Source organism: Haliotis cracherodii, unplaced genomic scaffold, assembly GCF_022045235.1.
Source record: "Haliotis cracherodii isolate W230 unplaced genomic scaffold, xgHalCrac1.p SCAF_13, whole genome shotgun sequence".
Lineage (NCBI taxonomy): Eukaryota > Metazoa > Mollusca > Gastropoda > Lepetellida > Haliotidae > Haliotis > Haliotis cracherodii.
In genome coordinates this window covers 35,151,008-35,267,727 of record NW_027266268.1, presented here as the reverse complement: position 1 = coordinate 35,267,727, position 116,720 = coordinate 35,151,008, and the positions used below count along the sequence as shown (strand labels likewise).

The 116,720-nt window shown below is 40.6% G+C and overlaps 4 protein-coding genes across 4 annotated transcripts; 2 read left to right on the top strand and 2 right to left on the bottom strand.

The window, feature by feature from the left end:
- Nucleotides 1–12,781: 12,781 nt before the first annotated feature.
- Nucleotides 12,782–35,523, top strand: LOC139459253 (beta-1,3-glucan-binding protein-like). Its single transcript, XM_071240702.1, has 10 exons — nt 12,782–12,925; nt 14,733–14,874; nt 16,938–17,012; nt 17,173–17,233; nt 18,104–18,286; nt 21,838–21,915; nt 22,599–22,716; nt 32,719–32,790; nt 33,772–33,907; nt 35,170–35,523. The coding sequence occupies exons 1-10, from the start codon at nt 12,843–12,845 to the stop codon at nt 35,380–35,382; spliced, it is 1,161 nt and encodes a 386-aa protein (XP_071096803.1). The 5' UTR covers nt 12,782–12,842; the 3' UTR covers nt 35,383–35,523.
- A 5,719-nt stretch (nt 35,524–41,242) lies between these two features.
- LOC139458646 (beta-1,3-glucan-binding protein-like) lies at nt 41,243–63,707 on the top strand. The gene is made up of 10 exons (XM_071240064.1): nt 41,243–41,325; nt 43,489–43,648; nt 45,648–45,722; nt 45,883–45,943; nt 46,783–46,965; nt 50,560–50,637; nt 51,321–51,438; nt 60,979–61,050; nt 62,032–62,167; nt 63,355–63,707. The coding sequence occupies exons 1-10, from the start codon at nt 41,243–41,245 to the stop codon at nt 63,565–63,567; spliced, it is 1,179 nt and encodes a 392-aa protein (XP_071096165.1). The 3' UTR covers nt 63,568–63,707.
- Nucleotides 63,708–71,271: 7,564 nt separating this feature from the next.
- On the bottom strand, nt 71,272–88,386 carry LOC139459252 (beta-1,3-glucan-binding protein-like). The gene is made up of 11 exons (XM_071240701.1): nt 88,247–88,386; nt 82,361–82,444; nt 80,367–80,526; nt 79,931–80,005; nt 78,797–78,857; nt 77,748–77,930; nt 75,146–75,223; nt 74,634–74,751; nt 74,169–74,240; nt 73,072–73,207; nt 71,272–71,619 (listed from the first exon to the last, which is right to left on the bottom strand). The coding sequence occupies exons 1-11, from the start codon at nt 88,327–88,329 to the stop codon at nt 71,407–71,409; spliced, it is 1,263 nt and encodes a 420-aa protein (XP_071096802.1). The 5' UTR covers nt 88,330–88,386; the 3' UTR covers nt 71,272–71,406.
- Nucleotides 88,387–101,442: 13,056 nt separating this feature from the next.
- On the bottom strand, nt 101,443–116,206 carry LOC139458645 (CD209 antigen-like protein A). Its single transcript, XM_071240063.1, has 3 exons — nt 116,029–116,206; nt 102,348–102,533; nt 101,443–101,705 (listed from the first exon to the last, which is right to left on the bottom strand). The coding sequence occupies exons 1-3, from the start codon at nt 116,204–116,206 to the stop codon at nt 101,443–101,445; spliced, it is 627 nt and encodes a 208-aa protein (XP_071096164.1).
- Between the last annotated feature and the right edge of the window lie 514 nt (nt 116,207–116,720).

Here is a 116,720-nt window from a genome sequence, read left to right as displayed (position 1 = left end):
CAAACCATTTTGACCCGACACATTGCAAATGTGGAATGATAATGTTCAGTCAAACAGCGTTAGAAATTGGCACTAGTCCTGTAGTCCTTACCAAACTGGCCAATAGTAAAGGTATCCTAAGGACGAGTAGAAATTGGCCCATTTTAAGTGTCCTGAAATATTTGGCTTTAACGTAGACTATGGTACCCATTTCTGTCAAATAATCCATTGCCGCCTCAGGCTAGGATGCAGTGACTTAAATGCGCAAAAATATCACAGACATATTCATGATTCTACTACCTGCTCCTTTGGATATCAATATGAGGATCCTACACATTACTTCTTTTCATGTCGCAACTACTGCAATCTTCGGAACAATATGTACTACTATATAAAGGGTTATGACTTTGATTCAGAATTATATGGAAATGCTACAACATCTATTGATACTAACCTTGCTATTGTACAATCTGTCCATTTGTTCATTGCAAAGTCTAAAAGATTTAAAATCTAAATATGTCTTCTTTACGATTACATCAGTCAAATAGTTGTTTGTATGTGTGATATAGCTGGTATGCTGTTTGTTTATGTACCGATATATGTATGTGTGTATTTGTGTGTGACTTGTATATTCGTATCATAATATTTGCAACAGTAGGTACAATTAATCTAAATTATTATTATAGGTACAGTTTACTCTCATTAATTGTTAAATGTCCTTTGTTCACCAATCCCATTACTTTTTCTTGGAAATAAATATTGTTTAAATCATTCTCTACCCAGATCTTCACGGGTCTTCTACCAGTTAATTATGTTTTGGGTTTTTTTCATCAAAATCCGTCAAAAATGCATCACACATGTTCTGTATTCTGTATTCAAATTCTGCAATCGGTCTGCAAATTTCTTTTAATCCTGATACCAGGGGAGGCATCTGGAATTTGATACGATATCGTTGGTTTGTTGTTTAACGCCGCAATCAGCAATATTCCAGCTATATGACGGCGATCTGTAAATAATGGAGTCTGGACCAGACAGTCCAGTGATTAATATCATGAGCATCGATCGAAGCAATTGGGATCAATGACATGCATCAACCAAGTCAGCGAGCCTGACCAACCGATCCCGTTAGTCGCCTTTTACGACAAGCATAGTCACCTTTTACGGCAAGCATGGGTTGCTGAAGACCTATTCTACCCCGGAAGGTACGATATCGAGCAACCGTAGTATCATTCAGACCTTGACAGTTAAAAACTTTAACGGTTTGAAGTATTTGAAAGGCATTTAGAAGTGATACACATAAGGGAGAGAATTTATGGATGTCAACTTATTTATTATGAGTCTAGTGCTTGGGACTTATTGCTTTGATCTTTGTCGGTGCCAATTATCTATAGCTGACTTCCAATTGCCCATTACTATTTCTGTTCCTGTACCCCGGCCTCCCGTTTGCCCATTGTCCATTGCCAATTACCTGTCAGTGATAATTTAGTCCTGGCTTCCAGTTGTCCATAACGATCAGCGCTAATTACTGTAAAGTGTTGGCTTCCATTGCCTAATGCAAATCACCTATCAACGCCAATTATCTTTTGGCTTCCATTGCTAAGTTGCTATGTACACGTAAGAACACCAAAAGTAATATATAGTTATATATTATAATAGTTATTTATTTATCATATAATGGGTAGGTTTTTCGGCAGGATAAAAACGATATCCGTTGGGGTCATATGCGGATAGAGATGCAAATATCAAAGGTCAAGTAGGGACTACTTTCAGTGTTTATAAACAAACATGGCGTCGCCCTTGTCATTCGGCGATCGAGTCAGAATTAACCATCGGGAATCTGGAGAAACTACAGGGATAATTGCTATCATTATCAAAAGAACAGTCTAATATACTGAAAATCAGTGTCTAACTGTGTCGTAGCTAAAGCATTATAAATTTTGGCAACTTTGGAAATATAAATTTCGAAACAATTTTGCGAGGGCACTAGGCTTAGCCTTGCGGGATCAGTAGCCAAATCTGTGCTTGTAGACCTCTGCGGCTTGAAACCTTTTCCACAAATTAAAATAGTTGGATTTGGCCGAAATATGTTTGAATTGTTACCTTGTTTCGTTTTGTCGCTGTGTGTACATCTGACTACACTTCTTAACGTTATGACAGGACAGACCGACTGTCAACAACGTCTGACCGTGGCCGTAACGTCTCATAGACTAGGATTAGAGTAGCTTCCCTTTGACAAAGGGCAGTTACTCTAGCGGACAGACCGATGGATTGCCACGAAAGGCAAGTAAAAACAATTGATGTTTTGCGTATATGTTGCTTCGCCACTGTGATAGAAACAGATTTCAGTTGGAACTATATTGCCTACTGTCACTGTCCGACTGACACATCACTTACCCTATGACGTAATAAATATTAATGCGCGCATTCAAGGAAAACTCGCAATGTTTCAGCAATGTGTGTAGAGAGGGAAAACGATTTTCAAGTACAGAATTAAAGAATGACATCATATGACACAGAGGTTATCACGCGAGTGTGTTTGGGGATGGTGAATATCCTGGTTTTTTTTGAATAAACATTGTATTTAGCGAGGATTCGCAGAATTCAAAGTTACTCAGTTACAAAGTTTAGATAACACCTAGCAATTTCTGAGAGTTACTGTTACGTATAAGAATTGTCTACAGAACGAGTTATAAAACCTCTTTGGAAGTAAGATAAATGTTAGAGTAAACAAAAGTTGGGAGACCAGTACTTACGAATGTTCTAACACTACCAACTCTAAATGGTTGTTTGATGGTGATGCAGTTGGTACAGGTATCAAGGAAGTGTTTTGGACCTTAAGTTTGCAGTGTTTTGCCGACTGTGCTCATTCAGCCGTGTACCATCTTGATCACGGAGGGGGCACCAGAAATGGGCTTCAAACATTGTATCTATGTTGGGAATCGAACCCGGGTATGATAAAAAGGAGCTAAAAAGTTCCAAATGTGTTACCTTATAAATGTCGTAAGAGGCGACTTACGGGATCGGGTGGTCAGGCTCACTGACTTGGTTGACGCATGTCATCGCATCCTAATTTCGTGGATCGATGCTCATGGTGTCAATCACTGGATTGTCTGGTCCAGACTCGATTATTTACAGACCGCCGTCATTATAGCTGGAATATTGCTGAGTGGGGCGTTAAACAACAAGCAAACAAAAACCTTATAAATGTATATACACCCAATACTATATAACATGTACCATAGACCTATGGCCTCTCAGTACTATGAATAAACACACATATATATATATACGATAATAAAAAACAGAGACTTTCTTCATTTTCAAAAAATTCCTTTAAACTGCGATAATCTGTAGCCTACGGGACGGGGGTTTGGGGGTCGCAACTCGTTTTAGACAAGTGTACTTCCGCGTCCCCAGTTGCTGCATGGTTACAGTAGTGTATTTAGGTTTGTAAACTTCAGAAATCCAAATAACATCAATTCAGGTACCCAATTGATAGACAGTAGAATGGACATTGTGTCATGAAGCGTCAACTAAGTCATAAATGTTTGTGTGTACCTTTCCCCATACTGGTAGTTTTGTTTCTTTTAAACACTCAAATTAAAACAATTATGGCTTTGGTTTCATCAATTATCCGTTGAACAACAGATTTAATTTATGAATATCCCATTTTTAAAAAAAATCACTACTATAAGGATATGGCTAAGTTGTATATACTGCAATGCACATATATTACGAACAATATGGTATTCAAGTTCATAATCTCAGAAAACTGCTTTGAACTCTTATTTTGTATTTACAACTTAAGATACCGAATCTTCTTGATTTGGTGATTGGCAATATCGTCTCATTAGACAAATGATGCATGCGTTTGATGCATGTAGTGGTTGTTTTCCGGTATTGTGCATAGTCCACAGACAACAGGATTGAACATCGAGTGTTTGTCAAGCGCAGTACAGACAACAGGATAGAACATCGAGTGTTTGTCAAGCGCAGTACAGACAACAGGATAGAACATCGAGTGTTTGTCAAGCGCAGTACAGACAACAAGACAGAACATCGAGTGTTTGTCAAGCGCAGTACAGACAACAGGATAGAACATCGAGTGTTTGTCAAGCGCAGTACAGACAACAGGACAGAACATCGAGTGTTTGTCAAGCGCAGTACAGACAACAGGATAGAACATCGAGTGTTTGTCAAGCGCAGTACAGACAACAGGATAGGACATCGAGTGTTTGTCAAGCGCAGTACAGAAAACAGGACAGAACATCGAGTATTTGTCAAGCGCAGTACAGACAACAGGATAGAACATTGAGTGTTTGTCAAGAGCAGTGTCACGCCGAAGACCCGGGTTCGAGTCCCGACATGGGTACAATGTGTGAAGCCCATTTCTGGTGTCCCCCGCCGTGATATTGCTGGAATATTGCTAAAAGCGGCGTAAAACCATACTCACTCACTCACTCACTCAAGATCAGTAGAGACAACAGGACAGAACATCGAGTGTTTGTCAAGCGCAGTACAGACAACAGGATAGAACATCGAGTGTTTGTCAAGCGCAGTACAGACAACAGGATAGAACATCGAGTGTTTGTCAAGCGCAGTACAGACAACAAGACAGAACATCGAGTGTATTTTACTGAGTACAGACAACAGGATAGAACATCGAGTGTTTGTCAAGCGCAGTACAGACAACAGGAGAGAACATCGAGTGTTTGTGAAGTGCAGTACAGACAACAGGACAGAACATCGAGTGTTTGTCAAGTGCAGTACAGACAACAGGATAGAACATCGAGTGTTTGTCAAGCGCAGTACAGACAACAGGAGAGAACATCGAGTGTATTTTACTGAGTACAGGCAACAGGATAGAACATCAAGTGTTTGTCAAGTGCAGTACAGACAACAGGATAGAACATCGAGTGTATTTTACTGAGTAGAGACAACAGGAGAGAACATCGAGTGTATTTTACTGAGTACAGACAACAGGAGAGAACATCGAGTGTATTTTACTGAGTAGAGACAACAGGATAGAACATCGAGTGTATTTTACTGAGTACAGACAACAGGATAGAACATCGAGTGTATTTTACTGAGTAGAGACAACAGGAGAGAACATCGAGTGTATTTTACTGAGTACAGACAACAGGATAGAACATCGAGTGTATTTTACTGAGTAGAGACAACAGGAGAGAACATCGAGTGTATTTTACTGAGTAGAGACAACAGGATAGAACATCGAGTGTATTTTACTGAGTACAGACAACAGGAGAGAACATCGAGTGTATTTTACTGAGTACAGACAACAGGAGAGAACATCGAGTGTATTTTACTGAATACAGACAACAGGATAGAACATCGAGTGTATTTTACTGAATACAGACAACAGGATAGAACATCGAGTGTATTTTACTGAGTAGAGACAACAGGATAGAACATCGAGTGTATTTTACTGAGTAGAGACAACAGGAGAGAACATCGAGTGTATTTTACTGAATACAGACAACAGGATAGAACATCGAGTGTATTTTACTGAATACAGACAACAGGAGAGAACATCGAGTGTATTTTACTGAGTACAGACAACAGGAGAGAACATCGAGTGTATTTTACTGAATACAGACAACAGGATAGAACATCGAGTGTATTTTACTGAGTAGAGACAACAGGAGAGAACATCGAGTGTATTTTACTGAGTACAGACAACAGGAGAGAACATCGAGTGTATTTTACTGAATACAGACAACAGGATAGAACATCGAGTGTATTTTACTGAGTAGAGACAACAGGAGAGAACATCGAGTGTATTTTACTGAGTACAGACAACAGGAGAGAACATCGAGTGTATTTTACTGAGTAGAGACAACAGGACAGGACATCGAGTGTTTGTCAAGCGCAGTACAGACAACAGGATAGAACATCGAGTGTTTGTCAAGAGCAGTACAGACAACAAGACAGAACATCGAGTGTTTGTCAAGTGCAGTACAGACAACAAGACAGAACATCGAGTGTTTGTCAAGAGCAGTACAGACAACAGGACAGAACATCGAGTGTTTGTCAAGTGCAGTACAGACAACAGGATAGAACATCGAGTGTTTGTCAAGCGCAGTACAGACAACAGGATAGAACATCGAGTGTTTGTCAAGCGCAGTACAGACAACAAGACAGAACATCGAGTGTTTGTCAAGCGCAGTACAGACAACAGGATAGAACATCGAGTGTTTGTCAAGCGCAGTACAGACAACAAGACAGAACATCGAGTGTTTGTCAAGCGCAGTACAGACAACAGGATAGAACATCGAGTGTTTGTCAAGCGCAGTACAGACAACAGGATAGAACATCGAGTGTTTGTCAAGCGCAGTACAGACAACAAGACAGAACATCGAGTGTTTTTCAAGCGCAGTACAGACAACAGGATAGAACATCGAGTGTTTGTCAAGCGCAGTACAGACATTAGGATAGAACATCGAGTGTTTGTCAAGCGCAGTACAGACAACAGGATAGAACATCGAGTGTTTGTCAAGCGCAGTACAGACAACAAGACAGAACATCGAGTGTTTGTCAAGCGCAGTACAGACAACAGGATAGAACATCGAGTGTTTGTCAAGCGCAGTACAGACAACAGGATAGAACATCGAGTGTTTGTCAAGCGCAGTACAGACAACAAGACAGAACATCGAGTGTTTGTCAAGTGCAGTACAGACAACAAGACAGAACATCGAGTGTTTTTCAAGCGCAGTACAGACAACAGGATAGAACATCGAGTGTTTGTCAAGTGCAGTACAGACAACAGGATAGAACATCGAGTGTTTGTCAAGCGCAGGGCAGACAACAGGACAGAACATCGAGTGTTTGTCAGGTGCAGTACAGACAACAGGACAGAACATCGAGTGTTTGTCAAGCGCAGTACAGACAACAGGATAGAACATCGAGTGTTTGTCAAGTACAGTACAGACAACAGGACAGAACATCGAGTGTTTGTCAAGCGCAGTACAGACAACAGGAGAGAACATCGAGTGTTTGTCAAGTACAGTACAGACAACAGGACAGAACATCGAGTGTTTGTCAAGCGCAGTACAGACAACAGAACAGAACATCGAGTGTTTGTCAAGCGCAGTACAGACAACAGAACAGAACATCGAGTGTTTGTCAGATGCAGTACAGACAACAGGACAGAACATCGAGTGTTTGTCAAGCGCAGTAGAGACAACAGGACAGAACATCGAGTGTTTGTCAAGCGCAGTACAGACAACAGGATAGAACATCGTGTGTTTGTCAAGCGCAGTACAGACAACAGAACAGAACATCGAGTGTTTGTCAAGCGCAGTACAGACAACAGGATAGAACATCGAGTGTTTGTCAAGCGCAGTACAGACAACAGGACAGAACATCGAGTGTTTGTCAAGCGCAGTAGAGACAACAGGACAGAACATCGAGTGTTTGTCAAGCGCAGTAGAGACAACAGGACAGAACATCGAGTGTTTTTCAAGCGCAGTAGAGACAACAGGACAGAACATCGAGTGTTTTTCAAGTGCAGTACAGACACCTGGAAGAGCATCGATTGTATTTTACTGAGTACAGACAACTGGACAGAACATCGAATAAACTGTTCAAGCACAGACAGAAAGAGGGTATGATCACGTTAGCTCTGGTCAACTCTAGATTGGCCCTTGGTTTATTGTGTGTACTCGTTAACACAATCCCCAACTACATTCGACCTGTGTTGACATTTCCACTCGGGTGTTTAAACATTGAGCAATAACAAGAACTGACTTGTTCATCATACAAGAGGTATGTTGACAAAGAAATCCACATTTACTGATTTGGAAATTTGGTAAGAAGGGAAAATAATTCATGACCTCGGGACACAAATGTAGAACAAATTCGGTGTTTGTATTTAAACAGGCAGTATTAGGTATAGGGGCTGCCCTTTCTGTTCATCGTACCCCGTCCGCGTTGGTCGTTGCTCACAATAACAATAATCTCTGTATTGTCTGGTCCAGATTCGATTATTTACAGGCCTCCATCTTATGGCTGGAATATTGCTCAGTGCGGCGTTAAGCAAAAAGAAAATATATTAAATACCATATTTTCTAGGTTCCACGCGTATGTGTTCAAATCACATTGATACCGATTATGATCCTTTGCGCTGCACACCCCTGTGCTCGCGCCTAGCACTATTCGATATATGACTATGAACACTCATGGGATATTGGTATGTTTAATTTCCCAAAGTGCATTCTCTCATCCCTCAAGTTCCACTTGATACTCAGGACCTAACCGGACCCTGAATCTCCACAGGCTTTTCACAATGTGTGAGTGAGTAAGTCTTGTTTTACCAGAAATGGGCTTCACACATTGTACCTATGTGGGGAACCGAACCCGGATCTTCGACTTGACGAGCGAACACCTTAACCACTAGGTTACCCCGCCGGCCCTTTAAGATATGTAGACACTAAATACATATGTGTACCACTTCTATATATCAGTGTCCATGCTCTGTGCCATATAATCGGGGTGGTCGGGTAGCCTAGTGGTTAAAGCGTTCGCTCGTCACGCCGAAAACCCGGGTTCGATTCCCGACATGGGTACAATGTTTGAAGCCCATTTCTGGTGTCCCCCGCCGTGATATTGCTGGAATATTGCTAAAACCATACTCACTCACTCACTCACTCACTCACTGTGCCATATGACACCCGTTTGCACACAGCTGGTTGCAGTTTGCATTCAGAGCATTCAGAGTGATTAATTATAAATGTTCTTATGCGAAATTATTTAACCCCTGAACGTCTAAATAGCTAGGGGTGTTAAACAACATCCATTCACCGAATCACTCACTCACGTATTTACTTAAAGCCGCTCTTAACAGTATTCCAGTTATATCACGGCGTATCAGCTTAATGTGGGAGGAAAGCCCAAGTGATGCAGGTCTTCGACGTTTACCACTCCGGTGAAACCCACGAGCACGGATATTGCGCTGACAAACCTAGAAACATAATCGAGGCGAACCAGGATTGGAACCCACAATCATAGGTTTCTGGCGTGCCAAAGGGACGCAACTCTGCACAGCGAATCGCGGCGCCTTAGACGACTGGGCCACCCGTGCCCCCTACTTGAAATTAGACTACAGAAAAGTGGGATATAGCTCATAAATCTCATTCAGCCTTGATGAAAGTATATTTCAGAAGAACATTAATTGTTTACCATCACGATCTACAGCTTGTGTGATGTTAGTTTGGTGAGTGTAGAAATATAGGATTGTTTGCTGCTAAGACATGTATTTAAATACTTTCCAAAATGGTCATGCCTGCAGTTTGATTTCTTACCGCAACGTATGAGTCTTTAGATAACATTTGAAAATCTAATATTTTAGTGGTGGTAGTATGTCACTCAGACCCTGAAACAAATACAGCCCATGCAAGTCTATGAGGGTTGGCAAGTCTATACCACGTCACGCTACGTCACGATCGGGCCCCTGGCGTGATGCAAGTACTCTCTACATGTCAACTATAATTTTGGTACCGGGTTCACAATTATTTTCCATTAAATACACAATCACGCAACGAAAGTTTGTTGTTATCGAATAATGATTGATATAACTAAAAATACCGATTTTGTAAAAAAATAATATCTTTTTCTTCATTGTTATCCTGTACTTCTGCGAAGGTCAACATGGCTTTGAGTTGAGGGTAAGAACATACGATCTCACGTCTCACAACAATGCTGCATGGATGTTTGTTAGCGACACAAGATCAAAATAAGTGATGAAATGACCCTGAAGGTGCAATGACGATAAATGTAAAATTAATTTCGGGCGTGTAGATCAACACCTATTGTGTCCACCATGTTGTGCTTGGTACACATGCACGACACCCTGATGGCATGACGTTGATTAACGTGCGTATGGTGGCCTTTGGTATTGGCCGTCATTCCGCCTGAAGAGCTTCCCCAAGCTGGGCCACGATGGAGGGTGCTGGGTCTCTGGCACACACTCTCCGTCCCACAGATGCCCTATAGGGTTCATGTCAGTCCAAGTCCGTCGGATTGGATCGGTGACGACCTGGACACGATGTGGTCTGGCAGTTCACAATGTCTGCCGATAATTCTAGCGAATGGAACAACGACAGGACTCAAAATGCTGTCACAATATCGCTGGGCAGTCAAATGTCCATTCACAGCAACCAAATCTGTTCGCCTGTCATGTGTGATACCAATGACACTACCTTCCCCATACCGATCGTGGTCAAGAATTGTTGCCCTGGCATACTGCTCGCCGCTACGTAGCCAACAACGTTATCTGCCATCAGTGAATCGGAGGCTAATCACCCCAATCTTTGCCGCCTATGCTGCTTCACAGGACTCTTTGCTTAGAGCTTGCTTAGAGCCTGTTTAACAGTAAATGTTGACATTTGTCTGCTTGTTATTGTATGGAATTCCCTATTGATAAATAGTTATTGATAATAGTTATTAATGTATGTTATTAATCTTGTCAAGGTTTTGTCACGTGCTGTTCACACCAATATCAAGCCGTGACGACCCGGGGTAGAATAGATCTTCAGGAATCCATGCTTACCATAAAAACTGACTATGCTTGTCGTAAAAGGCGAGTAACGGGATCGGGTGGTCAGGCTCGCTGACTTGGTTGATGCATGTCATCATATCCCAACTGCATGGATCGATGCTCATGATGTCTGGTCCAGACTCGATTATTTGAAGACCGCCGTCATATAGCTGGAATATTGCTGAGTATTGCGTTAAACAACAAACAAACGAGTATACCTATATCATAGGGGTGATCATATTTGTAAATCGGACTCGTGAACAGAGCACACCACAAGGATGTGCTGACAACACCAAGGATCATAACCGGGTGTAATATGGGATTTGAACCCATGACGTGCAGATCCTGTCAATTATGGAATAGGGTGTGAGTGAGTGAGTATGGTTATGCGCCGCTTTCAGTAATATCACAACAATATAACTGCGGGAATCACAGGAAATGGGTTTAATACATTGTGTCTTTTTGGGGAATCGAACCCAGGTATTCGGCGTGACGAGTGAACACTTTACCTACTGGGCTACCTCACCACCCAAATTATGGAATGCACAAGGGCATGGCTCTGACACAAATATTACATAAAACCAATAGTGGTCCAGCTTTCATACAGGTCACACGTCAAACGAAGATGAACAAAATCCTTGCCATAATCATAAGAACTTCTGCAGAGTTCATTGTACGATTTAGACTATATCATAAGCATGTGTTTATGAATCGCTATCAAATAGTGATGATAAAAAGTGTTCAAGAAAAGGTGAGCGTATCCTGCCCCACCGGTGGCACCTGTCACAAACACGTGCAAAGGCAATTCAATGGTTCATCTGCCAAAACACTACACGGGATCATATGGTCCCCGTGTTATGTGTTAACAGACGCTTAAGTAACATTCTCACTTTCTCGCTAATCACAAAAAACTGATGTAAACCATCTCACTCATTTAGAAAAGACGACTTTATCTTAACAACAGGTCATCATCTGGGTATTTACAAAGTCTATGTGACGCCACATCCCTTGTTATAGCGCAAGTGATCTCAATAAACATGGCAGTCCGAAAACCTATGACCCGAGCGTATTCTGCCCCACCGATGGTACCCGTCACAAACACATGCAAAGGCAAGATAATGGTTCACCAGTAAATAAACTCGAGAGCATATGGTACACGTGAAAATAGGGAATTATGAAACATAAGCTGAGAGTAGGTGGATGGGTGACTGTGTTCGGCAGCTTTATTCCAGAGATTGTCTGGAACTTCTGTCTCACACCGAAATGCATGTTACATGTGATATCTCCTTAGGCAAGACACTTTGTTAGAAATATGCCTCTGTCCGTTCATTAGTAGGAAGAGATTGTAATGCGACTGCAAACATTCTCCACCTCATACCCTACTCAGACACAGTATACTGACTCCGAGCCCACCAGTCCTTGTCTTAGCCCATTAATGCCGAGCGCCAGACAGGGTAACAACAAGTAACCATCTTTTAACGTCTTTTGGTGTGACGCCGCCGCGGCATCAAACAACTGGTCTTTCATCTCCGGGCAGACACTCTATCCACTAGACCAAAATGTATACAGCTGACAGATTCAAACTACAATGAATTTGTCATCTTCTATCTGGTACCAAAATTAATTCTGCATCAGATTATTTGTTTACATTTACAAATGTAAACGCATTGTCACCACCAAACGGTGCACGCGTGGCTCGGTTGTCTTAGTCTGTCAGAACCATACCGTGCTCGTGTGCCCTTAGTCTGTCAGAACCATCCCCGTGCTTGTGTGCCCTTAGTCTGTCAGAACCATACCGTGCTTGTGTGCCCTTAGTCTGTCAGAACCATACCGTGCTCGCGTGCCCTTAGTCTGTCAGAACCATACCGTGCTCGCGTGCCCTTAGTCTGTCAGAACCATACCGTGCTCGTGTGCCCTTAGTCTGTCAGAACCATACCGTGCTCGTGTGCTCCTAGTCTGTCAGAACCATGCCGTGCTCGTGTGCACTTGGCGGCAAAACAATATCCGTGTGTCCTTGGTCCGTCAGAACCATACCGTGCTTGTTTGTGTCACCAAAGGGATAATAAAATAGATCCGCCTCCCTTTGCAGTTTTCGATAACCCCACTCACATTTTCACTCAAACACAAACCGGATGCTGACGGTGAATAAATATTATCCCCCACCCAGTAGACACGCCCCCTACCCTGTGACTACCCTGCACCCAACGCCACGCTCTGGTTCAAGCCCCTGACGTTATGCAAGTTTCCTCTACAAGTCCCTGGATCATCTGGCGCGGGCACGGCAGTCTCAGCGAGCAGGCCAACAGACATGGTGGGATTTGTCAGGACAGCGATCGTCTTCATCTGCATGGCGTCATCTGTCTTGGCACAGTCTGACGACACGAACCCAAAGTAAGTTATAATGATAATCTACAGTGAAACCTCGTTATTGCAGTCTTCGTTAATCCGGAAATCCTCTTCCTGGACAGTCTTGTTGGAGACCGGCCATTTGATCTTCGGTATCGAAAAATATATTGTCCCAGAAGGAATTTGTTTGAAACATAACTATGTTTCAGACTGTTAAAAAGAAAATATTGTTGCAAGATGATACTTTAACAAATATTTTGGCTCATAGCGTTTCTTAAAATCGTACAATCGAATCTGCCTTCAGCAGATACTTCTGCCAGTCCAGATTTCTGATGCTTATGGGAAGTGTTTCGTTGTTTTTATTGCAGCCCCTTGAGTAGCCCTGATACAATGCTTGTCAATGTCCATATATCAATACATGTTTATACACTTATTTTATGTACTTGTGATCCCATGTCGATTCCCCATTGTGAAGCCCACTTCTGGCGTTCCCCGCCGTGATTGCTAACAGCGGCGTAAAACCATACTCACTTCCTCTGACCCAAAGAAGATTGCCAGGTCTGAATAGGTCCACATAACCCCCTGTTTGAGGTTAGAGTTGACTAAAACTAGGATCTGATGTGTGTCCTTCCTGACTGTGTGACGTCATGACTCGACAACTTTGCTTTTTGTTCTTGTTATCAATCACTGGTTTCACTGAAACATATTTGATTGTGTACAGGTCACAGCTGTATTATTTGAAAAGAAAAGAAGAAAACCCTGTAGCAGACACTGTATTACATTACATACCCTGTATAAGATATCGTATGACATTTACATGGCCTGTAGCAGATATTGTATGATATTAAACTATATAGCAGATATTGTATAACATTTACATACCCTGTAGCAGACACTGAATGATATTTACATTACCTGTAGCAGATATTGTATGACATTTACATAGCCTGTAGCAGATATTGTATGACATTTACATAGCCTGTAGCAGATATTGTATGACATTTACATAGCCTGTAGCAGACATCGTATGACATTTACATTACCTGTAGCAGACACTGTATAGCATTTACATACCCTGTGACAGACACTGTATGACATTTACATAGCATGTAGCAGATGTTGTGTAATATTTACACACCTTGTAGCAGACACTGTATGACATTTACATACCCTGTAGCAGACACTGTATGACATAACATACCCTGTATAAGATATCGTATGATATTTACATGACCTGTAGCAGATATTGTATGGTATGAAGCAGAAATTGTTTGACATTTACAAACCCTGTAGCAGACACTGTATGACATTTACATAATCCTGTGGCAGACACTGTATGACATTTACATAGCCTGTAGCAGATGTTGTGTAATATTAACATAGCCTGTAGCAAATATTGTATGACATTTAAATAGCCTGTGGCAGACACTGAATGACATTTTCATACCCTGTAGCAGACACTGTTTGACATTTACCTACCCTGTAACAGACTCTGTATAACGTTTACATAGCCTGTGGCAGACACTGAATGACATTTTCATACCCTGTAGCAGACACTGTTTGACATTTACCTACCCTGTAACAGACATTGTATAACGTTTACATAGCCTGTAGCAGACACTGAATGGCATTTACATTACCTGTAGCAGATACTGTATGGCAGATACAGTAACATCCATGTAACATATATTGAGTTACTTACCTTGTAGGTATTGCATGACATGTACACATTATGGATTATATGCACAACTACCAATCGCTACGCAGTATTGCTCGATGTGACGTATACCCTTAGTCCCCCAACTGTCTCGCAACATGCATCACACGTGACTGTTGGTGGTACTACTTCCAGCTACAAGCCGTGCGCCACAACAGCAACACCATCAACAACGACAACAGAGTGCACTGAGTACCCCTGCCTCATGTTCCACGACAACTTCGACACACTGGACTTCAAAGTGTGGGAACACGAGCTGACGGCTGGTGGGGGAGGCGTAAGTCGAACACTGATGTCTCGAATATCCTAACCTACCTCTACGTTACTCGGACGACCCATGCTGTAGTCTAAGGCCTTGCATTATGTTTCCTAGCCACCATGCCAGGATCCACTGAAAGACAATTACATTCTGCTCCATAGTTTGACAGCACCGTACACATACTCGTTGATTTCAAATATGGCTCCGATTCGGAAAATGTCCGATTTTCTTTATGGCAAAATTGACAAAACTTGTTTGTGTTAATAACTTAATTTTATATTTTTTTGTCATTAATACACAACCTTTTTCCCTCCTGTTACCGTACAGGCAAAACTATTTTTTTAGAAAAGTAGACGTCACAAAATAAGTTTCTAAAATGGAAAGGAGTCTCTGTACTATGATTCATAACAATGGCATTGTGACAAGTCTACTGCTGTAGTTCTCGCGAGATACGTATATAATTATCGTAACATGAGCTAAGTGGTACATCTTTCCACGTTTCTGATCATGCTTCTGTCTATAGCATCTCGGCTTCTCATCAGCTGAGACAACCAAGACAATCTGGAAACAAGAACCTTATTTCCCCAAGAGTCCATGCAATGTGTACCAATCCAGACATTACAGTTTAAATAACTGTTCAAATTGTGCCTGGTGTTATTTTAGTGAAGTAAAATATGCTCATGTGACATGAACAGATATTTGAAATGTTTGACTTAAACCTACACACACATCACGAAAAACTTAATTTGTATTAATTAAACTGTATGTGAAACTTTAACATTTAGCAAGGAATTCCTTTCTAAAGTACACAATGTCCCTCCAGTTACAGTAAACTACGGTTATAACGAACACGCTTAAAACGAACTGACCGATATAACGAACTTATTTTTAGTCCCGGCATTTGTTGTACATATGCTATATATATGCTTATAACGAACTAAAATTAGTGGTACCTTTGAGTTCGTTATAACCGTAGTTTACTGTACTTAACTTGTCCCTGATGTTACTATGGAGCAGTAACAAGAGGGAAGTATCTTATGTCATTTTACATCTTAGCCAAGTAACTCTCTCTGTGGAATGGAAGAGCCTGGCATTTTCACAGTTAACTATGACTTATCTTAACAAGTAACCAAGCATGCCAACAAGTTGGTAAATATGTCAAAATAGTTGGAAACATAAGGGACAAGGGTACTCATGATATGTGAACTTGAAATGAACACTTAACTTCCGATCATCATTGGTACGGCAGGAAGTACAATGGCCTTTTTATGATTCTTTCGGCACATTGTGTTATAAATCATCAAATATTAATCACATATTGCATATTTTGTTGTTACAAAGTTGAAAACAAATGTTTATAATTACCTAAACTTTTGTCGTATCAATTAATATTATTTATTACCCGCTGGTTGAAGAAAAACTGGAATTCAGACATTTTCTGGGAATTTCCGATTAGCGTCATAAACGTATAACGTCTGCGCTGCTTTGGGTTTTTACACCATGACCTCGACCTTACTCGACGTAATATAACTGAGAAACTGTTCAAAGTGGCTTCAATCCAGGCTCACTTGCTACTTAACAAAACAGTTACTGTTCATATTTCTTAACACGCTCAATGGTACGGCAGGAAGCAGAAATTCCTGTTCAAAGATGGAATTATGGGATGCAATGGGAGTGGTCATTGCCTTAATTTGTTCTGGTAACAGGAGGGACAAGTTCCCAATATCAGCAAAAGACTTATGTTCCTGCTCCAAATGGGGAACACGGTCTTATTCTCATTTATTAAATATGTTGTTATAAATCATCAAATGCAAAATCACATTTTTAAGGTTTTATTATTACAAACTGTTTTATCAAATGATTTTATTTATTACCCGCTGGTTGCAGAGGAACTGGAATTCAGATTTTTTCTGAGAATTTCCCGTAAGCGTCATAAACGTATAATGTCTTTAAGATTTTTCCACCATGACCTTGACCTTACACGACGTAATGTAACTGAAATACTCCAAGATGACGTCAATCCAAGCTCACTTGCTTCATAAGAAAACTGTTGATATATTTTTAACACGTTCGTGTTTCAGAACTGGGAGTTCCAGTTCTACACCAACAACCGCACCAATAGCTACGTCCGCGATGGCGTCCTCTACATCAAACCCGTGAGTCGACGTACACCTAGATTGCCTTCTCTACTGTTGTTATATTCAATACTTGTGGTTCTCACATGCAACGCACACATATATGCCATTCCGTCTGCATAAGCAGGGCGAAACAAGATCAACGTGAGTTGCAACAGTTACTGTGTTCTGTCTGTTGTAGACGTTGACGGCGGACCAGTTTGGCGAGGCCTTCCTCACTTCCGGAAAACTTGAACTGTGGGGTAATGGCAGCGATATTTTTTGTTCATTTCTTGTTCAAATCCGCACTCATGATCAGCAACAATCCAGCTACGAAGGCAATTAAATAATCGAGTCTGGACCAGACAAACCATGATTGGATACAATGGATACATCCGATCCACGTAGTCGCCTCTTACGTCCAGAATAGATTACCAGAGAACAACTCGGATATGTTCAGGGGGCATATGGGTGAAAGGGATCATTCGGAACAACAATTTGTCGAGTAGGTCTCAAACACACTTGACTTGTTGCAGAGACGATTAAAATGATGACCCAATTGTTTGTTTGTTTGTTGTTTAACGCCGCAATCAGCAATATTCCAGCTATATGTCGGCGGTCTGTAAATAATCGAGGCTGGACCAGGCCTTCCAGTGATTCACATAATGAGCATCGATCTACGCAATTGGGATACGATGACATGCATTAACCAAGTCAGCGAGTCTGACCACCTGATCACGTTAGTCGCCTCTTACGACAAGCATTGTCTTTCGACAAGCATGGGTTACTGAAGACCTATTCTACACCGAATCGTCGCGGATCTGACCCGGTGGTCGTAAGGTATGGCTCGGTTCATGTATGTCAATGTACCTCCGCAGACACCAGAAATGTAGCTGCACCCATCGTATCCATATAGGAAATCGAACCCGGGATTTCAGCGTGATTAGCGAACGCTTTAACAACTAGGCCATCCCACAGGCCTATGTGATGGTGGCAAAGGGACGTGATTAATGGCAATACAACGGTGACGATGTTTATGTCAATGAACGATAACTTATTTTCTATATAAGCCGGTATGTGGTTTGAATCATGCACAAATCGGCGCAAAACCTCACTCACTCTGTATATTCCAGGTGGCGGTCCTCACGACACCTGTACCGGCAACGCCTTCTACGGCTGTGAGCGCACCGGCAGCAACGCCAATATCATCAACCCTATTCAGTCCGCCCGACTCCGGAGCTCCAGGGGTCTGAACTTTAAATACGGCAAGGTGGAAATATCGGCTCAACTCCCCAAGGGAGATTGGCTGTGGCCCGGTACGTAACTCCCACATCATATATCACTCCTAAATGTTGTTCGAATAAAACGTTCCCTAGATCGCAACCGGACGCGAAAAATTTGCCTGTCACACATATTATTCATGTGTTCACTATTGCTCAAAACATCATACACACGAGGCAATTCGCGCTCTGGCCACTTTCGGGGGATCTAGTTTTGATGAGTATTCTGATTTCCAAACTGAAACGCCAATATTAACCCAAAAATCAGTTGGTGCAGAACTATATTGTGAAATCATTACTGACCACACAAGATCAATGTGAAATCATTAATGACCACACATTACATGTATATTGAAATACCCTGTTTCGTGTATCACAAAAGGCAATACATAATTAATATATGCCAGTGCACTAACGAATGTACAGCAGTGTCACTGTCAAACGTTTTGAAAGAGACCTGTCTCCGCTCTTGTATCCGGAATAGTGTTGAAAGTTGGCAGGATGTCGGTGCTTTCAAAAAGGTATCCAATCGGCACCTAGCAAGTATGGAAGACGCACAACACGGCAGGTCGTAAAAGGCATCGAATCGTCTTCGTGTCGCTCTTTTATAGGACAGTATTCTGGTACAGCCAGCCTTCTAGACCCGTCTCATTCTGAAACTTCTCGGACGATCAAGTCTGTCATGTGGCTGCTGATTTCAGTGGGAAACTCTGGCCAGGGCAACACTTTACGTTTCAGCAAGGCTTCAATCAGTTATTTCCAATGAAATTTACTACAAATAAAGTCACAACAATCTCTACTTCCATATTAGTACAGGACTATATTGACACATTGATTAGTGTTTATCATGTTTCATTATCATTGAAACATTCTGAACAAACGTAGTCACCTGTAACAATTCATGGGGGGCACGGGTGGCTCAGTCGTCTAAGGCGCCGCGATTCGCTGTGCAGAGTTGCGTCCCTTGGGCACGCCAGAAACATATGAATGTGTGTTCGAATCCCGGTTCGCCCCGATTATGATTCTAGGTTTGTCAGCACCATACCCGTGCTCGTGGGTTTCACCGAAGTGGTAAACGTCTGAGACCTGCATTACTTCGGGCTTTCCTCCCACATTAAGCTGACACGCCGCGATATAACTGGAATACTGTCAAAAAGCGGCGTTAAACCCAACTCACTCACTCACTCTAACAATTCATGTCAAGTGATGTGACAATAATAGTAGTCTCTGGTGTACTTCACCCACTCTCGTTACATATAGCAAATATTCTACCCTGAATTTGGAATTCACTCGATTCTGATTGGTCAATCAGAGGTTGTTAAATCACAATAAACTTTCTCTGATTGCAACAGCCCATTTGACGGGTGCATCACCACGAAGCTAATATTCATAGAAAGGTACTTTTTTCAGTCATTGTCGGTAGGCATAAAGAAATATATCTACAATTATAAGTTACAAAATGCAAAGTTACTGTTACTATAATATTCAAAGGATGTGTGGTAATACATCTTAAAAGAGATTGTATTTTAAGTTCAGAGGACAACAGAGAACTTGGAATTTGGCGCTTTTCTATATACATATCTTGTGCGTCACAATTAGGAGATAAACATACTGTGTTTTCAATGTAGAGCAAGGTTACCTGTAGATTTAACCGCGCTAAATTGAGTTTGGAACCGAACGCGCAGCCAGTTTTGGGAGCCAGTTGTGGATGATAAATTATTTTCCGCGGGGATGCGGCCGTCAAATCAGCTGTTTCAATCAGAGGGGGTTTATTGTGATATGATAGCCTCTGATTAACCAATCAGAATCGAGTAAATTCCAAATTCATGGTTGAATGAGCGATATGGCGTCATAATGGTGACGAGCGATGTAGAACTTGCTTAGTTGTCTTTAAGGGTGACCACCTCATGTTAGCTTACGAACTTGCCGTGCTACATGCTTTTTAGTGCCTCGCATAAGTTCGTGAGAAGTATCACGTGTAAACAAACTGCTTGAGCATACAGAGCGCCATATTTTGTTTAAAGGCTATTGTCGGTGATTCCGTAAGTTCTGATCAACAAAACACTGGACTCAACCCATGCCGCTTTACTCAATATATTTTGTAACACCAAAGAGGTTGCGTTTTATTAAGTCATGGTAGAATAAATCTTCAGGTAAGCTAGCTCTACATTGAAAACTCAGTATGTTTATCTTCTAAACCAACCCCCTAAAAGTGAGCAATAATACGCATGTAGGTATGCTGATATTAAGATGTCGACACAGAACGTGTCAAACAAGGTCCGTTTCAAGCAAATATATTAACTGCTCACAAAGTATGTTTGTACACCCAAAACCATTGTCCTCACCAAGACCACCAGCCCGGCGTAAAAGTTATATGTGTACATTTATGATCAAATTTCACATCGCCTTTTGGGGAGGCACGCGTCGATGACATACACACTTATCGCTTATATTCCCTGCAGAAAACTATGTTTAGGGTGCGACCCTGTTTTGGTGGTTGCTGATGGCCGGGACATTAAAACAATTCGATATATCCCTCAGTTCGTTATAAGCGTGTTCGTTATAAACGAAGTTTACTGTGTGTGTTTTAAACATTACCGTTATGTTGTTAGTTGTTCAGTTTTATTTTTAACGAAACCCCCAAGTTAATAGAATGTGTTGAAAATATATCACAAAAATGAAAGAGAGACCCTCAATAGTCTACCGGTCTTTTTCCACAGGGTTCCAACGGTGTAAATGTTGATGCATCGTATCAAATCTTTTCTTGTTACTTACTGATAAAAACTTTTTTTAAATCATGAACACTCATTGCCTTTTAGAAAGTTGTCAGATGTAACAAATGTTCTATTTGCGACCACACTTTCTTTGTGAAGGACACATTCTATTACTTTTTAGGGTTGATTTTAATTACGGGAATTGAACACACACTCTCGGAGTGAATCACCAGCACACAAAGTCAGCGATTTGATCCAGTCAGCGATCTAACCCACAGAGCCACCAAGGCTTCAAATAAAATGAAAGTCCCACAACTGGTAGTGTAGATCAGGTACGTTGTGTACCCCTCTGAAATGTGTAACATGGCCCAGTTCCCATTGTCGAAAGCTATGGATACACAAGGCCTTTTAGAAATTTGTCAGATGTGACAAATGTTATATTTGGGATTACACTTTTTAGTGAAGTTTAAATTCTAGTACTTTTAATTATTTGTAAAACAAGTTTAAGAGTGTTAAAACGACTTGCGGTTAGCAAATATGCCTGTACACTCTAAGAGGTCGACACACATGAGTAAAGTTTTGATAACCTGTTGGTAACATGTTGGTAACGCTTTTATAATTCGTAGCTTATGCTTTACCTACGTGTGGGTAACGCGCGTTAATCGCGTCTTGATAACGCCACTATCCACATGGATAACGTACAAGTAGCGCGTTGATAACGAATAGGTTTGGCTTCGATACCGCCTTGATAACGCGTTCATAACGTCCTCGAAACGATGACGGTAACGTGGTTCTAGCTTGTTCATCACGCCCCAATCAGCAGACCCGTCACATTGGTCTAACATAAGTGTATAAAATGGTCATCTGTTTCAGCCATATGGATGCTGCCGACGTACACGGAGTATGGCCGTTGGCCGGCGTCCGGCGAGATTGACATCATGGAGAGCAGAGGTAAATATGACCATACTGAATGAAAACCTTTCTTCCAAATCCCAAACATAAACAAGTAAATGTATTGGATTAAGTCTTGGACATAAACTGGTCAATGAAATTAAAACATCAGCTTCGAATTCATAACACAAATGTATTGGTATATCTATAAACGCTGAATATCTCTGTATCTAGTGTTTTAATTCAGTTAAAATCGGGGAGGTAGTTAAGGTTGTAGGTTCCTATGTTCTGTCACATATGTTCTGTCCGTGGTCTAGTGGAAGAGTGTCCTCCCGGAGAGCGGAAGGTCCGGGGTTTGATCCCCGGCTGCGTCATATCAAAAGACGTTTAAAGATGGTACTTGATGTTACCCTGTCTGGCACTCGGCAGTAAGGGGCTAAAACAAGGAGAGGAGTCAGTATACTGTGTTTGAGTGGGGTATTCATGTTAAACTGTGGCCTGGTATCGCAGTGTGCTAGCACTATAAATCGGCATCAGTCCGGACTACAAGCAGCCACACACACACGTGCTTGCACGTCGCTATTAAGTGCAATAATCTTGAACGCGACGTGAACCCAATTTACCTAGGCCAGGGGACAGCATAGCATATTATATTTTCAAACAAATATTGACAGATTAGATTATGACTGGGAATCTTCGCCCCTCAAATGACAAGGCGGTTTAATTTGTGTTCATCCACACAGGTAACCGACACTACTACGACGCGAATGGCCGCTCTGTCGGGGTGGACGCTTACGGCAGCACTCTTCACTTCGGCCCCGACTACTTCAACAACGGCTGGTCACGTGCCCACCAGTCCTGGTAGGTCCGACTTGTTCGCGATCTGTCAATCAAAATAGGTAATTTATAACCAGGAGGTTAAAAAGGACAATAATATATACAACAGGTGTATTGGTGGTGATAGCATGTGTGAGCCCATTCCTATAGTGCCGCCTATCGTCATCTTCCCGAGGCAAGAGGATTAACTGACTATAATTTTTTAATTTGACGTTTACACGATATGCGACTTTTCCATTGGACGAGAGGTCGGTCACATGACCGCGAAATTGACGTTCATAAGTGTATGAACGACACAATTTGACGTTCATACGTTTTTCACGAGATAGTGTTCTTGAAATGACGTAAACACTAACGGACTACTTCCACATTCCTAGGGAAACCACTGGGAATTCCCTAGCACGAAAACATACATAAACATTATTTCTGATCATTTAGAACCTTTAATCTTGGTCTCAGCATTTCAGTATACATTGAGAAACGTAAGAGAGCTTGACTGCATGATTGTTCACAAATTTTTCCTCGCTACGGCCCATCCTAATGAACAAACGAAAAAATGCACATCCAAACTATCGTCAGTATCGACTCGATCTGTGTCTAGACTGACAGTGATTGTCTCCAGCAATCTACGAATTTACATTGGTGTCTGTTTGACGCACCTTTAATCACCTTTCAATATTTGGTCAGTTGATCAATGATGACTAACACATGTAACCGCCACAGGTTCATTAACAACTTCGGAAATCCTCCCATCACGTTTATCGTGTCGGCCATTTTGACGTCTTGTACTTAATTTAAATATATTACGACGCCCTGTGATTGTGACTGACTTACTGAGGTAGTTCATAACAGACCTTTCTCATCTAATGAGGATATTATATGAACACATGTGTTGCGTAAGATGTTTCTGAAGAGCAAGTTCTGCATCCATACGCTCATGTCACCTCTCTTTTTGGGGAACTATTTTATTCCGCGATATAGCTGGTTGTTGTTGGGCTATCAGTGTAAACATGAAGTCACACGTACTAAATAATAAAACTCTGTTTAGATCTTGGCCTACATCCTTTGAGGTAAGAAATTGTGATAAAAAATTATAAGAATTGACTTTCACTTTGTGTGAGTTCATTGGAGTATGAACCTTCATAGAGTGAGGGCCAAACATTGTATGAACGCCGTCGCAAGATCCGACGTTCATACAGTTTGGCCCTCACTCTATGAAGGTTCATACTCCAATGAACTCACACAAAGTGAGGTCAATTCTTAAATAAAAGTCAAGTTTACACCCTTGCCGAACTAGGCTGGAATTCCTGGGCTCGATCGTAGCGCCACCAGTGGCTATAAAGAGAATACTACACTCATTCTCGTTATAGATACCATTTTTACGGAACGAGTGGACTTACTGTGGTATCTGACCGAAAGTTCACGAGTTTCGTAAAAATGGCATCTAACGAGAATGAGTTGTGCATTTTATTAATTACCCACATTAAATATGTATTTAAGTGTAAATACATAACAACTTTCTTTCGTTGACAGACCAAACTGAAACCGGTTGTAAACTCTGGTTGCGCATGAATATTGATTTATACCCAAATATGGGCATTGTTGAGATTTCTATGCCTACGCATTAACAACATGCGCCTGCAGTTGTGTTTGCAAACATAACAGCACCGACGCTCAAGATCCTTTTGGAAGAATTTCTTCAACTTATGGTAAATCAAGCGCCATTTTGTTGGTACACAGGAAACCTATAGGAAAAATTGAGGAGTCACATTAGCGTCGCGTTTTGAATATCGGACCAACAGTCGGTCACTCGCACTGCCGGTGTCCCGGCTGTGCAATCAAACTGGTTCGGTTTCCTTGATCTACCAGCTGAATTTATATCATGTCCGTACCATTTTGGAAGAGGGAAATCAGAGTGTTCGCCAAAGACATTCACGTTAACTGTACCACCCTATACCTAAGACGTGAAAATCAACAAACTCAAGTCAACAAAATCAGCCTGACCACCCGATCCCGTTAGTCGCCTCTTACTGAAGTTAGTTGGAACACAGGACAACATTTTAGCAAGAATTAATACGCAAATTCCCACCACTGGAGGACATAGCTGTAACTCAAAGCACCATGCGTATATCTGATCTGTTATTATGAGTGTTTAACAAATGCGGTTTTGGGCGTTAACTGGATAATTGAATATGCTTTCTTGTACACATTGTATAACATCACTACACATAATTTTGACAGTTGCAGTAACGCACACTCCCGCGAAAGAGTTAAACACAACTTTGAACAGTATTTCATTTACATCACGTCGTATCAGATTGATGGATAAAAATCCGATGTGGTTCAGGCCTTAATAACGGTTGTTCAGGAAAAGGTGAGCGTATCCTGCCACACCGCTGGCATCCGTCACAAACACCTGCAAGGACAAGTCAATTGTTCACCTGTACAAAACACGGAAACAAAGATTCCAGTCCTCGCTATTACCGAGCATGTAAAGCACTTTGTCCGTCAAAAACATGGACGTGTATCAATAATATGTTCTTACAGGTAATACTTTCCATTCGTTTGGCAAAATGTATTGACTCAGAACATTATTTTTAATCAGAACGTTTAGGCTCTGGCATCGGCATGCAGTTGAACTCACCACCCATCTCATTATTGATAATGCTTCTTGAAGAGCTATGAAAACAGTAGCTGCAAAAGCACATTTTTACACTTTATCTTTTAATAGGCATGTGAGGCTTCTTTCATGACTCAGGGGCGGTCGGGTAGCTTAGTGGTTAAGGCGTTCGCTCGTCACGCCGAAGACCCGGGTGCGATTCCCGACATGGGTACAATGTGACAAGCCCATTTCTAGAGTCCCCCGCCGTGATATTGCTGGAATATTGCTAAAAACGGCGTAAAACCATATACTCACACACTCATAACTCAGTTTTAGTTGCACGGATTACTGTGGAATCCTAGATGGGACATTGTCGCGTTGTCGCATTGGCATTGTCACCCTTCCAAAAACAAGCATGATATGTCAAACTTAGCCAAAAGTAACACAGTGCGACATTTTGGCCCTTTGTCGAATTATTGTCGCTCTTTGAATAATCTTTTATTTTTTTTACCAAAGGGCGACAATGCGACAAAGCGACATTTTTCAAGGTCAAAATATGGCTCTTTGTCGCATTGTCGCCCCATAAAAAATGTGACGTGTAGGGAGAATCCCACAGGGGCACCTTGGATAAGTGTTATCGGATATGGTGTAGAGTCTCCGGTTTGGGCTGTTTGTTGAATAGATTTGGTTTGGTTTGGTTAGTTGTTTTACGCCACAATCAGCAATATTCCAGCTATATGACGACGGTCTGTAAATAATCGAGTCTGGACCAGACAAACCAGTGATTGACATCATGAACATCGATCCACGGAATTGGGATCGATGACATGTATCAACCAAGTCAGCGAGTCTGACCACCCGATCCCGTTAGTCGCCTTTTACGACAAGTATAGTCGCCTTTTACGGAAAGCATGGGTTGCTGAAGACCTATTCTAGCCCGGATCTTCACGGGTCTTGTTGAATAGAACAAGGGCACACGAACAAGGGCACAACGTAGAGATTAAAGCATCACCACCTCAGACAAATCTGTTAAAATATAAGATATATGTTATTGGATTTGAAACCTCTACTTGAACAATTGCGATTTATTGTATACTCTGTATTATTTCGTCATGGCAGAATATTTCTTTTTTATGTTGCTCGTTGAATTATCCACAAATAATGAGAGATAAAATGTAAACATCTACCTGGTGGTATACACTAATGCTACCGAAGCGCATATCTGATAAATGGGACTAATCGACTAATATTCCCTTCTTAAACACTGCCAGTTATAGGCGTTCTAATCTTTATTCTTTACTATTTATAACATCAGATAGTGATATAAACGGATATAATCCATACTGTGATAAGTGATTTATTACAATCCTTTAACTCCAACATCTGGGTAAGATAAGGATGTATTTTGTCTACCAGATTATTCAATATATTCCTCAATGATCTTCCACTTTATATTACAAAATAGCACTTATTGGTTTAAACATTTGTCATTTGTTGTTTCCCGATGACTCAAAACAAAATACAAGTGTTACTTGATGGTGTAAGTGTATTTTGAGCAACAAATAACCTAAAGATAAATGGTGGCAAAACAAATGTTGTTGATACAAAAATACTTACGGATATATATAATTACTTAGGAATTACATTTGAAACAAATGGTAAACTTAAAAATATTGCTAAACCTCTCCAGAAAAAGGCCCTAAGGCCTACCACAAGCTTCAGTCTCCATTCTTCACCAAGATATACCCACAGCTGTTACTTGCAAATTATTCACACAAAAATCGAGTGTGTAATCCTATATAATAGTGAAATCTGGGGGAAAGAATCAATGCTCCTGCACAACTCTGATTTTTTCATTGATTCTCGAGAAACTGCACCTCAGATATTGTAAAAACAAGACTGAAGTATTTGCAAAGCATGTTGACAGCCAACTGTGCGTCGACAGATATTTTGCAAATCTTTTCATGTTCTTATTGAAAGTGCTCAAGTCATTTGATGCACTTTGCAAGGTGAGGCCCGCACACCTGGACACGCACAATGACGGCAGTCGTGGTGAATAGGTAACACTGCACATTAACTGACATGCATGGTTGGCTACCTGTTGCGTCGGTATGTTGCTGACAGTTTCCAAGGTTCCGGTTCAATGTTTCGTTGTGCGTCCCGCTTCTCCAATACAATAAACTTGTCTTGCCTTTAGATTGCCGATTGTATACACGATAACACCATCGGGGCGTGGGAAGAAATCTCGAATGTGATGCACATGACTTCAGCAAGTTATATAATTATCTAAATTAAAATATAGATATAAGCAGCAATGGCAGGTTCCAGGTGGTGTGCGTAGAAACGTACGCAAAATATTCGGCCATATTCAACTAAATATATAAAAAATAAGAAGTTTAATTTCTCATCGTTGGAATGTGTTCAATAATAGTTTTTGTTTGATTTGTTGTTGTTAAACGCCGCATGCAGCATTATTCCAGCTATATGACGGTGGTTTGTAAATCATGATCATGACAAGACAATCCAGTTATTGACATCAAGGGCATCGACCTACGCAATTGGGATACGATCGCATGCCTCATCCATGTCAGTGAGCCTGACCACCCGTTCCTGTTACTCGCCTCTTACATGGGTTGCTGAAGGCCTATTTTAACCCGGATCTTCACGGGTACATTTTGAATAATGAACATTGAAATTCCGTATATGTTCAGAATACCTGTGTATAAGTATAGATAATATATCAGTACACGCCAATTAAATGGGTTCGATTGCATATGGTTCAATGATGACCTCTTTTTCAAGTCCATAGTTCAATACATCTACTTAAAAGATAAAACATTTATCTAAATAGTAAATTAGCAGGTTTAAGATACACACTTCCGACATTTTTCGGATAGTTTTGTCGTTGAGAGTGATTGAGTGAGTGAGTGAGTTGGGTTTAACGCCGCTTTTAACAGTATTCCAGTCATATCACGGCGTGTCAGCTTAATGTAGGAGGAAAGCCCGAAGTGATGCAGGTCTCAGACGTTTACCACTTCGGTGAATCCCACAGGCACGGGTATGGTGCTGACAAACCTAGAAACATAATCGGGGCGAACCGGGATTCGAACCCACAATCATAGGTTTCTGGCGTGCCTAAGGGACTCAACTCTGCCCAGCGAATCGCGGCGCCTTAGACGACTGGGCCACCCGTGCCCCCTTGTCGTTGAGAGAGAGAGAGAGAAGTAGTGACAGTAGTGACTGGTATCTGGTGGGTGCAAACAGGTGTCGAGTCGCTGTCTCAGATGGCTCAAATTACATGACTCTAAAGATCACGACGGCGATACAGACCCAGTCCCTGAACCATATGTATCAATTTCCCTTCCGCGCAGTCCTTAATGTAATTCTTTAATCCCAAATGAAACAAGCCTAGATGTTCAACAGGTTCAGGTAGAGATTTCCACCCCACCGGGGCTCCTTTTAACAAAATAATATATACCCAGAGACTAAGTTTTAGTCTCATCGTGAAGTACAACTACCCAAAATATCCCATGCTAGCCTACATTTCTTTAGATTTCTTCAGACAGACTCTCCATGTTTCTATCGATATATATCAAAATACAATTACACTTTTTAGCATAAATTCAGAGTGTCTATGAGTTTATATGTGTCATTCTTTTTGCGCAGAACACATATATACTGATTAATTAACGTTGTAATACAACGTAAATATATGTCTATATGTATACATCAGTTTAATCTTATGATCTTTATTCGTACTTTTGGCTCATTTTCTATAGGAGATTATGGGGTATAGACTAGTGGTTACATAACACCAGAAAGCCAGGTCCAAATTCAAGTCATGATTTCATGGTACGTCTTGTATGTGGGAAACCAATATCGCAATATGGCTGAATATGGCTAAACGTGGTATTAACCAGATTACTCACACATTTATTCAATTTTCTTTATGCACTTTCAACAATCTATGATGGGTATATCTATATACCCATAAGAATCTCTAATCATCCAAATGTCCATACATATATGTCCATATATATATGTATTAAGCAACTCCGGCACTCTTCCTTAAAGATAAATGCTAAGCATTTCCTCTGTTAATATTGATGTATGTAAATATCATTTTAATGTGAACGCTGTTGCAGTGAACGTACCACAGACCTGATGCTAGACAAACATCTTATCTCTGAATTGAACATATTTTACAGAAAAAACAGTTGTTAAATAAAAGTTATAAAATATAATAAAGAGAAGCCAAAAGACTTTCTTTATTTTACCAAATATTGGGCTGTTTCGGATATATTTGTTTCAGGGTCTGTATGACAGGTTTTCCTGATTCCTTTAAGTATAATGACTGAGTCAAGCTAGTTGATGAACAATCTTCTTTATGCCGTTTTTTATTGACTGTCAACTTTTACACAATGTTCTGATCCAAATTATGAATAATTGTACATCAAAATGTGCTGATATTTATATGTCCTTCCCTACATGCATATGGGTTGAGTCAGCTCTGTTAATAGTTCTATGAAATTAGCAGGGTCATTTATTAAGAAATGCTTAAATCATCAAATTAAAGATATTAAGTAAGTATAACTTTTGTATACATTCATATATGTTTGTGATTAACCCAATCTTGTTTAAATGTATATTGAAAGATGAGTGGTACCAATCTTTTTAATAATTTCAAATTATAATGACAGCACAGCAGGAAAGCATGGCACTTTAATACACGCATCTTGTAAACCCAATAGTTTAAATACGAGCAACATGTACATAAAGAGTATAGGTTTGGTGCGTGTCTTATCACACATAACTTTTAGAATGTGTGCATAATATGTTTAACGGGAATCTTGTAACTGGCAATAAATGTCATTCATGACGATTCATACGGGTAGATAGAGGTTATCACGCGAGTGTGTTTGGGGATGGTAAATATCCTGCAGTAGGAATAAACATTGTATTTAGCGAGCCTTGGCGAGCTAAATACATAGTGTTTATTCCTAATGCAGGATATTTACCATCCCCAAACACACAAGCGTGATAACCTCTTTATCATATAATGTCATTCTTTAATTCTGTGTTTCAAAATCGCTTTCCCTCTCTCACAAACATTACCGAAACATTGCGAGTTTTCCTGGAATGCGCGCATTAATATTTATTACGTCACAGGGTAAGTGATATGTCAGTCGGACAGTGACAGTAGCCAATATAGTTCCAACTGAAATCTGTTTCTTATACAGTGGCGAAGCAACATATACGCAAAACAACAATTGTTTTTAATTGCCTTTCGCGGCAATCCATCGGTCTGTCCGCTAGAGTAACTGCCCTTTGTCAAAGGGAAGCTACTCTAACACTAGTCTATGAGACGTCACGGCCACGGTCAGACGTTGAAAGTCGGTCTGTCCTGTCATAACGATAAGAAGTGTAGTCAGATGTACACACAGCGACAAAACGAAACAAGGTAACAATTCAAACATATTTCCGCCAAATCCAACTATTTTAATTTGTGGAGGAGGTTTCAAGCCGCAGAGGTCTACAAGCACAGATATGGCTACTGATCCCGCTTGGCTAGGCCACGTGCCCTCGCCAAATTGTTTCGAAATTTATATTTCCAAAGTTGCCAAAACTTATAAAATGCCTTAGCTACGTCACAGTTAGACACAGATTTTCAGTATATTAGACTGTTCTTTTGATAATGATAGCAATTATCCCTGTAGTTTATCCAGATTCCCGATGGTTAATTCTGACTCGATCGCCGAATGACATGTTTGTTTATAAACAGTGAAAGTAGTCCCTACATGACCTTTGATATTTGCATCTCTATCCGCATATGACCCCAACGGATATCGTTTTTATCCGTTGGCTTTATCCTGCCGAGAAACCTACCCATTATATGATAAATATATATATGTCCTTCCATACATGCATATGGGTTGAGTCAGCTCTGTTAATAGTTCTATGAAATTAGCAGGGTCATTTATTAAGAAATGCTTAAATCATCAAATTAAAGATATTAAGTAAGTATAACTTTTGTATACATTCATATATGTTTGTGATTAACCCAATCTTGTTTAAATGTATATTGAAAGATGAGTGGTACCAATCTTTTTAATAATTTCAAATTATAATGACAGCACAGCAGGAAAGCATGGCACTTTAATACACGCATCTTGTAAACCCGATAGTTCTTAAATACGAGCAACATGTACATAAAGAGTATAGGTTTGGTGCGTGTCTTATCACACATTACTTTCAGAATGTGTGCATAATATGTTTAACGGGAATCCTGTAACTGGCAATTAATGTCATTCATGACCAGATACGATTTATCATATAAAACTGGCATTCACAAGAGATATTGCGTGTGTGAGATCAAGCAATATCTACCATGACGTCACAATCAAATTACATCACTAATGGCTCTACTACTGAAGCTGTAAGCAGTACTCCTTACACTTAAGACACTGCTTATTACTGTCTACAAACTGAAAAAGTTGGAAGAATGATGGTGGATGATAAATAAAATCTCACCCTCGGAGGTTTTCACTTTTATCAATTTATGGTGATTATTTTAAACATTGGCCTTGTTAACATACTTCTTACTCTTACGTATATTATATAGTTTGTTTGTTTGTTGTTTAATGCCACACTCAGCAACCTCAGGGTGTTACAACATACAAAAAAATAATGATATCATAATCATTTTAAACTATGTTGCTAATCCTTAACTGAAGTAGTCCTCCAAACTTTACATTCAGTGAAGAAGCCGATGAACATATTAACTATTTAGTCCCTGTGTGACAGAGGTCACGCTTATCCAATCAAAACGAATAATACAAGGTCAACCTTGTACGACACACGTGTGACGTACGGATTTAGTATCTTACCACCTGCATCTTCACCACGTGAGTAATAATACGAGTTATGTCCCTTCTAAGCCTCTCCTATTGACTAATCACATTCCACCTCTCGTATCACTTGCATTTGCTTCAAACAAAATGGCGGCGCCCAGTCAAGACGATCTTATCGATAATCAAGATCTATATTGTGATAAATCGGGTCTTACATAGCGAAGTGCATCAAATCACTTGAGCACCTTGATTACAAATATGAAAATATTTGGAAAATATCTGTTGACAACGAGTTGGCGGTGCACATGTTTTGCAAATCCCGCAATCGACCGAAATCAGCATTACAGTTTACGAATCGGATTTCGATTTCGTTGCGCGATTTCGATTGGTCTATGCATAGACTCGCCAGTACAGCCACAATGTTACTCCATAATACCAGCCTTGTTCGGCAAGGGTGGAAACTGGACTTTTATAGTCAGTTAACTCTCTCGCCTCATTAAGATGCCTATCGTGGAATATCATAAGACGAGTTCAGAATCATGTTTTCTGTTAACAATCGGTTTCTGTTGGCAGGGTGAAAGAGAATGGAACATACGGAGATGAGTTCCATACGTACGGAGTCGAGTGGGACGAAGACGCTATCACGTACGTCACGTTCAGACCGTGCGCCATTTTCACGCATGTAGATTAGGCTTGCCATGAGTGTACAGCAGCGGTCAAGTAGTGCAGTCGATCAACATTGTCTGGAATGTACCGGGTTATGTTGTGTTATATACTGCATTATTTCGGGTTATATAATGTATCATGTTGGGTTATAAACTGCGTCATGTTGGGTTATATACCACATCGTGTTTAGTTATATCCGATATCGTGTTGAGTTATATAGAATACCGTTGAAGAACGTGTTAGACCATTACTGACTTAATCAATATAAAGTATAACCCTGTTGTCTCGAACTCGGATGTGTCGACTCCCCTGTTGTGGAGAACTCACATTCGGGTCGCGGCCGATTATTATTGCTATTACTATTTTTACCCAAATGTCTCCAACTGAATTATCGAACACCTGATTGTCTCGAACTCAATTTATAGCCCAAAGAGTTACAAACAATATAACATTTAACCGGATACGCCGAACTAAAAATCTGAGAAACAACTCAACTTCCCGCACATTTGAATTTGCATCAAGTATAATGACCTGAAGAAGATAAAGCGTGAAACATAAAAGGCAGGACAACGTTGATTGGTCAGACGGAAAAAAGATCGAGTCGGTCGGATGTGCAAACCCCGGATACCTCAAACTATTTCTCTGGTTCCCAGGTGTTCGAAACAATGCACCTCGACTGTATATAACACTACATTGTAATTGAACGAGTGAATGTCATTGCCAGTGCAATGCTATTTCAGCTGCATTCATATCCCTCAAAGTACAGTAAACTACGTCTATAACGATCACGCTTATAACGAACTGACCGATATATTGAACTTATGTTTTAGTCCCGGCCATTTGGTGTATATATACTGTAAATATACTTATAACGAACTACGGTTATTACGAACCCCTTTGAGTTCGTTATGACCGTAGTTTACTGTACTCTCAAAGTTGATCATGCAAATCATATTTCAGATTCTCGTTTGACGGGAGACAGACTCTGCGTGTGACCCCCGGGGAGACGGGCTTCTGGGGGTTCGGGGAGTTCAACAAGACAGGCTATGAAAACCCATGGAAAGATGCCCCCAAGATTGCTCCTTTCGACAAGGAGGTAATGCACGAATACACACATTCTGTCATTTACCTTCACATGAAATGTTTCTTAACCCTCATCAAATCACATGCATTTAGTTGTAGTCCTGTTCAACCTGTATTTATTTTAGCTTAAAGTGTAAATCAGTTCCGAGTATTTCGACTTAACGCTTATGTCGAATATCTGTATGTCTTCATGAAACCCTTTTATCTCGAAGAGGTAAATGTGGATCATTTACCTACATCTCTAACTCCCGATGTGAAGCGTTGCGTCCCATACCTACCATATCAACGTTGTTAATGTCATATACCGGTTATTTGACAACAAAGTCACATCCCCTCTACATATTATATACTAAAACTGGTGTCAAACCAACGTCAATGATATACCTCCACCTCCTGGCAGTGACTACCGTTCATTCTATGAAGAGAAATCGCCAGTCACTAGAAATCGGACTTCATTATTTTTCTTTCAAATTCCCACGATCAACATTGTGCCTACTGCCCTAACGGCTGCCGTACCTTGCCAATGTGACCCCTGAAGATCCGGGGTGGAATAGGTCTTCAGCAACCCATGCTTGCAGTAAAACGCGACTATGCTTGTCGTAAGAGGCGACTAACGGGATCGGGGTGTCAGACTACTAACTTGGTTGATACATGTCATCGATACCAATTGCGTGGATCGATCCTCATGATCTTAATCACTGGATTGTCTGGTCCAGACACGATTATTTACAGACCGCCGACATATAGCTGGAATATTGCTGAGTGCGGCGGTAAACAACAAACAAACAACATTGTCAATATTGCTGAAAACATCTGTAATGTCATTACGCCAAGGACAACAACACCTTATTCATTCTACATTCCGTTAAATTCTGAGTAACGCGGTGCCACACATAAAACATTCATCTGTTTCAGTTCTACATCATCTGGTTGTGACTTTCGTTCGTTCTAAGAGCTGAATGGTCGGTTGATATATTTCATTTGTATGCCAAACCCCGTGGTGATTTTGGGTAAGAATCAGGTCCGAAACAACCTATGCTGGTCTTAAGAGGCGACTAACGGTAAGGGATCGGGTGGACAGGCTCACCGACGGTGTAAATCTTCTGTTGAAGATTCTGATCGTCAGGTCAAGACTTAATTATGTACAGGGATGGAATATTTGAGACACACACTGTCCAAAGTTGTGACTACTGTATTTACATTACGCCAAGGGAGACAACTCATTCGTTATTCCGCATGACAACCCTGTGTATACATTGAACATATTTGTTTCAGTTCTACATCATCTTTAACGTCGCCGTCGGCGGTTTCAACTACTTCGACGACAGTTATAACAACACCGCCTACCCGAAGCCATGGACAGGTGCCACAGCCTCCCAGTTCTGGGCGGCTAAGGACCAGTGGTACCCCACGTGGAACCCAGACGTGCGGGGCGGGGAGGACGCCGCCCTTAAGATAGACTCCGTCAAAGTCTGGAAACTGAAGTGAAATCTCACTGACCCTGCCATTGTTTCGAAACAACAGTTTCTATCGTTTATCCTTGAAGACCACATCGAACATGTAAAACGCCCATGACAAACCCATTATCGTAACATTGCAAACATGTCACCATCTCAAATAAATATTCATTGCAAGCAATTGGTCTTGCGGTTGGTTTTGTATTGTCTTGTAAGTTGAGTTAAAGTGTATGAGTGTGCAGCCCCGAGATCTCACCACCGAACATTTGTTTTGTTTGTTATGCCATTGAGAAAGTGGTAAAATGTGACAAATGTTATATTTGGATTAACACTTTCTTAGTAAAGTACAGCTTCTCGTACTTATTTTGGTTGTGTCCCGCCCGGGATTCGAACCCACACTGCCAGAGTGAGGCACCTAATCGTCAGCACACAAAGTCAGCGATCTGACCCACACAGCTTCGAGAGTATAATATATGCATTGTTTGTTATTTAACGCCGTACTCAGAAATATGCCAACCATATGACGGTGGTCTGTAAATAATCGAGTCTGGACCAGACAATCCAGTGATTGACATCATGAGCATCGATTCACGCGATTGTAATACGATGGCATGTATCAACCAAGTCAGCGAGCCTGACCACCCGATTCGAGTGAGTCGCCTCCTCCGACTATCATAGCCGCCTTTTACAAGAATGGGTTCCTGAAGACCAATTGCAACCCGGATCTTCACGTGTCACTATCAAATGTACAACAAGAGGAGGTATCTGTTCATAAGTAGCAGCATATATATCATTGGGGTATTTGCAGTAATAAGTCCAGAGGCCCAAGTACATATAAAAGGTAGATTTATTTCTCTACGCCTAAACGCAGTGATATAATATTCAGTACCGAAAAGTAGTTTTAAACTTGGAATAATATCGAAATTTCCCAGAATGAAACATAGAAGCCTGAAGAGTCTACCAGTTACAATCTACTAATCGTTGCTTAAACACTGAAACAAAATGTTTTACATCCGACACCCGCAGTTCATTTCCTACATCAAATCCATACATATAAAAAAGATGTTTTACATGAGTAGCCCACGTTATGTTACCACGTTCATCCAGTCTTTTCATTAATTGGTAACATTGATAAGGGAATCTTTGGTTATCCGGTATCTTTGGTTATCCGGTATCTTTGGTTACACCAAAATATAATACATGTTAGTTGATAATCAACAGACAAATTGTTTCCACCACACTCAAGCAAAAAAATTGCAGTACTTGATACATGTTTAGCAACACCTAATACAAATTTATAAAAAACTGGTATAAAATGATTCAATGGATTGATACACAATGTCATGGAAACCCCCATATTCCCGCGCCATATAATATTATAGGTTTTATTCCAACATCAAATAACTTAAAAAGAATATTAGAAGGTATATTTAGAAATTTCCAGTAAATATTTTTGAGAGCAAGCAACGCCTTACTTCCCTTATCAACCAACGTTTCCACACCTTTAGTCCAAGAAAAACTTTCTGAAAATATGACTCCAAGGTAATTGTAATAACTTGTTGTTTTGATAACCTTCCCATTAAAGTACCACTCCTCTTTCATTCGTAAATAACCTCCTCTTCTTAAAAACTATTATTTCTGTTTTATCCATATTTACTTCCAAACCCCAGGATTTGCAATAACCCTCAAGCACAGCAATTTTATGTTGCAGCCCTATTACAGTATCATCAAATAGGCACAGATCAGCATATAGTAAAAGTAGAATTTCCAAATGTTCTTGACCGACATTTATACCCCGAAGATTAGATTGTTCGAGATCATTCTATAGTTCTAAAATAAACATAATAAAACGAACGGGCTAACCATACACCCTTGTCTTACCCCACTCAATGAACTAAAATATTCTGTAACTGTGCTTTTAGAAAGGTTTACGACACACTTTATTTTTGTATACATATCTTGTAGCACTGTCAAATGTTTTGCATGGATATCCTTCTTCATAACAGAATATCATAATAATTTTCTATTTATACTGTCAAAAGCTTTCCGAAAGTCTACAAAAAGGCAGTAGAAACGTTCTCTGCGCTGAGAGATATTTTTCAATTAAACATTGTCAGGTAAATACATTGTCCACTGAACTGTTGCTCCTAAATCCTGCCTGTGCTTCAGGTATTACGTTGCTGATATCGGCAAATAACTGAAATCGTTGATTTATGATTGACATAAACATTTTACCAAACACATCCATTAAACTTATTCCTCTATAATTATTTACTTCATTGATAGTGCATTTCTGGTGTCATGGTTGAATAATGCCCTTTGTCCACTCGTCTGGATAACACCAAGTGTTCATAACGTGGTTAAATATGGAATAATATGAGTCCTACAGGATATTAACATTTTCGGCAAAATTCCACCAGGACCAACAGCTTTACCTGTTTTTAAGCAATTAATGGCAATTTCTAATTCTTCACTGCTAATGTCAGCATTTAGAATTTCTATATATCTATCGTTCAGACATTTATCACGAGCATCTTCAGAATGGTTTGAAAAAAGCATCAGCTGCTTCCATTAATCTGCATCCTTTTCATCCTTTTACACTGTAGATCATACCACTCCTTGGTGTTGAATGAAATGTCAGTCTGCTTACTCTTCACATTCAAGCACAATCTTCAAATATTCCAGTTACCGCGGCAACAGCCATATTAGAATCGTAATAAATCCTGCATAAATTCTCCAATAGTATATGTATCAAGGGAATCGGCAACATGGTTCACAAACTTATCTGCTACTACTTCTTTCCATATAAATCTTTTTATGTTGTGTATTCCATCAACGTCAGCTATATTTTCACCAATAGATATCTTGGGTAAAAATTCATTCTTCAGCGAGAATACCATGGGAAAATGGCCCGATTCACAACGGGTAACATACTAAAATCAATATTTAGGGCGAAACTTTCTGATGAACATAGACAATAATCAACATTACTGGCGCCACCTGTCTTATAACATGTAAACGAACCATCGCTGTCTCCTGGACATATAACATATGTATATCATAGGCACATCAATCAGAGCTCTTCTGCAGCTTTTACACTCACTATCTTTACACTTACTTTTCCTAGGCATATCAAACTCAAGAAAGTAAATCCATATCTTGGATACATGGGATAAACCTGTAATCATCGTTAAGTAAGTAATCGTGCATCTGCCCACATCTACCAATGAAATCCCCCTGGGTAACTATCCTACATCCATACACTGTAAACTTTCAAACATAATCAATACCTTGTAATGTTCTTGTATCTGTCGCTATGGAAGAATATTTAGGGTGAACATACACAAAACTTTAAATAATATCCAATTCTCAATTAAACGTTTATTTTTCGATAACTAAATAGATAATGTCAGTAAAATCCACAAATTCTTAACAAAATGTTTAATACAAGATTTTATGCACACCACTACGTGAATTATGATCTCGATGGTTGACATACACATCACAATCACTAAACAAAGTTCTTAACCTATCTTCATTAAGTTGCTCCAAATTACGACGAGGCCGAAATCTGGAACTCTGAACACAACTTGATGAAGTCCTCATTGGAAAACTTGTGTCTAAGTCCATTTACATTTTAGCACATAAAGCAAAAATAGTTGGTCTCAATTCCGGAAGTGCCGATGTTTACATTTTTACAGCTGATATTTGTTTATGTCGTCACTTTCATGCTGGGCCTGACCGTATCCCTAGCTCTCGCAAGCGCCATTGTTGTCATCACGTGATCTCTCATCGTGCATTGTCTGCACGTGCTGCACGCCTTGGTCGTAGTCTGCTGAGTTTAATCACACATTCCTTGTCGATATCATAAGTGTACACTTTGTTGTGAATTTTTTTTTATCAAAACGAAAGATTGATTCTTTCTTGCTTCGATCAGCACATCCTTCATACGGCAAGCATGGGTTGCTGAAGACCTATTCTACTCCGGATCTTCACGGGTCTCACTGTAAGTAAACATATCACTCATAAACATACAGCTGTATTACACATTGTGTAACAATATTACGTGGTGACGGGACTATTTTCGATCATCGGCTGATCGTTCTAATGGAGGCGTCGTTTGCAAATTGCAAATGTACACGATGTTTGCTCTTCGACGTTATCCAGACGGATCACCTACTCCAGAGAGAAACTGCTAATTTACTCGAAATTCCATAAACATAATATACATGCATGTCTTCTCACCGAAATATTGACATGTTTTACTTTAATTTGTCCGTGAGTTTTTGCAATAGACTTCTTTTGCATAACTAGCGAACACAAAGTCAAGGTATATGTAATTCAGCAACAGGAGCATCCATTTATTGAAAGGCACATTATAAATTCCTTCCGACTAAAGTTCAAATATGAATATGTGGATTTCTTTGTCAACATACCCGAACAAAGGTTTTGTATGCTGAGTTACCCAGTGCTATTTGCAAGATGAAATGTCAACACAGCGAGTCGGCGTGGTGTTGTATTACTGATTCAACAAATGGGGATCTGGGAAATAAATCCTTGACCCAGGAGACAGCGGAGTTATTTCTGTCTGTGCCGCACTTTTAACATGAATAGATCATGAGATGAAATTGGGTTTAACGTAGCGTCCAAGATTATTGCACTTATATAGCGACGTGCATGCACGTGTGTGTGTGTGGCTAGCTCACTGAGATACCATGCCGCAGTTTAACATGATAACCCCACTCAGACACAGTATACTGACTCCGAGCCGACCAGTCCTTGTTTTAGCCCCTTAATGCCGAGCGCCGGACACGGTAACAACAAGTAACCATCTTTTAACGTCTTTTGGTATGACGCGGCCCGGGATCGAACTCCGGACCTTCCGCTCTCCGGGCGGACGCTCTACCACAAGACCACGGAGGCGGTTTTTAATACGAATACCTCACTCAGACACAGTATACTGACTCCGAGCCGACCAGTTCTTGTTTTAGCCCCTTAATGCCGAGCGTCAGACAGGGTGACAACAAGTACCATCTTTTAACGTCTTTTGGTATGACGCCGCCGCGGGATCAAACAACTGGTCTTTCATCTCCGGGCAGACACTCTATCCACTAAACCAAAATGTATATAGCTGACAGATTCAAACTACAATGAATATGTGATCTTCTATCAAACTGGTACCAAAATTAATATTTCATAAGATTTATTTCTTCACATTTACAAATGTAAACGCATTGTAGCCACCAATCGGGGCACGCGTGGCTCGGTTGTCTTAAGCGCGCAAGCATCTTTGCAGAGTTGCGTTCCTTAACCGTTCTAGCGTGCTATGCTCGTGGGTCCTCATCCAGATTTTCCTTTGGTCTGTCAGAACCATGCCCATGCTCGTGTGCCCTTTGTCTGTCAAAACCCTGCCCGTGCTGGTGTGCCCTTAGTCTGTCAGAACCATACCGTGCTCGTGTGCCCCTAGTCTGTCAGAACCATACCGTGCTCGTGTGCTCCTAGTCTGTCAGAACCATACCGTGCTCGTGTGCCCCTAGTCTGTCAGAACCATACCGTGCTCGTGTGCACTTGGCGCCAGAACAATATCCGTGTGTCCTTGGTCCGTCAGAACCATACCGTGCTTGTTTGTGTCACCAAAGGGATAATAAAATAGATCCGCCTCCCTTTGCAGTTTTCGATAACCCCACTCACATTTTCACTCAAACACAAACCGGATGCTGAGGGTGAATAAATATTATCCCCCACCCAGTAGACACGCCCCCCTACCCTGTGACTACCCTGCACCCAACGCCACGCTCTGGTTCACGCCCCTGACGTTATGCAAGTTCTCTCTACAAGTCCCTGGATCATCTTGCGCGGGCACGGCAGTCTCAGCGAGCAGGCCAACAGACATGGTGGGATTTGTCAGGACAGCTATCGTCTTCATCTGCATGGCGTCATCTGTCTTGGCACAGTCTGACGACACGAACCCAAAGTAAGTTATAATGATAATCTACAGTGAAACCTCGTTATTGCAGTCTTCGTTAATCCGGAAATCCTCTTCCTGGACAGTCTTGTTGGAGACCGGCCATTTGATCTTCGGTATCGAAAAATATATTGTCCCAGAAGGAATTTGTTTGAAACATAACTATGTTTCAGACTGTTAAAAAGAAAATATTGTTGCAAGATGATATTTTAACAAATATTTTGGCTCATAGCGTTTCTTAAAATCGTACAATCGACTCTGCCTTCAGCAGATACTTCTGCCAGTCCAGATTTCTGATGCTTATGGGAAGTGTTTCGTTGTTTTTATTGCAGCCCCTTGAGTAGCCCTGATACAATGCTTGTCAATGTCCATATATCAATACATTTTTATACACTTATTTTATGTACTTGTGATCCCATGTCGATTCCCCATTGTGAAGCCCACTTCTGGCGTTCCCCATGTGGCAGACACTGTATGACATTTACATAGCCTGTAGCATATATAGTATGACATTTACATAGCCTGTGGCAGACACTGAATGACATTTTCATACCCTGTAGCAGACACTGTTTGACATTTACCTACCCTGTAACAGACACTGAATAACGTTTACATAGCCTGTAGCAGACACTGAATGGCATTTACATTACCTGTAGCAGATACTGTATGACAGATACAGTAACATCCATGTAACCGATAATGAGTTACTTACCTTGTAGGTATTGCATGACATGTACACACTATGGATTATATGCACAACTACCAATCGCTACGCAGTATTGCTCGATGTGACGTATACCCTTAGTCCCCCAACTGTCTCGCAACATGCATCACACGTGACTGTGGGTGGTACTACTTCCAGGATGAAGACGTCTATCTGCTACAAGCCGTGCGCCACAGCAGCAACACCATCAGCAGATATTGTGTAACATTTACACGCCCTATAGCAGATATTGTATGACATTTACATACCCTATAGCAGATATTGTATGACATTTACATAGCCTGTAGCAGACATTGTATGACATTACATAGCCTGTAGCAGACATTGTATGACATTTACATACCCTGTAGCAGACACTGAATGATATTTACATTACCTGTTGCAGACACTTTATGGCATTTACACAGCAAGAAGAAGATATAGTGTAATATTTGCATACCCTGTATAAGATATCGTATGACATGTACATGGCCTGTAGCAGATATTGTATGATATTACACAATAAAGCAGATATTGTATAACATTTAATAACCCGGAAGCAGACATTGTATGACATTTACATACCCTGTAGCAGACACTGAATGATATTTACATTACCTGTGGCAGATATTGTATGACATTTACATAGCCTGTAGCAGATATTGTATGACATTTACATAGCCTGTAGCAGATATTGTATGACATTTACATAGCCTGTAGCAGACATTGTATGATATTTACATACCCTGTAGCAGACATTGTATGTCATTTACATTACTTGTAGCAGACACTGTATAGCATTTACATACCCTGTGACAGACACTGTATGACATTTACAAAGCCTGTAGCAGATGTTGTGTAATATTTACATACCTTGTAGCAGACACTGTATGACATTTACATACCCTGTAGCAGACACAGTATGACATAACATACCCTGTATAAGATATCGTATGCTATTTACATGGCCTGTAGCATATATTGTATGATATTAAGATATCCTGAAGCAGAAATTGTTTGACATTTACAAACCCTGTAACAGACACTGTATGACATTTACATACCCTGTGGCAGACACTGTATGACATTTACATAGCCTGTAGCATATATAGTATGACATTTACATAGCCTGTGGCAGACACTGAATGACATTTTCATACCCTGTAGCAGACACTGTTTGACATTTACCTACCCTGTAACAGACACTGAATAACGTTTACATAGCCTGTAGCAGACACTGAATGGCATTTACATTACCTGTAGCAGATACTGTATGACAGATACAGTAACATCCATGTAACCGATAATGAGTTACTTACCTTGTAGGTATTGCATGACATGTACACACTATGGATTATATGCACAACTACCAATCGCTACGCAGTATTGCTCGATGTGACGTATACCCTTAGTCCCCCAACTGTCTCGCAACATGCATCACACGTGACTGTGGGTGGTACTACTTCCAGGATGAAGACGTCTATCTGCTACAAGCCGTGCGCCACAGCAGCAACACCATCAACAACGACATCAGAGTGCACTGAGTACCCCTGCCTCATGTTCCACGACAACTTCGACACACTGGACTTCAAAGTGTGGGAACACGAGCTGACGGCTGGTGGGGGAGGCGTAAGTCGAACACTGATGTGTTGAATATCCTAACCTACCTCTATGTTACTCGGACGACCCATGCTGTAGTCTTAGGCCTTGCGTTATGTTTCCTAGCCACCATGCCAGGATCCACTGAAAGACAATTACATTCTGCTCCGTAGTTTGACAGCACTGTACACATACTCGTTGATTTCAAATATGGCTCCGATTCGGAAAATGTCCGATTTTCTTTATGGCAAAATTGACAAAACTTGTTTGTCTTAATAACTTAATTTTATATTTTTTTGTCATTAATACACAACCTTTTTCCTTCCTGTTACCGTACAGGCAAAACTATTTTTTGAGAAAAGTAGACGTCACAAAATAAGTTTCTAAAATGGAAAGGATTATCTGTACTATTATTCATAACAATGGTATTGTGACAAGTCTACTGCAGTAGTTCTCGCGAGATACGTATATAATTATCGTAACATGAGCTAAGTGGTACATCTTTCCACGTTTCTGATCATGCTTCTGTCTATAGCATCTCGGCTTCTCAGCAGCTGAGACAACCAAGACAATCTGGAAACAAGAACCTTATTTCCCCAAGAGTCCATGCAATGTGTACCAATCCAGACATCACAGTTTAAATAACTGTTCAAATTGTGCCTGGTGTTATTTTAGTGAAGTAAAATATGCTCATGTGACATGAACAGATATTTGAAATGTTTGACTTAAACCTACACACACATCACGAAAAACTTAATTTGTATTAATTAAACTGTATGTGAAACTTTAACATTTAGCAAGGAATTCCTTTCTAAATTACACAATGTCCCTCCAGTTACAGTAAACTACGGTTATAACGAACACGCTTAAAACGAACTGACCGATATAACGAACTTATTTTTAGTCCCGGCATTTGTTGTACATATGCTGTATATATGCTTATAACGAACTAAAATTAGTGGTACCTTTGAGTTCGTTATAACCGTAGTTTACTGTACTTAACTTGTCCCTGATGTTACTATGGAGCAGTAACAAGAGGGAAGTATCTTATGTCATTTTACATCTTAGCCAAGATACTCTCTCTGTGGAATGGAAGAGCCTGGCATTTTCACAGTTAACTATGACTTATCTTAACAAGTAACCAAGCATGCCAACAAGTTGGTAAATATGTCAAAATGGTTGGAAACATAAAGGACAAAGGGTACTCATGATATGTGAACTTGAAATGAACACTTAACTTCCGATCATCATTGGTACGGCAGGAAGTACAAATGGGAATTCCCGTTGAAAACAAATGTTTATAATTACCTAAACTTTTGTCGTATCAATTAATATTATTTATTACCCGCTGGTTGAAGAAAAACTGGAATTCAGACATTTTCTGGGAATTTCCGATTAGCGTCATAAACGTATAACGTCTGCGCTGCTTTGGGTTTTTACACCATGACCTCGACCTTACACGACGTAATATAACTGAGATACTGTTCAAAGTGGCGTCAATCCAGGCTCACTTGCTACTTAACAAAACAGTTACTGTTCATATTTCTTAACACGCTCATTGGTACGGCAGGAAGCAGAAATTCCTGTTCAAAGATGGAATTATGGGATGCAATGGGAGTGGTCATTGCCTTAATTTTGATCTGGTAACAGGAGGGACGAGTTCCCAATATCAGCAAAAGACTTATGTTCCTGCTCCAAATGGGGAACACGGTCTTATTCTCATTTTTTAAATATGTTGTTTTATAAATCATCAAATGCAAAATCACATTTTTAAAGTTTTATTATTACAAACTGTTTTATCAAATGATTTTATTTATTACCCGCTGGTTGCAGAAGAACTGGAATTCAGATTTTTTCTGAGAATTTCCCATAGGCGTCATAAACGTATAATGTTTTTAAGATTTTTCCACCATGACCTTGACCTTACACGACGTAATGTAACTGAAATACTGTTCAAAGTGACGTCAATCCAAGCTCACTTGCTTCATAAGAAAACTGTTGATATATTTTTAACACGTTCGTGTTTCAGAACTGGGAGTTCCAGTTCTACACCAACAACCGCACCAACAGCTACGTCCGCGATGGCGTCCTCTACATCAAACCCGTGAGTCAACGTACACCTAGATTGACTTCTCTACTGTTGTTATATTCAATACTTGTGGTTCTCACATGCAACGCACACATATATGCCATTCCGTCTGCTTAAGCAGGGCGAAACGAGATCAACGTGAGTTGCAACAGTTACTGTGTTCTGTCTGTTGTAGACGTTGACGGCGGACCAGTTTGGCGAGGCCTTCCTCACTTCCGGAAAACTTGAACTGTGGGGTAATGGCAGCGATATTTTTTGTTCGTTTCTTGTTGAAATTCGCACTCATGATCAGCAACAATCCAGCTACGAAGGCAATTAAATAATCGAGTCTGGACCAGACAAACCATGATTGGATACAATGGATACATCCGATCCACGTAGTCGCCTCTTACGTCCAGAATAGATTACCAGAGAACAACTCGGATATGTTCAGGGGGCATATTGGTGAGAGGGATCATTCGGAACAACACACTTGACTTGTTGCAGAGACGATTAAAATGATGACCCAATTGTTTGTTTGTTTGTTGTTTAACGCCGCAATCAGCAATATTCCAGCTATATGACGGCGGTCTGTAAATAATCGAGTCTGGACCAGGCCTTCCAGTGATTGACATCATGAGCATCGATCTACGCAATTGGGATGCGATGACATGCATCAACCAAGTCAGCGAGTCTGACCACCTGATCCCGTTAGTCGCCTCTTACGACAAGCATTGTCTTACGAAGTTACTGAAGACCTATTCTACCCCGAATCGTTGCGGGTCTGACCCGGTGGTCGTAATGTATGGCTCGGTTCATGTATGTCAATGTACCTCCGCAGACACCAGAAATGTAGCTGCACCCATTCTATCCATATAGGGAATCGAACCCGGGATTTCAGCGTGATTAGCGAACGCTTTAACAACTAGGCCATCCCACAGGCCTATGTGATGGTGGCAAAGGGACGTGATTAATGGCAATACAACGGTGACGATGTTTATGTCAATGAACGATAACTTATTTTCTATATAAGCCGGTATGTGGTTTGAATCATGCACAAATCGGCGCATAACCTCACTCACTCTGTATATTCCAGGTGGCGGTCCTCACGACACCTGTACCGGCAACGCCTTCTACGGCTGTGAGCGCACCGGCAGCAACGCCAACATCATCAACCCTATTCAGTCCGCCCGACTCCGGAGCTCCAGGGGTCTGAACTTTAAATACGGCAAGGTGGAAATATCGGCTCAACTCCCCAAGGGAGATTGGCTGTGGCCCGGTACGTAACTCCCACATCATATATCACTCCTAAATGTTGTTCGAATAAAACGTTCCCTAGATCGCAACCGGACGCGAAAAATTTGCGTGTCACACATATCATTCATGTGTTCACTATTGCTCAAAACATCATACACACGAGGCAATTCGCGCTCTGGCCACTTTCGGGGGATCTAGTTTTGATGAGTATTCTGATTTCCAAACTGAAACGCCAATATTAACCCAAAAATCAGTTGGTGCAGAACTATATTGTGAAATCATTACTGACCACACAAGATCAATGTGAAATCATTAATGACCACACAAGATCAATGTGAAATAATTAATGACCACACATTACATGTATATTGAAATACCCTGTTTCGTGTATCACAAAAGGCAATACATAATTAATAGATGCCAGTGCACTAACGAATGTACAGCAGTGTCACTGTCAAACGTTTTGAAAGAGACCTGTCTCCGCTCTTGTATCCGGAATAGTGTTGAAAGTTGGCAGGATGTCGGTGCTTTCAAAAAGGTATCCAATCGGCACCTAGCAATTATGGAAGACGCACAACAGGCAGGTCGTAAAAGGCATCGAATCGTCCTCGTGTCGCTCTTTTATAGGACAGTATTCTGGTACAGCCAGCCTTCTAGACCCGTCTCATTCTGAAACTTCTCGGACGATCAAGTCTGTCATGTGGCTGCTGATTTCAGTAGGAAACTCTGGCCAGGGCAACACTTGACGTTTCAGCAAGGCTTCAATCAGTTATTTCCAATGAAATTTACTACAAATAAAGTCACAACAATCTCTACTTCCATATTAGTACAGGACTATATTGACACATTGATTAGTGTTTATCTTGTTTCATTATCATTGAAACATTCTGAACAAACGTAGTCACCTGTAACAATTCATGGGGGGCACGGGTGGCTCAGTCGTCTAAGGCGCCGCGATTCGCTGTGCAGAGTTGCGTCCCTTGGGCACGCCAGAAACATATGAATGTGTGTTCGAATCCCGGTTCGCCCCGATTATGATTCTAGGTTTGTCAGCACCATACCCGTGCTCGTGGGTTTCACCGAAGTGGTAAACGTCTGAGACCTGCATTACTTCGGGCTTTCCTCCCACATTAAGCTGACACGCCGCGATATAACTGGAATACTGTCAAAAAGCGGCGTTAAACCCAACTCACTCACTCACTCTAACAATTCATGTCACGTGATGTGACAATAATAGTAGTCTCTGGTGTACTTCACCCACTCTCGTTACATATAGCAAATATTCTACCCTGAATTTGGAATTCACTCGATTCTGATTGGTCAATCAGAGGTTGTTAAATCACAATAAACTTTCTCTGATTGAAACAGCCCATTTGACGGGTGCATCACCACGAAGCTAATATTCATAGAAAGGTACTTTTTCCAGTCATTGTCGGTAGGCATAAAGAAATATATCTACAATTATAAGTTACAAAATGCAAAGTTACTGTTACTATAATATTCAAAGGATGTGTGGTAATACATCTTAAAAGAGATTGTATTTTAAGTTCAGAGGACAACAGAGAACTTGGAATTTGGCGCTTTTCTATATACAACTGTGACGTCATATCTTGTGCGTCACAATTAGGAGATAAACATACTGTGTTTTCAATGTAGAGCAAGGTTACCTGTAGATTTAACCGCGCTAAATTGAGTTTGGAACCGAACGCGCAGCCAGTTTTGGGAGCCAGTTGTGGATGATAAATTAGTTTCCGCGGTGATGCGGCCGTCAAATCAGCTGTTTCAATCAGAGGGGGTTTATTGTGATATGATAGCCTCTGATTAACCAATCAGAATCGAGTAAATTCCAAATTCATGGTTGAATGAGCGATATGGCATCATAATGGTGACGAGCGATGTAGAACTTGCTTAGTTGTCTTTAAGGGTGACCACCTCATGTTAGCTTACGAACTTGCCGTGCTACATGCTTTTTAGTGCCTCGCATAAGTTCGTGAGAAGTATCACGTGTAAACAAACTGCTTGAGCATACAGAGCGCCATATTTTGTTTAAAGGCTATTGTCGGTGATTCCGTAAGTTCTGATCAACAAAACACTGGACTCAACCCATGCCGCTTTACTTAATATATTTTGTAACACCAAAGAGGTCGCGTTTTATTAAGTCATGGTAGAATAAATCTTCAGGTAAGCTAGCTCTACATTGAAAACTCAGTATGTTTATCTTCTAAACCAACCCCCTAAAAGTGAGCAATAATACGCATGTAGGTATGCTGATATTAAGATGTTGACACAGAACGTGTCAAACAAGGTCCGTTTCAAGCAAATATATTAACTGCTCACAAAGTATGTTTGTACACCCAAAACCATTGTCCTCACCAAGACCACCAGCCCGGCGTAAAAGTAATATGTGTACATTTATGATCAAATTTCACATCGCCTTTTGGGGAGGCACGCGTCGATGACATACACACTTATCGCTGACATTCCCTGCAGAAAACTATGTTTAGGGTGCGACCCTGTTTTGGTGGTTGCTGATGGCCGGGACATTAAAACAATTCGTTATATCCCTCAGTTCGTTATAAGCGTGTTCGTTATAAACGAATGTTACTGTATGTGTATTGCACATTACCATTATGTTGTTAGTTGTTCAGTTTTATTTTTAACGAAACCCCTAAATTAATAGAATGTGTTGGAAATATGTCACAATAATGAAAGAGAGACCCTCAATGGTCTACCGGTCTTTTTCCATATGGTTCCAACGGTGTAAATGTTGATGCATCGTATCAAATCTTTTCTTGTTACTTACTGATAAAAACTTTTTTTTAAATCATGAACACTCATTGCCTTTTAGAAAGTGGTCAAATGTAACAAATGTTCTATTTGCGATCACACTTTCTTTGTGAAGGACACATTCTAGTACTTTTTAGGGTTGAGTTTAATTACGGGAATTGAACACACACTCTCGGAGTGAATCACCAGCACACAAAGTCAGCGATTTGATCCAGTCAGCGATCTAACCCACAGAGCCACCAAGGCTTCAAATAAAATGAAAGTCCCATAACTGGTAGTGTAGATCAGGTACGTTGTGTACCCCTCTGAAATGTGTAACATGGCCCAGTTCCCATTGTCGAAAGCTATGGATACACAAGGCCTTTTAGAAATTTGTCAGATGTGACAAATGTTATATTTGGGATTACACTTTTTAGTGAAGTTTAAATTCTAGTACTTTTAATTATTTGTAAAACAAGTTTAAGAGTGTTAAAACGACTTGCGGTTAGCAAATATGCCTGTACACTCTAAGAGGTCGACACACATGAGTAAAGTTTTGATAACCTGTTGGTAACATGTTGGTAACGCTTTTATAATTCGTAGCTTATGCTTTACCTACGTGTGGGTAACGCGCATTAATCGCGTCTTGATAACGCCACTATCCACATGGATAACGTACAAGTAGCGCGTTGATAACGAATAGGTTTGGCTTCGATACCGCCTTGATAACGCGTTCATAACGTCCTCGAAACGATGACGATAACGTGGTTCTAGCTTGTTCATCACGCCCCAATCAGCAGACCCGTCACATTGGTCTAACATAAGTGTATAAAATGGTCATCTGTTTCAGCCATATGGATGCTGCCGACGTACACGGAGTATGGCCGTTGGCCGGCGTCCGGCGAGATTGACATCATGGAGAGCAGAGGTAAATATGACCATACTGAATGAAAACCTTTCTTCCAAATCCCAAACATAAACAAGTAAATGTATTGGATTAAGTCTTGGACATAAACTGGTCAATGAAATTAAAACATCAGCTTCGAATTCATAACACAGATGTATTGGTATATCTATAAACGCTGAATATCTCTGTATCTAGTGTTTTAATTCAGTTAAAAACGGGGAGGTAGTTAAGGTTGTAGGTTCCTATGTTCTGTCACATATGTTCTGTGCGTGGTCTAGTGGAAGAGTGTCCTCCCGGAGAGCGGAAGGTCCGGGGTTTGATCCCCGGCCGCGTCATATCAAAAGACGTTTAAAGATGGTACTTGATGTTACCCTGTCTGGCACTCGGCAGTAAGGGGCTAAAACAAGGAGAGGAGTCAGTATACTGTGTTTGAGTGGGGTATTCATGTTAAACTGTGGCCTGGTATCGCAGTGTGCTAGCACTATAAATCGGCATCAGTCCGGACTACAAGCAGCCACACACACACGTGCATGCACGTCGCTATTAAGTGCAATAATCTTGAACGCGACGTGAACCCAATTTACCTAGGCCAGGGGACAGCATAGCATATTATATTTTCAAACAAATATTGACAGATTAGATTATGACTGGGAATCTTCGCCCCTCAAATGACAAGGCGGTTTAATTTGTGTTCATCCACACAGGTAACCGACACTACTACGACGCGAATGGCCGCTCTGTCGGGGTGGACGCTTACGGCAGCACTCTTCACTTCGGCCCCGACTACTTCAACAACGGCTGGTCACGTGCCCACCAGTCCTGGTAGGTCCGACTTGTTCGCAATCTGTCAATCAAAATAGGTAATTTATAACCAGGAGGTTAAGAAGGACAATAATATATACAACAGGTGTATTGGTGGTGATAGCATGTGTGAGCCTATTCCTATAGTGCCGCCTATCGTCATCTTCCCGAGGCAAGAGGATTAACTGACTATAATTATTTAATTTGACGTTTACACGATATGCGACTTTTCCATTGGACGAGAGGTCGGTCACATGACCGCGAAATTGACGTTCATAAGTGTATGAACGACACAATTTGACGTTCATACGTTTTTCACGAGACCGTGTTCTTGAAATGACGTAAACACTAACGGACTACTTCCACATTCCTAGGGAAACCACTGGGAATTCCCTAGCACGAAAACATACATAAACATTATTTCTGATCATTTAGAACCTTTAATCTTGGTCTCAGCATTTCAGTATACATTGAGAAACGTAAGAGAGCTTGACTGCATGATTGTTCACAAATTTTTCCTCGCTACGGCCCATCCTAATGAACAAACGAAAAAATGCACATCCAAACTATCGTCAGTATCGACTCGATCTGTGTCTAGACTGACAGTGATTGTCTCCAGCAATCTACAAATTTACATTGGTGTCTGTTTGACGCACCTTTAATCACCTTTCAATATTTGTTTAGTTGATCAATGATGACTAACACATGTAACCGCCACAGGTTCATTAACAACTTCGGAAATCCTCCCATCACGTTTATCGTGTCGGCCATTTTGACGTCTTGTACTTAATTTAAATATATTACGACGCCCTGTGATTGTGACTGACTTACTGAGGTAGTTCATAACAGACCTTTCTCATCTAATGAGGATATTATATGAACACATGTGTTGCGTAAGATGTTTCTGAAGAGCAAGCTCTGCATCCATACGCTCATGTCACCTCTCTTTTTGGGGAACTATTTTATTCCGCGATATAGCTGGTTGTTGTTTGGCTGTCAGTGTAAACATGAAGTCACACGTACTAAATAATAAAACTCTGTTTAGATCTTGGCCTACATCCTTTGAGGTAAGAAATTGTGATAAAAAATTATAAGAATTGACTTTCACTTTGTGTGAGTTCATTGGAGTATGAACCTTCATAGAGTGAGGGCCAAACATTGTATGAACGCCGTCGCAAGATCCGACGTTCATACAGTTTGGCCCTCACTCTATGAAGGTTCATACTCCAATGAACTCACACAAAGTGAGGTCAATTCTTAAATAAAAGTCAAGTTTACACCCTTGCCGAACTAGGCTGGAATTCCTGGGCTCGATCGTAGCGCCACCAGTGGCTATAAAGAGAATACTACACTCATTCTCGTTATAGATACCATTTTTACGGAACGAGTGGACTTACTGTGGTATCTGACCGAAAGTTCACGAGTTTCGTAAAAATGGCATCTAACGAGAATGAGTTGTGCATTTTATTAATTACCCACATTAAATATGTATTTAAGTGTAAATACATAACAACTTTCTTTCGTTGACAGACCAAACTGCAACCGGTTGTAAACTCTGGTTGCGCATGAATATTGATTTATACCCAAATATGGGCAATGTTGAGATTTCTATGCCTACGCATTAACAACATGCGCCTGCAGTTGTGTTTGCAAACATAACAGCACCGACGCTCAAGATCCTTTTGGAAGAATTTCTTCAACTTATGGTAATTCAAGCGCCATTTTGTTGGTACACAGGAAACCTATAAGAAAATTTGAGGAGTCACATTAGCGTCGCGTTTTGAATATCGGACCAACAGTCGGTCACTCGCACGGCCGGTGTCCCGGCTGTGCAATCAAACTGGTTCGGTTTCCTTGATCTACCAGCTGAATTTATATCATGTCCGTACCATTTTGGAAGAGGGAAATCAGAGTGTTCGCCAAAGACATTCACGTTAACTGTACCACCCTATACCTAAGACGTGAAAATCAACAAACTCTAGTCAACAAAATCAGCCTGACCACCCGATCCCGTTAGTCGCCTCTTACTGAAGTTAGTTGGAACACAGGACAACATTTTAGCAAGAATTAATACGCAAATTCCCACCACTGGAGGACATAGCTGTAACTCAAAGCACCATGCGTATATCTGATCTGTTATTATGAGTGTTTAACAAATGCGGTTTTGGGCGTTAACTGGATAATTGAATATGCTTTCTTGTACACATTGTATAACATCACTACGCATAATTTTGACAGTTGCAGTAACGCACACTCCCGCGAAAGAGTTAAACACAACTTTGAACAGTATTTCAGTTACATCACGTCGTATCAGATTGATGGATAAAAACCCGATTTGGATCAGGCCTTAATAACGGGTGTTCGCGAAAAGGTGAGCGTATCCTCCCACATCGCTGGCATCCGTCACAAACACCTGCAAGGACAAGTCAACTGTTCACCTGAACAAAACACGGAAACAAAGATTCCAGTCCTCGCTATTACCGAGCATGTAAAGCACTTTGTCCGTCAAAAACATGGACGTGTATCAATAATATGTTCTTACAGGTAATACTTGCCATTCGTTTGGCAAAATGTATTGACTCAGAACATTATTTTTAATCAGAACGTTTAGGCTCTGGCATCGGCATGCAGTTGAACTCACCACCCATCTCATTATTGATAATGCTTCTTGAAGAGTTATGAAAACAGTAGCTGCCAAAGCACATTTTTACACTTTATCTTTTAAGAGGCATGTGAGGCTTCTTTCATGACTCAGGGGGCGGTCGGGTAGCCTAGTGGTTAAGGCGTTCGCTCGTCACGCCGAAGACCCGGGTGCGATTCCCGACATGGGTACAATGTGACAAGCCCATTTCTAGTGTCCCCCGCCGTGATATTGCTGGAATATTGCTAAAAACGGCGTAAAACCATATACTCACACACTCATAACTCAGTTTTAGTTGCACGGATTACTGTGGAATCCTAGATGGGACATTGTCGCGTTGTCGCACTAGCATTGTCACCCTTCCAAAAACATGATATGTCAAAATTAGCCAAAAGTAACACACTGCGACATTTGGCCATTTGTCGAATTATTGTCGCTCTTTGAATAATCTTTTATTTTTTTTACCAAAGGGCGACAATGCGACAAAGCGACATTTTTCAAGGTCAGAATATGGCTCTTTGTCGCATTGTCGCCCCATAAAAAATGTGACGTGTAGGGAGAATCCCACAGGGGCACCCTGGGTAAGTGTTATCGGATATGGTGTGGAATCTCCGGTTTGGGCTGTTTGTTGAATAGATTTGGTTTGTTTTGGTTAGTTGTTTTACGCCGCAATCAGCAATATTTCAGCTATATGACGACGGTCTGTAAATAATCGAGTCTGGACCAGACAATCCAGTGATTTACATCATGAACATCGATCCACGGAATTGGGATCGATGACATGTATCAACCAAGTCAGCGAGTCTGACCACCCGATCCCGTTAGTCTCCTTTTACGACAAGTATAGTCGCCTTTTACGGAAAGTATGGGTTGCTGAAGACCTATTCTAGCCCGGATCTTCACGGGTCTTGTTGAATAGAACAAGGGCACACGAACAAGGGCACAACTTAGAGACTAAAGCATCACCACCTCAGACAAATCTGTTAAAATCAGATATATGTTATTGGATTTGAAACCTCTATTTGAACAATTGCGATTTATTGTATACTCTGTATTATTTTGTCATGGCAGAATATTTCTTTTTATGTTGCTCGTTGAATTATCCACAAAAAATGGGAGATACAATGTAAACATCTACCTGGAGGTATACACTAATGCTACCGAAGCGCATATCTGATAAATGGGACTAATCGACTAATATTCCCTTCTTAAACAATGCCAGTTACAGGCGTTCTAATCTTTATTCTTTACTATTTATAACATCAGATAGTGATATAAACGGATATAATCCACACTGTGATAAGTGATTTATTACAATCCTTTAACTCCAACATCTGGGTAAGATAAGGATGTATTTTGTCTACCAGATTATTCAATATATTCCTCAATGATCTTCCACTTTATATTACAAAATAGCACTTATTGGTTTAAACATTTGTCATTTGTTGTTTCCCGATGACTCAAAACAAAATACAAGTGTTACTTGATGGTGTAAGTGTATTTTGAGCAACAAATAACCTAAAGATAAATGGTGGCAAAACAAATGTTGGTGATACAAAAATACTAGTTACGGATATATATAATTACTTAGGAATTACATTTGAAACAAATGGTAAACTTAAAAATATTGCTAAACCTCTCCAGAAAAAGGCCCTAAGGCCTACCACAAGCTTCAGTCTCCATTCTTAACCAAGATATACCCACAGCTCTTACTTGCACATTATTCACACAAAAATCGAGCGTGTAATCCTATATAATAGTGAAATCTGGGGGAAAGAATCAATGCTCCTGCACAACTCTGATTTTTTCATTGATTCTCGAGAAACTGCACCTCAGATATTGTAAAAACAAGACTGACAGATATTTTGCAAATCTTTTCATGTTCTTATTGAAAGTGCTTAAGTCATTTGATGCACTTTGCGAGGTGAGGCCCGCACACCTGGACCCGCACAATGACGGCAGTCGTGGTGAATAGGTAACACTGCACATTAACTGACATGCATGGTTGGCTACCTGTTGCGTCGGTATGTTGCTGACAGTTTCCAAGGTTCCGGTTCAATGTTTCGTTGTGCGTCCCGCTTCTCCAATACAATAAACCTGTCTTGCCTTTAGATTGCCGATTGTATACAAGATAACACCATTGGGGCGTGGGAAGAAATCTCGAATGTGATGCACATGACTTCAGCAAGTTATATAATTATCTAAATTAAAATATAGATATAAGCAGCAATGGCAGGTTCCAGGTGGTGTGCGTAGAAACGTACGCAAAATATTCGGCCATATTCAACTAAATATATAAAAATTAAGAAGTTTAATTTCTCATCGTTGGAATGTGTTCAATAATAGTTTTTGTTTGATTTGTTGTTGTTAAACGCCGCATGCAGCATTATTCCAGCTATATGACGGTGGTTTGTAAATCATGATCATGACAAGACAATCCAGTTATTGACATCAAGGGCATCGACCTACGCAATTGGGATACGATCGCATGCCTCATCCATGTCAGTGAGCCTGACCACCCGTTCCTGTTACTCGCCTCTTACATGGGTTGCTGAAGGCCTATTTTAACCCGGGTCTTCACGGGTACATTTTGAATAATGAACATTGAAATTCTGTATATGTTCAGAATACCTGTGTATAAGTATAGATAATATATCAGTACACGCCAATAAAATGGGTTCGATTGCATATGGTTCAATGATGACCTCTTTTTCAAGTCCATAGTTCAATACATCTACTTAAAAGATAAAACATTTATCTAAATAGTAAATTAGCAGGTTTAAGATACACACTTCCGACATTTTTCGGATAGTTTTGTCGTTGACAGTGATTGAGTGAGTGAGTGAGTTGGGTTTAACGCCGCTTAATGTAGGAGGAAAGCCCGAAGTGATGCAGGTCTCAGACGTTTACCACTTCGGTGAAACCCACAGGTACGGATATGGTGCTGACAAACCTAGAAGCATAATCGGGGCGAACCGGGATTCGAACCCACAATAATAGGTTTCTGGCGTGCCTAAGGGACGCAACTCTGCAAAGCGAATCGCGTCGCCTTAGACAACTGGGCCACCCGTGTCCCCTTGTCGCTGAGAGAGAGAGAGAAGTAGTGACAGTAGTGACTGGTATCTGGTGGGTGCAAACAGGTGTCGCTGTCAGATGGCTTTAATTACATGACTCTAAAGATCACGACGGCGATACAGACTCAGTCCCTGAACCATATATATCAATTTCCCTTCCGCGCAGTCCTTACTGTAATTCTTTAATCTCAAATGAAATAAGATAAGATGTTCAACAGGTTCAGGTTGAAATTTCCACCCCACTGGGGCTCCTTTTAACAAAATAATATATACCCAGAGACTAATCTTTAGTCTCACTGTGAAGTACAACTACCCAAAATATCCCATGCTAGCCTACATTTCTTTAGATTTCTTCAGACAGACTCTTCATGTTTCTATCGATATATATCAAAATACAATTATATTTTTTAGAATAAATTCAGAGTGTCTATGAGTTTATATGTGTTATTTTTTTGCGCAGAACACATATTTACTGATTAATTAACGTTGTAATACAACGTAAATATATGTCTATATGTATACATCAGTTTAATCTTATGATCTTTATTCGTACTTTTGGCTCATTTTCTATAGGAGATTATGGGGTATAGACTAGTGGTTACATAACACCAGAAAGCCGGGTCCAAATTCAAGTCATGATTTCGTGGTACGTCTTGTATGTGGGAAACCAATATCGCAATATGGCTGAATATGGCTAAACGTGGTATTAACCAGATTACTCACGCGTTTATTCAATTTTCTTTATGCAATTTCTACAATCTATGATCATAAGAAGGTATATATATATATATATATACCCATAAGAATCTCTATCCATCCAAATGTCCATACATATATGTCCATATATATATGTATTAAGCAACTCCGGCACTCTTCCTTAAAGATAAATGCTAAGCATTTCCTCTGTTAATATTGATATATGTAAATATCATTTTAATGTGAACGCTGTTGCAGTGAACGTACCACAGACCTGATGCTAGACAAACATCTTATCTCTGAATTGAACATATTTTACAGAAAAAAAACAGTTGTTAAATAATAGTTATAAAATATAATAAAGAGGAGCCAAAAGACTTTCTTTATTTTACCAAATATTGGGCTGTTTTGGATATATTTGTTTCAGGGTCTGTATGACAGGTTTACCTGATTCCTTTAAGTATAATGACTGAGTCAAGCTAGTTGAGGAACAATCTTCTTTATACCGTTTTCTATTGATTGTCAACTTTTACACAATGTTCTGATCCAAATTATGAATCATTGTACATCAAAATGTGCTGATATATCGAGGTTATCACGCGAGTGTGTTTGGGGATGGTAAAAATCCTGCATTAGGAATAAACATGTATTTAGCGAGCCTTGGCGAGCTAAGTACATAGTGTTTATTCCTAATACAGGATATTTACCATCCCCAAACACACAAGCGTGATAACCTCTTTATCATATAATGTCATTCTGTAATTCTGTGCTTCAAAATCGCTTTCCCTCACTCACAAACATTACCGAAACATTGCGAGTTTTCCTGGAATGCGCGCATTAATATTTATTACGTCACAGGGTAAGTGATATGTCAGTCGGACAGTGACAGTAGCCAATATAGTTCCAACTGAAATCTGTTTCTTATACAGTGGCGAAGCAACATATACGCAAAACAACAATTGTTTTTAATTGCCTTTCGCGGCAATCCATCGGTCTGTCCGCTAGAGTAACTGCCCTTTGTCAAAGGGAAGCTACTCTAACACTAGTCTATGAGACGTCACGGCCACGGTCAGACGTTGAAAGTCGGTCTGTCCTGTCATAACGATAAGAAGTGTAGTCAGATGTACACACAGCGACAAAACGAAACAAGGTAACAATTCAAACATATTTCCACCAAATCCAACTATTTTAATTTGTGGAGGAGGTTTCAAGCCGCAGAGGCCTACAAGCACAGATATGGCTACTGATCCCGCTTGGCTAGGCCACGTGCCCTCGCCAAATTGTTTCGAAATTTATATTTCCAAAGTTGCCAAAACTTATAAAATGCCTTAGCTACGTTCACAGTTAGACACAGATTTTCAGTATATTAGACTGTTCTTTTGATAATGATAGCAATTATCCCTGTAGTTTATCCAGATTCCCGATGGTTAATTCTGACTCGATCGCCGAATGACATGTTTGTTTATAAACAGTGAAAGTAGTCCCTACATGACCTTTGATATTTGCATCTCTATCCGCATATGACCCCAACGGATATCGTTTTTATCCGTTGGCTTTATCCTGCCGAGAAACCTACCCATTATATGATAAATATATATATGTCCTTCCATACATGCATATGGGTTGAGTCAGCTCTGTTAATAGTTCTATGAAATTAGCAGGGTCATTTATTAAGAAATGCTTAAATCATCAAATTAAAGATATTAAGTAAGTAAAGCTTTTGTATACATTCAAATGTGTTTGTGATTAACCCAATCTTGTTTAAATGTAGATTGAAAGATGAGTGGTACCAATTTGTTTAATAATTTCAAATTAGAATGACAGCACAGCAGGAAAGCATGGCACTTTAATACACGCATCTTGTAAACCCGATAGTTCTTAAATACGAGCAACATGTACATAAAGAGTATAGGTTTGGTGCGTTTCTTATCACACATTACTTTCAGAATGTGTGCATAATATGTTTAACGGGAATCCTGTAACTGGCAATTAATGTCATTCATGACGATTCATACGGCCAGATACGATTTATCATATAAAACTGGCATTCACAGGAGATATTGCGTGTGTGAGATCAAGCAATATCTACATGCAGACCATTGTGACGTCATTGTTACCATGACGTCACAATCAAATTACATCACTAATGGCTCTACTACTGAAGCTGTAAGCAGTACTCCTTACACTTAAGACACTGCTTATTACTGTCTACAAACTGAAAAAGTTGGAAGAATGATGGTGGATGATAAATAAAATCTCACCCTCGGAGGTTTTCACTTTTATCAATTTATGGTGATTATTTTAAACATTGGCCTTGTTAACATACTTCTTACTCTTACGTATATTATATAGTTTGTTTGTTTGTTGTTTAATGCCACACTCAGCAACCTCAGGGTGTTACAACATACAAAAAAATAATGATATCATAATTATTTTAAACTATGTTACTAATCCTTAACTGAAGTAGTCCTCCAAACTTTACATTCAGTGAAGAAGCCGATGAACATATTAACTATTTAGTCCCTGTGTGACAGAGGTCACGCTTATCCAATCAAAACGAATAATACAAGGTCAACCTTGTACGACACACGTGTGACGTACGGATTTAGTATCTTACCACCTGTATCTTCACCACGTAATAATACGAGTAATGTCCCTTCTAAGCCTCTCCTATTGACTAATCACATTCCACCTCTCGTATCACTTGCATTTGCTTCAAACAAAATGGCGGCGCCCAGTCAAGACGATCTTATCGATAATCAAGATCTATATTGTGATAAATCGGGTCTTACATAGCGAAGTGCATCAAATCACTTGAGCACCTTGATTACAAATATGAAAATATTTGGAAAATATCTGTTGACAACGAGTTGGCGGTGCACATGTTTTGCAAATCCCGCAATCGACCGAAATCAGCATTACAGTTTACGAGTCGGATTTCGATTTCGTTGCGCGATTTCGATTGGACTATGCATAGACTCGCCAGTACAGCCACAATGTTACTCCATAATACCAGCCTTGTTCGGCAAGGGTGGAAACTGGACTTTTATAGTCAGTTAACTCTCTCGCCTCATTAGGATGCCTATCGTGGAATATCATAAGACGAGTTCAGAATCATGTTTTCTGTTAACAATCGGTTTCTGTTGGCAGGGTGAAAGAGAATGGAACGTACGGAGATGAGTTCCATACGTACGGAGTCGAGTGGGACGAAGACGCTATCACGTACGTCACGTTCAGACCGTGCGCCATTTTCACGCATGTAGATTAGGCTTGCCATGAGTGTACAGAAGCGGTCAAGTAGTGCAGTCGATCAACATTGTCTGGAATGTACCGGGTTATGTTGTGTTATATACTGCATTATTTCGGGTTATATAATGATTCATGTTGGGTTATAAACTGCGTCATGTTGGGTTATATACCACATCGTGTTTAGTTATATCCGATATCGTGTTGAGTTATATAGAATACCGTTGAAGAACGTGTTAGACCATTACTGACTTAATCAATATAAAGTATAACCCTGTTGTCTCGAACTCGGATGTGTCGACTCCCCTGTTGTGGAGAACTCACATTCGGGTCGCGGCCGATTATTATTGCTATTACTATTTTTACGCAAATGTCTCCAACTGAATTATCGAACACCTGATTGTCTCGAACTCAATTTATAGCCCAAAGAGTTACAAACAATATAACATTTAACCGGATACGCCGAACTAAAAATCTGAGAAACAACTCAACTTCCCGCACATTTGAATTTGCATCAAGTATAATGACCTGAAGAAGATAAAGCGTGAAACATAAAAGGCAGGACAACGTTGATTGGTCAGACGGAAATAAGATCGAGTCGGTCGGATGTGCAAACCCCGGATACCTCAAACTATTTCTCTGGTTCCCAGGTGTTCGAAACAATGCACCTCGACTGTATATAACACTACATTGTAATTGAACGAGTGAATGTCATTGCCAGTGCAATGCTATTTCAGCTGCATTCATATCCCTCAAAGTACAGTAAACTACGTCTATAACGATCACACTTATAACGAACTGACCGATATATTGAACTTATGTTTTAGTCCCGGCCATTTGGTGTATATATACTGTAAATATACTTATAACGAACTACGGTTATTACGAACCCCTTTGAGTTCGTAATGACCGTAGTTTACTGTACTCTCAAAGTTGATCATGCAAATCATATTTCAGATTCTCGTTTGACGGGAGACAGACTCTGCGTGTGACCCCAGGGGTGACGGGCTTCTGGGGGTTCGGGGAGTTCAACAAGACAGGCTATGAAAACCCATGGAAAGATGCCCCCAAGATTGCTCCTTTCGACAAGGAGGTAATGCACGAATACACACATTCTGTCATTTACCCTCACATGAAATGTTTGTTAACCCTCATCAAATCACATGCATTTAGTTGTAGTCCTGTTCAACCTGTATTTATTTTAGCTTAAAGTGTAAATCAGTTCCGAGTATTTCGACTTAACGCTTATGTCGAATATCTGTATGTCTTCATAAAACCCTTTTATCTCGAAGAGGTAAATATGGATCATTTACCTACATCTCTAACTCCCGATGTGAAGCGTTGCGTCCCATACCTACCATATCAACGTTGTTAATGTCATATACCGGTTATTTGACAACAAAGTCACATCCCCTCTACATATTATATACTAAAACTGGTGTCAAACCAACGTCAATGATATACCTCTACCTCCTGGCAGTGACTACCGTTCATTCTATGAAGAGAAGTCGCCAGTCATCAGAAATCGGACTTCATTATTTTTCTTTCAAATTCCCACGATCAACATTGTGCCTACTGCCCTAACGGCTGCCGTACATTGCCAATATGACCCGTGAAGATCCGGGGTAGAATAGGTCTTCAGCAACCCATGCTTGATACATGTCATCGATACCAATTGCGTGGAGCGATCCTCATGATCTTAATCACTGGATTGTCTGGTCCAGACACGATTATTTACAGACCGCCGACATTTAGCTTGAATATTGTTGAGTGCGGCGGTAAACAACAAACAAACAACATTGTTAATGTTGCTGAAAACATCTGTACTGTCATTATGCCAAGGACAACACCTTATTCATTCGACATTCCGCACAATTCTGAGTAACGCGGTGCCACACATAACACATTCATCTGTTTCAGTTCTACATCATCTGGTTGTGACTTTCGTTCGTTCTAAGAGCTGAATGGTCGGTTGATATATTTCATTTGTATGCCAAACCCCGTGGTGATTTTGGGTAAGAATCAGGTCCGAAACAACCTATGCTGGTCTTAAGAGGCGACTAACGGTAAGGGATCGGGTGGACAGGATCACCGACAGTGTAAATCTTCTGTTCAAGATTCTGATTGTCAGGTCAAGACTTAATTATGTACAGGGATGGAATATTGGAGACACGCACTGTGCAACGTTGTGACTACTGTATTTACATTACTCCAAGGGAGACAACTCATTCGTTATTCCGCATGACAACCCTGTGTATACATTGAACATATTTGTTTCAGTTCTACATCATCTTTAACGTCGCCGTCGGCGGTTTCAACTACTTCGACGACAGCTATAACAACACCGCGTACCCGAAGCCATGGATAGGTGCCACAGCCTCCCAGTTCTGGGCGGCTAAGGACCAGTGGTACCCCACGTGGAACCCAGACGTGCGGGGCGGGGAGGACGCCGCCCTTAAGATAGACTCTGTGAAAGTCTGGAAACTGAAGTGAAATCTCACTGACCCTGCCATTGTTTCGAAACAACAGTTTCTATCGTTTATCCTTGAAGACCACATCGAACACGTAAAACGCCCATGACAAACCCATTATCTTAACATTGCAAACATGTCACCATCTCAAATAAACATTCATTGCAAGCAATTGGTCTTGGGGTTGGTTTTGTATTGTTTTGTAAGTTGAGGTAACATTTATGAGTGTGCAGCCCCGAGATCTCACCACCAAACATTTGTTTTGTTTGTTATGCCATTGAGAAAGTGGTCAAATGTGACAAATTTTATATTTGGGTTAACACTTCTCGTACTTCTTTTGGTTGAATACCGCCCGGGATTCGAACCCACACTGCCAGAGTGAGGCACCTAATCGTCAGCACACAAAGTCAGCTATCTGACCCACACAGCTTCGAGAGTATAATATATGATTGTTTGTTATTTAACGCCGTACTCAGAAATATGCCAACCATATGACGGTGGTCTGTAAATAATCGAGTTTGGACCAGACAATCCAGTGATTGACATCATGAGCATCGATCCACGCGATTGTATCAACCAAGTCAGCGAGCCTGACCACCCGATTCGAGTGAGTCGCCTCCTCCGACTATCATAGCCGCCTTTTACAAGAATGGGTTCCTGAAGACCAATTGCAACCCGGATCTTCACGTGTCACTATCAAATGTACAACAAGAGGAGGTATCTGTTAAAAAGTAGCAGCATATATATCATTGGTGTATTCGCAGTAATAAGTCCAGAGGCCCAAGTACATATAAAAGGTAGATTTATTTCTCTACGCCTAAACGCAGTGATATAATATTCAGTACCGAAAAGTAGTTTTAAACTTGGAATAATATCGAAATTTCCCAGAATCAAACATAGAAGCCAGAAGAGTCTACCAGTTACAATCTACTAATCGTTGCTTAAATACTGAAACAAAATGTTTTACATCCGACACCCGCAGTTCATTTCCTACATCAAATCCATACATATAAAAAAGATGTTTTACATGAGTAGCCCACGTTATGTTACCACGTTCATCCAGTCTTTTCATTAATTGGTAACATTGATAAGGGAATCTTTGGCTATCCGGTATCTTTGGTTATCCGGTATCTTTGGTATCTTTGGTTATCCGGTATCTTTGGTTATCCGGTATCTTTGGTTATCCGGTATCTTTGGTATCTTTGGTTATCCGGTATCTTTGGTTATCCGGTATCTTTGGTTATCCGGTATCTTTGATTATCCGGTATCTTTGGTTATCCGGTATCTTTGATTATCCGGTATCTCTGGTTATCCGGTATCTTTGGTTATCCGGTATCTTTGGTTATCCGGTATCTTTGGTTATCCGGTATCTTTGTGTTATCCATATGAAGAATCTTACACCAAAATTTAATACATTTTATATGATAATGAACAGACAAATTGTTTCCACCACACTCAAGCAAAATTGCAGTACTTAATACATGTTTACCAACACCTAATACAAATTTATAAAAAAAATGGTATCAAATGATTCAATGGATTGATACACAATGTCATGGAAACCCCCATATTCCCGCGCCATATAATATTATAGGTTTTATTTCAACATCAAATAACTTAAAAAGAATATTAGAAGGTATATTTAGAAATTTCCAGTATAACTTTTTGAGAGCAAGCAACGCCTTACTTCCCTTATCAACCAACGTTTCCACACCTTTAGTCCAAGAAAAACTTTCTGAAAATATGACTCCAAGGTAATTGTAATAACTTGTTGTTTTGATAACCTTCCCATTAAAGTACCACTCCTCTTTCATTCGTAAATAACCTCCTCTTCTTAAAAACTATTATTTCTGTTTTATCCATATTTACTTCCAAACCCCAGGATTTGCAATAACCCTCAAGCACAGCAATTTTATGTTGCAGCCCTATTACAGTATCATCAAATAGGCACAGATCATCAGCATATAGTAAAAGTAGAATTTCCAAATGTTCTTGACCGACATTTATACCCCTAAGATTAGATTGTTCGAGATCATTCTATAGTTCTAAAATAAACTTAATAAAACGAACGGGCTAACCATACACCCTTGTCTTACCCCACTCAATGAACTAAAATATTCTGTGACTGTGCTCTTAGAAAGTTTTACGACACACTTTATTTTTGTATACATATCTTGTAGCACTGTCAAATGTTTTCCATGGATATCCTTCTTCATAACCGAATATCATAATAATTTTCTATTTATACTGTCAAAAGCTTTCCGAAAGTCTACAAAAAGGCAGTAGAAACGTTCTCTGCGCTGAGAGATATTTTTCAATTAAACATTGTCAGGTAAATACATTGTCCACTGAACTGTTGCTCCTAAATCCTGCCTGTGCTTCAGGTATTACGTTGCTGATATCGGCAAATAACTGAAATCGTTGATTTATAATTGACATAAACATTTTACCAAACACATCCATTAAACTTATTCCTCTATAATTATTTACTTCATTGATAGAGCATTTCTGGTGTCATGGTTGAATAATGCCCTTTGTCCACTCGTCTGGATAACACCCAGTGTTCATAACGTGGTTAAATATGGAATAATATGAGTCCTACAGGATAGTAACATTTCTGGCAAAAATTCCATCAGGGCCAACAGCTTTACCTGTTTTTAAGCAATTAATGGCAATTTCTACTTCTTCACTGCTAATGTCAGCATTTAGAATTTCTATATATCTATCGTTCAGACATTTATCACGAGCATCTTCAGAATGGTTTGAAAAAAGCATCAACTGCATCTATTAATCTGCATCCTTTTCATCCTTTCACACTCTAGATCATACCACTCCTTGGTGTTGAATGAAATGTCAGTCTGCTTACTCTTCACATTCAAATTACTGACAGAAGCACAATCTTCAAATATTCCAGTTACCGCGGCAACAGCCATATTAGAATCGTAATAAATCCTGCATAAATTCTCCAATAGTATATGTATCAAGGGAATCGGCAACATGGTTCACAAACTTATCTGCTACTACTTCTTTCCATATAAATCTTTTTATGTTGTTTATTCCATCAACGTCAGCTATATTTTCACCAATAGATATCTTGGGTAAAAATTCATTCTTCAGCGAGAATACCATGGGAAAATGGCCCGATTCACAACGGGTAACATACTAAAATCAATATTTAGGGCGAAACTTTCTGATGAACATAGACAATAATCAACATTACTGGCGCCACCTGTCTTATAACATGTAAATGAACCATCGCTGTCTCCTGGACATATAACATGTGTATATCATAGGCGCATCAATCAGAGCTCTTCCGCAGCTAATACACTCACTATCTTTACACTTACTTTTCCAAGGCATATCAAAGTAAATCCATATCTTGGATACATGGGATAAACCTGTAATCATCGTTAAGTAAGTAATCGTGCATCTGCCCACATCTACGTTGAAATCTCACGGGTAACTATCCTACATCCATACACTGTAAACTTTCAAACTTCAACATAATCAATACCTTGTAATGTTCTTGTATCTGTCGCTACGGAAGAATATTTAGGGTGAACATACACAAAACTTTAAATAATATCCAATTAAACATTTATTTTTCGATAACTAAATAAATAATGTCAGTAAAATCCATAAATTCTTAACAAAATGTTTAATACAAGATTTTATGCATACCACCATGTGAATTGTAATCTCGATGGTTGACATACACATCACAATCACTAAACAAAGTTCTTAACCTATCTTCATTAAGTTGCTCCAAATTATGACGAGGCCGAAATCTGGAACTCTGAACACAACTTGATGAAGTCCTCATTGGAAAACTTGTGTCTAAGTCCATTTACATTTCAGCACATACAGCGAAAACAGTTGGTCTCAATTCCGGAAGTGCCGATGTTTACATTTTTACAGCTGATATTTGTTTAAGTTGTCACTCTCATTCTGGGCCTGGCCGTATCCCTAGCTCTCGCACGCGCCATTGTTGTCATCACGTGATCTCTCATCGCGCATTGTCTGCACGTGCTGCACGCCTTGGTCGTAGTCTGCTGAGTTTAATCACACATTCCTTGTCGATATCATAAGTGTACACTTTGTTGTCATTTTTTTTTAATCAAAACGAAAGATTGATTCTTTCTTGCTTCGATCAGCACATCCTTCATATGTTTGCGTTTATCCGCGAGAGATCTTCGAATATCCACATCCCAGTCCCCTTCAGTTTACTCGCTGCTCTAAATAAGCGTTTCCTACCATGGCACTCCGGAACACTAGCCACGATGGCTTTTCCTCCCATAATTTTGTAAGCCCCATTGATATCAACGTCCAAAAGATTTATTTCCAGTTTTTGTTCTATTATTTCACGTTCGTCCCCCTCACAGACATCGTTACTATCATCGTCATTGCCAACATGGACAGAGCTCCCCGATATACCGCGAAATATGACATTAGATCGACCGCTTTGATTCTCTAAATAGTCCAGTTTATCTTCTAATTTGGAAACATAATTTCGAAGTTTCACATTCAAGTGCTTCATATTGGCTTATGATGTAATAATGTAAACTAGCAGTTCTTCTGTATCGAGGCGCTAAGTTCAATCGGGATAACGGGTTTGCCTCAACAGCGGTCCCTGCCTTGATGCAGAGCACATACAATAAGTGTGACATGTGTGCTATGTTTGATTTTGTTTACCCGTTTATCCTGCACCATTTGAAAAATAGACATCTGTACACGCTTCTTAAAGCAAAATAACGGAATCACAGAACTCACATAAATCAAAACAATGTACCTACCTCATCTCCTTAAGATGAATTGTGAAGTTGGAGGATGTGAAAAAGTGCGCGTTCAAGATTATTGCAGTGACGCAGCGACGTGCGTGTGTGTGTTTGTGTGTGTGTGTGTGTGTGTGTGTGTGTGTGAGAGAGAGAGAGAGAGAGAGAGAGAGAGAGAAAGAGAGAGGAGAAACTAAGACTGTCTGTCTGTCTGCTTGTACCAGTCCGGACTAATACAGATTCTGTAGTGCTAGCTCACTGAGATACCATGCCACAGACATGGAATAATATACCACAAAGTAGACCCAAATACTGTACATATATGTATATATATATATATATATATATATATATATATATATATATATATATACTTGAGAGACGATTGTACCTTAAATATATCTTTATCTTTTGATAGTTTATAAATATTCTGACACGATTTAGTTCAGGTTAGGTGAAATGATGCGAAATGTCGCCTGCAAGATCATTTCAATCACATCGCGACGTGTGTGTGACTGCTTGACCTAGTCCGGACATATGCTGGTTTCATAGTGCATTGAGTTGATGATAGTTACATCTATTTTGATAGGAAATACGTGTCACACATGGGGACAATAATTATTATTTTACTTGAACCTTGACTTTCTGAACAGAGCCTTCAATAATATCAGTTGATAGCGTCACACCAAAATTAAAAAAAACCAAGCAATTAATTATTCAGATACATATTTAAACATGTATCATAAAGACCAATTTCTTTCAAGTAAATGAGAACTTTACAGATTTACTGTTTGATAATGTCAATCCCGTGCGACTGCAAAGTCAACACAGTCAAGCAATATATCATCACAAGGGATATTCTTAGGAGGTTTCTTCGTGGGAAAACCGACAGATATTTCGTGGGGAAAACGATATCGTCGTAAAACGACCTCATCATGTCTTGACTGACAACCCAAGTAGGTATCCCCGATTGTTAGTTAAAATGCATTAGGTTTATGGATTCCTACCTGGGACAAATTCAAGTAAAACATGTCAATATTTCGATGAGTATACATGCATGTATATTATGTTTATGGAATTTCGATTAAATTAGCAATGTCTCTCTGGAGTAGGTGATCCGTCTGGATAAGTCGAAGAACAAAACATCGTGTACATTTGCAATGCGCAAACGACGCCTCCATTAGAATGATCAGCAGATAGTCCCGTCCACACGAATGTTATTCCAAAATGTGTAATACAGCTGTATGTTTATGAGTGATATGTTTACTTACAGTGAGACCCGTGAAAATCCGGGGTAGGTCTTCAGGAACCCATGCTTGCCGTAGAAGCGACTGTGCTTGTCGTAAGAGGCGATCAACAGGATCGGGTGGTCAGGCTTGCTGACCTGTTTGATGCACGTCATCGTATCCCAATTGCGTGGATCGATGCTAATGATGTCAGTCACTTGATTGTCTGGCCCAGACTCGATTATTTACAGATTGCCGTCATATAGCTGGAATATTGCGGCGTTAACCAACAAACAACAAACAACAAAACAAATCCCAAATAAAAAATAACCTAGAACGATTCGGAAGACATGGAACGCATAAATACATTCTTCTATGGCTTTAGAATATCTTTGATAACCTAATTTGTATTAGAAGGTACAGTAAAAATGTAAGGAGATGGTAGTTTCGCGTTTTAAGGAACCAAGATATTAAGCTTGAGACATGGACTTCAAATATTGTAAAAGTCGCTTCCCGGAAAGCTCTTACATGAGCCGGTTTTACACAGTTTAGCCTATCCATACATGTAGCGTTGCTATAAGTTCACAACTTGCAAGTGTTGACATAACAACAGTCTAATTCTCATTAATATGAACACATATTTTACAAAACTATTTGTAAGTGCTTTCCTCATTTCTCATACCATGCACAGGGTAACACCTCTTGGACACTTGAACGACAAGTTGTGGTAGTGGCAAAGAATAGATACTTTATCCTCACAGTATAAACATGAAGAACCGGGCGATCAACAACATAGTCTGACAGAGGAAGGCGGCGAAGTCACGAAGACGCTTGGGCAGCTGATGGGCTGGACTGGCTGGTCAGCGTTCGTCCCTCCTTGTCCCTAGTTTGCCTTTCTGCTTGTATGACAGCGCTCCTCCAGTGTTTCCCGTTTCTCCGTCTTGCGTGCCCATCCTGCCTGCTTTAAAAGGCAGATGAACGACTATCATTCTGCATAGGTGGTCACTTTTGATTAACTTAATATTTGTTATGTCAGCAATTCTTGACATATACATATAAGTAGATGCATACAGATGCATCATGGCACGATATTTATGTCATTGTATTGATATTTTAAATATTGATAAATAGACGACAAAAATGTCATTCCTATTAACTTCACATTTCGTAAGTGTCAGCAATTCAACTGGACATATACACTCGTTGAATACACAGATCCTTATAGGTCAATCGCCTTGTGATTGGTCCTTACGGTTTCTAACTGATCATGTTGTTCGAACCTTCACTATGTTCAACGACTAAACAGTGTAGTTGAAGACTCACAAATGACCGTTGGCAACAAAAGGATCCTCACCATACCTTGTTCAATGTTTCTCAAGTGCGTGAGTGAGTGAATATGGTTTTACGCCGCTTTAGGCAATATCCCAGCAATACCACGGCGTGGGACACCAGAAATGGGCTTCACACATTGTACCCATGTCAGGAATCGAACCCGGGTCTTCGGCGTGACGAGCGAACGCTTTAACCACTAGGCTACCCTACCGCCCTCGGTTTGTACAAAATAATGTTCTCTGGGTGCCCTGAGAAGTATGTGTCGTGGGTCCCCAACACAGTTTGATTCCACCTCGACAGAACCCACATTGAGTCTAAGTCTAAAAATGCCAGCCCACCACAGAATATTAAATGGTCGGTCCTAAACGAAATAAAAGACAACATAAATCAAATACCTGAACAGAACGTAAATTATTTATTTGAGATGGTGATACACAATGTTGCGATAATGGCTTGAAGATGTTCGATATGTCGCTTTCAAGCAATAATCATAGAAACATTTTTCAGGAAAATATCAGCGTCAACTGGATTTTATTGAAATTTCCAGACTTTCACAGAGTCTATCTTAAGGGCGGCGTCCTCCCCGCCACGCACGTCTGGGTTCCACGTGGGGTACCACTGGTCCTTAGCCGCCCAGAACTGGGAGGCTGTGGCATCTGTCCATGGCTTCGGGTACACGGTGTTGTTATAGCTGTCGTCGAAGTAGTTGAAACCACCGACGGCGACGTTAAGGATGATGTAGAACTGAAACAAAAATGTTCAATGTATACACAGGGTTGTCATGCGGAATAACGAATGAGTACAGAGTTGTCTCCCTTGACGTAATGTAAAGACAGACGTTTACAAGATAGACACTGTACAGTTTGGGCGGGATTCACAATGTTGGACAGTGCGTGTCTCCAATATTCCATCTACCTGATGGCGGTCATAATTAAGTCTTGACCAGACAATCAGAATCTTGAGCAGAAGATTTACACCGTCGGTGAGTCTGACCACTCGATCCCTTGACGTTGGTCGCCTCTTAGACCAGCATAGGTTGTTTGCGACCCGATTCTAACCCGGCATCACCACGGGGTTATGCATGCAAATGAAATATACTGAACGACCATTCAGCTCGTGGAACGAACGACAGTCACAACCAGTTGGGGCAGACGATTGTCATTGGAATTGACGCCATATTTAATGTATAGAGGAAAGTTGACTATTCTGTGTCAGTTAATATATTTATGTCATCGAGAAGCCAAACACATTTCATTCGGCGCAATATGTGATTATGTCAAATTTTAAAGGTGCTAAATATTTGTTTTTATATGAAACATTCTTTAAAGGTGAGGACCCTCCCGTGTTTACATGCCTTGTGAAGAGAGATATTTCCATCATATGGGATAAATATTAGACCAGACAATCCAGCGATTGACATCATGAACATCGATCCACGCAATTGGGATACGATGACATGCATCAACCAAGTCAGCGTGCCTGACCACCCGATCCCGTTAGTCACCTCTTACGGCAAGCATGGGTTGCTGAAGACCTTTTCTACCCCGGATCTTCACGGGTCACCGTTAGATCTACCATTGTTTCAATCTTAGTATATGTGTTTATTTTCGGCTTTACTTGCAAACAATCGACAGCAGCTAGAGGGATGGTGTACCGGATTTCATTTTGTACTGTTAAATAATAGTCATATCTTTAATACTCTAATACCAGTAATATATACAAGCTGTTATAGTCTTGTTATTTCACTGTCCATCGTCGACAGGTTTGTATATGTTGTTGCCGTGTAACCTGTTGTAGTCACGATATGGCTAAAATACCGCCGTTGTGACTAAACCCACTCACTAACTCACTGAAGAAGTTACGGGACAAATCCTTATTTCGCTCGAGTGATGCATGATTGCAATGATTACAGTAGCGGTGGCAAACAAAGAATCACAATCGGGGTCAATGGGGGATTCGAACCTACAACCAGCGCATCCTGGCAGTAACTAGTCACACACTGATTGCCTCGTCCATACGCAATGGTATATGGAGTCCCACATGCCGCTGTCATCTGGACTGTTTTCCGTCATGGGTATACTTGGGAAATACAGTACAGTAGGCCATTACCGAATTGCCATTTCCATTTGATCTGATGAGGATTGAAAAACATTATTTTCTAAGACCTAGAATAAAATGCGTATATTCGTGCATTACCTCTTTGTCGAAAGGGGCCATCTTGGAGGCACCTTTCCATGGGTTGTCGAAGCCTGTCTCGTTGAACTCCCCGAACCCCCAGAAGCCTGTGTCCCCGGGGGACACGCGCAGCGTCTGTCTCCCGTCAAAAGAGAATCTGAAATATGATTGATACGATTATTTTGTTTGGATAAATTGACAGAAACAGCATGACGCAGTATGATAATATGGCCTAAATGTCGCCGTGTATAACCCAACACCATGCAGTATATAACCCTACATGATGCAGTATATAACCCAACATAATGTAGTATATAACCCAACACGATGCAGTATATAACCCAACATAATGTAGTATATAACCCAACACGATGTAGTATATAACCCAACATGATGCAGTATATAACCCTACACAATGTAGTATATAACCCAAAAGTTGTAGTATATAACCCAACACGATGCAGTATATAACCCTACATGATGCAGTATATAACCCTACACAATGTAGTATATAACCCAACACGATGCAGTATATAACCCAACATGATGCAGTATATAACCCAACATAATGTAGTATATAACCCAACATAATGTAGTATATAACCCAACACGATGTAGTATATAACCCAACATGATGCAGTATATAACCCTACACAATGTAGTATATAACCCAACAAAATGTAGTATATAACCCAACACGATGCAGTATATAACCCTACATGATGCAGTATATAACCCTACACAATGTAGTATATAACCCAACACGATGCAGTATATAACCCAACATGATGCAGTATATAACCCAACATAATGTAGTATATAACCCAACACGATGCAGTATATAACCCAACATAATGTAGTATATAACCCAACATGATGCAGTATATAACCCAACATGATGCAGTATATGACCCAACACTATGTAGTTTATAACCCAACACGATGCAGTATATAACCCAACATGATGTAGTATATAACCCAACATGATGCAGTATATAACCCAATATGACCCGGCATATTCCAGATTTCGTTGATCGACTGTACTATGTGGTGGCTTCTGTAGATGGCAAGCCTGATTTACATTCGTGGAAAATGCCGACGATCTAAACGTGACGTACGTGATGGCGTCTTCGTCCCACTCGACTCCGTACGTATGAAACTCATCTCCGTAAGTTCCGTTCTCTTTGACCCTGCCAACAGAAACGGATTGTCAACAAAAACAGTTCATGATTCTGAACTTGTCTTATGATACTCCACGTCAGGAGGTATTACAGCCATGCGCTGGACATGTTTCTACAAAGTGGAGAACATACTTCGGAGCGACTGACTGACTCGGAGCTGAATCCCAGAGAAACCCGTTAAACCGGACACGATTCCTTGTGATGACTGTTCTAAGTGAAATCGTCCGGATTATCGCGTTTCCCTATTAGCGAATCGTGGGTGCAGTGCAAGTAAATTTGGCATTTTTTGCAAATTTGGCTTTAGTTAGTCTTGACTCAGTTTCAGCTTATTCTTGATCACAATGTGTTTGCTCTAAACCTTTAAGTTACGTATTTTGTAGACCATGAACTGTTCAGACGTACCAGGACTGGTGGGCACGTGACCAGCCGTTGTGGAAGTAGTCGGTGCCGAAGTGAATGGTACTGCCGTAAGAGTCGACTCCTACAGAGCGGCCATTCGCGTCGTAGTAGTGTCGGTTACCTGTGTGGATGAAAAGAAATTAAGCACATTATTGTCTTTCCAGATGCGAAAAATTCCGATCCCGTGGCCTAGGTGAAATAACAGCAAGTGAATACGAGTATTGCTGGATTTTGCAAATCAATAACGAATGTATGTATGTAGTTGGAAATTCAAACAAGAATATATTTATGTGACAGACACTTATAAAGAAATAATATTACCTCCCTGTTGACGAACAGAAGTCCACCAATACCAAGGGAGATGGTTCAACATTTACTGTATCAGTACTGTATATATATCAGTCCAAGATATAGCGTTATGAAACAGAATTATGGCCAAGACTCAGTTGAATATGTTGTTCTTGTCAGAATTGTGATTTTGAAAAAAGTTTTAAATTTAATATGGTAATACTTGCCTCTGCTCTCCATGATGTCAATTTCGCCGGACGCCGGCCAACCGCCATACTCCGTGTACGTCGGTAGCATCCATATAGCTGAAACAGATGACCATTTTAGACACATATGTGTGTCTGCGGGTGTGCGTACGCGCGTGTGCACGTGTCTGACACAGATGACCATTATATATAATTATGTAACTACATGTTGTCATAACGAATCCATGAGGGAGAGTCAAGTCGATGTTTGACCAATGTGACGGGTCTTCTGATTGGGGCGTGATGAACAAGCTAGAACCACGTTACCGTCATCGTTTCGAAGACGTTATGAACGCGTTATCAAGGCGGTATTGAAGCTTATTCGTTATCAATGCGCTACTTGTACGTTATCCAAGTGTATAGTGGCGTTATCAAGACGTGATTAACGCGCGTTACCCACAACGCATTACCTACGAATTTTATAGGCGTTACCAACGTGCTACAACAGGTTATCAAAGCGTTACCAAGGCGGCCTCAATGTGTATTGCGACATTATCACTATATTATTCAGGCGTGATGCGCGGGTTATAAGGACATCAATGGGTTTTAAAGACCTATCTGGCTGCATTCATGTGTCTCGAGGAGGTATAAGTTTTCATATTATATAATGAAACCAAAAGTGCCTGTGGCAGCTGTCACAAATGCATGCAAAGGCAAGTCAAAACAGCATCACTAGCATAAGATAGCAATCAAGTCCTCCTCATATCTGCCATAAAGAGCGTTTGAAATCTGTCTAAGAATGCTGTAACATTGGTCCAACAAATTTTGACATTTGAAATCTTCAGAGTGAGAGGACGGCCCCCGTTGTCCACTGGAAAGACCTTCTGCCCGTAGAGCGGAAGGTCGTGGGTTCGATCCCAGGCCGCGTTGAAAGATGGTGCTTCTTGTTACCCTGCTTTGCGCTCGGCATTAAGGGGCTAAAACAAGGATGGGTCAGCTTGGATTCAGTATACTGTGTCTGAATGGGGTATTCTTTTTATACTGCTGTATGGTATCTGGCACTATAACTCGGTAATAGTCCTGACAATCAGGCACACCCACACGTGCATGCACGTCGCTACAAAAGTGCAATAATCTTGAACGCGACGTTAAACCCCATTTCACCTCATCTCATAGTGACAGCATTGTACCTCAAAAGTTGTGACATGTAGACACCAATTCAAAGGGTGAATCTGTTGAAATATTGCTCGACACAAGGAAATTGAATATTGGAAGTTAGAGCCAAGACTTAAGGACAGTAACTTATCATTCTGCATAGATCTAGATACAAAGCAGAGATGGGTGATCTAGTTCAGGGGCCTGTTCCACAAAGCGATCTTAGTGCTATGATTGTCGTAAGCCTATGTTAAAGTATGGGAGCTACGATCATCTTAGCGCTAAGATCGTTTTGTGGAACGGGGCCCAGGGCAGTAAGTCAGTGGAAGAGATTTTGCTATTTGACGGTTTTTGAACGATATCAGATAAGTTCAACTTTGGCTAAATTCCTGTGTTTTGATTTTGACTGATATGCAGGAGGCAAAGGATGAACAGAAGGGGGCATAAAGTGGTGGGGACGTCCCGCCAACCGAATGCGTGGTTTAAATACCATAGTGTACACATGACTAGTGTATAACTCGTGTGACACATACCGGTCGCGATCGAAGGAACGTTTTAGTCGAACATCCGCAGCGAGTTCATTAGAGTTGCCGCCCCTGGTTGTTGCTGGCAAACATGATTTACTTGATCGTCCGAGAAGTTTCAGAATGGGACAGGTCTAGAAGGCTGGCTGAACCTATATAAGAGCGACATGAGGACGATTCGAGGCCTTTTACGACCTGCCGAGCTGTGCGTCTTATCTACTTGATAGGTGCCGATGGGATACCTTTTTGAAAACACCGAAATCCTGCCATCTTTCAGCACTATTCCGGATACAAGAGCGGAGACAGGTCTCTTTCAAGACGTTTGACAGTGACATTGCTGTACTTTCGTTAGTGCACTGATATATATTAATTATGTATTGCCCTTTGTGAAACCGGAAACTGGGTATTTCAATATAGTTACTCATTGATCTTGTGTGGTCATTTACAGATTTCACATTGATCGTGTGTGGTCATTTACAGATTTCACATTGATCTTGTGTGGTCATTTACAGATTTCACATTGATCGTGTGTGGTCATTTACAGATTTCACATTGATCGTGTGTGGTCATTTACAGATTTCACATTGATCGTGTGTGGTCATTTACAGATTTCACATTGATCTTGTGTGGCAATTTACTGATTTCAGCATGTTTGGTCATTTCTGGATTTCACAATTTACTTCTTTACGAACTCATTTCTGTGTTAACATTGACGTTTCAATTTGGAAATCAGCCGGTAAAGTAATACAAAAGGTAAATGAAAAGCTAACAGACACTACTCATCAAACAGTTTCCCCGATAATGGCCAGAGCGCGAATTGCCTCGGGTGTTTGCTGTTTTAAGCAATAGTGTGCACATGAATTATTATGCGTGTGACAGGCAAATGCTTCGCGCCCGGTTGCGATCTATGGAAGGTTTTATTCGAACAACATTTAGGAGTGATATATGATGTGTGAGTTACGTACCGGGCCACAGCCAATCTCCCTTGGGGAGTTGAGCCGATATTTCCACCTTGCCGTATTTAAAGTTCAGACCCCTGGAGCTCCGGAGTCGGGCGGACTGAATGGGGTTGATGATGTACTGGTGGTTGCCGACGCGCTCACAGCCGTAGAAGGCGTTGCCGGTACAGGTGTCGTGCGGTCCTGCGCCTGAAATATAGAGTGAGTGAGGTAGTGAGTGAGTGAGTGAGTGAGAGTGCGAGAGAGCGCACTGCAAACCTTACCGTACCTATCACGCTGTTTTATGATTACTCCACGTGAAAGTCTTACATTTTTATACCATATTTATTACAACTCTACTGTAGTGTCGTATTTCTCTTCAGCAAAAAACCGTCTCAAAGCTACCTTTTAACGGTATAATATTTTGGCCAATGCATCACGGGATGTGGTAGTTCCTCGCCGCCATTACGTGTACATTCTCAGAGGGGAGACGGCAGTATGCCAATCTGTAATATCAGCCTAATAGAACAAACATCTGTACGCATTATGGTGATAGAAACTTTGATGAGGGCGTTTGGATGGTGTAAATTGTATTCTGTGTCAGTTTTCTACTCTACATATCTATTATTGACCTACAGCAACTGTGTATTATCATCCCCCACCCTGATGAGAAAATGACATTGTATGATTGTCAACGATGCCAATATCAAGACGGAAAATTCTAAAACATTGTGTAATTTACTATGCAATTAACAATCACCAGGGTCGTCGTCTATGACAAATGGGGTATGCTATGGGCTAGTTCAATCATCTTACCCTTTAGTACAATCCTCTCATCCGCTAAACCCCACCCCGTGTAAAATCCGCGTTTGAATTTGCCCTCAGGAACCCATGTTAGAACGAGGGTAGCCAAGTGGACCGGGTGATCACACGAGTACAGAGAAACTATGACGGCTTGGACGTTGCCCATAATATGTCATTGGTTTGTCTGGTCCGGACTCGATTATTTCACAGGTCGTCGTAGCTGTATTGTTGCTGAGTGCAAGAAAGGGAACAAAAAATATATCAGCCATTACCCCACAGTTCAAGTTTTCCGGATGTGAGGAAGGCCTCGCCAAACTGGTCCACCGTCAACGTCTGCAACAGACACAACACAGTTGCAACTCACGTTAATCTTGTCTCCGTAGGCTAATGCAGACAGACACATCTAGGTATAACGAAGACTGTCATAACAATACTTCGAATATAACGATAAGTTTGACAACAAACGTGTGTGCATATGGATATTGAATAGCGGATGTTGCGAAAACTCTTTGTAACAAAATACCTGTCATATAGTTTGATTCTTATGTAGTGGCAACAAACGTTTATTCATTGATCGAATATGACGAACGGATAAGTCGGGGCACCTAATTCGATTTTCCCCAAATTGACACAAATTTGAATTCGTTTCATTTTGCATTCATTTATTTGTATCAGTAAATTCAGAAAGTTATACAGTTATTTAAAATTGAAGTACACAATGTTAATTTATGTTGTCCCTATCCTGACAAGGTATTTGACCTTTGCATCGTATGTCATTTGTTTTTTGTGTTTGTTTAACGCCGCACTCAGCAGTATGCCAGTTATACGTCGGCGGTCTTGTAATAATCGTGTCTGGACCAGACAATCCAGTGATTGATACTGTGGGCAGCGATACACGCCGTAAGTGTATCATGACACGGAATCAGCCAAAGCAATGAGCTGGGCCAACCGATCCACTTAGTCGCCTTTATCTGAGAGAGTGAGCATGGTTTTACGCCGCATTTAGCAATATTCAAGCAATATCACGTCGGTGTGAACCAGAAATGGGCTTTGCACATTGTACCCATATCGGGAATCGAATCCCGGGTATTCGACGTGAGGGACGAACGCTTTAACTACTAGGCTACCCGACCGCCCCGGGATCAGGTGGTCAGGTTCGCTGACTTGGTTGATAGATGTCATCTGATCCCAAGTGCGTAGATCGATGCTCATTATGTCAATCACTGGATTGTCTGGTCCAGACTCGATTATTATTTACAGACCTCCGCCATATAGCTGGAATATTGCTGAGTGCGGCGTTAAACAACATACAAAGAAACAAACCCACAGGGTCATTTGTGTGTTAAAACCGCTGTATTAAATATGACGAGTTTTACGGACAGGAATCAATGGGGACGTCGACTCACGGGTTTGATGTAGAGGACGCCATCGCGGACGTAGGTGTTGGTGCGGTTGTTGGTGTAGAACTGAAACTCCCAGTTCTGAAACACGATCGTGTTAAAAATAATTGGTTTGTGGTCAGTGAGTTGGTTTTATCGTCGCATTCAACAGTATTAGGTGCAGTTACAGTGCCAGTTATAAATTGGGGGGAAGCCCCAATCGGAAGTAGTGAAGGTGTTAGTTAGACGAATACCCCTTATGTGACAAGCACTGGTATGGTGCTCACAAACTAGGTATCCTAATCAAAAGAGTATCGATTTCAAACTCCCTTGCAGCAGATCCTGGCATGGATAGGGCACATAATTCTGCACAGCGAGTTGCAAGGTCATGGCCTACAGCGTGGGTCAATCGTGTAAGGCTTGACGCAGGTTTGGATATTCGACACATCAGTGTTCGACTTACGCCTCCCCCACCAGCCGTCAGCTCGTGTTCCCACACTTTAAAGTCCAGTGTGTCGAAGTTGTCGTGGAACATGAGGCAGGGGTACTCAGTACACTCTGTTGTCGTTGTTGACGGTGTTGCTGTTGTGGCGCAGGGCTTGTAGCAGATGGACGTCTTCATCCTGGAAGTAGTACCACCCACAGTCACGTGTGATGCATGTTGCGAGACAGTTGGGGGGACTAAGGGTATACGTCACATCGAGCAATACTGTGTAGCGATTGGTAGTTGTGCATATAATCCATAGTGTGTACATGTCATGCAATACCTACAAGGTTAGTAACTCAGTATATGTTACATGGATGTTACTGTATCTGTCATACAGTATCTGTCATACAGTATCTGCTCCATGATATGTAAAAGTCATACAATATCTGCTACATGATATGTAAATGTCATACAATATCTGCTACATGATATGTAAATGTCATACAATATCTGCTACATGATATGTAAATGTCATACAATATCTGCTACAGGTTATGTAAATGTCATACAATATCTGCTTCATGATATGTAAATGCCATACAATATCTGCTTCAGGGTATATAAATGTCATACAAAATCTGCTACAGGCCATGTAAATGTCATTCAATATCTGCTACATGATATTTAAATGCCATACAATATCTGTTACATGATATGTAAATGTCATACAATATCTGCTACAGGGTATGTTAATGTCATACATTTATCTGCTACAGGGTATGTAAATGTCATACAATGTCTGCTACAGGGTATATACATGTCATACATTTATCTTCTACATGGTATGTAAATGTCATACAATGTCTGCTACAGGGTATGCAAATGCCATACAACGTCTGCTACAGGGTATGTAAATGTCATACAATATCTGCTACAGGTTATGTAAATGCCATACAATATCTGCTACAGGGTATGTAAATGTCATACATTTATCTGCTACAGGGTATGTAAATGCCATACAATACCTGTTACATGATATGTAAATGTCATACAATATCTGCTTCATGATATGTAAATGCCATACAATATCTGCTTCAGGGTATATAAATGTCACACAAATCTGCTACAGGCTATGTAATTGTCATTCAATATCTGCTACATGATATTTAAATGCCATACAATATCTGTTACATGATATGTAAATGTCATACAATATCTGCTACAGGGTATGTTAATGTCATACATTTATCTGCTACAGGGTATGTAAATGTCATACAATGTCTGCTACAGGGTATATACATGTCATACATTTATCTTCTACATGGTATGTAAATGTCATACAATGTCTGCTACAGGGTATGCAAATGCCATACAACGTCTGCTACAGGGTATGTAAATGTCATACCATGTCTTCTACAGGGTATGTAAATGTTATACAATCTCTGCCACAAGATATGTGAAAGTTATACAATAACGGCTGCAAGATGTCCAAATGGTTTACGATATATACTACAGTGAATGTTAATGTTTAAGAAGATCTGCGATATGTTTCAGTATTTCACAATATTTTCCGTTAAGCGAATAACAGTGCCACAAAGTCCGCATTGACAATACCAATAACTAACTTCTACAAAGTACATTTAAGAAGGAGAACATTCACATATACTTGAACGTAAAACAGAAGCGAGTCCATCTGTGAGATAGAATGCACTATGGAATATCATACAGTGACCCGCTGTATTCCTGGCAGGGTGAGTCCCACTGAAAGAATCTAATGCTATTTTACAGGGATTGGGTTACATGCCTTTGTTAAATAGTGTGACACAATAGAAATCCAAAACAATGGGCGTATTAACGGGGTTTCACTGTACAAACTATAAGATCTCTAGACCACTTGCTATAAAAGTTAAAACGTGCAAATGGATTGTAAGGGACATTGGAATGTTTTCGACCTTTAGGACACACTAAATAGTCGACAATGGTAAAAGTGCGAAAACGTGAGAATGTCCCTTTCAGCATTCCATACTCACCTGTATTTGGTGCATCTGGACCAGTTGAGCCAACCACATCCCTCGGTATATCTCTCCGATATCTGGCAGGCGTAGGGGCAGTTACTGAAGAACAGAGTGAGTGAGTGAGTGGTGGGAGGCGCGAGTGAGTGAGTGAGTTAGCTCAATGACAGACATCAAGCTTCTAACATTAGTAACATAAGTTTTTTGTGCCCAATCAGCAATATGAAAACGTTAGCATGGCGGTACATCAACAATAAAGCCTTGAGCAAGCAAACTAGGTGACGATAGCCCGAACACGTACCGCCCATGTACGCTGGAAACAATAATCTGGGTCACTGATCAAGACCATCCGTATATTAGTCGTTTTCTATGACAAACATGGCGTTATTGTGGTCAGTTCAGCCCTCTTACCGTGAAACCCCAGCCAATGTAAGATGCTGTCTCTGTTGTTGTTGTTGTTGTTGTTTAACGCCGCACTCAGCAATATTACAGCTATATGACGGCGGTCTGTAAATAATCGAGTCTGGACCAGGCAATCCAGTGATTGACATCATCGATCCATGCAATTGAGATTGATGACATGCATCAACCAAGTCAGCGAGTCTGACCACCCGATCCCGTTAGTCGCCTCTTACGACAAGCTTAGTCGCCTTTTTATGGCAAGCATGGGTTGCTGAAGACCTATTCTACCCCGGATCTTCACGGGTCCTGTCTCAGTTGTAACGTATCTACACCAAGGTTAACGATCGCCCGATTCTTTCATATTACTATAGTTAATCTATCATGTAATGTGTTCGATATATCCCTGCAATGGTGAAACCAAATTCACGTCAAACCTGACACAATACAGAAGTAATAGAAACAATTGTGTCAAGGTATATAACAGAATTTACAGGTAAAAGTTTGGGGAAGAGCGTTACAATGTATAAATTCATTTTTCGTTGAAACCCCTGAACTGAAAAATAGTTAAGATCGTCTCTATTTTACATATTTTCATTTTGTTTTTTTCTTTTCTTTTGAATAATACCGCTGTGGCCTGTACATGATTGAATATGGTTCAGGGAAACCAGTGATTGATAACAAGAACAACAAGCCAAGTTGTCGGGCACATGACGTCACCCAATCAGGAAGGTCATACATTGTGACATCAGATCCTAGTTTTAGTCAACTCTAACCTCAAACAGATGGTTATGTTGACCTATTCTTCCTGGGAATCAGCTTGGGGTTGCAGGAGAGAGTGAGTTGGGTTTAACACCGCTTTAACAGTATTACAGTTATATCGCGGCGTGTCAGCTTAATGTGGGAGGAAAGCTGGGGTCGCAGGAAGTGAGTATGGTTTTACGCCGCTGTTAGCAATATTTCAGCAATCCCAGCAGGGGACACCAGATATGGGCTTCATACACTGTACCCATGTGGAGAATCGAAGTATATACAATAAGTGTATATAAATGTATTGATGTAGTGACATTGTATCAGGGCATTGATATGGACATTGCATCAGGGCATTGATATGGACATTGTATCAGGGCAACTCCGGCAGTTGCAATACAAGCAACAAAACACATCCCATAAACATAATTAATCTGGTTGGTTGGTTGGTTGGTTGGTTGTTTAACGCCGCACTCAGCAATATTCCAGCTATATGACGGCGGTCTGTAAATAATCGAGTCTGGACCAGACATCCCAGTGATTAATATCACGAACATCGATCCACTCAATAGGGATCAATGACGTGCATCAACCAAGTCTGCGAGCCTGACCACACGATCCCGTTAGTCGCCCCTTACGACAAGCATAGTCGCCTTTTACGGCAAGCATGGGTTGCTGAAGACCTATTCTAACCCGGATCTACTTGACTAGAAGCAGAGTCCATTGTACAATTCCGAATGTATCATAAGCACGTGTGTATGAATACTGAACATGTTCTGATGACTGACAACCAGTCTTATATATTTATTGTTTAACATTTGGACATATGGCATGACAAAATAACGAACGTGTGGATAAATGATGCGATGTGCACATTATTTAACTCCAAGAGAAAATAAAACTATGAGTCTTTTAATATGTCTTTTCGTTCAAACATTGCTCATTTTCAAATATAAGAACTGTTTTCTGACAAAATCAGAAACATTCAAGTATGAAAAGCACAAACTCTAGTTCGCATTCATATGAACACATCTTATTTAATAAGAATTTAAACATAAACTCGCAAAAACAATTTTTTTTATAAATTATGCACTTCAAGCGGTGAGGTAAGGTGAAATGGGGTTTAACGTCGCTTAAAATATTATTGCACTTATATAGCGACGTGCATGCACGTGTGTGTGTGTTTGTGTGTGCTTGTACTCGTCAGGAGTGATGCTAAGTTTAGAGTGCTAGCTCACTGAGATACCGTGCCGCAGTTTAACATGAATACCGTACCAGACACAGTATACACTCTTCAAACAAAAAGAAACGCACAGGTAGTATGTAGTTCATTGAACCTGACTACGCAAAAAATTCGGTATATAAATTGGATATAGGTTATTGGAAAATGTTGATGGCCTGATATTCGACAAATGTTGCGTCAAAACGCAGCCATAGTCGATTTGCAATGTCTTAAACGGCATTGTTTTCACACTTGTTAAAAAATGTCATGGAGGAAAACAGTAAAGTAACATGCACGTGCAAGTTATGGCATTCGTAACTCGTGGTAGTGGCTATAAAAGGCAAACATAAGCCAATAATTTGTCAATCAATTGTCAACATTTTTCAAGCGCTCCGATCGGAAAATCGCCATAGGAATGCAATGCCACAGCTACGGAGACTGCGCGACGCATCCCTGGTTTAAGGAGGATATCGGACCAGACTGTCAAGAACCATCTTCCCGAGGCTGGAATCCGACCCAGAAGACCAGTTGTCGTCCCTGTTTGCAACAGATCCATCGACAGCGACGCTTGCGTTGGTGCCATACATTACAACCTCGGAATTTGAGAAACTGAAGACGAATGTAGTTTAGCAATGAATAACGATTTCTTCTTCACCGGTGAGATGGAAGACAACGTGTTTATCGTCGTCTAAATGAGCGTTTTGCCCCACATTGTGTACATGTACGTGAATTCGATATTTTCGGTGGCGGTAGTTTCATGATGTGTGTGTGTGTGTGTGTGTGTGGGGGGGGGGGGGGGGGGGGGGGGGGGGCATATCCTACACCACGAGATCTGACATCGCTACATGAATCAAATTCTTCAACCTCACCTTCTTCCAATCATTGACCGCCACAGGGAGCTCTTTCAACAGGACAACGCTCCACCACACACAGCTCGTGTCACGGTAGACTACCTTCATAATTCCAACAACACCGTCGTGCCCTGGCCGTCGAGGCTATGTGACTATCGGGCTCCATATTTGTCATATTTGTATCTATGATATTAAATTAAATATATCGACTTTATAAGGAACAATAAATTTACTAAAATTCTACCTGTGCGTTCCTTTCTTGAAGAGTGAATACTGACTACGAGCCGAACAGTCCTTGTTTTAGCTGCTTAATGCCGAGCGCAAGGAGGTGAGGTGAAATTGGGTTTCACGTCGCGTCCACGATTATTGCACTTATATAGCGACGTGCATGCACGTGTATGTGTGTTTGTGTGGCTGCTTGTACTTGTCCGGACTGATGCCGATTTATAGTGCTAGCTCACTGAGATACCATGCCGCAGTTTAACATGAATACCCCACTCAGACACAGTATACTGACTCCGAGCCGACCAGTCCTTGTTTTAGCCCCTTAATGTCGAGCGCCAGACAGGGTAACAACAAGTACCATCTTTTAACGTCTTTTGGTATGACGCGGCCGGGGATCGAACCCCGAACCTTCCGCTCTCCCGAGCGCAAGGAAGTGTAAGAAGTACCATCTTTTAAAGTCTTCTGGTATGCGCATGCAGTGGGCCTTATCCGTGTGTTACAAAATGTTTAACTTTTAATAAATCATACTGTAGTGTCATTATTCACATGTTTGAATTATCACCATTCACAGGTGATATGCAGACATAACAGTGTTCTTGTACCAACACAGCAGCTGTCATGCCGTGCCGTGACACGGCCGAGTGCCGCAGCTTTTGTCTCACACTTGATGTCCAGTGTAAAATGGTAACTGTACATTTGACGGCACCTCGTTAATCAATCAATCATTATTTCGAAAAACTGAAAGGCCACAGGCCTATAATAGATGTATACTAGTCGTTGAGGGTACATTTATACAATATAATATACATTAATAGCCATAATAACTGTTAAATTACATCAAGTCGTTGAATAAGTGCATGATTTCTAAGATTCATAGCATAGAAAATAACCATTGACAAATGATTAATTGTTACAGTATTTTTACAGTCTTCATTAATAAGTAATAATGTGATGATCCTTGAAAAAATAATCATTAATGAATTAGTTTGTAATGTCAACACAGAATGCACAAACAAGTAAAAAGTGATATTCATCTTCTATATCATTAAAACTACACAGTTGACAGCTTCTGTCTTCTTTTTGAATTCTGCAGTGTCCGTTGTTTCAATGAGAAGATCATGAGAATTGCATCTGAATCGGGCCAACGCCCCTCGGAATTTCTTTATATCTATTTCACACAAATAATGCTCTCATACAGTTTGTTTTCATATCCTAAAAGTAATCTCATTTATAGGACAAAGGTAGCGAAGATAACTATTTTTGGAAATACGTGACTTTTAAAATCTTTGTGAAGTCAATAATATATCGCTCTGATAGAGCTACAGTTTGTCCAGTGATCATAAAACCACACCGGGTTGAATTAATTGACTGTTTGATATACGATGTCCAGTTAGATTTACCCTGACGATCGTAGAGTAACGCCATATAGTAGCATTTCTTTGGATATCTTGAATTTGGCATTTGTAGTTATTTTAATCAGTATTTAATAACTTTTATATGAGCGTTTATGAACAATGGGCATCTTCCACATTCACGATATACTATAACATTTGGAGTGCAAGGTTTAACACCGAGAAAGTTCTTACAAGCATATAAATGAATCTTTTCAATAGCATCTATATTTTCTGAATCCCCATATTTCGGCTCCATCCATCAAAAGAAGGGTAATTTTGGTGTCAAAGATTTTGAAAAATGCATTAAAGTTACATTTACAAGATGCTTAAGGTTTTTAAAAATGCAAATGAAAACTTTCTTAGGTTGTAAAGCAGCCTTATTAATAAAAGTCGCCACCCGACATTATGTGAACATCCTTACACTAAGAGTGGATTTCAAGCAAATCTTTCTGCAGTAGTATTATACTATTAGTGCACTTTCTTATTGAATTTTTATACCAGGTTGAAAACGAATATACACACATACATATAATACATCTCGTAAAACCTCGTTAATCAGATGGGGCGGTCGGGTAGCCTAGTGGTTAAAGCGTTCGCTCGTCACGCCGAAGACCCGGGTTCGATTCCCAACATGGGTACAATGTGTGAAGCCAATTTCTGGTGTCCCCCGCCGTGATATTGCTGCAATATTGCTAAAAGCGGCGTTAAACCATACTCACTCACTCACTCACTCGTTAATCAGATACAGTATGAAGTGACATCATCCGGATTAATACATGTCCGGATTACTGAATGGACGGTATGGAGTAGTTTATTCAAACTATGAACCAAATATTTTTCAAAACACATCTTGCAACAATTATTCTTTGTGGCAGACAACTACTTCTTTTTCAACAATCTGAAGCATAATATTTTTTTTCAGGATACAATTTCTGGTACAAAATATTTTTCGTTACCGAATATCAAAAGACCGTTCCCCAACAGGACTGTCCAGAAGTAGGATTTCCGGATTAACAGGGACTGCAACCATAAGGTTTCACTGTAGATTATTATTATAACTTACTTTGGGCTCGTGTCGTCAGACTGTGCAAAGACAGATGACGCCACACAGATGAAGACGATCGCTGTCCTGACAAATCCCACCATGTCTGTTGTCCTGCTCGCTGAGACTGTCCTGCCCGCACAAGGGGATTCGGGTACTTGTAGAGAGTTCTTGCATAACGTCAGGGGCGTGAACCAGATTGTGACGTAGGGTGCAGGGTAGTCACTGGGTTAGCCAAAGGGAGTACGGGGCGTGTCTAAGGGATAGGGGTAATATCTATTCACGGTAACGTCCGGTTGGTGATTTAGTGAGTATGTGAGTTGGGTTAAGCGAGCCTTGAAAAAGTAGAACAATTATGTCACCGCGTGTCAGCTTGAAGTTTAAGTCCAAAGTGCAAGGGGACGCAGATCTTAGATGAGTATTATCCCTTTGGTGACACCCACGGGTATGGTTCTGACAAACCAAGGGCACACGAGCACCGTTTGGTTCTGACAGACCAAGGGCACACGAGCACGGTATGGTTCTGACAAACCAAGGGCACACAAGCACGGTATGGTTCTGATAGACCAAGGGCACACAAGCACGGTATGGTTCTGACAGACCAAGGGCACACAAGCACGGTATGGTTCTGACAGACCAAGGGCACACAAGCACGGTATGGTTCTGACAAACCAAGGGCACACAAGCACAGTATGGTTCTGACAGACCAAGGGCACACGAGCACGGTATGGTTCTGACAAACCAAGGGCACACGAGCACGGTATGGTTCTGACAGACCAAGGGCACACCAGCACGGTTTGGTTCTGACAGACCAAGGGCACACGAGCACGGTATGGTTCTGACAAACCAAGGGCACACGAGCACGGTATGGTTCTGACAGACCAAGGGCACACAAGCACGGTATGGTTCTGACAGACCAAGGGCACACAAGCACGGTATGGTTCTGACAGACCAAGGGCACACAAGCACGGTATGGTTCTGACAGACCAAGGGCACACGATCACGGTATGGTTCTGACAAACCAAGGTCACACGAGCACGGTATGGTTCTGACAGACCAAGGGCACACGATCACGGTATGGTTCTGACAAACCAAGGGCACACGAGCACGGTATGGTTCTGACAAACCAAGGGCACACGAGCACGGTATGGTTCTGGTCTGCAGTGGAATTGAACTGTGTGTATCGGTCACAAAGGCGGCAAATGGTGCTGTGGTGGACGTTGAAGTCGTGCAACAGAAGACCGCGATGCCCCTCTTTGGATACGTCCTATGGCAATGTTCCGATCGGCAGAGCTGAGTCTCGGCATTTTCGAACTTGAAAAATGTTGACAATTGAATGACAAATTATTGGCTTATGCTTGCCTTTTTATAGCCACTACCACGAGTTACGAATGCCATAACTTGCACGTGCATTTTGCTTTACAGTTTTCCCACAAGTGTGAAAACAATGCCGTTTTAGACATTGCAAATCGACAATGGCTGCGTTTGGACACACCGTTTGTCGAATATCAGGCCACCAACATTTTCCAATAACATATATCCAATTTACATGCCGGACTTCTTGTTTGGCAGGTTCAATGAACTACATACAACCTGTGCGTTTCTTATTTTGAAGAGTGTAACTTCTATCTGCCAGTGGTGTACATTGTGGCCTAGTGGATAGAGCGTTTGCCCGGAGAGCAGTTCAGTGTTTCGATTCCTCGGCAATAATTGATGGTACTTGCTGCTACCCTGCCTGGCGCTAGGTATTCAGGGGATAAAACAAGGACTGATCGGCTCGGAGTCAGTACACTGTGTCTGAGGGGGGTGTCTGATGCTACACTGCGGCTGGCATATCAGTGGGCTAGCAATGTTATAGTCGTTGCCACTTGAAATAGAATTGCAAAATTATAATAATCGCGATTATTATTTAACGAAGATTGCTGCATGTTCTCTAATACTTATTGAGTAAAATCAAGTAATTTCGGCCACAACTAATAAAATTTACAATAATGATAAAAAAAATTGGCAAAGTTTCCATTTTCTTGGCGATAATCACCATCTTTAGTTTTCATCACGTGAGAATCGGCAGTCAGGTGACAACGAGAGGCTATATTTAGCAGTGGGTGCAACCTATTTTCACAACCAGCACGAGCGGAAAGAAAAATGCGTGCATATGCCATTGTTGAAGTCCTATTGACCTAGTTCGAGAGGTCTTCTTGATTTGGTGATTGGTGTCAGACTGATTTGCGTATTCGCATTGTGTTTACTGCTCGTACAAATGATACATGGATATGTTAATATGTGTTTGGATAGGTGATGTACACGTTACTCCACCCTGTATATTATTTTAGCACAGACAGAAGGTCATGGTAGAGCATGGCGCTAATTCCCGCCGTCTCCAGTTCTGGGTCAAGGCCGTATTTCGCGGATCCCGTCATGTGGAATCAGTAACAAGACACCGACCAGCTCTGTTGACATTTCAGCTTCCAATGAGAACTGGGTTACACAACATGCAAGATCTTTGTTGAAGTATGTTGACAAAGAAGTTCACATTTCGATATTCGTGAGAAGATAAATTACTACACAATCTCGGGAGAGACGTCAGGATAGGCGTTCTGGTTTCTTCCACCTTGATATTGCTGAACTATTGCTAAAAGCGGCGTCTCTCGGGTCAAAATATAGAACAGATTCCATTTATTTACGACGATAGACAATGATGTGGAAGAAGTCAGCAACGTCTGAGGGGGTTCATGATAACAACAATAAGAATACGAGTCAATAGCAAGTCTAGTCATAATATGCCAGGTTCTAATGTCATTTGTCTGTCAGTGACGTGTCGTGGCCAACAGTTGGCAACACCTCTGACATGCCGTATGACTCTGAGACGTAGGCGGTTTCCCACTGACTGTCTGGGCAGATATCCTTTGCAGACCTGGAATTCCAGCAGCGAGTATGGGGTAGATGTTGGTCGGGCACACACAACACAAAGGTACTTGTAGGTTCAGATGACAGCCATGTTTATTCAGAGTGCATTATCACAATCATAATAATAAGCCCTGAAAATATAATAAAAAACAAACATCCCCAAAACGTAATACAGCTTGCGTAGAGATCACTCACAATTACACGACTTCACATACTTCACATATTGTTGAGGGGGGATACGGACGGCGAAGGCTTAACGCCGCAAATAATGTCGCCATGAGAAGCTGTCCTGATTTGTCGTTGTGAGTCATGTGACGTACAGCTGATGGTACCGCTACCAAAGTTTGGAGATGGTGCTCTTTGACACACTGAATCGCTACAGCAACTTCTGTACTTTTTCTTCCATGCGTCCGACGACGTTGTTCGTTGTGCTTCTGTTCGTCGTGTTATGCAATTATACAGTTTAGAGATAGCGTTTCGGCAAAACTTAAGTTCGACATTTCCCCAGCAACCTATGCATATCTTTAGATCTAGACTCAAATGATCACGTTGTCAGGATTGGTAATTTGGTTGAATCCGCGTATTCGTCCCCTTACGACGTTGGACGTTGCTCATGATGTTAATCAGTGGTTGATACTCCATACTCGAACTCATTACCTTTGGGATTGTTTTCAGGACTATAAACGGGGCGGTCGGTAGCCTAGTGGTTAAAGCGTTTGCTCGTCACGCCGAAGACCCGGGTTCGAATCCCGACATGGGTACAATGTGTGAAGCCCATTTCTGGTGCTCCCCGCCGTGATATCGCTGGAATATTGCAAAAAGTGGCGTAAAACCATACTCACTCACTAACTCATGAGTATAAACACGTATCGCCTGATCTATGGCAAGAAACTTACACTGTGCTCTAGCTTGGAAAAAAATCAAATCGTTGGTTGTGGAAAAATGTGATGTAAATGTTGTATTCACAACTGAAGTAAACGTTATAATCCATACATCCATTATTTATACATGCTTAATATTTCATTGCTCCGTGCAAACAAGTTCGCATTTCAACAAGCAGGTTAATCCTTGAAGCCGACTCGACTTTGCCCAGCATTGTCAGTCTTCACTCAGCAATCCAGTTTCAATGTGGTAGCTTGTGTAAGCAGTATGCTGTTTTTAAAGGTCACAAACTGGTACTCGAGACGTACAAAGAGGACAAGAGTACCTGATCGGGGGAGAAAACCTACAGCTTCATTTCTCAAACCTTTTTCGGGGGGCTGAAGGAAAATTGGTCTTATGTATGGACGCATTTTAATTGTACGGAAGCGTATATACATAGTAGGGTAAAGGTGAATTTCTTTTGTCTAAGTATCTCCTACGTAGGAGATACTAAGTACTACGAAGGAGATACTAAGTCCTACGTAGGAGATATAAAGTCCTACGTAGGCGATAGTAAGTCCTACGTAGGAGATACTAAGTACTACATAGGAGATACTGAGTCCTACGTAGGAGATAGTAAGTCCTTCTGTACCCTGAACAGATTGACAGCCATCTCTTTAATGAATATGATGCATGTCCATTCACAATAAGTAACGACCCGTGAAGATCCGGGGTAGAAAAGGTCTTCAGCAACCAATGCTTGTCTAAAAGGCGACAATGCTTGTCGTAAGAGGCGATTAACTGGATCGGTTTTGCTGACTTAGTTGATGACAATCACTGGATTGTCTGGTCCAGACTTGATTATTTACAGACCGCCGTCATATAGCTGGAATGTTGCTGAGTACGGCGTCATGGTGAAGATAAAGCCATACCCGTTGGTTGTTAAAATGACGTGATGCCCTACAAGCATTTGTTTTAAATTGGGTCATGTCCACCCGGTTATGTGTTCTTTCCGAGATGTATAAACTGGGGCATCATGCTGAATCTGATGGCTACGCCATTATCCCTCCTCTTCCCTGACCATTCCAGCGATCCGCCTATTTAGTGTCTTTTCTTTTGTGTTCGATTTGCCGCACATTTCTGGTCCCTCTCCACGTCTGCCGATCGAGGCAACATGGCCGACCAAACCAATTCTGTTTTAGGCAGTTTAAGTCGGACATAAGTAATGTCCAAACGCGTAGTATTGAAAAGTTCCTTTGTCCCCTTCGTGCATAGATCATTCGATCATGCATCACCAGGAACTCGGCTCTGGATGGTGAGCAGTAAGTACATCCACTGCCTTCCGAAAGTCACCCTTCCACTCGTAGCATGCCATTGGGTACCAGAAAGTCGGGAGTCCGAGATCGTGTCCAGATGGTCTCAGAATCGGACCACATAACTCGAGACGATGCACATCGGAAACTTAAAACACACTTAGCAGCATCGTAGTTATAATAGCTCACTGATTCGAAAAAATCCAAAAAATTCAAGCAGGTATGCAGCTGTGAAAAGAGACGTTTCTTACGTTGAAACACAAATTGTCGGCAATAACAGACAACAAATCAATTGTAATTGGGAGCCGGGTGTCAGCCTTCTGTTTCTGTCGGACAAATCTGAACAAGGCTTTCTGAATTAAGAAAATGGGATGATAGCTCATGCATACCATGTAGCGTTTGCCATGTTGCTAAGGAGAGATGAGCGATAAAATTCTTACCCACTGCAAAATGTGCCATTTTTTTCAAATGTTGAACATGATATAGAATGGCAGATATTTGTCAAAGTAGAAATTATGTTTGAATTGTATGCCGAGAACTTCAAGATCATCTGCGAAATTCTGACTTTAAACCAAATTTACACCATGTATGCACCCTTGCCAATTTCTTGTATCTTGGTCAGCACCTGGGCAAAGCCAGTGTACTTGACTGTCGACACATCGTGTGATATGTTGTCGTTTACAGACTTTCCATCGGGGAACGACAGATGGTGAATGTGTCTGAACTTTTGATGAATTTGTTCATTGTTTGGATTTGTTAACTTTTTCGGAACGAGTCCGATTGGAGTAGCTGTCATATTATGAAATGGTGGTAATGCGAAAATGACCTACGATTCTACCAAGATCTGTTTCGTCTCGACCCGTGAAGATCGGGGGTAGCATAGGTCTTCAGCAACCCATGCTTGTCGTAAAAGGCGACTATGCTTGTCGTAAAAGGCGACTAACGGGATCGGGTGGTCAGGCTCGCTGCCTTGGTTGACTCATGTCATCGTATCCCATTTGTGTAGATCGATGCTCATGATGTCAATCAGTGGATTGTCTAGTCCAGACTCGATTATTTACAGAGCGCCGTCATATAGCTGGAATATTGCTGAGTGCGGCGTTAAACAACAAACAAACCAACCAACCAACCCTAATGTGTTCACTTGTTAAGTCGTTTGCTCGTCGTGTCGAAGCCCAATTCACACCTTGACATGCATGATATATTGCGAAATGCAGCGTAAAACCCAACTGACTGATTGACCCTCGTGTGCCCAACATGTGAATCGTTGCTGAAAGCTTATGTGACATACTCTGCGCTTTTATTGACAGCCTGGCGAGCCATCTGATACGTCCTCGATTCCCGATCACATCACGTCACTTTTAACAGGACTAGCATGCCGTGATGATGCATGCTCAAGGCCGACTGTGATCGGACATGGATACCAGTGCATAGAAGGTTAATCCTCAGTGCAATGACGACAGTTCACATATATTATATCAACAAAATACGGATGTATTCAAGTGTCTGGTTACGGTTACTATAAAGACAAACGTTTGTCCTATCGGTCAAGTTCAAAGTCGGAACTTTTAATTTAATCATTCTTGCACTGACAAGCTTATGAGTATTAAATACATTTCCGAAGACGCGTTGCTGTGTTTCTGCAGAAAAGCAACGTCATCGCCAGAGGATAATCAGTCTCGATTATCTGCTAAAATATTTTGTTGAATCCTTTGAGCGTAAAAGGCACTTTTGTGGTGAAAATTATATGAATAGATCACTGACAACCAGTGATGACACCAGGTGTTCGCGAAAAGGGAAAGTATGTGATAATAAACAAACCCGTGAAGATCCGGGGTAGAATAGGTCTTCAGCAACCCATACTTGCCGTAAAAGGTGACTATGCATGTCGTGAGAGGCGACTAATGGGATTAGGTGGTCGGGCTCGCTGGCTTGGTAGATCCCAATTGCGTGGATCGATGCTCATGATGTCATTCACTGGATTGTCTGATTGTTCGAGGACTTTTGTGTCCCAGGGGGCTAGCACTTTGAAACTGATATAAGTCCGGAATGGTACAAGCAGCGACCCACACGTGCAAGCTCTTCGCTAGATAAGTACAATGATCTTCAACAATGCTCTGAGCTCCGTTTACTTTAGCTCGGCTCGACGAACAATGTTGAACCACAGAAATCATTTGAGAACGAGTGATAGATAATGTAGTGTACCATATCGTGCTACATAAAAATAGATACATCGTCATGTTTGGTTCAGTACTGTTTCGTGTAGTTAAGCCTTTAAAATACCAGTTATTAAAGTATTGTCTTGTGAATTGCATGCGAAAGACAAACGGCATATACCCCCTTCTTTTACTAAACTGCAGGGATATAAGGTTCCTTAGAACTCAATGCACAAGACACACAACAACTGCTTGAAAGGCACCCTCCTTAAACAGCCTTTTTTCGTTCTATCCCATCTCAGACAGTTGACCGTCATTGCCCCAGTGTGTTTGTTTGTTTTGTGACAGAAACGTAGTTTCAGTAATGAAAAATTAACTACAGTTTTATGAAAAATAATACCGTAACATATGCAGTGTGCTCCCGGTGACTCGTCGTCAATTTACCACCTTTATATTCCTTTAAAACTTACCTTTTGGCCGTGGAATGGGGGAAATGTTTATTTCAAGCTGGGTTCCTATCGGATGGTCTGCACGTGGGTGCATTTTAGTTTCAAGTTCCGGTTAGAGCGTCTGATAGGAGCGTTCTGATTGGGTGACGGGCGGATTGTTGACCAATCGCGTCTAGGATAGGTGCAGGAAGAGGTCAAGGTCGGTTGGCGCGGTAAATATAAGGGGGCTTGACACCTGGGGTAGACTGTCATGCATTATCGGTTGATCGATACAGGTGAGGTAACCGCACCACTCTTAACTCGGTGACGGAGTTAGTTCCCCGTAGATCTGTGAGGGATCTATGTCCAAATCTTCTTTAATAAGATATGAGAGGAATTTGGTAGAGTTAAGACTCTTTGGGAAACCGGTAGGATAGTGGGCTGGGCGGGTGACATTTTAAGGAAGTGCAGTGCATAGCAGGGATGCAGGATTATCTTAAGAGTGATGTAGGGCAAACCGGCTAGGTAGAAAAGTAGTCAAAACGGCATGTTGGGTAATGTAAGGATTTTGAGGGTGTGGGTTAGGTTTATATTTTGAGTTTCCTTGATTTATTGAATAAACTATATATTTTGTTTATTGGTTCGTTGTTAAAGTCCAGCAATTGTCCAGCTATACGACGGCGGTCTGTAAATATCATGAGCGTCGATCCACGCACTTTGGATACAATGCCATGCATCAACCAAGTCAGCGAGCCTGAACACCCGATCCCGTTGATCGCCTCTGAACACAAGCTTAGTCGCCTTTTACGGCAAGCATGGTTTGCTGAAGACCTATTCTGACCCGAATTTTCACGGGTCCTTCGCCAGTGTGAGTTGAGTGTCACATCTTCCAGTGAGGGGAGATGCATGGGTGTGCGTGCGTGCGTGCGTGCATGCGTGTGTCTTGGTGTGCGTGCGTGCTGATACTCGTCCCGCCTATTGCCGAACTTATAGTGATAGCCCACGAAGAAACTTTGCTGCTGTTTAACAAGTACAAACCAACAAACAACCAACAAATGGTATACAATTAACAATTGTATTTCAAAATTAACTATGTTTACAAATCAATCCACATTACTGAAAACAATTACAATGGGAGTACACAATAGAGTGGCAGTACAATAGTCAATGATTAATGTGAGCGCCGTCAAAAAGACAATGACGAGAATAATAATCACCTCGCCGCAACAGTGGTCAAGCTTCCGAGATCATCTTCCCGAGGCAAGGGAGTTATCTGACTGTTAAAGTCCAGTTTCCACCCTTGACGAACGAGACAGGAATTTCTGGGCTCGATCGTAGCGCCACCAGTGTCTATTACGAGTTATATTCCTTCGATGCCTTTCCTATTCCCCAATCAAATTCCACCTCTAGGTGATCTAGGTGCTGGATCCAGGCCGATACTTTGCAGGTTAAGTGACAGGTGCAAATGGCAGGTTGGTCAGGATGCAACAGGAGATCAGCCTACGACCGATATTAATAATGGAAAGCTGTCATGTCACTGTAGAAAGCAAAGAAGGAATTTAAATAATTGTGGTCTGAGGCCTGATATCACTTGCATTTGCTTCACCTAAAATGGCGTCGCCCTGTGCAGACGATCTCATCAATAATCAAGATCTTTACTCAAAGTGAGATGGTTTCAGTTTAACATTATTCACTACATTCTTACAACTAAGAAATATTTATATAAAATTGGATATGTTCATTCTCCTATGTGTACTTTCTGTACAAATCAACCCGAAACTATAATCTATATGTTATATGATTGTGAACATGTTAGACAGATTATGGAGAGACTGTATATTTGGATAAAATCGTTTGTGGAAGGAACCATTGATTTATACAGAGAAAATGTTTTGTTTGGATTTCAAAGCAAACACAAAAACCCATTGAATATTGTACTTTTAATAACAAACAAGTAATAAACAGACAATGTAGGAAAGGATTACTGCCACATTTTGAACACATACAGCGTGAGATAAAAAGTTATTACAATGCTACAAAGGTTATGTCATTCACAAATTGTAACTATGAAAACCTTTTTAGTTTTTGGTCTTCCTTCCACACTTTGTTAAAAAGTGAAACAGTGATACACTGATACCGTACGTTTGACTTTACAGGCAAGAACCTACTGTATGGAAAGATGTACATTTTTTTAAAACCATGTACCACAATTGTATTGACATGCATATGACATGTATATATAAATGTTGTACCTGCTGAGATGAATAAAGAGGGAAAAGAAAAAAAGAAAAGAAAAGATCTTTACTGTAATAAAGGTCTTACTTTGCGAACTGCATCAAATCACCCGAACACCTTGATTAAAAACATGAAAAGATTTAGAATATATCTGTTGACGCTAAGTTGTCAGTACACATGCTTTACCTGCAGTCGACTGAAATTTGCAAGGCAGTTTACGAACCGGATGTCGATTTGGTTACGCGATTTGGATTGCGTTTAGCATAGACTTGTTAGTCCAGCCAAAATATAACTTTTATGATTCCAGGCTTGTTCGGCAAGTCTGGAATCTTGACGTTTATAGTCAGTTATATCCCTTGCCTCGGGAAGATGAACTTCCTGGACGTTCGTCCCAAGAGGCTTTGTGGGAGATATAAAAAGACCCTCGCCCTTACCTCAGATGGTTTCATATTTTAAGTCATCGCCAGCTTCAACATGGCGTCTATGTAAGTCTTCTTACAGGTTTCAACGAAACAGAAACAGCGATAGTTCAACAAAATAAACACAAATCTAGACTTACTTAATTCATTCGACCCGTACAGATCGGGGGTAGAATAGGTCTTCAGCAACCCATGCTTGCCGTAAAAAGCGACAATGCTTGATGTTAGAGGGCGACTAACGGGATCGGGTGGTCAGGCTCGCTGACTTGGTTGGTGCTTGTCATCGATCCCAATTGCGTGGATCGATGCTCATGATGTCAATCACTGGATTGTCTGATCCAGACTCGATTATTTACAGATCGCCGTCATATAGGTGGACTATTTCTGAGTGCGGCGTAAAACAACAAACAGACAAACATGTTACACATTGATTGTATCATAAACATCAGTCTTCAACATGTACTGCAAGCTGAGTCTTCCTGTGGACTGTGGATTTCAGAATCGCGACAGATGAATATTGTATTATCACACCAAATGGCTCCCACTGGAGATATCGCTTGGATGAGGTATAGAGAATACAACACTCATTCTGGTTAGATACCATTTTTACGAAACGAGCGGACCTTCTGTGATATCCGACATAGCGAAAGCGAGGTCAGATAACAGTAAGTTCATGAGTTTCGTAAAAATGGTAGCTAACAAAGAATGAGTGTGGTAGTTTATTTATTACCCACGTTAAATATGTATGTAAGTGTAAATACATAACAACTTTTGTTCGTTGACAGACCAAACTGAAACCGGTTGCAAAATCTGGTTGCGCATGAATATCGATATATGCCCAAATATGGGCATTGTTGACATTTCTATGTATACGCATTAACAACATGCGCCAGCGCCTGCTGATCTGTTTGCAAACATTACAGCACCGACGCTCAAGATCTTTTTGGAAGCTTTTCTTCAACTTATGAGAATTCAAGCGCCATGTTGTTACTACGCAGGACACCTGTAAGAAAATTTGAAAAGTCACATTAGCGCCGCACTTTGAATATCGGACCAACAATCGGTCACTCCCACTGCCGGGGTCCCGTCTGTGCAATCAAAATGGTTCGGTTTCCTTGATCTATAGGCTGATATCTCATCACCCTACACTGAAGACGTGAAAATCAACACGATCAAGTCTGCTTGCATGTCAATGACAGCTTCGAACCACGGGCAAGGTCACCACCGGAATAAGAAAAGACAACCGTGATCTACTCAAAGCGTTTACGCTAGAGATAGGGAATGTTATTATTCACCTTTGGGATATTTTGGGCCACATAATCAGAAATCAGGCACACTTCTTCGGAGTTTTCGAATGATTTGTATCGGAAATGTTCACTTTTGAGTGATCTGGTCGTGCAGTCGTGAACAAACAACTCCCGAAACAGTGCCACAAAATACGCTTCGAAGAGGACACTGATGGCACACCCGGATCATCCCAAGTAAATCTAGATATCTGTCCAGATAGTTTAAAATGACTTCATTTCACCATGCTTATCCTTTTTACGTTAAATCAAATTCGAAATTGCGAAAGTGGTCGGGTGTGTCACGCTCTTTGGGACCCCTCGATCTATTGAACGGTAACCGTACATTATATAATGTCTGTAGAAGCTCTATGCATAACCTTAGAGTGCAAACCGAATTTGATGCGTGTGACTATCTTGTTTGGTTAAATAAAGTGATTGTAAATATCTCTCGTTCTCATGAGATTGCTTCAGTTCTGCCTTGTAGTTGTCAAAATGAATGACGTCTCGCGATTTGTTATGAATGAAAAAAGTAGTCTGGGTGTGACAGAGGTCACGGTTATCCAATCAAAACGAATAAAACAAAGTCAACCTTGTACGATTTAGTATCTTACCACCCGTATCTTCACCACGTGGATTAATAACAATCTGTGGCGATTCTGAAATTGCATCACATTGCTTTGCAGACCATTGTGACGTCACTGGTTACCATGACGTCCCAATCAAATGACATCACACATGGCTCTGCTGCTGAAGCTGTTAGCAGTACTTTTTACACTTAAGGCCCCCGTTACACCATCAAAAACTTTGATCAAAGAAAACTTTGACGAAGTTTTCTTGTTCCAAGTTGGACTGTTTACACTCGTCAAAGTTTTTGGCAGGCCCTCAAAATTCTGGTGGGAATTATCTTGCCAAGGTGGATGCTACTGACGAAAAATTGTTTGCTGTTGTCATATGTATTTTGTGTATTGCCATGTTGAGAAGGCGGCGTCGGGGTAGGCAAAGGCATATCTGGTCCCGAGAATAGCTGCTCGATGTTGAAACGAATCAATTAATTCCTTTCAACATCTCGTCAGTCCAAAATAGTTGACTCATTTTGACTTGACTCTATGCACTTCCGGTTGAAAAGGGGTAAATGTTCCTTGCAGTCTTATTGGCTAAATTAAATCAACGTCGTCAAACTTTGATCAATGTTTGACGAGAAATAGGATTGGTTTCTATTCCATCAAAGTCCCGTCAAAAACTTTGTCAAAGTGTTTGACGGCATGTTACACTATCACACACTTGGTCAAAATGGACTTTGAAGTTTTTAATCAAAGTTTTTGATAGTGTAACGGGGACTTAAGACACTGCTAATTACTGTCTACAAACTGAAAAGTTAAAAGAATGATGTTGGACGATAAATATAATCTCACCCTCGTGTCTCTTGATATCAAAATATATCAACACTCGTTGATAAAAGTGGGAAAAAATTCTCGGCAAGCTTCGGAATTGTTCTACTTTTATTAACTCGTGTTGATATATTTGATATCAAAAGAGACGAGGGTGATATTTTCCATATATCTCCGCCTTTGGCCATTCCAAGTAACCATCAACGTATCAACATTAACGAGGATTATTTAGTGTTGTGAGATGCTCCTTCATCCACCAGTCTTTCACAAATCACCATCCTTGCGTCAAAGCACCGTCCATCATACAACCCAAATGGAACGTCGAATTTTGTCTGCAGGCATTGTTGATGTTTGTCTAAACCATTCGGCTCCCGAGGGCCCCATAGCTGATGATCTGCTTCATCAAACCTTCGTCCATCCACCCACGTCCACTGACCATTGGATGAGTCCTTCCTTCCTCCCAGGTTCCAAGACGCATCTTCGAATCCTGAAATAACAGGTTCAGCGTTGGGAGAAGAACTATCGATACCCTTCCGAGCTACTTGCCGATAATGTAATGGAGAAACCATGAGAATGCGTTGATTCTCCTTTCGGAAACAACAGATTCGAGTGAGTCCTCAGATTTAAGCCGTGTCAGGATTGATGTATAAGTTCTATCCTAATTCTGCATAATTTCCTGAAGTTGCGTAAGCTGTGATTGTTTAAAATGCACCCAAAATAAACTCTGGTGGCGCTACGATCGAGCCCGGGAAGGGGGGAAACTGGACTTTTAAAGTCACTTAACTCTCTTACCTAGGGAAGATGGAGACACACATGATACCGTGAAAACAATTTTGCCCCAGGTTCGTCCTTTACGTATCCTTGGACCGCGGATTGTTCAACTTTTGCAATAACCTGACAAGACAACTTCTCTCGTCAGCATTACCTGTCTTCCTGTCGTGAAACTAAATGCTAAATCGCACTCCATGATACCATACGTACGAGGCTAAATTAACCCAGTCATGCACGTCATCTAACATGGATAAAAAAGCCGACAGGTTAGCATCGTGATAGATCGGAGGCAAATATCGCGTTCCATATCGAGGTTGGCGTACCGTGAAGCCCAAAATAAATTAGTCAAACCGCTTACCTAGTATGTGGCACGTGTTGTTCACAATGTCTATTTTTTCACGACTGTTCAACATCAACAATCTTGCCCCTTCTTTTTCGCATTTCCTCTTGGCTTTAGTCCAGACGGCAGTTCGGGGATCAAACTTAATACACAGCATTGGTGAGCGAAAATACATGTAATCTTTTTCCTGCAAGCATGTCCTGGCTGAAACACGAACAATAGGATACGGAACAGCAAGAGTTCATACTATTTTCTCTTCGTGACACTTCTAAGTCGTTATAATATTTGTATTTACAATTGTTTACATCACTGCATTAAACTGTGACTTATTCATGCCCACATCAAGTTAAATCCACATTTTAATTTATGTTAATTTGGACGGAACTATTCGACAGTATGTGTCCTCTGTATCATTTCTAACCGCAAACTCGATTGTTTTCCACTTGCACTCTAAAAAAACGCCAACAAACAGATCACAGAAAACACCGTTGAAACATCGTATTTGCCGATTGTGACTGTTCGTGGATAGCAGACGATAGCTTAACGATAATTCCATACAAAATGTTAAGTGGAACAATAGTTAGTGAAATTTTAATTAAATGTCCAGTACAAATGATAAAAGAAAAACTATTTTAAATAGTTTGGTCGCTTTTGTGTAATACTATCAGTCAACCAGCGTAGATGCTTTTCAATTCTCGGTACCACTTCGTGAAGAATTCTGACTAGCATAACTGATTTCTGTATCTCGTAAACGAACTTAAATGACAAATTCCGAAAGGAGATAAATAAGGCTGCGCCATATGTTCGGCACCCTGTCCCTTCTGAACGACGTGGCATCCACACACAAAAGGAAGAATGGTGAAAGGAATGTTCCGAACCAATTACAAGAAATGAAGCAGAATTGTTATGGAAACCTGATATCAAGTTGGCACAAGAATCAACGTGTTCTTTATGCTGACAGACACAATCTTCTGTGGATGTGTCCTTACATCTTCATCGAAGTATCGTGTGGGAGTAAATGATCTGAATGTAATCACATTGGGTTGGGAGTCGGGAATAACAGTGTCACAGATGGAGATTATTATCGCTTTTCTTTTGACATGGAACAGAGACACCAGTCTGTGTCACAGACCGCCGTCATATAGCTGGAATATTGCTGAGTGTGGCGTTAAACAACAAACCAACCAACCAAATCATGTGTTTCCATGGCAAGTTTTGTTCTCATTCGTTGTACCTTAATTAAGTAGTGGTATGTCCGTATTTCGCTCATCATGAAGACGGGAAAAGTAAACCAAACAACGCGTGGCCATGTCCATGTTGCAGACACGATCTCATTACATAGCAGAGTTTTTAGGCCATCTCCTTGCCGAGTATTTTTAAATAATTGGCTAGCATTGTGCACAACCACCAGTTGCTAAGGCCTGTAGCACGTGTTTTAACACTGTATACATGTCAAATATGTTTCATGAATTGTTTTAATATAAAGTATGCTCAAATGTGTTTCATTAATTGTTTATAAATATTACTCTACACAAATTACTCGATTGTGAATATATTAACTTGGTCTCGTCGCTATATGGCTGAAATAATGCCGATGCGACGTTAAATTTTAACATGATCATTCACTCACATTAAGGGTCGATGGGGTATCCGAGTGGTTAAAGCGTTCGCCGTGATATTGCTGGAATATTGCTCAAACGGCTTAAAACTATACTCACTCAGTCACTACATTAACATACGTACTTTAAATTCCATAGTAAATGTAACGTTGTAATATGTTGTGTTATTCATTGTGAGAGATGTCATCGATCACAATGATGACTGACATTATTCCGTCATGGACTAACAAGAAAACTAGAGTCTACGTAGATTGTCGAGTGTTACTTTTCTATGACGAAAACTGTATGCGGGAAGAGTGAGTGAGTGAGTTTGGTTAAACGCCGCTTTTAACAGTATTCAAGTTATATCACGGCGTGTCAGCTTAATGTGGGAGGAAAGCCCGAAGTGATGCAGGTCTCAGACGTTGACCACTTCGGTGAAACCCACGAGCACGGGTATGGTGCTGACAAACCTAGAAACATAATCGGGGCGAACCGGGATTCGAACCCACAATATAGGTTTCTGGCGCGCCTAAGGGATGCAACTCTGCACAGCGAATCACGGCGCCTTGGACAACTGAGCTATCCCAGCTTCACGCTGTTTACATTAACATTCCCATATTTAAGTACCATTTGAATAGTGCAAATATATATAATTTAGGCCCCGATACGTACGTGGGCAGGTCAAACAAGCCAGCAATTTGGAATGTGTTTTTAATTCTATTTTTCAACATAATCTCCCTGCTTTTCAATACACTTTTCATATCGATACTGAAGCTTTTTAATTCCTTTCGACCCGTGAAGACCCGGGGTAGAATAGATCTTCAGCAAACATGCTTGCTGTAAAAAGCGACTATGCTTGTCGTAAAAAGCGACTAACGGGATCGGGTGGTCAGGCTCGCTGACTTGGTTGATGCATGTCATCGATCCGAATTGCGTGGATCGATACTCCTGATATTAATCACTGGATTTTCTGGTCCAGACTCGATTATTTACAGACCGTTGTCATATAGCTGGAAAATGGCCGAGTGCGGCGTTAAACAACAGACCAACAACAACAATCAATTCCTGTCAGGAAGAAGTTTTCTGAAGCCACCCCGAAAAACCCATTCACGGTAGCTTTGATGTCATCGTTGTCGCCATAGCGCTTTCCATGAAGGTTATCTTTCAGTTTAGTAAACAGGTGGAAATTACCTGAGAAGTGTCATTCTCGTGAAATAGCAGAACTCCAGCAGTCGGCATTACTTTTTATTGATAGAATCTCTCAGGCGACAAAGCAAAGCAGCATCGTAGGCACCGGTGATCGTCTTTTGACTTTCTAAGTAATCAACAAGGATCACACCCTTTGCATCCCAGAATTCAGTGGCCATAACTTTCTTCACTGATATTGAAGACTTGAACTGTTTTGGTGTCGGAGAAGTCGAATAGCGCCATTCCATGGATTGACGTTTTGACTCGAGATCATAGTGGTAGATCCATGTTTCATCACCCATACCAATCTCTTTATGAATTTGCCGAATTCCTCAATTAGCTCTGATTCTCTGTCAATGTCAGTTTATTTTTCCTTAAGATCAGAATTTAGAGACTTTGGCACCCAACGAGCAGATAGCTGATTCATCTGTAAGTGTTCATGAATACTAGTTTCAATGGATCCATGGCTTAGACCTGTGTCTTCCTCATGTTCAGCAATACGCTTGACAGAAAAAGTTTTTTTCTATCTCCTTGATTGAATTTTCACTGATGGAAGTTGAGGGACGTCCAGACCTAGGGTCATCATCAAGGCTTGTTCTCCTAACCTTAAACATAGCTACCCAACGTTTAACAGTGAAATAGCTAGGGCACTTATCCCTATACACTTGTGACATGCGGTCATGAATTCTTGGGGAGTACTTGTCTCTAAAGGAAAACAAACTTGATGACTGCTCGGTTCTCGTTCTTTTCCATTTCTGTGTCCATTTTGACCCCTATCACGTTCAACTGGCTGTCATTAATATGCTAACGGCCTCAACAGACCAAATGCACTTGCAATGGACTACTCAAACAATGTACAACATCGACTAGTTCACTTTGTTTAGGCCCAAGGTTGACGGATAGTCAAACTTAGAACTTTTGACCAGCAATCGGATGGCAATAGGTATAACAATACACAATACAATATTATAATACAATAATACAAATATTGCTGATAGATTAAATGTGTAGAAGTTAGGAAATACACGAAATATATCAATACCATTCAGTGTTTTCTTGTTTCTTGTTTCCTGTGGTTTTATTTGACGCATCAGTGACAAACGTGATGTAATTCAGTATCGTACCATATGCTCCCATGTTTTTTTTTCAGGTGAGCAATTGACTTGTGTTTGCGTGTGTTTGTTTCGGGTGCCACCGGTAGCGCAGGATACGCTTACCTTTTCGCGAACACCTGGTATTTTTACTACTTCATAGTGATTCATAAACACATGCTCATGATATAGTCGGAATCGTACAATCGACTCTGCTTTATGCAGAGATTTCTGTTGGATATGGAAAGGGTTTTGTCGCTTTATTTAATATATTGCTTACAAACTTACGCTTTTCATGCTGTCGGTTAAATTTACTGGTTTAGCAGACAGCCCAGACTATCTCTCTAGTTTATCACCACTTAATGGAATATCCATTTCCTCAAACTGCAAGAAATATAATGTTTCATAGCATAATAGAAATCTGTGAAAACAAGCTGGTTCTTATATGTTATTATTGTTAAATGGGAGCTCTCATCTCTGCTACAACGAAAATGTACAGTTGTTTCACTATAAGTATATCAACTGCACTAAAAGATTTAAATAACAGTAAAACTGCTGTTTCTCTCTGAATATACTCCGTGTTTTGTATACCTATTGTATATCGCTATTCATGTTAATATTTTGTGAGAGGGCGCTCTAAGTTGTGAAAACTTGTGCCCATTCCTTTTCTTTGTGAATAAAACATATTTAACTCAAATGTGAAAGATCGACTGAGTGAGTGGGTAACGCCGCTTTGGGCAGTAATCCAGTTATATCGCGGCGTGTCAGCTTACTGTAGGCGTAAAAGCCCTAAGTGATGCAGGTCTCAGACGTTTACCACTTTGGTGAAAGACAGGTGCAAGGTATGGTGCTGACAAACCTAGAAACATATTTGGGGAGAACCGGGGTTCTAACTCACAATCATAGGTTTCTGGCGTGCCCAAGGGACACAATCCTGCACAGCGATTTGCAGAGCCTTCAAACGATTGGGTCACCCGTGTCACCGATATGTGAAAGACAATTAACATAATGGTTCGATATTTGACAATTAGGAGGGTGAAATATGAATAACAACAATTTAAATATGATTCGTTATTCAGTTATTCAAAAGCGAATGACTAATAAAGTAATAGTTACATGTGCGTCTTACGAGTCTTGATTCATGAATGAACAATAGAGTATTAACGTCTGGTTTCCAAAACCAACCTATGACGATAGAAAGTTTGTTTGTTAATTTGTTATGTAACGCCGCAGTCAGCAATATTCCAGCCATATGACGGCAGTCTGTAAATAATCGAGTCTGGACCAGACAATCCAGTTATTGACATCATGAGCATTTTGTCGAGTGCAGCGTTAAACAATAGATTAAGATGACAACATGCAAAATGCCCTACCTTTGTCAAGGTACATGTACCCAACATGGGAGGGTGTTGGTTGGTGAGAATTTTGTATCCCGTCCCCGACAAAAGGCATTCCACGAAAGTAGCAATTGGCGGCGGTGACGTCGTAGAAGAAGGCACCGCAGACGTAACTGTTGCTGCACCGTACTGCACAATGTAGACGCGAGATAGTGGGAGATATCGTTGGGTCTCTGTTTCGTCCTATACCCCGCAGGGTGCCAAGAACTGTAACGAACACAATACTGTCTACCATCATGAGAACACGCCTGAATGTTTAACACCATACCTTAAATTAGACTCACCTATTTAGCTCAAGACAGTAACGGACTATCTTATTTTTGGGGGGATGTGATCGGGGAAGAAAGATTGAAACATTTTTATTTTTAATACCAACACGAATATTGACGTGATAGATATATATCTAACTTCAAAGATTTAGCGAAACAACAATGAAATACTAAGTAGGAGTGCATGAGACTGTAGCTCACCTGGATATGCAGCTTAAATGGTAAAAAAAGACATCCACTTAGCAAAAGTTACCCTCAGCTTTGACATGCAAATATTTAGTTTAATTTATTTGTTTGGTGTTTTCTGAGAAGCTTAATGCATCAAGTATGCATTTTGGGTGAATTTTAAGAGCATGCACAAAACAAGATAAAAAATACAAATCTTGCAAATTTCCCCAAGGAAATGAACAAAGACCAACATGTAGCTTTTACCAATATGGTTGCTCTGGCGGTCATATTAGAACTCAGACAAAGAATGGCAAACTGCTGATATTACTTTTATCTCACAATTATTTGATCATGGCGGTCACTTCCATACCAAGAGACCCGTGAAGATTCCGGGGTAGAATAGGTCTTCAGCAACCCATGCTTGCCGTAAAAGGTGACTATGCTTGTCGTAAAAGGCGACTAACGGGATCGGGTTGTCAGGCTCGCTGACTTGGTTGATGCATGCCATCGATTTCAAGTGCGTGGATCGATGCTCATGATGTCAATCACTGGATTGTCTGGTCCAGACTCGATTATTTACAGACCACCATCATATAGCTGGAATACTGCCGAGTGCGGCGTTAAACAACAAACCAACCAACCAATCCATATCAAGAAAAACCTGTTTCACAGATATAATATTGTCACCACTTATCATAAATATAGGATTTGTAGAAACGCTGTACTAAGGGCTGATAGGCAGGATATATTTGAAAGATTAATATTTCCCGATAATGTTAGTGACAACCTTACAATTAATGGAGAAGCTATATCTGACGTATCGACAAATGCAAAGTGTTGGTATTCGTATATAGGCAGCCAAATCAGTGAAGATATAGATTTATATAAATTTGAAAAATATCAACGGTTTGATAATCGAAAACAAATACAGACAACTACAATTCAAAATTCTTCACAGTATATTTCAATGTAACATATATTTACAAAAAATAGTATCAAGACCAGTAATAAATGTAAATGATGTCGAGTGCCGAAACAATAAAACATTATTTGTTTTACTGTCCAACTGTCCTACCATTTTGGATGGATGAAAGTGAATATAATTTGATCATGTTATGATAGAACGAATATCAGATTTGCTTGTTTGTTTCTTGTTCAACGCCCCATTCAGCAATGTTCCAGCTATATGACGGCGGTCTGTAAATAATCGAGTCTGGACCAGACAATCCAGTGATTGATATCATGAGCATTGATCCACGCAGTTTGGCTGCGATGACATGCATCAACCAAGTCAGCGAGCCTGACCACCCGATCCCGTTACTCGTCTCTTTCGACAAGCACAGTCGCCTTTTACAGCAAGCATGGGTTGCTGAAGACCTATTCTACCCCGGGGCTTCATTGGTCGCGAATATCAGGAGCTCTGCCCAAGTAATGTCTTCTAATGCACATACCAGGATCCGTTAGGCCAGCCAATCGTGGCACATAAAATCAAATTTTTAAAAATGTTTCTATGGTAGAGGATATTTCAAAATTTGACGTATCAATGACAGAAAGAGTGGAAGTCCCTATTTTGTTCTAAACCATAAGTCACGGTGTTGTTTCAGATGGACGGTTGACTTGTCTCTGCATGTGTTTGTGACGGGTGCCACCGATGGGGCAGGATACGCTCACCTTGTCGCGATCACCTGGTATCATCTCTATTTGATAGTGATTCATGAACACATGCTTAAGATGTAGTCGGAATCGTAAATCGACTCTGCATTTAGCAGAAATGTTTTATGATTATTGCAGCGTTTTGTCTATTATTTAAAGGGTCGTTTGTAACATGACGAGGAAAGGACTAGTTTCATCGCGATTAATATTTTTTTCCTTTTGCAATTAATACTTTTTGTTTTTTGTCGGGTAATCGATCCGGGTTTTATTACAGGTCTATTGATGTTCTAACACCGACGGAAGAAGTATCTTTCCTTGACTTAACATTGCCTTAGTGGTTACTAACGAGTTTAAACTAGTATTGTCTGTTCGGAAAAGGGGAGACAAAACTATTTGTAATCGGGTCACATAAGAAATCCGCGCTTGCTCAGAAATACACAAAGAAGTAGAATGAATGAATAAATGAATGAATTTCTATATTTCCTCCAGAAGATTTACAAAATCTCTATTCTCAGAGCAAATGCACTGTGCTGGTATTTATATAGATGGGTGCATTATTAACAGATAAATATATATATATATATACACACACACATACACACAGGTTTCTATTTTCGTTATTTACTATGTACACAAGTGAGCACTATTAGGATACAACAGATTAATTTGAGGTTAATCTAATACGTTTCTGAAATTTAAGCCATATTCACAGAATATCAATGATATGTTTTCCCATGTAAACTGGTTCATGAGCCCAGAATAGTGCGAGCATATCATTTTCTTCCAGAAGATCAAGTTGAACATAACTTTCGATATCCAATTGTCAATGAGGGTGGAGAAGAATTCATTTCGATCATTTATAAAATATTCACAGTGTAGAAGTACATGTCTGTCATAATCATAGGCATGTCTGCCACATTTATAACATTCACGTGATGTAATGGGTCGGGAAGCGATCTTAAAGGGGAAGTGTACACGCAAAAATCACTTTCTTTCTTTTTCTAAACAAAACGCAATTTTAGAATTAGTTAGTATCTGTGTTTGAAAATATACACTCATTTTTTTCACAGTGAAAGTAGGAAGCTCACAATAGTGTGAAAGTGATATGCCGTTATGAGGCCTTCGTTTTACGAGCGAAATAGGCCTGAGTTATCCCCCTTAGATTATGACGTAATTGGTGCCAATTCAACTGGGTCCCTGTCCATTCTCAACGCAAAAGATATCAAGGACCAGTTTGCGGTAAAACAACATGGTCTACGACACACTCCGGCGCAGTGGTGACTCAGCATAACACAATTCTGGCTGGCATCTGAGATGCTAGAATCACAAAACTGTACCTACACCACGTGAAGCGGCGCTAACAAAGCATGATGACGTCATAATGTTTATCAATTGGCACCAATGACGTCATATTGCAAGGGGCATAAGCCATGGTGTTTTTGTTATGGAAATAGAACACTTGGTAAATGTGAAAAATATAAATCGTTTTTGTGCAATAAATATGTTAATTAAATATGATGTTTTTATATTTTTGTCTATGACACTTCTATGTTAACACTTTTAATGTGGAAAAAGTACAAGAAAAAAAGGTTCATTTCCGTGTGAACTTGCCCTTTAAGGGAATATTGGATGCAATACCTAAGGTGAGGATAAGTTAGTGCTAGTTTCCATAATACATGTAGTTTAAGTTTAGAGTGAACTGACCTGTATCGGACCAGATCCTCTCTCAATGACAGTCTGAGTTTCCACCTACCTTCTTCATATGAGGATATTGCATCACATACAATTCTTCTCCATTCTTTTTTACAAGGAAATATTCCATCACTGATAAAGTTCATTATGACTGTTTAAGTTTATATGTACAAGCAGTTAATATGATTGTGTCACATATGCTAGTTCTAGTTTTGATATTATCAGCATTGACTAAGGCTAAGTATGCACATATAATATGTTTCATAGGAGAGAAACATGAGTTTGTACACAGTCTTCCGAGGAGTAGTAGTCTGCATTGTCAATGTATCCTGTCAGCGTCCACATTCCAAGATTTGCTATGGTTGAATCAGTTGATGACTTTTGGTCTAGACCTTGGATGACTCTGGCAAAGTGCCGTTGAACATTTTCTGTCTGAATCGTATCCTTACCACGTATGCCGCTGAACAGCTCACACGCATAGAAGCTGGTAGTGAGAACCATTCGGTGCCATATTTAACACATACAATAGGGTGGAGATCATAGCTTTTTTATCCTACAGATTTGAGAGAGTTTACTGTGCACCTTGCGTTTTGGCAACGTCGCGCTATCATATTTGTACATGTCAATTTAGTGTTTAGAATGACTCCCCCAAATGCTACACAATCTGATGTTTTAATAGGAACACTATCCAGTTGAAATTTGAAGGGACTATGTTGGGAATTCAATCTACTGAATATAACAGTTTGGCTATTAGTAGCATTGTAAGTTAATCTCCAGTCATAAGCATACTGTGTAACAGTGTTAAGAGCAACTTGTAGACCTGCAGGTGTGGCGCTGACTAATGTAGTGTCATCGGCAAGCATAACAACTGGGACTTTTAATCCGTGTACAATAATACCACAATCTTTTCTTCTCAGTTCACAGATCAGGTCATTAATATAAACAAGAAAGAGTCATGAAGAAAGTACTCATCCTTGCCCGACACCCTGCTCAACAGAAAAAGTATGTGATATTTCACCACAGTAGGTGACAAATGAACTACTAGTGCTGTAACTTAGATAGAGAAGATACCACATCTTCCCCTTGATGCCTAAATCATACAGTTTTACAAATAGACCAGCATGCCAAATACGATCAAAGGCCTTTTCATTGTCTTTTCATTTTCATTGAAGGCTGCAAAGACGGGTGTTTCCTGGATAAATAATAATTACCACATTCATGTAATGTAAAGACAGACATGGCGCCATGCTCTTTTCGAAATCCGAATTGTAGAGGGTCTGGAAAGGATGGACAATGTACCTTACACCATTCTTCCAATCGTTGTAAAATTACTTTTTCAAATAGTTTTCCCAGACATGATGTTAGAGTAATTCCCCTATAGTTTGGATCTGATTTATCTTTCTTACTCTTATAGATAGAGATTACCATCACAAGTCTGAATTTGTTTGGGAGATATTCCATTTTGAGAATTATGTTAAATAAAGTTGTAAGTTTCGCGTGAAGATTACTGCTTGCAAACAACAAGTTTTCATTGCACACGTTGTCTGGACCTGGGCTTAAGTTCTTACACAGACTGTGTATTTGTAAGGAGATTCCTCTAGGATCTATACTTTTGTATAACTCTTCATCTATATCAGTTTGATCATCATCCTTATTCCTTGATCTCCTTAAGATTGTCGCATGTGTGACATTTGAAATTATCATTAAAACTATCAGAGTAGAAAGGCTACGATAGGTCAGCGTAGTAATCTCCCCATAGTTTGCATATGCCAGAAGTAGATGATTCTGTTTGACCACCGTAACTGAGCTTCGTCGCCGATCGATTTTGCCGTTTTTGTTTCCTCACAGTTTTATAAAAGTGTTAATGTCTGCTTCACGGGACTGTGCTAACTCATTACGCACCTTTTTACTATATCTCCTTTTGGCGATCCTATGTAAACGCCTGAACTCGCTTTTAGCAGTTTTATATTCAGCATATGTTGTAGAGTTACGTCCCCTAGGCTTACTATCAGCACACCAAAGTCTTCTGGCTGCTCTCATTTCATAGTGAATATTATGTAAGTCATTCTCCTTCCAGTAAGGTTTTAAGTGGGAATTGTAGACAGAGACGGGAATGGTACGTTTAGCAGATATTAACAAAGCATTAGTAATCGCGGAGTTATACATTTCCAGGCTCTCGGGTGATATATCACCTGGTGGAAAGTTAATATCTTGTAAACATAGGTCCAGTTCGGATCGGTATTGGGCTATGTGCTCATTACCTGCTTTTGCCCTCTTTGTGTATACAGTTTTCTTCCTATCTCCACTCGTACTACATTCCGTACGGAAGAGTGACACGTAGCAGGGCAAGTGATCTGACACATCCATCATACGTACATCCCTCTAACACGTCACATCTAACAACAGGGGTTTTCAGGTGAGATGGTAGAAGTATGTAGTCAATAAGTGATCTATGTAAGGTGTTTTACTCCTACAAGTAAAGCCTGGTCCACGTGTACGTAGCTTGGACACTGCACTAAGCAGATACCGCTGGTTGATAGCGTCTAAAAGCAATTTGTCACGGGGCATTAGAATATCTTTGTTAATATCTGAATTTAGATCACCTAGAATGATAACATCGCCAATTTCACTAAAATGGTCGTAAGCATCTATTAGTTCATTTTAGGGCATCGACATAAACAGAGTGAAGTACACTGGTAGAAGGAAAGCGGCTTGTTAAAACAAAAATTGTGTCAAAACGGGGAGATGTTATGGTTACCCCAACAATCGATTGACTTTTGATATTAAGCTTTTGTATTTTCCATTTTGGGGGCTTGTTTGCAAGGATAGCAATCCCACCAGATCCTCGTATGTATTTTCAAATTTAAAATCAACTAGCTTAAATGATGACAATACATCAAAACTATCCTTATTGGTTTTGTAAAGCCAATGTTCTTGTATAGCTAATACATCTATATCATTAGGGATCAATGCACAGATCTGGTCTGTGTTGTAAAGCAGCCAACGTACGTTCCAGGTCAGAAGGTTAATAGCCATTAGGAATAACAATGTACAAGAATACATGATGACAATTAGTCGCATTGCACAGTTAGTTAACCATTTAGATCAATAACGAATGTGACTACTGCCCCCTGTTTCGTTGTTACCTGTGTCTCCGTAACGTCTGTTCCATGGTATGAAGTCTCTACATGTAATGTCAGGGGGGCCAGAATTTCTCATTGGACATGACAGTCTCATAGTCAGAAGAGTCAATATTTACTAGTATGGTGAAGGTCTCAGATGTGTCGTAATGACGTCTCTGTTTCAATAGCTTAACATATGTTGCGCGCACATGATGTTGCTGACAATAGATGAACTTCTTTGTCTCATCAAAAGTTTTATCTGGACGAATGTTGGAGAGAACAATCCGACTGGTTCGAACACGAAATACACCCTCTAGTGAAGAGTAGGATTTAGCCAGAGATCGTATATTCTGTGGTTTTTCCTTCACAGTCTTCGTTGTGTTGCGTTGTGCATGTGTAGACTCTGCATTGAGCACTGTGTTTCCAAAAGTAAATCCATAGTTGTTTTCGTAATATAAATTCATAAGATGTTCTCAGTCTGAAAGATCAACGATCTTGCTTGATGGTCTTGGTTGATGCTGTGATGTATTGCTGCTAAGGTTCCGATGCATATGGGTCCTATCTTGCCTAGTTGCATGAAAGGGGGTTCTACCATCTGCACTTTCATTGCTAGTGTTCTAGTCTGTGAGTGATGGCCACTGTCACTACCAGGACTCCTTGGAGGAACGTTTTCGGTATCAGTGGAAGCAGAAATGCTTTCTGTCTGTAATGCCTGGGAGGGGTTTGGCTGGTCACATGGAGTTGTTCTTTGAGCACTTGAGGACAAAGCGTCATGTGTAGAAGTATTTGCGTGGATTGTGTCAGATGTATGACACGTTGTAGTAGACTTTACAGCCTCAGCATAAGACGATTTCCCTTTGCAGGATATGCCTTCCAGGTTATTCATTGTCGCCTTGAGCTTGGAATCTATTGAGTAGTTTAATCTCAGGAGTTCGTGTTCCAGTTCATTTACCCTGTCCTTGTACGTTTTGATTTCCTGGTTTTGAAGCTTTAATTCAGATCATGACTCAGCTCGTCTGTTTTCTGATTCCATAAGTTTTTCTTTGAGAGTGTTAATTTCCGAACCCTTAGCTTCAATTTCAGATGTTTGCTGCACCTTAACTTCCTGAAATTGTTTTTCCAGTAAGGAGATTCTATTTGACATATGGTCCGTGTTTTTAGATACACATTGCTTTAGCTACATTATGTGACTGAGGATTAGAGATAAGGTACCTGACTCGTTTGCAGTTACAGCTTCTGTGTCATCCACTCTTGTTCTGAGTAATTCATTGCCCTGGCTACTGTTTTCATTCCTGGTGTTAACGTTGTCATCACTGTCGTTAAATGTGTCATCTGCTAATACTCTGGATATGGAGTTGTTACTTGGCCGTGTGCTAGCTCTGCTAAATACTTTGGATTGTAGAACATGTTCAGGCAGTCCTCCTTCAATGAAGTGAAAGAAGTAGTATACGTCCTGCGAGTACTTTTCGAGGATAGACTTTCGGTTTGCATTATTTAATCTTCTCCGCACTTACTGACCAGCAGGGAAGGAATGAGAATTGTCCTTTGCATAGTTGTTCCCAGTGTAGATGGTTAAGAGCTCTTGTTGAAAACTGAGTTTGTCAAAGAGTCCCAGCTTTCTTTTTATTTCCAAGTATATATTTTCATCCAACTCGTCAGAGGGCTGGGTAGTGTGGACTTCGTCACTTTCAGCCATTGTTTTACTTCAGAGGCCAAGCCAGCCATACAAAGAGCTGTGGTAAGGGCTCACCCTTGACGAAAGACCCAGTTTTGGTGCTGATTGGACCTAGGTAAAAAGATATTGTCAAATTTGTACAGTTTTAGTTAATATTTACCTTCAGAGAAATAAATACCATATTTTGTAGACACAAATGTCATACTTGCAGTGTCAGCAATCCCTTTGCAGAAAATCACAACTGTATAGTAAGTGTATCAGATGAAAACTTACATTTTCCAGAGAGCTGTGAGACACGACTGGCCACAACAGCTGTCAGATATACAGAATTTACTTTTTATGCACTGGCAGAGAAAATACAGAACCCATGATGACAAGAAGGCTCGTATTGTAAATGCAATGTATATTATTGAGACTAAAGTCTTGAATTGAAATTATGATAGGCAATATACAGTGTCCCCCGCCCCATTGGCTTCCAGAGACGACCTCACAACGACCTTCAAGTTGCACGTGCAAGTCCAATTTTAGAGACAAA

What these genes read in the sequence shown, in the direction of transcription:
- LOC139458646 (XM_071240064.1), top strand. Translation starts at nt 41,243, where the DNA reads ATGGTGGGATTTGTCAGGACAGCTATCGTCTTCATCTGCATGGCGTCA. An exon ending in GGGAGATTGGCTGTGGCCCG is followed by an intron (nt 46,966 to 50,559) that starts GTACGTAACTCC and finishes CATCTGTTTCAG; the next exon opens with CCATATGGATGCTGCCGACG. An exon ending in TGACATCATGGAGAGCAGAG is followed by an intron (nt 50,638 to 51,320) that starts GTAAATATGACC and finishes TCATCCACACAG; the next exon opens with GTAACCGACACTACTACGAC.
- LOC139459252 (XM_071240701.1), bottom strand. Translation starts at nt 88,329, where the DNA reads ATGGTGGGATTTGTCAGGACAGCGATCGTCTTCATCTGTGTGGCGTCA. An exon ending in GCGTCCTCTACATCAAACCC is followed by an intron (nt 78,858 to 79,930) that starts GTGAGTCGACGT and finishes TGTCTGTTGCAG; the next exon opens with ACGTTGACGGTGGACCAGTT. An exon ending in TGACATCATGGAGAGCAGAG is followed by an intron (nt 74,752 to 75,145) that starts GCAAGTATTACC and finishes TCATCCACACAG; the next exon opens with GTAACCGACACTACTACGAC.
- LOC139458645 (XM_071240063.1), bottom strand. Translation starts at nt 116,206, where the DNA reads ATGGCTGAAAGTGACGAAGTCCACACTACCCAGCCCTCTGACGAGTTG. An exon ending in TTCTCATTCCTTCCCTGCTG is followed by an intron (nt 102,534 to 116,028) that starts GTCAGTAAGTGC and finishes TTCGTGTTTCAG; the next exon opens with CCAGGACATGCTTGCAGGAA. An exon ending in CAACACGTGCCACATACTAG is followed by an intron (nt 101,706 to 102,347) that starts GTAAGCGGTTTG and finishes CTGTTATTTCAG; the next exon opens with GATTCGAAGATGCGTCTTGG.
- LOC139459253 (XM_071240702.1), top strand. Translation starts at nt 12,843, where the DNA reads ATGGTGGGATTTGTCAGGACAGCGATCGTCTTCATCTGCATGGCGTCA. An exon ending in TGACATCATGGAGAGCAGAG is followed by an intron (nt 21,916 to 22,598) that starts GTAAATATGACC and finishes TCATCCACACAG; the next exon opens with GTAACCGACACTACTACGAC. An exon ending in TGGGACGAAGACGCTATCAC is followed by an intron (nt 32,791 to 33,771) that starts GTACGTCACGTT and finishes ATCATATTTCAG; the next exon opens with ATTCTCGTTTGACGGGAGAC.